General features: G+C 35.9%; 4 protein-coding genes across 5 annotated transcripts in view; 2 read left to right on the plus strand and 2 right to left on the minus strand.

The window, feature by feature from the left end:
* The first annotated feature begins 22,315 nt into the window (after positions 1-22,315).
* On the plus strand, positions 22,316-26,791 carry LOC138693401 (uncharacterized). Its single transcript, XM_069817343.1, has 2 exons — positions 22,316-22,466; positions 26,265-26,791. The coding sequence occupies exons 1-2, from the start codon at positions 22,461-22,463 to the stop codon at positions 26,619-26,621; spliced, it is 363 nt and encodes a 120-aa protein (XP_069673444.1). The 5' UTR covers positions 22,316-22,460; the 3' UTR covers positions 26,622-26,791.
* An 8,612-nt stretch (positions 26,792-35,403) lies between these two features.
* On the minus strand, positions 35,404-78,525 carry LOC138693433 (uncharacterized). The gene is made up of 3 exons (XM_069817382.1): positions 78,330-78,525; positions 39,083-39,321; positions 35,404-35,957 (listed from the first exon to the last, which is right to left on the minus strand). The coding sequence occupies exons 2-3, from the start codon at positions 39,086-39,088 to the stop codon at positions 35,625-35,627; spliced, it is 339 nt and encodes a 112-aa protein (XP_069673483.1). The 5' UTR covers positions 39,089-39,321; positions 78,330-78,525; the 3' UTR covers positions 35,404-35,624.
* Positions 78,526-82,666: 4,141 nt separating this feature from the next.
* On the minus strand, positions 82,667-97,855 carry wal (electron transfer flavoprotein subunit alpha wal). Its single transcript, XM_069816526.1, has 6 exons — positions 97,496-97,855; positions 94,843-94,995; positions 91,243-91,507; positions 88,737-88,952; positions 86,379-86,530; positions 82,667-82,991 (listed from the first exon to the last, which is right to left on the minus strand). Exons 1-6 carry the CDS (start codon positions 97,535-97,537, stop codon positions 82,815-82,817), a joined length of 1,005 nt encoding a protein of 334 aa, XP_069672627.1. The 5' UTR covers positions 97,538-97,855; the 3' UTR covers positions 82,667-82,814.
* Positions 97,856-103,143: 5,288 nt separating this feature from the next.
* Positions 103,144-104,906, plus strand: part of pr (6-pyruvoyl tetrahydrobiopterin synthase purple) — an 11,864-nt gene continuing 10,101 nt past the window's right edge. Inside the window, exon 1 of one of the 2 annotated variants that reach the window (XM_069816717.1) lies at positions 103,144-103,687. In XM_069816717.1, the coding sequence (XP_069672818.1) occupies positions 103,620-103,687 (68 nt within the window). In that variant the 5' untranslated portion in view covers positions 103,144-103,619. The remainder of the gene's footprint in view (positions 103,688-104,906) is intronic. The other variant, XM_069816718.1, reaches the window with a different exon arrangement.

Here is a 104,906-nt window from a genome sequence, read left to right on the forward strand (position 1 = left end):
TGTCTTTGTACTTGCGCAAGCTTGTCATTTCACGAAATCGGGTTCAATCCCCAGCCTTGACTGAAGAGAAATTTTTGGTGAAGAAGATCGGTTTAAGTTATAATAGTTTCTCTCAGGACTTTTCTACTTCTCTGAACATTACATATTTCGTTCCACAAACATTTTGTATTTAAACCCAATACATTATGGTTTCAAGGCAAGGTGTAGGCTATGAGCTTCGATGATACCAAGTGGAGGCGACGAGCCTATTACTTTTTATCGTGAAACGTTCATGCGCTTGACATTCGAGAAATCTGGTCACACTTGCTGTAAATACGGTGTTGTCTTTAATTACAATTGAACTTGGATGGCTGAAATGATTATATATAGGGCTTGGGAGTTTGTGAAATATCATCTTTTTTCTGAGACATCACAGACAATACAGAATGTAATACAAACGCGTTTCATTTCAACACGAAACCAATATAGCCTACATTTTTTTTGCATTATTTTGCATTTTTCGATCTTTTATTGTCTATTGGTCATTTTTTAAGGTAATGCTGTACTTTTTGTTGCATTTTTGCCCTTTTCTCCTTATGATCGGATTTTTTTTAAGCTGTAGTCGTAGTCTATATTCGAGAATCTACTGCAGATTGCTTATGCAATTCGATTGCGTCTTACAGGAATTTCCTTTATTGTGGCATCAGTCTTGACTCCTGATCACGTGTGTTACGTGCTTCCTCCCATTCAATGCAACAGAACAAATACTGCAGCCGCAGTGCCCGCAGTCAGCATATTATGTCTCACAAGTGAAGACGTAAAAATGCCGAAAAGAAAACAAAGCAAAGTTTTTTTTTTTTTTGTGACAGTTAGTGACTGACTTTGGCGACAATGTATTTTCCATACTATTTTTTAATATTTTACCATTACAATCATGGTCATTTTTTAAATTTTAATGTCATATTTTCAGAAATGTAAGGTCATTTTATAGGTCATTTTTATGTGAGTTTTAGGTAATCAACTTCCGAGCCCTAATGATGTATTTAAAAGGAAGTAGTTTCGAATCCAGCCAACCATAATAAAACCTAAAGGAAAAACTTACGAATGTGACATAATGAATTCATTATTATTCGTACATAAGTGAATGTGATTAATAAATGTGGAGAGAATGAACACAGAAATAATTAATTTAACATAGTCTAATTATTCCGAAGTAGGCTTAATTAAGTTATTAATTTCCAAATGAATCCAGTTTCTTAATAACAATTTATTACACTTTTCAAACAACTCACTGTCACCATATTGATGTGTAAATCGTTTCTCGAGTATCAATTTACATTGTTGTATTAAGTCCACACCTGTGGAGTAACGGTCAGCGCGTCTGGCCGCGAAACCAGGTGGCCCGGGTTCGAATCCCGGTCGGGGCAAGTTATCTGGTTGAGGTTTTTTCCGGGGTTTTTCCTCAACCCAATAAGAGCAAATGCTGGGTAACTTTCGGTGTTGGACCCCGGACTCATTTGACCGGCATTATCACCTTCATATCATTCAGACGCTAAATAACCTAGATGTTGATACACCGTCGTAAAATAACCAAATAAAAAAATTGTTGTATTAAAACTATACTACGTTCCAAAGGGCCTTATTCATAGACATTTTTAGCGCGGGCTTCCGGTGGATGATCAGCGTTTTTCGTATTCATAAACCAGAGTTAGCGATATGATATGATTTGAATTCTGTACAAGTAACCAGTGGATAGCCGGGGCTAGCTTAGTACGCTCGTAGCGCGTGCTGCGAAATGTCTATGAATAGCACCCAAAATGTTTGACAGGCGATGTAAACAGTGCCGGCAAAGAGAGGGAAAAGTATCGGCCAATGGTTGAGGTCTCATTCCACGGTTGTCTTGAAGTTGGGAGGAGATAGAACGCTTCCGACTGCCCAACTTCAAGATAAGCGTGGAATGAAACCTCACCTTTTCTCTCTCTCTGCCAGTACTATTTACGTCGCCTGTCAGATATTATGGAACTAAGTATAGGATCCATGGAATGAGGAAGCAATTATGAAGACACCGCCTTGTGAAATTTAAATGCGGGGAGTATGAAGATGGAATTCATTCAATCATAATTTTCTTCCCAAAGGCAGAATAGAATAGAATGTTTTATTTTCGCTGGCAGAGTTAAGAGCATAAGGCCTTCTCTTCCACTCAACCGGCCTTAATCAATACAATAGTTACATACATATTTAAATTATGAATATTTACAATACACTTAAAATATTCTCTTGCAATATTCTTCAGTGAAGTTTTAACGACTAGTACATGTTTATTTACATTGAGATAAAACCTATAAGAAAAACTAATAACTTAATTTATGAGTTAATGTAATTCAATTCAGTCTATATGCAATATGTAAAGAATTAAGGCAGGTCTTTCACTGTAAACCGAGTATTCTCACATCTTCCATACTTTCCATTTGCCTCTTAGTCTCCGCATATGATATATTAATGTTGTTAAAGATACAAATGAAAACAAATTTCAAAATTTAATTTCACATCCCGAACATCCTCACAATAACAATAACGAACAGCATAAACGTTTCACCCAATTACCAAATTCGATGAATCCCCTGTCACTTTTCTCATGCAACGTTCACAACTTTGCCCCCAGTCGAACAGGGAAGGATCGAAGTGGGTAAACTCATTCTTCTATCTTCTCTATAGAAAGTACCATTCCAGTCAGCGCCGGGAATCGATCTCTTGTTCGCGGCATCATAAACCCTCTCTCTAGCATTTAACTTCCGGAAAGATTCCGTAATAGGTATTCGTCGTATATTACCGGTATACATTATGATACACAGAAAAGAGTTAAAAGCAATTTGGGCAATTATCTATAAAACTCCTGAACTGAATTTATGAGCGATTATTATTATTGGAGAGCAAAACGATTCTGTTTTGTTTCCTCGCCAACTCAAGTATCTTAGCAACACCTTCAATATTAAACTTTTCTCTCCTATGCTGAAATTAGAAAAGAAAAACTTTTTCCATTCCAGTTGTGGAATCCATTACGTGTGAAATTACTTGGAATACTTTTTAATTGCTTCAGACTGTGGATTTTGAATTAATCTACATGCCGTATAAACGAGAAACTCTAATAAGTTTGCTTAATTTCTCTGGACACTGATTGCATTACAATTTCTATTTCTGACGAAATAAAGCGGTCCATGTCTGGACTTACAGATGTCGGAAACCCGAGTTAATCACCGGCGTAGTCTAGGGGTAGCCATAGGGACTCGTAGTTCAAGGTGTGCTGGAATGTGGTTCGAATCCTACTTGGGATAATTACGTGGTTAAGTGTCTACCTAGCTCGACTCTTAGATAACAGACAGTTGTTGCAGCATATTTAACTTTAACGCCGAATAAAATAGAGTTCAAATTTCGGGCGAATTCTTACGAAGTTTTTGATGGACAAATGCTGTCTTGACCCAGATTTTGTTAGGGTACCAAACTTTCAGAACGACCCCAAGGTTCACTCAGCCTCCTATAAAATTGAGTACCGGGTCTTTCCCGGGGGTAAAAGGCGGTCAGAGCGTGGTGCCGACCACACCACCTCATTCTAGTGCCGAGGTCATGGAAAGCATGGGGCTCTACCTCCATGCCCCCCAAGTGCCTTCATGGCATGTTACGGGGATACCTTTACCTTTTACTACCACATTAATCGGAGGAAATAAAGTTTAGTGCATTAGTTGCCGTCGGTACTAAGTGAAGAAATAGTATAATAATACAGGAGAAAGTGAAATACCCTGAGAAAATCTGCAACACGTTTTGCACTAGTAAGGGAACTTTTCACAATATCAGTAAAAGCCACCGATGTATCTCAGCGGTAGAGCATTTTCCTGGACTTGCGCTCAGGAGTGGATTCGATCCTCGCTTAGGCTAATTACCTGGTTGTGTTTTTTCCGAGGTTATCTCCAACGGTATGACGAATGTCAGGTAATCTATGGCGAATCCTGTGCCTCATTTCCCCAAATACCATCGACACTAAATAAACTAGTAGTTGATATAGCGTCGTTAACGATAGGTTGGCATCCCGAGGGTCGTAACCACGACAAGTCTTTACACTTACTGTGACATTCGTGAATCCGATGCTGACAAGTGGGTCATCCTGCCTCGGCTCTAATAGAACCAGGACCCATCCTCAGACGAGACGAGGGCACGGAACCAAAAACCTTTCCTACATCGACATCGGAAACCCGTACTACCCCTAATATCTCACCCTAGCCTATTTTTATTATTCCAGATGATAGATGAAATGAGGAAAATGTGAAGAGACTTAATGAAATGATAGAGGGGAACAGCAGTATCTCGAGAAAAACCTTATGCGACATCTGTTTTGGCCACCATAAATTCAATCACGACCTGGCCAGGAATTGAACCCGGTCCGTCTGGATGGAAAGCACGCTTGAGCCACAGACGCGGTGAAACGGAGTGACATTCATCAGCTAGATGAAAAGCCAGTAGACCTTTGAAAACAGATATTTTTATATTTGCAGTCAAAGCAAATTCATACGCGTACATCTTTTTTATTCTGCATATTGGACAATATTAACAGAGCAAAAAACCGTTTATTGATGAAAGTTATTTCCACTTGAGGTATGAATGGGACGATGCAGAGCAATAGTACAAATTGTCCCCATTTGAAATACGGCTCTCTCACACTCAGCATATTACGTAACTGAAAGCAAATGAAAGACATTTCTGTAACTTGATTGGTTTTCAATCTCTCTAGATAACGTCAATTAAAACTCCCTTGATTCCGTCAACACGAAAATGTAAAGAATGGTGGTGGCAACTCTACGGCAAAATTCAATACCCATAAAGCAATATATATACATACAGGGTGTACTAGAAATAAACTGACAAACTTTATCAGAATATTTGGGAGAGAAATCTAACAAAATAATTCATATACACTATGGATCATTTCGACTTTGTTTTATATATATATATATATATATATATATATATATATATATATATATATATATATATAATATTTTGGACCTACGTATTAGTTTATTTGTAATATGAAATAATAAATATGGTATTTCAACTATGACTTTATCATGCTGCCACTGCACTATTTTCTTAGTCGGTAATTTAACGACGCTGTATCAACTACTAGGTTACTTAGCGTCGATGAGATTGGTGATAGCGAGATGGTATTTGGCGAGATGAGGCCAAGGATTCGCCATAGATTACCTGGCATTCACCTTACGGTTGGAGAAAACCTCGGAAAAAACCCAACCAGGTAATCAGTCCAAGCGGGGATCGAACCCGTGCCCGAGCGCAACTTCAGACTGGCAGACAAGCGACTTAACAGACTGAGTCACGCCGGTGGCTGCATTGTTTTCAATTTCTGCGCAACATTTCAGTAAAAAGTAGAGTTATGACATCACTCTAAAGGATAATGCTTGCATAATCGCCAAGTTAAGGGAACTATACTCTAAATTAATTAACCACATCCAGTGATGTCAGGTCAAATGCGGGACAATGGCGGCCTACTCGGTCACATGATCTTTCCCCACTTTATTTCTTTCTGTGGAGCTCCTTAAACTCAAGGATATATTTTTTTCCTTTTCTGGGGCCGGATCCGTGACAGATCCTTGCACTTAGGCTTAATTTGGCCCGTTCTCCGCACTATATTTGCGATGATTGCCCAAGCCCGGTACAAATCGTGAATCCGGTAGGTTGGTCATCCTGCCTCAGCCTTCCATCCTCAAGCGAGTACCTGATAATCCCCAGATCCCGGAACTCAAGCACTTCCTGAATCAGCATCGGAAAAATGTATCACCCCCTATATTTCACCTCAGACTATCTTCAACTCCTCCAGATTATAGAAGTAAAGGTTTTCCTCAAGGTACTCCCATTTCACTCTATAATTCCACCAACACTCTCCGCCTTGCCCTCGTTTCATTTAGTATAATTTATATAATAATTAAACAAATTGGCTGGTGTGAAATCTTGAGGGTAGTTGGGTTTTCCAATGCTTATCAGATACTCCTCCCAGGATTGGATCTAGCTCTGTTAGGGCTGAGACAGAATGGCCCACCTGTCAGCATTTTATCCATCATCACAGAAACAGGACGCACAATGGGATATGGAATGGAATGGAATTTCTGGAGGAGGCACTACGACTCAGCACTACGACCTTTCACAATCTACTGCGCTAACCCTAAAACTAGGCGAATTTTCAAACCCACATCGGCTGACTATACTAAGGTTTACTGCGTACCCAGGTATCGAGCAAGCAACTCCACTCGTCTCTAACAAGGGAACCTTCTATCATGGTGAATTGAAAAGGCGGTAATGCCGTATATTTTTGGAAAGAGGAGGCAAAAGTAAGTCAGCAGGTGAAATTTTTCCGCCTGAGCTCCATAGGGATGAAAGTTATGGGACTTTAAATTTAACATAACAGCCTGTGGAAAGTGACTCAATGTGCACACTTAAAGGTTAAAATGAAGTTGTTTTTTGAGTCACTGCATTGCAAACGAGATTGCATCTGTTGTGCGTTTTAAATAATAATGCGTATTAACGCTAGGAAGAGGCCACCTACTTTTATTACGGAAAGGTAAGTCTTTCTCGAGCTAATTCTGATGTTATAGTTACTCTTATATTTCATTTGTGCCATATACAGGATAGATCCCAAAGTTGTGGTGCAGCTGGTGGTGCGCGAGTTTGGCAGCATTGACGCTAAACCGTCAGTCGTATTCATCCGGTTGTTTCATCATTTGAAGGATGAGTTAAAGGACGAACAGGAGGCAGTGGAAACGTACACGTCGCTGTTATTGATGAGACACCAGATTTGGACGTGGAAGAAGGGCAGCAAGATTATGGTGGAATAGAAGATGAACCAACGACGAGACGCCAAAAAGACGGCCAGAAAGCGGAGGACGCTAAAGAGACGGAGACGTCGCGTCGTCGGAAATCAGCTTGCCTTCTTACGTCCCTCTCCTAAAAGAATCAGAACGTAGTCGACAACGATTACAAGAAGAAATCGCTCGCCTATACGAACGATACAGTCAGCGGAAAGAGACGATCCTTCACTTCTGTAAAAATAATCGAATTCCCTCTCATCATACAGAATATGCTTTACGATTACGATGCAAAAGTGAAGAAGAAGAAACCTGGAATAGCTGATATTAATGCCATGGTTCTGCAGCATTTCAAAGAAATGTCAAGTACGAACGCTGTCATTCATGACAGAACTATCAGGCTTTGGGGCATACAGGTGAAGGCTCAAATTGATCCTGACGACCGTCTTAACATCAGAGCTTCTGACTCGTGGATATGGAGATTCAAGCAGCGGAATCGTACTGTTTCACGTTCTGTGACGTATAAAGTGAGTAGGAACTTCTCATCAAAGAGCCAGAGGTGAAGCAGAAATCAGACAGCTTCGTGTCCAAGATGAAGCAGTTGTTCTTTGATCGTGGCTTCACTCCTCACCAGATCCTCATTACTGATCAAAGTCGATTTGAAAAAGAGATTCACTCTGGACGAATCGTGCGTTTCAAATGAGGGAAAAAAAATTATGCCACCGTAGGATCAGAGACTGCAACGACGTATTCCTGCATGATTATGCCAGTCATTTCCACGGACGGACAAATCTTCTCCCCACTGTATCTTCTATCAGCCGAATCACAGAAAATGTTCCCTAAAAATAAACCTGCTGACTCATATAATATCAAATCATATGCTTCTGGTTCAGAGAATATGCGGAAGGCAGATATGAAGGATGTGCTTTCGCAAGTATTTTCGCCCAGAATTTCATAATTGTCATGAAGATCGATGTCCATAATGTTTGCAATTTAAATGCACGACAGCAGCAATATCTCGTTTGCAATGCACTGACTTCAAAAACAACTTCATTTTAACCTTTAAGTATGCACATTGAGTCACTTTCCACAGACTGTCATGTTAAATTTACAGCCCATTAACTTTTATTCCTATGGAGCTCAAGCGGAAAAATTTCACCTGCTAACTTACTTTTGCCTCCTCTTTCCAAAAATATACGGCATTACCGCCTTTTCAATTCACCATGATAGAAGGTTCCCTTGTAAGCCAGTCCTCTGGGGAATGTTATGGAATGACAACGAAATGGAGAAATTTTGACGTAATGATGTAGCTCCCTAATATAGGGAAACAGGAGAACTCCGATAAAATCCCCAACTGTGACCTTGTTCGCCACAAGTGTCACTATCCCAGCCTGATCGGGAATCGAACCCGAACCGCCTGCGTGACAGGCTGAAGGTCTGCCCACTCAGCCACCGCAGGGTTAATGGCTTAAAGCAAGCCGAAAGGCAAGAATTCGGCCCTTGAAAATAGCAATCAAATCCTCTATTTGAACTCACCCCCACTATTAAATAGTCCGCACCGACATATTTTACTTGCACAGTAGCTATACAACTGTTACAGTAATACAGCAGACTTATAAAGAGTAGTGTTGTGGGATTTAATCGATTAATCGATCAATTTATGTTGAAAGATTAATCGATCAAAAATATTTAACCGAATAATCGAGTCGATTAAAATTAATCGGTTGTAGTTTATATTAATTATTATTTTGTTAATACAAACACTAAAAATTCCGACAATATTTCTCTCTCGGAAATTGCCTACTTAAAATCACAATAGTAGCCTACTGTTATTTTTTAACTGTAAACCAGGTAATGTAGGAAAAATCTTTGCACAAACACTTCAGAAAGAGGAGTTATGAGGACAGTGACCTAGTCTACCTCTATTGAAAGTTGAAACAGTGCGAAACCCTTATTAAGTTTTGTAGATTTCCAAGAAAACTTCCACCTTGTTGTCAACTCATCTTCCTAGCATATGAAATACATATTTTTCTGGGATTCGTCCCCCTCATTCCTTATAAAAATAGCCATGTCTACACTGTGTGCAAATGAGAACGTAACTATCTTCTTCTTTTTCTAAAATCAGGTAATTCGGATTACAATAGGGGCCAGTCTTCTGTTTCGACCGCTGTACTTTTACAGGTGCTTGCAGTTTCTGTACTGAGTTTGCATATGAAGGTTGTGTGTTTAGTTTGAAAAAGAAAAAAATCAGTTTTCTGTGGTCTGTGAAAAATGTAAACTCCATTATGTCATATTGAGAGGTAAATTCTGTGAAACGTTTGCATTTAAATTGAACGATCGTGGAGAAGTGCTTGACAGAAAAAAAAAGTTTTTTCGTGTTTAGTGATGCAGGAAACATTGTTACTAAACGTAGAGCGGAACTTGATTCGGAGCATGTGAATGCACGCACATGTTTAAAATCATGGATGAAGCAGTATTAACTAGGTGAGTCTTCATACTTTTTGTTATTTATGTTTGTCTCAAAAATTTCCGGAGAAATTGACACAATAAATTATAAGCCTCATAATAAATATGTTAGTAAGTAATTAAAATAGTTGTTTCGTGTAATATAACGATACAATATATACAGATATACAACATTTAATACGTATGCTTATCACCGAAGACAAGCTAAATTTAACAATAATTGTGTATTACAGTATATATCGATTAATCGATTAAATTCAAATAGTTAATCGATTAAATATTTTTATCGATCGACAGCACTAATAAAGAGACAATACGGCTACAAAAGGGAAGGTTTTACGAGTAGTAGTGAAGAAAAAGTGAAAGTACTACAATAATTAGAAAATGGAAGGAAGGAAACTGATAGGCCTATACCGTGAACTTGGTCTGGTTAATTGTAGCTATAGACCAAGCGAATTGGAAAACAGAACAAAAATTATTAGTGCATTTGAACATAGTTGATCGAAAATAAATAGCTTATGATTACGAAAGCTTCAACAGTGTGACGGAAATGGAACGCTGCTTAAGTGGTTTGGACAGCAAAGAAATGATCGTATACCCGTCAGTCAGTGACCCTATTCTCACGGTGAAGAAAGAAATTTACATCATCATTGCCTACTTGTAGCATAATACTTGTACTTATACTCTTCTTCGGTTGCAACGACACTCGTTTATGTTAATACGATTTTTCAGGATACTTAAAAATCAAACTATAATCAAGTTCTACTATATGTTAAGTATTTATTATGACATGCACTTCCGGTCTATGTTGTAGTCATTATCAAGTAATAATTTGTTTTTAAATCGAGCTTTATTATAATGCATAACTTTACGTAGAACTAAGTTTGGGTACCGAGAACGACAAGGAAAACAAGGGGAATACAAGAAGAAAATCTCAAGTAAGAGCAATGAATCGTACCAGAATACCTCGTCAAATTCTAAATCACAACCAGCGGGCAAGAGATCCTTAGGTAGGCTGACCAGATTTTTTATGGTCTAGCAGGGGACATCGGCAATTTCAAGGAAAACTACAAACGCTTACTTAGTCACTCTTCGTTGAAATGTTGCAGAAAATACATGTAACAGTAGATACAATGATAGAAATTTGCACACTAAATTTGTAGAATATCTTAATGTTTTGAATTAAATGCATAAACACACGTAACTCCTATATAATTATAGCCACTAAGAATTCAATTTCAGTACTGACACATGCATGGAAGTCTTTCACACAATTTTGTACACACTGAACTCTAACACACACATTTTACAAGTACCTGTCTGAAGAATGTATCTTTTTAAGGATCTGTTCATTCCCCATACAGCTTCACACTAAGTTCTTCAAATGAGGAATGAAAGTTTGTTTCCACTTGTATTCTTAACAAAACTTTAACTGTTTCAACTTTCTTTCTTGACTTTTCATCAGTTCAGATTGAGTTCATTGTGGAGAAAAGTCTTCCAACTGATAAATTACTGGCTGGAAGACACATGATTAATGATACTATTTTGAGAAGATTTTCAAAGGGAATGAATTTTTTTTTAATGTTGAAAAACATCGTACCACTTTTCACCTGTTGGTTTGTCACAAAATTTCTCATTTTTTGAACTACTTCAAAATGGTGCTGCGGCTGTTCTAACGCTTCCACGCAACGCTAAGATGATCAAAGACAAAGATGATATGTTCTTCTCAAAGAGTGCAGAATATCTCATACTGTGCTCGTTGGTTCTTCTGTCTGATACTGAGAAGCGTTCAGAAATATGCATGAATGGCAGAAGTTCCATCACGATCCTTAAATATTTACATGTAAAATGTTATTGAAACAAAATCAAAGCTTCCGGGAACAAAATTAATTTCCGGGGACAAAAACGGGGACATTTTCTCCCCGGGGACAGCAACTCAAAACCGGAGACTGTCCTCGGAAATTGGGGACGTCTGGTCAGCCTACCTTAGGTCGACCCTTCAAATGTTAGATAGAGACTGTAATGGATCTCTAGGTCCAAAGTCCAAAACATGCAAGGATGATGATGATAAGGCCCTACTATTAGTCTATTATTATTATTATTATTATTATTATTATTATTATTATTATTATTATTATTATTATTATTTATAAAACAGTTATATTACCAGTTGTGTTTATGGTTTTGAAACTTGGACTCTCACTTTGAGAGAGGAACTTAAGTTAAGGGTGTTTGAGAATAAGGTGCTTAGGAAAATATTTGGGGCTAAGAGGGATGAAGTTACAGGAGAATGGAGAAAGTTACACAACGAAGAACTGCATGCATTGTATTCTTCACCTGACATTAAATTCAGACGTTTGAGATGGGCAAAGCATGTAGCACGTATGGGCGAATCCAGAAATGCATATAGAGTGTTAGTTGGGAGGCCGGAGGGAAAAATACCTTTGGGGAGGCCGAGACGTAGCTGGGAAGATAATATTAAAATGGATTTGAGGAAGGTGGGATATGATGGTAGAGACTGGATTAATCTTGCTCCGGATAGGGACCAATGGCGGGCTTATGTGAGGGCGACAATGAACCTCCGGGTTCCTTAAAAGCCAGTAAGTAAATAATAGTAATGATTTAATGTATTATGTAAAATGTTACTGAACCAAGAAAAGAGTTTATATGGCAAAAGAAAATATATACTAAACTGCAATAATTGTCAACAAGTATAATAAAATAAACGTGGCAACACTTACATATCTAGTCATTGGGATTCGTACCCCTTGAGATAACGCCGCGTACCCTCAGAGGTACCACTGTTCTAGACGACTTGGAAGTCTGCAGAGAAGAAACGGAGTCCCATAATCGCCAAGAATCATTCGAACGCAGCCGGCCCGGATGGCTCAAGCGATAGGGGCACGGCATGTCTCTATCGCTTGGTCCGAAGGTGTGGGTTCGAGTCCCGCCTCGGGCATGGGTGTTGTGTTTGTATTAGTGTAAGTAAATGAAAAAGTAAAAACAGAAAAACAAAGCTAACTTTGGTAAACGGCCTCTGGCCGGTCTAAATTAAAAATAAATAAATAAATAAATAAAACATAAAAATTAAACTGTGACGAAACGACTATTATCTGTCACAATATTTTACCGGACCTGTCACAGTTCGGAGCTGTGACAGCAAAACGCTGTCACACCCCACCTCTAGTGTCACTTAGGCTACTTTTGTCTTGCATTCTCTTAAGCTGACTTTACAACCAGCCAGTATAGCTATTTCTTATTTGATTCCATTCTTGCAGACAAACGAGCATGTTACATTAGATGTTATGTTACCTTAATGTAGCAAACATGTTACGTATTTCCTTGCTTGCTCTAACAACAACTCGATTGCCAGCCAAGTCCATCACTTGTGTCGTAGGAACTCCCCATCCCTCTCAGAGCCAAGGTCTCCGGCAGCAGTAACAAACAATTTGGTAATAGAAAATTACTCTCCGTCATAACATCAACTCGGAGCGAGTGTCTGTGCAAGGAGTTATGACTCGAGGTTACTTTTAGTGCACATCAGAGGAGCCTTAATGGCCCGGGGCGTTATGGCCTCGTCGTGTTGCAAGAAATTACAGCAACTCGTCAGCGCCATAAAACCAGCGCCAACGCAAAACAAGGCACAAATCACATTGTGCAAATTTCTGCGAGATTAATTTTCAGATTGCTCTGTGATTATGTATCAAGATTGTGACACAATTAACAACAGAATAAGTAAGAAAACGTTCTTTATTCAACGGCGGTAGATTCGAAAACAGTCTAGAGTAGAACATGAAAAAGCTTGCATGCCCGTAGCAAACACTGTTTTATGTTATAATAAGTGGAGGCAGAGCATTATGATGATCCGACGTGTTCATTTAATGTCGGTCGAAAAAGTGAAATATGAAGACACGAAAACATTCCGTGAACAGATAGCAGATATAAATATGGATAATCATAAATATGGTAGAGTTTATACTATACTTACTGGCTTTTAAGGAACCCAGAGCCCGCCATTGGTCCCTATCCTGAGCAAGATTAATCCAGTCTCTATCATCATATCCCACTTCCCTCAAATCCATTTTAATATTATATTCCCACCTACGTCTCGGCCTCCCTAAAGGTCTTTTTCCATCCGGCTTCCCAACTAACACTCTATATGCATTTCTGGATTCGCCCATACGTGCTACATGCCCTGCCCATCTCAAACGTCTGGATTTAATGTTCCTAATTATGTCAGGTGAAGAATACAATGCGTGCAGTTCCGTGTAACTTTCTCCATTCTCCTGTAACTTCATCCCTCTTAGCCCCAAATATTTTCCTAAGCACCTTATTCTCAAACACCCTTAACCTATGTTCCTCTCTCAAAGTGAGAGTCCAAGTTTCACAACCATACAGAACAACCGGTAATATAACTGTTTTATAAATTCTAACTTTCAGATTTTTCGACAACAGACTGGATGATAAAGGTTTCTCAACCGAATAATAACAGGCATTTCCCATATTTATTCTGTGTTTAATTTCCTCCCGAATATCATTTATATTTGTTACTGCTGCTCCAAGATATTTGAACTTCTCCACCTCTTCGAAAGATAAATTTCCAATTTTTATATTTCCATTTCGTACAATATTCTGGTCACGAGACATAATCATTTACTTTGTCTTTTCGGGATTTACTTCCAAACCTATCTCTTTACTTGCTTCCAGTAAAATTCCCGTGTTTTCCCTAATTGTTTGAGGATTTTCTTCTAACATATTCACGTCATCCGCATAGACAAGAAGCTGATGCAACCCGTTCAATTCCAAACCCTCTCTGTTATCCTCGTCTTTCCTAATGGCATACTCTAGAGCAAAGTTAAAAGTAAAGGTGATAGTGCATCTCCTTGCTTTAGTCCACAGTGAATTGGAAACGCATCTGACAGAAACTGACCTATACGAACTCTGCTGTGAACATTAAGAGATATACGAAAAGATATCGTGTGATTTTATTCCGACCCATCTTTTAACTCAATCACAATCATCCAATACCATATAAAACTTAAGTGAACACTGGACCTAAAGAGATCACAGAGGCGGGCAATATTCTACCATCAGCACCAGACAGATAAGATGAAAATTCGAGATAATGGTACAGGTAAAAACAAAGAGAGTAATAGGTAGGTCACATTCCTCTGCTATTCATCCTGTCAAAGCTACAACGTGCTAAAAGTTCTAGTTGCTGACCACTAGGATCGCTACTATCGCCTCATTACAGACAATGCGAAATAGTACCTGCTCAGTCTATTGTTTCTAGTACCCTCATAAACTCAAACTTCGTGACTATATATACTAGGCTGTGACCAGGCTACGAAGCTTGTAATAAACTGATTTTATTTCGCAGCGTACAGAAATAGTACATTATGCAACGAGCCTATAATGGTAATAATTAAGACGCGAGTATGTTTGTTTATAAAACGACCGCAAGCGAGTTTCATAATTTTCATACGAGCGTCTTAATTACCATTATAGGCAAGTTTCATACGACTTTTTATGCTCGACCATATTTCTAACTTGAAATTATTCATAAGTATTGATGTTATGGTTATGTAAGTGAGGAACGGAACTGACCTGAATTGTGAGATGTGCGCAGACGCGAAAGTATTGATTTTTTCCGAAACACGAATGTCATTGACCTTGATATAATCTAGAGAATAACATGAACATTAGGCTTGATATAACCTGGAAATTGATTTAGAATTGAAAAACGAGATGACAAATTGAATTTATTTGAATATTATTTACAATTAACGCTAATTATTACAGTAACAGAACATAACCTTCTGCGACAGTATTGGATTTCCAGCCTCCGTGACTTTTCGCTAATTGTCTTTCGATTGCATATCCGAGAATAATCGATACTTGTGGTTTTATAATGGTACAATCAGTACAATGGTGATTTCTCATTGGCTGAGCAACTGAATTATGATGAATAGGTGTACTTTAATGAGGTGCATTAAAGGGCTACTACCAGGTGTATAATTACTACATTTCGGCATGGTCGAGCATAAACGTTATGTCTCATATGAAACGTGTTTAAAAAACCTTAATTTTTGTTATGGTAGTAAATAAAAGGTGTTGTAGATATTGGTTACGTTGATATATTACATAGTGTTGCGTTTTTCTTTGCTGGTCAGAGCCGCCCCTAATAAAGATGCCACCACAGTCTACTATATACAGTCACGAAGCTTGAGTTTTGAGGGTGCTAGAAACAATAGACTGTGACAGTACTATTTTGCATTGCCTGTAATGAGGCGATATTAGCGATCCTAGTGGTGAGCAACTACCCAATGTTTGCATATTTACTACGTATTGAGCTTCGCGACTGTATATACTAGATTGTGATGCCACCTTATCAATTCTGGTTAAGAACAATGTCAAAAATACAATTTGAAAAAAGTATGTTATCAACAGAAATAAATGAACAAAGTTTTGGCGAAAATAAATTATGATTAATGGTAGCCAGTGAGGATTTCAAGATTGATGATGCAATAGCACCAATAGTATCACATACATTAAGTTTTCTGAGAACCTCAAGAGTTTCTCTAGAAACACATCATCGTGCTCCGAACATAAGACCAATAACCTACTAGGTGGTAATGATGTACTGGGTACCGAAATATTGACTTCGCTGGGTTGCTGTTTATTTCATTTTGTGAATAATTTAAATTAGTTTTGTATCTCTTAACTAGATCTTACTATTGTAATTGTATTTGTATTACACAGAACCTAAGAAACACCATATTTGTTTTTTCCATTACATGTTTCCATAACATTAGTATATTTACGCTCCTACATTAAATAGGACATAGTTATAATTAATATTGGTGCGATATGTATAGACCGATAATATTTTAGGTGCTTTCCTTGCACTATTTTTTTCGAGTTCGTATTCAGTTCTTCTCATTCTTTGAACAAAACTCTTCTCTCGTAGATTATGACTCAAAACAACAAGATTTCCAGAAAGGATAAGGCCGCCTTATAACATTGCTATGAGACAAGCTAAATTTCTGACTTATTTTTCCCAGGTGTCTCACAACCGGCCCTAATTATATACCCATCATTCAAGCCACAACATTCAACTATAAAATTCCCTCTGCTATCTAAACATGACGACCAGGTCGATCAAAGAAGATCATTTAGAGCTTTGGAAGTTCCATAAAGTGCACTTAATTGTGAGACCAGATGCAGACATTCATTGTTTCGTATTTATAGCGGTTTTAGTGATGGTATCATTAAAAGGGCAATGAAATCTCTTCTTGCAACAATGATACCTTTAACTTTATGACACATAAATGTCGAATTTAGGTCCAGCGTTTCTTCCTTTTTAGCATCTGTGTAGTATTCATTGTATAGCTAGTTAAAAAGTTATTACCAATTTTCACGAATGGCTTTACTATAAACATAGAGGCCTATAAACTAAAAGAAATATCCTAAACCTTTAACGACAGTTTTATTTTAAGGGCCTAAATAAGTGTCACAAAAGCTAATTTATTACTCTGTTATATTTATTGAAGCAACAACTACCTACAGATGTAGGCGACCTACAAAGATCCAGTACACAAAGAAAAAATAATTATTATAATTGTTAGTTACAACCAGACGTTACATTGTACAGTATAAATGATTCCAAATTGGTACAACATTTAGTTACAATCAGAGGTTCCAATAGTGATTCCAAATGAAGGAGATAATAAAAAGAAATCATGCGTTAAGTAATTAGAATACAAATTATGGTCAATTATCTTGTGGATCTTGCTCAAATCATGAGCCCGACTACTTTCCAATTGGAGATGTGATATTTATTAAAAAAAAGATCTTTTTTTATATCAACATTAGAAGGTTGCGACTGGCTAACTTCAAGATTTATTATGAGATTAAGGCTGAGAGCACGTACCTTTCGTCGAGCAATGATATCAACACATCTTATGGACTCTGTATCCGAGAGGCATGTAATCTTTTCAAGGTATCTCAATTATCTCTTCTAAAAGAATCTGCAATCATCTTTCAGACGGCGTGATGTCGAACATTGCACAATAGTCCTCTTTTTGTACAGGAACCCAGCACATATCCTAGAGTTTCAATTTCATTAAAACGAGGATGGCGACAATTGTCATTTTGGGACTTGCAACGAAGAGCGCGCACTGGGACGGTGTTACTGTTCGTATTTACGGCCATCCTCCATTCAGAAGAGCCAATGGTTTCACTTGATGTCATCCTTTTGTTCATCTTGTGGATTTCTGGAAAGAGCAACTCCCCTATCGTTGGTGGGTAGATCACACCATTCTGAAACCATTCATTTCGTAAAGCTGCTCAGATTTTTGTTTCTCCTTGTGTTGGAAGTGATTGCGAGACTTTCCATATTAATATTGTGTAAGCACTGTAGTTGTTCATTACAGAGATTTGAAGGGTTCAGAACCATAGTGGCCAAGCGCCATTTACTAAAACCCGTAGAAAACAAGGGTTAAAATGAAGTTATTACCGTAATTCAATGGAAACATAGGCCTGTGTATAGCAAGTAATATAAAGTATACACATTAAAACTAAATGATATGTCAATGTTCATTAAAATATGGTATTCACTTTACTTTAACCCTTACTTTCTCCGTTTTTAATAAATGGCCCTTGGCCCACTATGGCGCTGAACCCTTCATTTATTGTGTAATTAATATAAGGTTCATCAGCGTGGTCCAATAACTTCGTAATGTTAAAATGTTTTAGATAAATTTCCCATGATGCTCTCCAAAGATCTCTTGGGAGGAAAATGAAGTTTGAGGGTCGATATCATAGGTTTACGGAAATTAAAAGGAAAGTGTTCCAGATAGGTGGCTTCAGGAAAATGTATCGATAATAACTTGTCACGTTGATGTTCGACTATGAATAACCTCTACAATTCAAAGGACGTATATATATATATATATATATATATATATATATATATATATATATATTTTATTGGGTTATTTTACGACGGTGTATCAACATCTAGGTTATTTAGCGTCTGAATGATATGAAGGTGATAATGCCGGTGAAATGAGTGCGGGGTCCAGCACCGAAAGTTACTCAGCATTTGCTCGTATTGGGTTGAGGGAAAATCCCGGAAAAAACCTCAACCAGGTAATTTGCCCCAACCGGGATTCGAACCCGGGCCACCTGGTTTCGCGGCCAGATGCGCTGACCGTTACTCCACAGGTGTGGACTATATATATATACAGAGTGAAAGTGAAATAACATTGCAGGTTGAAAGGGACGATAGGGTACACTGAAATGAATAGAAAACCTATACTACGTTTTGTGATTAAATGCACGGTTAATTAGAAAATTAAGTTTGAAGTTTCAGCAGTCCGCAACATCGCCGCTAACACAGTCCTCTCGTGATACAGATGTGAGAGGTCAACGAACTCAGTGTGTCTCGCTAGATGAGCTGTTTCTGGCGCTGTGTTGCAACCAACTCGCAGCGTGCAGAGCCTTGAATTTAGAGGTTTTTAAAATTAAATTTACACGCAAACCGTCCACAATATTGAAATAAGCCAGAGGGATGAATTATTCTTTATTAATTTTCTTATCGATATGGACGAAAATCACGATTCTACTCGAAATATTTACCGAGTAAGACGTTGTTAAACATTTGAGAAAAAAAAACTTTTTTTTTTCTGAAAAAAAAACTATTAACTTTCTACCAATATGATATTAATTTTTTTGTTACATACAACATTAGCTATTCACTCCGAAAATCTGCAAGGCTATTTCACTTCCACTCTGTATATATACTATTAAGTACGATAACAACTAGACTGATAGACAAGCGAATTTGGTACCGTACTGTGTATAAAAATGTTCTGAGCTGGCACCAGAAATGGATGGACGCTCAGACAGAAGAGTAGTTTTTTTTTCTGAGAAAACACACCAGACGATGTTCTCCGGCAGTTACCTCCGCTTCTTTGTTCCCTCGCAAGAGTTGAGTGTTTTGCTTTATTTAAGCAGCAAATGCGTCGCACGTGCGGGCGTAACTTTATTGACCACAGCTGCCAGCATAGGCCCTTGTGAGCACATTAAATGAATTATTTACTGCGCTAAGTATATCACCACGCCAGCCATTTGCATTATTCAGAATCTCACGTCATAATCTGTTAGAACTATTTTCAACACGTCCGATGCACACGCTTCACTAGAAAATATAAAATTTTAAAAATAATTTTACACTTGCTTTCATCTGTCTCTACTTTTTACAAGTGAGAAAATAATGAAAACAGCAACAGTACGTGATAAATGAATGCCCTCTGATGGCTCTTGGGTAGGCAGACTGTCTTTGTTGTATATCCCTTTTCAAAACTCGGCGAGTGCAACTTCATCATTACCATTACCACAAAAACAATAACCATTATCTTATTCTTCATCAATCATCATCATCATCATCATCCAGTCATAGAAACTAAATAAAGCGTGTTATGTAAATGTGTGAAATGCAGTGCTCAAATATGAATTTCCCAATATTGAGAATCATCTCTTCCTAGTTGTCCTGTGTTACTATTTTCATGTTCTTTATAATTAATAAGAATATTGTCACTTTTAATTGTTTTATTTTACTATTAGTGCCTCAAAAATCCTTACATATGTACTAGTCGTTAAAACTTAACTGAAGGATATTGCTGGAGAATCTTTTAAGTGTAATGTACATATTCATAATTTAATATGTATGAAACTATTGTATTGATTAACGATGGTTGAGTAGAAGAGAAAGCCTTATGGCCTTAACTCTGCCAGCGAAAGTAAAACATTCTATTTTATTCTACACAGAGTGAACTATAAGTAATGACATTAATTTCAGGGAGTTATTCTTTGAGATATTTCAAACAAAAAAGTTTATACAATTTTGCTCGTTTTCGCTTCCTTTTCCAGATAAAAATTGTGTTATATAAAACATTTCATTGCGTGTTTTGAGAAAGCTATTGGTTTAATTCCCAATATGCTCATCAGTTTCTTTTTTTTTTTAGTAGGTTATTTTATGACGCTTTATCAACAACTTAGGTTATTTAGCGTCTGAATGAGATGAAGGTGATAATGCCGGTCAAATGAGTCCGGGGTCCAGCAACGAAAGTTACCCAGCATTTGCTCATATTGGGTTGAGGGAAAACCCCGGGAAAAACCTCAACCAGGTAACTTTCCGCGACCGGGAATCGAACCCGGGCCACCTGGGTTCGCGGCCAGACGCGATAGCCATTACTCCACAGGTGTGGACTCAATCAGTTTCAGAGAGCAGTATATTATGATAATAAGTGATTGAAAGAATTTTAATTTTGTCCTTTAAATGTGCAGAAATTTAATTCGAACAAATGTAACATTTTAAAATTCCTGTTCAGAACAAAAAATTTGATTTCGGGTACACGTGTGGTGAATTGCTCCGTAGAGCATTATAATACGGATACCACGAAATTTATCTCCTGAGGAATATGACTAGGCACGATAGTATCCAGTTGCTATTTTAGCCGTATTACAACACTTCAGTGAATTATGTACAGATTCTGCAATTATGACAAATGAAACGGAAGATTCCTCCCTTCTCCCCACAAAGAAATCTCAAACACTACGGACGTGTCATTACCAGGATTCCTAATGTTACATTGTATGTTCCGCAGAACGTTGACTGTATGGTGTCTATTAGAGATGAACAAAACTAACTGCCGCTCTCGCTCGCTGTGTTTGTTGCATTTGTCTTTCGAGTTTCTTCTCGTCATTCTCGTGCGCTTCGAGTCTCGCTCATCATTATCGAAATAGCATTTGGTCGGCGTGGAAAGATTTCGTAACTTTGAACAACATACATCATTGAAATAAATAACATTATAAATTTTTAAATGAGACAAAAATACAAAACAGAATAGTATCTTAGTTATCAAAATGTTCTGGTTCTATTACATGATATTACCTATGGTTATATAAATAAAAAAACAATTCTCAAATAAATTTGCATTTCTAAGAAACATAAAACATAACGTTAATATCTTTTTACTTGAGATTTCACACTTTATTCCAAACATATGAAAAGAAAATTCCTAGCCTTTTATTAAAGGATTAGTAATTAAATAAATATTGGGGAATGGATTGTTACATACTGAAAGGTAAAGATAATGTTTCAAATAGGCTACTTGATTATTTATACATATATAACAGTTACCAAAGTAGATAAAAGTTCAGTCAGGTATAAACAATTATGGCGATTCAAGGCTGCTTGACGTTCGGGACTTCGGGAGTGATCAATCTCGACGTATCGAAACACAAGCAGTCTTTACGTCAATGCCGCGACGTATACAACATTGTCGTGAGGGTTTTCGGCTTTGCGGACGCTGTTAGTATTGCTTTCTCAATCGTTGTTCATCTCTAGTGTCTATGCATTTGGTCTTGCTGAAAAATGATGCGGTACAGCACATTTCAGTTAAGGATAATGGACAATGATAGAATGATAACGAGGAAAACCTTTTCCCTGGTCCTTAATTTCACTTGGATCCCTGGGATTTCAGTACAGGTACCTATGAACCATAGAAATCCGATGCTCTAATCTTTATTTTAAGAATACATCGGTGCAATTTTATGGATAACAGAAACTCTTACCATTTCTTGCATTACTGGTACCTTACATTGTCTTTAAAGTTACGCATTTAGAATACATATTAAGGCGGACATATTTCTTGTGTAGGCCTACATATATATGTCGTTTTTGTTCTAAGTAAGCGATATTAGGAAACGCCCAGCGTTAAAGGAACTTTTTTTTTCTAATCAAACTTGACATAAAAACAGGATTGGAATGCAGATTTATTATATTACTATCTCATAAGTGACTGTCCGAAACGAATGTAGTAAAATCTTAGTCAGAAAGGAACTCGAGCACACACGCGAGCCCAAGCATGAGGAAACATGGATTTATCCGGGAAGTTCAAACATCAATAGCAAGGTCACTGGAAGGCCACGGTCGTCAGACCAAAGCGGGGTTTTTGATTGCGGGCGTGGCATGGTACTCATTCTGCCCCCGTGAGTAAGCGTGGTTGTATAAAAGGTTGGGATACTGATCCAAAAGGTACAGTTTTCCTAAGACAACCAGAGGAACACTAAATCTCGAAAATGAAGGTAAGATAAAGAGGATAGTACAATTTCCACTGAGTTACCAGTACACTATTGCAGGAATTAGATCTACTTCCAATTAAAAGCGTTCATAGAAAAATGCGAAACTTGGTAATCAAATTCTGCTTCAAATGAACCAGCATTTATCTTTATAAATCTACCGACTTTTCAACCCATTTTTGCAAATAGATCTACATATATTCTTACATCCTATTTTAAAATACTTGTCAAATATTTCAATTTTTTTTCCTTAAGCTCACCGATTAAAAAATCCTGCAACATTTTCTGAATTGGTCCGCATATATTTCCAGTCTATAGTTGAAAGTGATTTTCAAACATTTTAAATTCGTATTTATATATTCTTCAACATATTATTGACAACAGAAGTCGGCCTCGGTAGCGAAGTTGGTATAGCGCTGGCCTTCTATGCTCGAAGTTGCGGGTTCGATCCCGGCCCAGGTCGATGGCATTTAAGTGTGTTTAAGTGCGACAGGCTCATGTCAGTAGAGTTACTGGCATGTAAAAAACGTTTGCGGGGCAAAATTCCGGCAAACCGGCGACGCTAATATAACCTCTGCAGTTGCGATCGTCGTTAAATAAACCATAATTTAATTTAATTTTTAATTTGAAAATAGGTTTAAAATATGTTTAATTAGTCGACACACATTATATATGTCCAATGTTGTAAAAATATTTCAAATCTTTTATTGTAAAGTGACCCAAATACATATTCAAAATTAGGTTTCAAATATTTTTCAATATGATCTTCACATATCATTCCAGCTGATTATTTAAAATAATATTTAAATATATTTGAATTGAGTTACATAATATTTTTTCATTCAATTTTCAATATAGTCATCATATTATTTTCAATTAATGATAAATAAATATATATTTTCAAAGACTGTTGTTAAAAATAGCTTTCTAATTGTATAATATTCGACTTAAATAAAGCAGAGACTTTGCAACACTGCGTTCATTACGCTCATTATAACTATATCCTGTTGAAAGGCAAATGAATCATTCATTAGAGATTCTTTAACTTCAGAGTACTTGAAGAAAATTGCAGAGATTTTGTTGGTACGTGATGTCATTTCCTTATTTCCCTCTTACATAACTACATAGCTAAAGGAGATATTTGTCTTCCTTTATAACTTTTTCTATGTATGTACTCTACATTATGCAATTCAAGCTTTGCTGTTCTTACGGGAAATTACATGTAATTTTCTTGACATCTAAACCACATGCAAATGTAAGAGTTCAAACTGTAACATAAAGAAAGATTTTATATTAATGTTAGTACTGTACTTCCACTTACTGACGTTTACGTTCCTTTAAGAGCTGTCCTTTAAATCCAAATCTAGACTTCATCTCGACTTCATATTGGACACACGATTTCTCCAATATCTAGTTGGTACCATTCCAAATGTTCACTTAAAATGACACAGGACAACACAATGAAAACGATTCAAACTTAGATCTATAAAGCGTTTAAATTGCGCCTAAACAGTTAGCATACACTGAATTCTGTGTGCTATAAATAAGTGTAGTAATTGTGGAAAAAGAATGGTTTGTGTTTAAATGCATAATATGGCCTCTATGATTCAGTTTTAAAATCATAACTACTTTATCTCAAAGTTACATTCTTTACAGTAACGTTTGAAACATGTATGTCTTCCAAAAATGTTAAAAATCCATAATACTCATATGTCTACACTAGCTTCTAAATCAATCAAACAAGCATTTATTTTAGCCTTTCTTTATATTAGCATATATCTTTCGAAGTTCTTCTTCCTTCATGATTTAGGCAATATTGCCTGTGGCATAGCCGGTATATATACTCACCCAGGTTTAATTTTGACACTGGATAATACCTGCAGTTGAAAGCGACGTTTAATAAACTACTACTACCACCACCACCACCACCACCATTACCACTACCACTACTACTGTGATAAATTCCATTATATTTATTCTGGATTTGAATTCGAACTCCACTCCGCGGTTCGCGCTGCATTCACCGGTAGCTTATCAGCGTCTGTCTTGCATTTCATTCGCGCTCCGTTCCATAGCGTAATAACACAGTCTAGTATACAGTATACAGTCACGAAGCTCAGTACGTAGTAAATATGCATCCATAGATAGTTGCTAACCACTAGGGTCGCTAATATCGCCTCATTACAGACAATGCGAAATAGTACCGGGACAGTCTATTGTTCCTAGCACCCTCACAACTCAAGCTTCGTGACTATATACTAGACTGTGGTAATAACCTCCCGTTAGTAGGAAGCGCTTCAATGAACAGTGTACTAAGCTTTGTTTTATTCCGAACTTTTATTTCGAAAATTTAAAGTAAATTGTGACGACTAACTCTTATTCTCAAGCCTCTCATTTGTTTCTACCTAACAGCAAAGAAGTTTATAGATGATTCTTGTAATATTTACACATTTATTTGTACACGCTTTTAATATCTTTGAGCTTATTACTAGTCCGTTGACTATTTTATACCCATTTTTGTTCCGATAAGTTTTGTTAATTTAACAACATTTTCTTTAAGTCCGTTATAAACTTATGTTATATAATAATGTGATATTTTTATTTCATTCTACTTGATGAACGTTTTCGACTTTGTAAGCCATCTTCAGATCACTGTTATCTCTATTGAACTCTTGTGCTGATGTGCAATGGGTTACATTGGCCATATTGTATTAAAATGTAAAATATAGAATATAAGATAAAATTAATGAATGCACATATTTAAAAATGATAACATATTAAATTAAATTAATCTAAAATGAAGGTTTTGCAGCGTATACAGTCCTTTCAGTTGTGAAACAACTATTTCCTTATTACCTTTTACATAGTAACTGTCATGAGACTGCATTTACAAGTGGTTATTGCATAATTATGAATCATTAAAATTCGTTGGAATAGATATGCAGCATCATGTTTAGATTTACGCAGCGCCCAGGTCTTGTGGTCTGAAACTACGCGAAAATTGTGTTGTATTAAAGTTATAAAAACAGTTTCACAAAACAATTTTGATTACGTTACCTAGTTATGTCAAAAAAAGGGGGGGGGGTTCTGTTTGACTGAAAATCTTTGCTTATGGTATGGCAGAGGTGTGTCCTGTGCTGATGTCGGATGAGCCACGAGTGACTATTGTTCACTTTCTGTTTCTACTGTCATGTGTTATAGATGATTTGTGTTCATGTAACTGATTTAGATTTTGTTTTAATGTTTATGGTATTGCGATTAAGGCCGTGATGAATGGTATGTAAATTTTCAATCCGGCATTTACCTTTGTTATTGAGGTAAACCATGAAAATCCCCAATCAGATTGGCCAGCCACGGGGTTTCAACCCGGGACGTCCCAAATGCGAGTCTCAAAACGTTACTGTCTGTACCACCTTGCTCAGTGCTTGTAATTTGTTTCCTTGTTTTTTTATAATTAGTTCTAAGTTTAGAACCTTGAAATAGCTAACAATCAATTAACTTATCCATCAAGAAGTAATTGTGCTATTAAATTACAGGAAACCACAAGCAGTTCAAAGCCGTTAAACCGAATTAAAAAAAAAACTCTTATGTCTCTTTCAATAAGGGCCTGCCACCATTTTTAATAAAGTGCCGTTAGTCACTGTGAAACATTCTCTCACGTTCCAACGAACAAACAAACCAGACGACCTTGTTTTTTCTACGAAATGTCCAGGACAATAACAATCAATCTTCGCACCGTAATTCTTTCGCCAAATCATTCGCATAACGAAGTTTAATTTCTGACTGAAATTTGTTTCGTTTCAGGTGTTGGTATGCTTGGCTGCTGTCCTGGTCGCTGTGAGTGGTGGTTTCGTGGCGGGCCCTGCCGCCGTGGTTCGCGCCCCTCACTTCGATAGCGCCATCATCAAGTCCGACCGTCTGGGTGGTAACTTCGCCTACAGCACCGCCGAGAACCACGCCTTCGCTTCCATCAACCCCGTCGTCCAGAATGTAGTCCACCCTGTCGGAGTGTCCTACACCGCTCACACCGTCGCCGCCCCTGTCGCTTACGCCGCTCCCGTAGCCGCTCGCGTGGCTGCACCCATCGCAGCCCACATCGCTGCTCCTATCGCCGCCCCCGTCGCTGCTTATGGCTATGGCGCTCCCTACTTGTACCGTTAAGAAATACAGCAACCAATGTCATCAAGGCACCATCATCAAGATGAAATTACCAACAAAGTCAAAATACATGTACAAATAATGTAAACAGATCCCTATAGAACATGCGACGAATTAAAATTATGTTAAATTATTACAATCATTCTAAGTCAATAAAGTCTTAAATAATATTATTACCGCTTTTATTTATTTCACTTAATAATTATCCTGCTTGGTACAACATTATTCTCTACACCGAAGGCCTGAGTTCAATTCAGTTCCAAGTGGAATTTTTGTGGGAAATGGTTAACAAATATAATTATCTTGAATAAAAGTTATGAAGCTGTAGCATCTCAGTTCATAGATCGACGGACCATGTACTGCAGTGGTTTCCAAAGATCCCAAAGTGTAGGTCGCGACCCTCAGGGGGTCGTATAAAGAGCTGAGGGGGGTCGCGAGATAACTTAAAAAATAAAACAAAACTCGCCTTATTAACATACACTTACTGTGTGTTCAGAAACAAAAGCAAAAGCAACATTCGACATAACAAAAAAAAAGCACAGAAGACAATATACATGATTACTAACAAAATTTAACAGAACATCTTTCGAAAATGGACGACAACCAATCACCAAAGAAGGGTCTTCTTTATAAGCCTAATCCCAGAGGAACAAGAGAGGTGAGAAGGCCTTGAAAAAGATGATTCCCACCGGAACAGGTTGACATAACCCAATCCATGTAATGATGAAAGAGTAATGGAACGGAGAAAAATTCTCTCCGGCGCCGGGATTTGAACCCGGGTTTTCAGCTCTATGTATGATGACGCAGAATATCTGCATGGAAATATCATATGTACTTCGGTACATTAAAATAATATATGATATGCGTAAATCACTTCGTGATTTAAGACGGCGCTTATTCCGTCGGATCCCGGCCAACTAGTCACTCATAACGAGTGACATGTGTGGACATCAGTCCTACGTTCATAGACATCTATGACGTAGTGCAGAGGGCGGCCACTAGAGGGAACCCAAGAGTTGGAACTTAATCTGAGACGACTCTGTCCGACGCCGGGGTGGGTATCCGGTGTGGCTTAGTGGATAAAGCATCAGCACCCGGGTTCAAATCCCGGCGCCGGAGAGAATTTTTCTCCTTTCCATTACTCTTTCATCGTATGATGACGCAGAATATCTGCATGGAAATATCATATATGTACTTCGATACATTAAAATAATATATACTAATCCGTGTAATTGATGGTGGTGACTGTGGTGGTAGTGGTGGTATTAGTGGCGGTGATTATTATTACTATTGTTATTATTATTGTTATTATTATTATTATTATTATTATTAATATTATTAAAATTCGTTTAAATAGAGATATTGTTTCAGTTTTTATTTTACCTAATTATTTTAGTGGGCCTATTGGTTTAAGGCATCCCCTTGTTTTCTACAAAATATCAGTTTTCTGTAATTTTCATTTTATTTCTTTTCCTGTTCTTCCTAAGCTTCTATGTTTCCACAAATAGCTTCAAATTTTCATAATTTCATATTGCCATCCCCATTCTTTTCAAAACTTCCATCTCACCCTACGTATTGAAAATGTGACAGTTTTTCAACAAGTGTCGTACCTCACATTTAAATATATTTTTTTTATTGGGTTATTTTACGACGCTGTATCAACATCATTTAAATATATGTAGGTACACTTAATACAATATGATCGAAGTATTAAACATTATTTAAAACTAAATTGTAATTGTTTGACTCTTAGAATTAGATGTAACTGACCTTATCTTCATTTTGTTTATTATTATTATTATTATTATTATTATTATTATTATTATTGGTCCTTTATTGCTGCTACATTTATATTTGCCATGTGTTCTTGTACTGGTTGAGTGAAAGAGAAGGTTTTATGGCCTTAACTCTGCCAGTAAAAATAAATCTATTAAATAAATCAATTTTGTTAAAATGACGTAACAGTCTCTGCTAACGTCGTTATGACATAGGAAATGCTCTACATACCGCACTAAATGTGAAATAAGTCATTGATTGCAACTCTCTCCGTTTCCTTAGACAAAGTTATAATTATATCATGTCTTTTCTTTCGACACAAAGCTATATTGCATTCCAAATGACATGCGTTGCTTGGCTACGCAAAACACGTCTCTTCGCAGTCGACGTTAGTTGATACATCAGAAGTGACCATAGCAACAAACATTGTAGTTCTTTTTCGGCCACTACGGTTCCTGCGTTGGTTGCGTAGTACAATGCTCTTCCAGTCTCCTATTTCAGGACACGATAACTGTCGCCAGGCAACGAGACAATCCCAGCCTGGAGGTCTTGCGCCCACGCAAACCATGAACGCTCATACAACATGTTATCCGCTTTATCGTTGACCATATTAGACTCCTACAACCGGACTTAATGCATGTAGGTGCCTCTAGTTACGGATGTCGAGTCTGCAAAGGCATCACAACAATACTGAGACGCTTACATGACATCCGGATGTTGGTTTTTCTCAAGGATAATATATCATTGACACACTCCCACTATTTTTGAGAATACAATACCTCAGCTCCTGTCTCGTATGCCCCATCAATTACCACCCTACTATATATGATTGATCTGCATTTAAGTGTGGATTGACTTACTAATACAGCCACATGTACTTTCATCTTACAAAGGGAGCTATCGGATGTCCTTCAGCACTGTAGCCATTCGATTTACTGGTGCGTATTGATCTCTTCGGGGGAAAGAGTAAGACTAGAAAACTCAGCGGATGGATTTTAAGTCTGAAGATAAAATAGAGATAGTATCAAAGACTTCTTTAACAGCCACACTAGAACAATTGGGTGTTACTCTTTACGCCCCCTATAACCATTCCCATGAGGTGTCATCGAAGCTCTTACGCCTTCTCAAGCCGCAATCGTTAACGAAACGTGAGAGAAAAATCAAGATAAAATGTAATTTTTGTAGGACTATTACATTTTTACCACGTCACACTACTTTTGACCAAAAAAACGGTACGAAAGGACGTCTTTCAACCAATCATGGCTGCTTATCACACAATTTTATTGCGTCCCTAGCATTTGTTTAATTTTATCGAGTCCATAGCATTTGTTTACTTTTATCACTACCCTAGCATTTGTTTCTTTGTTTGCCAACATTTCAAACTGGACTGATCTGGAGGTCAAAAAACATAAAATTACAAACCACTCCAATCGATGCACAGCACTTTCAAATATGACTCGCATTGGCATTCAAGAACAAGAATTAATAAAGATCACTGGTCATATATGAAGAGCACCATTCGGAAATCCTGAATAAGTTGAGGGATACACCATGTACATCAACGAGTTCACTTCTTTTACGCACACGTCCAATATAACATCAACTGAACCACCAACCACTAAAACATTCAAATTTGAAAATTGTACTTTCAATAATTCTTTCTTTTAAAATTAATCATGTTTATTTTTTATTTCATCATCGTTAATTAAAACGTTTCTTGTTTATTTTATTATTCCTAATTAAAACTTTTCTAACACTTGTTTATATTATTTAGGTTAAATTTGTTATAGCTTCTGCTATATGATATTATGGATAGTTACGTATCAGAGATTGTTTAATACTAAGATTTATTGAAAATCATCTGTCAAGTGACGTTGATTACTGGGATCCGGGTGACTGAAGTGGAATGCACATGTTTTAATAAAAATGAAACTGAATCAACAAAGCCTTCTTGACTAGTAACCGTCCACAGAGTTCAATGAAGATTCCATAGTTGGCACAACTGATAACAAGAAAACATAATCATAAAACACTACTGCCATCTAGCGTAATGCTGAGATGGTAAAATAATACATTTGAAGACAGTAAGTTGTATTTTCGTAAGCCAATTAATATTTTATTGTATTGGAGTACTCTGTTACTTCTAATCTTTACATACTTTCTTCTAATCGTGTAATAGTCAATTAAATCCCACTCGAGTTTTGATTTTCTCTAGATAAATCAAAAGCTCTAGTGAGATTACTGTTGATAAAATTTATAAAGTTGTAATACATATTACAGCTGATTATTATTTAATTTTATAAAACTACGCTAGATTTATTGACGTTAGGAGTTTATATAAGTCATAAATGGTATCAGCGTCGTACATTACAGGCTCTATGTTCCGTTCAAGTTTATCGAGCATGGTAAAGTTCGATTTTTTTTACTTGGTTATTTAACGACTTTGTATCAAATACGAGGTTATTTAGCGTTGATGGGATTGGTGATAGCGAGATGATTTTTTGGCGAGATGAGGCCGAGAATTCGCCATAGATTACCTGACATTTGCCTTACGGTTGGGGAAAACCTCGGGAAAAAACCCAACCAGTTAATCAGCCCAAGCGGGAATCGAACCCGCGACCGAGCGCAACTCCGGATCGGCAGGCAAGTGCCTTAACCGACCGAGCTATGCCGGAGGCTGGTGAAGTTCGATATTCGCCGATGTTCGCTCTGCAGAAGGAGGCCTATTGTGCTTGTTCCATCTTGTTATAAAAATATTCGCTGTTCTCCACTCTCATCTCTTCCTGTTTTAACCGCTTACAGATTTTAGCACAGATCTTGTGATTAATTTTTCATATGAAATAAAACGAAGTTTGTGATGTCTTGTTGTCGCTCTCATATTCGAACATTGCAGGACATTAATGTGTATATTACAACATTTAATTGGTACCAATCAGTGGAATTCATTGAAGTTTAATATCCTCATTTCTATCATTTATAATATCAATTGGTTGTTTTATAAAGTAGACGATTCACTTCAAAATAAGACAGAAGATTTGCTGTTATTACTATTATTATTATTATTATTATTATTATTATTATTATTATTATTATTATTATCACAGGCGTCAGTCTCATGTCCTTCATTAGCACTCACATGCGGACGCAACCAAAACGACATTAGGTTGTAGTAGGATCAATAAAAGTATCCGTCCACACCTGTAGAGTAACGGTTAGCTCGTCTGGTCGCGAAACCAGGTGGCCCGGGTTCGAATCCCGGTCGGGGCAAGTTACCTGGTTGAGGTTTTTCCCGGGGTTTTCCCTCAACTCAATACGAGCAAATGCTGGGTAACTTTCGGTGCTGGACCCCGGACTCATTTCACCGGCATTATCATCTTCATTTCATTCAGACGCTAAATAACCTAGATGTTAATACAGCGTCGTAAAATAACCCAATAAAATAAAAAATAAAAATATCCTGGGCGTTGAATCGGTCGCGGTAGAGTCATTTCTTGACCACCGAGGTCACCCGACCTTACTCCATTGGATTACTGTGTGTGGAGTTGCCTTAAGAGCGAAGTCTACAAACGCAAAGTGGAAACAAGGGAGGAACTTCTCGCTTGCATTTTACATGCTTGTGCTCAAGTAAAGGAATGTCCGAATCAGCTCAGATCAGCAACACAGCAGCTGTCTACAAGAGCTGCAAAGTGGATTGAAGTTGACAGTGAACTATTTGAACATGTACGGTAAAGAATAGTACACAATTAAATAGAACATAGGCTGAGGGGTTGGCGAGTCTAACTCCAAACCCAGCGGTCCCGGGTTCGATTCCCGGTCGGGACGAGTTGTCTGTGTGAGGTTTTTTCGGATTTTTTCCCTCACTCCTATGGATGAAAATCAGGTAACTTTATCAGGCGATTGGAACCCCACTCATCTTCGCCACTTCCTTTCCTCCCCTGTCATCCTTTCCTCATCATCCCGTTTCTGGTTTTTCAGATCACTTTACTGCGGCCTCCCGAAGCTGCTGACTCTCTCGACCGGCTTCCGTGGAATGTAGTTAAGCGATGTTGGATGGCTTCTGCAATGGCACCCGAGGCGGACCTACTTGGGGGAGGAGTTTCGCCTCGGACCGACAGGGGGACCTTGGGTGAATTTATCGAAGCAGGAATGGTATATGGATTCTGTCGGCTGTAGGGACCGGTCGTTAAGGGACTCATGTGGTTAGAGCGGTGCGCGTAGGGGATCTGTGGCATGCAACTCATTCCATATCGAGGGTTAGCGCAATAGATCTCAATAGGTCGCAGTGCTGGACTATCCGTGCTCCCTCAGTTAAATTCCATTCCAAACAGAACATAAAGTAGCAATGTTTTATTTTAGTCTACTATCACCTGCACTTTTCCTGTTCCTCATTGTTTGGATTAGTTAAACCGTTAAAACAGGATATATGTTGATATAAACTTTTTTTGTTCAGAATCACCAATATTATCACTCCTGAAACCACGTACCTTTCCTCCTGACGCACCCTGTATATGCGTTTATTAAAAGATACAAAATAACTAACAGTTTATTTTTCCTCAATACAAAGAAAATAATGGACACTTGTATAACTATGAATGTCATTAATAATGTCAGTTTTATATAAAAAATATAACACTAAAAATAGTTCCATATTTTGTGTTATTTAACAATTTATGGACACCAACTTTAATTCTCCTGCGATAGATGATATATGGATATTTATCGCCCTTAATTTATATCATCCTCAGTTGATTTTGAACCTCGGAATCTCGAATCCAGTGGCAAACATTAGAGGATGACAAATAAATCCGTGATATTGTCTCATTGCATTTGGTTTAGTCTGAACTAATGAACCTCAGATCCAGTGGCAAGAATATTAAAAGAAACCTATGATGTATTAAAACACCTGCACAGACAAATATCATTCTCGCCTTCATACGAAACACTGTGGCCTTAATTTATATAGGCCTACAGTATGTGTATTTAACCAAGTGTTTTGGAGTTAAATATCGCACTGGGTGGATAATTATACGAACAGTGAACCGAAAATTCCCCAGCCGCACATTCTTGTGAATATACATTCGGATCACGTAGCAGAAACGAAACGTTGAAATTACTAACAAAGTTACACAAATTAAATCTGGACAGAATTTGACCTGCGTGTAAGGTGGAGCATAAATTAACGTCTGTATGCCGCGGCGCTGTCTGACAAATCTATTGTTGTTTTATGGCCGCGAATCCGATGCGTTTTTATTGTAGATTACTAGTATTAATGTCCGTGATTTACACAATGCACAAAACAATAGCAAGCGTCCACAAAGACGGGGATGAGAGCCATTCACTTAGCACACACGACCTGTGTCACTGCAGACACATTTCCCCATCTACTCGCGTGACTACAGCAAAGCGTATCAGATCTATAATAAATTTATTGCAGCAATTTTAACGGTCTAATCGCTAAAAGTTCTTTTTTATACAGCACAGATTTACAAAATATTTTCTCTTTAACTACAAATTAATCTAGTAGGCCTAATTATGCACTTATTTTATAATTTTAATCTGTAAATGAATCTGAAAATGAAAGCTAGATTCTAATACCGAAAATGAGAGCATTTGAAATTTTGCAGTTTTTTAGTATCATCGACGCATGCAACATCTAACAGAAAAACCAGAGGTAGTTCCTTGGGAGTAAAGGCGACAAGTACGTAGGACTGATATCACCACTGCTACCAATAAAAGTTGTCTGAAAAGATGAGACCTTTAACCTTCCGCTATCCTGTGAGCCTCCATGATCTATAATAAGTATTACTTTACTCTTTTATACTTACTTACAAATGGCTTTTAACCCTTTGCAGCATAGTGGTTATTCAGAAGAACCACCAGTTTCTTTCTTTCTCAATTTTATGGCACAGATATTCCACCAAGGAACCACCTCTTGAGTATACATAAAGGTGCCATTTATGTTTTAAAATTGTGTGCAGAGTTAAAATGTTGAAAAAAATTAATCGAAGCTTTGTTATGATCCATGATATAAAAACATAAAAAATTGATTTGTGCTGCAAAGGATTAAGGAACCCGCAGGTTCATTGCCGCCCTCACATAAGCCCGCTATCGGTCCCCATCCTGTCTTGTATGGATTCGTAACAAGCTGTTTTTTACGGTGATGGGTTGTTAGTCCTTCGCCCAACCCCAAAGCTGGAGGACCACCCCATATTGGCTGTCCAGACTGCTTATTCAATATATTCGCAGCCACCCTCCATATCTGGAGGTCGTCTCCTCTATCCGCAACCTGAGGACGCGCCATGCCGTGGTGATAGGGACCCACAATACATGGTTTATACTTACTATAATGATAATTAATTAATAATTGTTGTGCTATAAATGTAATGACAAATTATGTAATTTAAAGAAGCCAGTTTCTCCTGTGATATATCTCCATCGATAGGTATTTGTATGGCTATAGGCCTAACACTTTACTTTATTATTCTCGCGGCAATATCTTTAAACTGTTTCTTCTTTCTTTTCTAGAAACAATTCGCAATAATGAAGATATCAATAGTAGACTAAGAGAAAGACACTCTTCTTGGCTTGGGAGAAAATGGAAAGGTATGGTCCCAGGAATCTGTGAAGTAACTTCACGCAGGAGTGTATTGCGGGCAGCATCAGCTCGAGGCCGCTAAGGGGTAAGATGCTCATGGTAGATGGTAGAGCAGAGTTCAGATAGAAATGATCCATTCTCTGCAAGCAATTTTATTACTAGCTTCGTTCAACCAACACCTTCCCCCAGAACGATCATTAGCTCTAGTCCTCTCACATACCACTTACGCAGAAATCTTGTTTTGTCTTTCTACTCTGGATTCCTGGGACGGACCATAAAATGTACTGAACAATTACAGGATCTTTATGTGTAATATGTTATGTAAATTATACAGGATTAGGAATATAATAATTTGTTTTTAGGATATTTCTGGAAGAGGTTAATATAGATTATTATAAATACGATACTCATTACTGAGATGTGAATATTTTATTTATTTATAAATTACAAATATTAAAAATGAAATATTCACACCATTGTCATCAATTGGTGTGTGGATGTGTGCAACGTGTTTTGTGTCTTATTCAACAGAAGAAACATACAGAAGCGATTGCTGTCCATTCATACTAGAGGAAGAGAAGAGAAGATGCCCGATCCTAAACTACATATGTAAAAATGGTGAGGTGTGAGCTATCCTAACGGTACAGGTAGTGGGCGGGATGAGCAGCATATGCGTAGGCGGGAGCGGCAGCCACAGCAACGGGAGCGGCAACGGGGGCGGCATAAGCGACAGGGGCAGCAACTGTGTGAGCAGAGTAGGACACTCCAACAGGGTGGACGACGTTCTCCACTACTGGGTTCACGGCGGCATAGGCGTGGCCCTCGGCGTGGCTATAGGCGAAGTTACCACCCAGACGGTCGGACTTGATGACGGCGCTGTCAAAGTGGGGGGCGCGGACCACGGCGGCAGGGCCTGCCACGTAACCTCCGCTCACAGCGACCAGGATAGCAGCCAAGCACACAAACACCTTAAAAAAACGACAGACATTGGAAAAACGGTGTCTCAGTCATAAAGGCGTGCAGAGTCTTTCAGACTGGAGATGCGAGTTCAAACTGGCAACTTGAAATGAAATATATAATGAACATAGACGATATTGTGAAGATTTCTCGAAAATTTTCAATTTCACATGCCATCATATCGATATTCTCTGTCAATATACAAAAGAAATACGGAAGAAATTCATAAATGAAAAGTTCCTACAAATGAATAAAGAAATAGCTATAAGAAAACTTATGAATAATAATAATAATAATAATAATAATAATAATAATAATAATAATAATAACATAAAGTTACAAAGGCAAATAGGTCTATATCTTTTTTGGACAAAAAAATTAGAATTGAAAGAATAAATGAAATAGCTAGAATTGAATGAGAAAAAAAATTGGATAAGAAAAAAGGATTAGTTTTTTTAATAGTACTATCAATAAGTAAAATAATATATATATATATATATATATATATATATATATTCAAAAGTTTTAAATATACTAGAATAATGGAAGATTTATATATGATAGCTGCACATTGCAGATTGAAACGTGAAGTACATCCTAACCAAGTGAGCAAAGACTAATTGTAACAACATATTAAAATGAGTTGAGTCTTGCACAAAATTAGTCGCAAGTGCAAGAAAAAACATCTTACATTAAATAGTTAAGTTTAGAAATTATATTAAAAATTATATATCTATATGTAAGTTATAAAGTATGTAATGTATTTTTATTGAGTTATTTTACGACGCTGTATCAACATCTCAGGTTACTTAGCGTCTGAATGAAATGAAGGTGATAATACCTGTGAAATGAGTCCGGGGTCCAGCAGCGAAAGTTACCTAGCATTTGCTCGCATTGGGTTGAGGGAAAACCCCGGAAAAAACCTCAACCAGGTAACTTGCCCCGACCGGGATTCGAACCCGGGCCACCTGGTTTCGCGGCCAGACGCGCTGATCGTTACTCCACAGGTGTGGACAGTATATAATGTAAGGCTTCAATGATTATATGCATGGATATATTCTTTTTTTGTCTGTGAACTATAATAAATATATCATATCGACATTCTCATCCAGTAGAAATTATTATTATCATAAATGTAATAGGAATGAGTAGCTACTGCATCGTATCTTCTCAGGAGACAAATTTCATGCAATACGTTACAGCGAACGTTCTGGGGATAAATTAATTAAAGAATGGCTTTTAAGGAACCCGGAGGTTCATTGTCGCCCTCACATAAGCCCGCCATCTGTCCCTATCCTGCGCAAGATTAATCCAGTCCCTACCATCATATCCCACCTCCCTCAAATCCATTTTTAGCCTATATTATCCTCCCACTTACGTCTACTTAAAAGTCTTCCTATGTGACACTTTATAAACAAGCAAGTCATTGTAAACGCTTATTTCATGTTCCATTTATCGCATCAAATGCATTGTTAGTTGTAAAATAAAGTGATGATTGAACGAATGCGGTCACGTTTCCTTCAGTAACAACTACTCTTCCGCGTTTTCTCTATAAAATCTTCTTTACTCTGTCAATTAGTATACTCTGAAGCGAAACAACTGACCAAATCTGTGAAGCTTATATAATCCCCCCCCTACTAGCCTCCAGGCTGACTAACAAGGGATCTGACAGACTGTTACTGTGGCCTATTTTACAACACAACAGATAACTTACCTGGAGAAACTGTTAAGATCAACAACCGTTATTTTTATTGTTATTTAACGACGTTGTACGAACTGTGTGACCATCTAGTGAAGATGGAGGTTGTGATAACGATACAGTATTTTGTGGACATGAAGATGAGGATTCTCCACGAGACTACCTAACATTCGCTTTACAATTGGAGAAAACCTCATAAAATCCCAATTAAGTACGGTTTAACCATTAGCTATAGCCATAACATGATGTGAATGCATCTTGAATATAAAAACTACGCATAAAAATATACGACTGTCACCGTTCTTCATTGTGCGCTTATGAGTAATTCATATTACTGTAAAGAGGCCATGTAAGCATAGTCAACAGAACAAAAAATATGTGTTTAATTATAAACTTAAATAAACTTCGGAAATGTTCATAGTTCAGAAATCATTTTACGTTACTAAGCCCTTGACTGTGACATCAGTTTTAATAGAGCTTGAATATAAATATTTCAGTGATATTTGGGAATGTCATAATACAAATGTGTGTTATTTTAAGTGTAAAATTATACGAGTTTGGTTTTGAGAATTGTTTATGAACGAAATAACAAAATTCTTCTTTCTTCTAAAATTCCATACATAGACCTATACTAAAAACAAACATTTAAAAATGAATGAAAATATTTCACATTACTATGGACAAAACAAAATTAATTTTCTAGTATAGGCCTGAAGTTTAACCAAAAAAAAATTGCGTAACATACTGTATAGATAAATGAACATTTCACGCAAAGTTAACGAAAATTTGAAGACCTCAGAAAAAATCATAAATCATTTAGTAAAATAAACATAAGGTTCTGAAGAAGCTATCAGATTTCTATTTTCTATGAGATGAAACATAAACATTAAATACTATTTTTGTCACTCTTACGTTTCAAAAACTTGACCTGCCAGAAATTCTAGTGAACACATATTAGCAACAGAGAATATGTGTTATGCAAAAGTTTATTTTATTGCTATTACGATAAGTTCATAATATTTAAATTAATATGGCTCTTCAAATAAAGTTAAAATAAACAATTTTATAGAAATCGTTAACTTTTTTTAGTGCTTATTAAAAAAGTATTGAAGTATAACTCCTTTAACTATTAGGTCTACCATCTACACATGCAAGATAGTGAAACAAAGCACGCATGTATTAAATGGTGAAAGTACTTCCGAAAATTTGTAGAAAATAAATTTTGACACATTCTTGAGACTCTCCAAAAATCTCATCATTAACTCAATTGATATGAAAACCTGGATTGTCATAATCCTGCAGAAAATCACAAACTTCACACGACACAAATTTGCAACACACACAAAAAATTTTTAAGTTTTCTGAAATTGAGAATCGTTTGCCAGCTTCGCGTCAAGACAAAGTAAGTGGGAAGTGACGCCCTACAATGAAACCTACCTTCATGATGACAAATTCGTCTTTCTCTTGGACAACAAGGGAAATACTGACAGAGTACTGCAATGATCAGGCTTTTATACATTCCTCGGTTGTTAGGCATGGACGCCATGCGGATTTTGACCACGCCCGGCGACCATAGGTCCGCTTCGGCCGTGGCCTTCCTTCAGTCCTTGGCACTGGAGTTTGAACCTTTTATTCACCGCTACACATGTCTCCATGTCAGGTGCAATTGGTCAGTCCTGCATAAAAAACACAAATGGGCGGAGTAGGTGGGGTTTCTTGGGACATTAAAAAAAAATATTCCCCAACTTATTTGGGCAACTCCATTTGTCTTCGGAGTTCCAGACACCAGCTGCAGAATCTATCACTAAATTTAGATCATTATTTTATATGTAACGGCTTCTTAGCTTTTGTCTTTTAACCTTGTCTTTAACTGCTGTTAATTTGGTATGTCAAACAATATTTATTGATAACATGTTGTAAGCTAAGCTTGAGCAAGTAATTACTAATGTCATACAATAATTTACATAGACACAAAAACATTCATTTTTACGTTTTAATTTAATTTATGTGTATTTAAATGCCTCATTACTAATGACAGGCAAAATATGAAATTTCATGTTCTAAACTATTTCTGCTAGCGGTATGGGAACAAGGATTCTCACTATTCACGATGTGTACGGAAAAATGCAATTAACGCCAATTTCAAGGAAATTTTAAAAGAAAGAAATTTAGCTCGGGAATTCCTCCCTTATTATTGCTAGTTTTCTACAGCGCAATAACTTTTCACTATAAGTCTCAATTCTAAAGCACCATAATACAAGTAAAAAATCTGCCGTCTGTGAATTTAACAATTATTGTTTGGAACACTGGGGACAATGGAAACAGTAGGGGAGACTCGGCTAAGTCCGCAATATTAAGAAGTAAATCTATCATATTTTCAACAAAATGTTTATTGAAAAATATTATCAAGGTATGTAGATATGGACGAAACCTTTCACTACCAAATGAGATAAAGAGACCTATTAAAATGCAAATATATTTAGTTGTACATACATTACAGTTGAAAAAGAACTCGGGTAATTCCGCAACAGTGCAGATAAATCCGCAATAGGACTTGTATAATTCCGCAGTAGAAAATAATTATGAAATACATTATGGAAGTAACATGAAAGGAACAATTTATATGTAACAATGCTCACTTTCTTCACAGCTGTGTAGCAAAACACGAAAAACAGCCAACTTTCGATGTTTCACTGTATTGCCGACAGAGGTGTCGACCAATATCCTTGATTAATCTGGCTTTCGCAACCGGATTTCGCTACCTATCGTATTTCTTCTCCCATGAGGACTCGTACCAGCGCGGATTTCGTAACGCGAGTCCTAGGCAGGATGCCTTAGACCACGATGCCACGGCGTGGGACATTATTATTATTATTATTATTATTATTTTATAGTATTACTTATTTGAAAATAAAGACTAAATGGTAAAATATAGAATATGAAATCAGACTATACTTTTTACACCGAGAGGTATACTGTGGTAGACGATCAATCACGAGACAACACAACACGTGCATTTATTTTTTGACATCAGATTTCACTCCTGAGTTGAATGCGATTATAATGTAACACTGTGATCGCTTGCACAGTTAGCGTTATGCGCTAGGAGCTACAGTTGGCATGAAAAACACTCGAGCTCTCTCATATTATATGAATGCTTTGTAGGCCTATATTATAGCACAGTCTAGTATGTACAGTCACGAAGCTTGAGTTTATGAGGGTACTAGGAACAATAGATTGTGCAGGTACTATTTCGCATTGTCTGTAATGAGGCGATAGTAGCGATCCTAGTGGTTAGCAACTATCTATGGATGCATATTTACTACGTATTGAGCTTCGTGACTGTGTATACTAGACTGTGATTATAGTGTACATTCTTTTTTTATTCGATACCTTTAAATATTTTGAAAAATTAAATGTGATAGAAATGGAGAATATTATTTTTTAAACATTTCTATAACTGAATTAAAAATAAAATCTAAAATTTTAGGGCCCCAGGGGTTAAAATTGTCCCCAAATTTTGATTTTCTGTGAAGACTTGATTTGGGAATTTTGGATCCCCAGAATGATTATGCGACCAGTTTTTTTAATTGTTTTTAATAAAAATTCAGGTCTAAAGGTGTTAAGCAAAATTATATTAAACAAGGTAAAAGTGAGTGAAGATGAGAGCATTGGTGGAATGAAATGTATAAACGTAAGGAAAACAAAAGCATCCTGAAAAAAGTCCTCAGTCTTCGATCTCATGCATCACAAGTTATTATTCCAGTCAAAATCGGAGATCGAACCCATCTACTGGGAATAATAATCCCACACTTCAGCACAAAGCTACCAGAGGAGGAGTTCTTGTTTGCTTCCCTCAAAGAATATTCATGTAATGCTTTTTGTAGAAACCTAAACCCCTAATTAAGATCCCCTCGCAAGACTCTGACTTTTAAGTAGTGCATTCAGCTTTACTTACGAACAAAAAGTTTTAATTAAAAGTATAGGACAGAACAATGCGGCTCATTGAACGGGTTAAGCGAGTTCCTGAAAGAGAATATTTGGAAGCTTTGGGATTTCCTGCAACTCGCAGATGCTGTGGGTTGCTCAAACACCGAATAACAATTCTGGCGTTGTAGTGTCGGCAAAAGCTTTCTTCCAAGATTGGAATCAAAGCGCGTCTTCTTAAAGAAACTAGAATTAAATATTCCTCACAGTATTTAGCCTTCTAAGAATCGAGAAATTGAATGTAAACTTCCCTACTGCAAGGTACAGTTAGTTAGTTAATTAGTTAGTTAGTTAGTTAGTTAGTTACTTAGTTAGTAAGTCAGTCAGTCAGTTAGTTAGTGGGGTTTAAAAAGGGCGTGTCAGCTACTATGGCTATTTGCGCCCTTAAGATACAGCTATCCTAAACAAAGTAAAGGGATACAAATGTTGTGAGCTGCTGGACTTATTACATTCGGGGTGGCGGGAAGCTGCTACGATATAAATCGCATACATTTCCTCATAACACACTTTAATATGTAGCTATTAAAACCGCTATATTAAGAAACCTCGTGTCAAATGAACTGTGCGCAAATAATATTTCTCTTTGGAGTGAGGAACGGTGATCGAATCTGACAACAATTGGATTTTAAATGGAAGTCTACTGTATTCTAATCGATTACTATAATTATTTGTATAATGAAGATTTGTCAAGTACCTCTCCACTTTTGTTTAATTCAGAGAAGTAATATATTCTATTTTTATGTAAACATATGACTATATCTTTGTCCTCTGCGATTCTTTATAATATGCACATGGAAAATGTTCGGTAGAATATTTATATCACTGTCTAAAATACTAGAAGAACTAAAATAAATTAGACACTGGTCTAATATGTGTGTGTGCATCTGTTAAAAGCTTACTCTCCTGAGTTCTGAGAAATTTGTTGTTTTATTTTTAAAGTTCAATATAATTCTGCACTTCAAAAAAAATAGATTAAGTTAGGAAAAATACTGAAAAAATTCTGCAGGTTACAGTTAGTATATTATACTATATTTCGGGTCTCTGCACATACATCTTCTCTCATAATCATATACAAAGTATAGTATAGTAATAGTAGGCCTATACTATACTCTCAGGACTCAGGACGTTATCCTCATCAGGATGAAGTGAAGTAGAAACCCTTGGGTATGTTTTGGGTTGTTGCCCTAATTGTTGAGTTTCTGAGAATTCCGAAAAGTCTAACAAGCAGTTTAAATAAAAAAGAAACAAAAAGGACAACCCGGGCAACTCCGGGTTCTTTCAGCTAGTTATATTATAGATGAAGGGTTCAGAACCATAGTGGGCCAAGCGCCATTCATTAAGAACAGAGAGAGCAAGGGTTAAAGTTAAGTGAATACCATAGTTTAATGATGATTTGTATATAATTTAGTTTTAATGTACATACTTTATATTACTTGCTATATGTTTCATTAAATGATGATAGCCACTTAAGTTTAACCCTTGTTTTCTCCATTTTTAATATATGGCGCTTGGCCCACTATGGCTCTGAACCCTTCATATTATCCAGTGTCGTGGCGTCGTGGTCTAAGGCATCGCTCCCAGGGCTTCTCGCGTTAATAGTCTGCGCGCTGGTTCGAGTCCTCATGAGGAAAATAAATTTTCTCATAAAATTTCGGGCACTGTTTGGGACCACTAAACATCATGATTCACTTGGGGAGCTACGATAGGTAGCTAATTCTGTTCCAAAGTCAGCTATAACGGCTGCGGGAATCATTGTGCTAACCACACGATACTTTCATTGTAGTGGATGATCGTCCACCTCTGCTTCGGCAAGTGAGTGTGAGGCCAATATCTGGCTGGTCGACATGGGCTTTTAAAGGACTCTAGCACCGCGGATTATTATTATTATTATTATTATTATTATTATTGTTATTATTATTATTATTATTATTTCTTTTAGTAGGTTATTTTACGACGCTTTATCAACAGCTTAGGTTATTTAGCGTATGAATTAGATGAAGGTGATAATGCCGGTGAAATGAGTCCGGGGTCCAACACCGAAAGTTACCCAGCATTTGCTCATATTGGGTTGAGGGAAAACCCCGGAAAAAACCTCAACCAGGCAACTTGCCCCGATGGGGAATCGAACCCGGGCCACCTGGTTTCGCGGCTAGACGAGCTAACCGTTACTCCACAGGTGTGGACATAATATTATTATTATTATTATTATTATTATTATTATTATTATTATTATCATTAGTTTTGCAATTATTACTATTATTAACTTATATATACCATTTCCCGGCAAGACAATATTGCTTAGGTACTAACTGAATGGCATGCGACGCTTTTCGCTCTCCAATACAAACACTTCAGTGTCTGACCGACAGCCACTCCACAGCCCAAGTGTAAGCTAGAGTCTAATGAAATTCCCGTCCTCTCGTTCTCCTATTATATAAATTGTGAGTTTTAATCTCTGAGGTCGTTTTACTGGATCAAACAACTTTTTTGTAACCTCTACTTCAGTCCGTTGAAAGCCTACACGGGTATAAAAAGGAGAAGAGACTAAAAAAAATCAAAATTGGTTTAATCTCATGGATTTATTTTCTCACGATTACGCCGCTATCTTCCACAATTGGATTGGAAATGCATTTACTGGTAATTAAGGCGGCTTACAAAGGAGAGCGAAGTCCCCTCTGATGCTCTTACACGGGAGGTTTTACAAATATGCATACAAAGGCAAAGATAAACACAAGTGGAATGGCTATCATTTGTAACGCTCGCGTGTTTTAACTCAGTTAACAGCGGCGGACCTAAGGATGCAGAGGGTTCTCACAAATTATTAAACCTAATTCCATTATGGTTCCCAGAGAGCACCACGGCTATGTTGATCCTAGTAGTCTATTTCAGCTTCTTCTGAGCTTCACTGTGAAGGTAAAGAGGCGTTTTGAAGTGAATAGGATTTCCCAAAATGCTCCGATAATAATTATGAATGTATATAAAGAACATCGTTCAGAAAGTGAAGAAAATAAAACAAATAAACGGAGTAATTAAATTACACGTACTCGTAGTTTTTCGTTACACAGAGTTTACGGAGAATTCATTCAGATTAATAGACCCTACTAATCCGTTATATTACAACCCTTAGAAAGCTTTCTATGGTGATCTAGTCGTCAAGTTTTGAGGATTCAAACTCGACTGCGGCGAATGCATTTTAAGAGCGTTAATAATTGTTAACGTCATTTTTATCGAAAGATAAATTAAGTTTACATTCACGGCATGTAAAAAAGTTCTATCTCGTAATAAGAGGATTGCAGGAAATATTTACCGGCAATTCATCGCCACGTCAAAATTCAACTCTGAAAACAGCATAATGGGCCCATATGGCAGGTGTAAGTGCGTGTGAAATTATCCCATGCTTAAACTATAATCCATCAACAGTCAAAAGCAAGAAATTTAACCTTAATTTACAGCTTTTGAGGATTCATTTCATTCCTAATTTTTCGTCCGATAGTTGCTCTTTCACTGCAAACCCAGTATTCTACAATCTTTCCTATTTTCTGCATTCCACTTACAAGCAAACATTCTCGTGAGAGTCAGATAAAAAAGTTAATTTTTTTCGTCCACCATGATAGTAATGTCAAAACAAATGCTTATACAAATTTTGGCCACTCAAGAAAATTACGAGGGCCGTGAAGAAAGTGTTTCCCTGTTGCCGTTTACAGAAAGAAAACAATTTCATGAAAATATTTACTGGAACAGACATAGCAATTGTTGAGTTATTTTTTAACATATTGCTCACCGGAATTGAGACACTTTTGCCATACCGTAGGACCAACAGAGAGGTACAGACGGCTGTCACACACTGGTTCCGAACCTAGGCGACAGAATTCTATGACACAAGGATATGAAATTTAATCCCATGGTATTACAAATGTCTCAGTTCCGGTGGAGAATATGTTGAAAAATAGATAAACAAATTTGCTGTATCTATTCCAATAAATCTTTCCATGAAATTGTGTTTTATTTCTGTAAACGAGCCCAGGGAAACATACTTTCTGGAAGGCCCTCGTAATTGCGCTCGAGTGGCCAAAATTTGTATAAGCACCTGTTCTGACATTATTAATATGGTGAAAGAAAGAAAAATTATTTTTTACTACCCCCATGATAATGTTTGCTTGTTAGTCCCCCCCATATGAGCTATATACCTTAAGGTCATCTATCATCTGATATATTCTCCTGCCCGAACTTTTCTCACGTTATTACTCGTAGTTTAAAATTAACGTATATATTTTTTTTCTAGTGTTGTGGGATTTAATCGATTAATCCTTCAATTTCTGTTCTAAGACTAATCGATCAAAAATGTTTCATTGAATAATCGAGTCAATTAAAATTAATCGGTTGTAGTTGATATTAATTATTACTTTGTTAATACAAACTCATACTAAAAATTCCTACAATTTTCCCTCTCGGAAATTGCGTACTTAAAAGCCCAATAGTACTGGTATTTTCTAACTGTAAACCAGATAGCGTAGCGAAAATATTTTCACAAACACTTCAGAAAGAGATGGAGATATGAGGACAGTGACTTAGTCTACCTCTATTGAAAGTTGAAACACAAAGCGAAACCCTTATTAAGTTTTATGGTTTTCCAAGAAATCTTCCACCTTGTTGTCATCTCATCTTCCTAGCATATGAAATACATACTTTTCTGGATTCGTGTCCTTCATCCCCTATAAAATAGCCATGTCTACACTGTGTTCAAGTGAGAGCGTAACTACCTTCTTCTTTTTCTAAAATCTGATAATTCGATTACAATTGGGTACAGTCTTCTGTTTCGACCGCTGTAGTTTTGCATTTACAGTTTATGTACTGAGTTTGTATATGAAGGTTCTGTGTTTAGTTTGATAAAGAAAAAAAAACAGTTTGTGGAAAGTGTAAGGACAGTTAAACGTTTGGGCTTAAATTGAACGATCATGGGGAAGTGTTTGACAGAAAAAAAGGTTTTTCTTGTTTAGTGATGCAGGAAACATTGCTACTAAACGTAGAGCTGCACTTAATTCTGAGAATGTGAATGCACTCACATATTTAAAATCAAGGATGAAGCAGTACTAACTAGGTGTTTGTCTCAAAAATTCCCGGATAAATTGACACGTTAAATTATAAGCCTCATAATACATATGTTAGTAAGTAATTCAAATACATATGTTGTAATATAACGATACAATAAATATAGATATACAATATTATATACTTATGATTATCACAGACCACAAGTTAACTTAAAATAATTTTGTATTGCAGTATAACAAAACTCGATTAATCTATCAATTAATCGATTAAATTCAAATAGTTAACCGATTAAATATTTTAACTGCATACGATAATTCCTGTGTATAGTTGTGAAAAAAAAATATGGCCTCTGTCTAGAAGCAAAGTTCCCTTCGGATATCTTCGTTACAACTCGGAGACAGGCGATGATACGTGTTGTTGGACTACGTTGCCTGATGCCTACACTTATAATTAAAGTATTCTGTGTGTTACTTATTAAATAATTTGAATGTGATTTATTCCGATAAAGAACAATAAAAAAATAGTAATGATAACCTGAATATTGTTTATTACGCTAAATAACGATAACAGAATATAAATGATCATTTGAATATCATTTATATCGCTTAAAGAACGATTAAAAAATAAAATGAAAAGCTGAACAAGGCCCGAACTTACAAACTTCGAATCACCTAGCGAGCACTCTACCGCTGGTCTACGAAACACATACAAAGAATAATCCTCTATTTCTCCAATTCCTTCTACAAGCACAAGCATCGTGTAACATCGTCATGACCCGAATTGGACTTAGAAAATATTCGCTGTTCAAGAGTGTGATCCTTTTCCTTTATTTTTTTTTACAGCTGTAAAATCGATTTCAGCAGGCGATCCCTAACACGAGAGAACCGATCGAACTAGTTAACTTATAAATTACTTCAAAGTGTCAATTTATATAATTTATTACCACGTAACTGAATACGAATAAATCCTGTCTACAATCGATTTCAGCAGTCGACCAAAGTACCAATAGAACTGGACAACATATCTCACTTAAACGCATCAAATTCTACCTGTTTATCATATTACCACATTTGACTAAATCTTGTTCAAACTTATCTAATTTAAAAGTTTATCTTACTACCACGTAACTACATACCAGCGGCGTGCGGTGATGACGTTTTCGGAGAAGCAATTCCATGGAAACCTTATATGTAGGCAACAGGCATCGAAGACTAGTCGAGCAATGGCATACATACAGGCACTGCTTCCCTTCACGTCATGCTACCGCACGCCACTGCTACATACAACCTATGTACAATCGATTTTCGAAGTCGACTAATAATACGAGAGTACCTATAGAACTAGTTAACTTATGTCTTACTTAAACGTATCAAATTCTTAATGTTTATCATATTACCACGTAAATACATACGACTGGCTCTTACTTAGACATCAATTTCCAAACATTTATCGTATTAACACTAACTACATACGAATGATCCCTGTGTACAATCGATTTCAGCAGTCGATCATTAATCAGAGTACCAATAGAACTGGTCAACATACTTTATTTAAATGTATCAAACTCTACGGGTGTTATTCATAGACATTTCGCTAGCCCGCGCTACGAGCGTTCTAAACAGAATTCATGTCATATCGTATCGCTAACACTGGTTTATGAATACGAAAAACGTTAGTTCGCTGATCATCCACCGAAAGCCCGCGCTAAGAATATCTATGAATACGGCCCTATATGTTTATCACAGCACCGCATTACTTCATGTGACTTAGTTCTGCTCAAACCTATCAAACTTTAGACGTTTATCTTATTACCACGTAACTACATACAATTGATTCCTACGTACAATCGATTTCAGAAGTCGACCATTAATACGAGACTACCTATAGAACTAGTTAATTTGTGCTTTACTTAAACGTATCAAATTCTAAAATTTTACCATATTACCAAGTAATTACATGCTACTGGCTCTTACTTAAACTTATCAAGATCTAAATCTTTATCGTATTACCACGTATCTATATACGACTGATCCCCAGGTACAATAGATTTCAGCATAGATCAAAAACTCGAGAGAACGGATATAAGTGGTTTACTTATAACTTACTTAAGTGTCTCGTATTCTAAATGTTTATCATGCTACCACGTAACTGCATACTGACTCCTTTCTACTAATAATTGTAGCAGCCGACCATTAACACTATAGTACTGATAGAACTGATTCGCTTATACCTTAATTAAACCTATCAATTTCTAAACGTTTTTCATATTTCCACGTAGCTACATACGACTGATTCATGCGTACAATCGATTTTAACAGTCGACCATAACACGAGAGAACCAATAAAATTGGTCATATCTTACTTAAACGCACCGAATTATAAATGTTTATCATATTACCACGTGACTACACACGACTGGCTCCTACTTAAACGCATCAAATTCTGAACGTTTATCGTATTACCACGTAACTACATATGACTGATTCCTGTGTACGATCGATTTCAACAGTCGACCATAACACGAGAGTACGAATAGAACTGCTTACATCTTAGGGTACGTACACGTTGGAGCAACGATAAACGATAAGAGAAATGATCTAGCGACGCTTTGGTATTATCAAAGAATCAAGTGTTCATATCGGAGCAACGAGGTCGCGGGAAGCGAACATTTTGTTTTATCAGTAGAAGATATTCTATGCATCCACTTAATGAAAGAAAATATATAGGAAATATCAGCTGCTAAGTTCAAGGTTAATGTAACTTAAATACGTACAAAATTCAACCCGTTTCTCATCCCGAAGGTAGTATAAATTCGTTGTGTTGTGATTGGTTCTTGTGATCACATAACATATGACGAATAAATACACAACTGGTCAATTTGTCAATATCTACAATAATTAATTTAATAAGCCGAAATAATAATAAATCGATTAATATTCGGATATATTGATAACCACCGGTATTTATACAGGTTAATATTATCTTAATCAGAGATCATATGAACGACAAGAGCGAAGAAAATGGAACTTTGGTTTTTCGTTGCTTTTATCGTGCATCTTCGCTTTTATCGTTACTCCAATATGCACACCTCAATAACAATGCATGCTTCAATTCTCTCTGATATAGCATCGCTGCTTCTTTGATCGTTTATCGTCGCTCCAACGTGTACGTATCCTTACAGAAAAATATCAAATTCTAAACGTTTATCATATTACCACGTAACTACATACGACTGATACGTAAGTACAGTCGAATTCAGTAGGAACTGATAGACCTGGTTCACTTATATCTAAATTAAACACATTAATTTCTAAATGTTTGTCACATTTTCACGTAGCTACATACGACTGATTCATGGGTACAGTCGATATTATCAGTCCACCATAACACGAGAGAACCAATATCTTACTTAAACGTATCAAAATATAAATGTTTGTCATATTACCAAATAACTACATATGACTGATTCCTGTGTGCAATCAATTTCGGCAGCCGACCATTAATACGAGAGAGCCTATAGAACTGGTTATATCATACTTAAACGTATCGAATTCGAGATGTTTATCACATTGCCACGTAACTACATACGACTGATTCCTGTGTACAATTGTGGAAAGAAAATGTGGCCGCTCTCTAGAAGCAACGTTTCCTTCTGATAACTTCGCTACAATTTGGAGACAGGCGATGTTACGTATTGTTGGACCACGCTGCATGATACCTACATGTATAATTAATGCATTCTTTGTCTTACTTAGTAAATAACTTGAATATGATTTACATCGATAAAGAAAGACAACAAAATATATATAATAACTTTAATATTGTTTATTACGATAAAGAACAATACCAGTATAAAAATGATCATGTTAATATTATTTATATCGCTAAAGGACAAAAAAAAATAATAAAATAAAATCTTGAACAAGGCCCGAACTCACAACCTTCGAAGCACCTAGCGAGCACTGAACCGCTGGTCTACGAGAAGCACACAGAGAATAATCCCCTATTTCTCGCATTCCTTCTACAAGCACAAGCATCGTGTAACATCGCCATGACCCGAATTGGACTTAGAAAATTTTCGCTGCTCAAGAGTGCGAACACTTTTTTTTTTTTTTGACAGCTGTAAAATCGCTTTAGCAGGCGATCCTTAACACAAGAGAACCGATAGAACTGTTTAACTTATACCTTACTTAAACATGTCAAATTCTAAAATTTTATTGCCACGTAACTGAATACGACTAAATCCTGTGTACAATCGATTTCAGCAGTCGACCATTACACGAAAAAGTACCAGTAGAACTGGTCAACATATCTTATTTAACCGTATCAACCTCTACATGTTTATCATATTACCACATATCTACATATGACTGAATCTTGTTCAAACTTATCTAATTTTAAACGTTTATCTTATTACCACGTAACTACATACAACTGATTCCTACGTACAATCGATTTCCGAAGTCGACCATTAATACGAGACTACCTACAGAACTAGTTAACTTATGTCTTACTTAAACGTATCAAATTCTAAATGTTTATCATATTACCACGTAACTACATACGACTGGCTCTTACTTAGACTTATCAATTTCTAAACCTTTATCGTATTACCACGTATCTATATACGACTCATCCCTGTGTACAATCGATTTCAAGAGTGATCATGAACTCGAGCGTTACGATGGAAGTGGTTTACTTATATCTTACTTAAATGTATCAAATTTTAAATGTTTATCATATTACCAGTTAACTACATACGACTGATTCCTGTGTGTTTTCGATTTCAGCAACCGACCATTAACACGAGAGAACCGATAGAACTGTTTCCCTTATATGTTAATTAAACGTAACAATTTCTAAACGTTTGTCATAATACCATGTAGCTACATACGACTGATTCATGCGTGCAATCGATTTTATCAGTCGACCATAACACAAGAGAACGAATAGAACTGGTGATATCTTCCTTAAGCTTATCAAATTATAAATGTTTATCATATTACCACGTAACTACATACGACTGAATATCACTTAAACGTATCAAAATCTAAAAGTTGATCATATTACCACGCGACTACATACAACTGATCCGTACGTACAATCGATTTCAATAGTCGATAACACGACAGAACCATTAGAACTGGTGATATCTTACTTATTATGTGTTTATCATACTACCAAGTCACTACATATGACTGAATATTACTTGAACGTATCAAAATCGAAAAGTTTATCATATTAACACGTAACTACATATGACTGATCCCTACGTACAATCGATTTCAGCAGTCTACCATTAATAGTAGTGTTATGGAATTTAATCGATTAATCTAATTGATTATTTATATGTAAGATTAATCGATCAAAAATGTTTAATCGATTGTAGTTCATATTAATTATTATTTTGTTAATACAAACTCATACTATAAATTCCTACAATATTTCTTTCTCGGAAATTGCTTACTTAAAAGCACAATAGTACTGTTATTTTCTAACTGCAAAGTAGATAACGTAGGGAAAATCTCTGCACAAACACTTCAGAAAGAGATGGAGATAAGAGGACAGTGACCTAGTCTACCTCGTTTGAAAGTTGAAACACAATGCGAAACCCTTATTAAGTTTTATGGATTTCCAAGAAATCTTCCACCTTGTTGTCAACTCATCTTCCTAGCATATGAAATACATACTTTTTTGGGATTCGTGCCCCTCATCCTCCGTAAAAATAGCCATGTCTACTGTGTGTGAGAGCGTAACTACCTTCTTCTTTTTCTAAAATCTGGTAATTCCATCACAATAGGGGCCAGTCTTCTGTTTCGACCGCTGTAGTTCTGCATTTGCAGTTTCTGTACTGAGTTTATATATGAAAAGTTGTGTGTTTAGTTTGATAAAAAAAACTGTTTTCTGTGGTTTGTGGAAAGTGTAAACTCCATTACGTCATAAGAGAATTTGAGAAGTAAACTCGGTGAAACGTTTGAATTTAAATTGAACGGTCGTGGAGAAGTGCTTGACAGAAAAAAAGTTTTTTCGTGTTTAGTGATGCAGGAAACATTGTTACTAAACGTAGAGCGGCACTTAATTCGGAGCATGTGAATGCACTCACATGTTTAAAATCATGAATGAAGCAGTATTAACTAGGTGAGTCTTCATACTTTTTTTATTAATGTTTGTCTCAGAAATTCCCGGATAAATTGACACATTAAATTATAAACCTCATAATAAATATGTTAGTAAGTAATTAAAATAGTTGTTTTGTACTTATGTACTTATGATTAACACCGAACACAAGTTAAATTTAACAATAATTGTGTATTACAGTATATTAAAACTTTTTTTTCAACTCGATCAAAATTCGATTAATCTGTCGAGTAATCGATTCAATTCAAACAGTTAATCTATTAAATATTTTGATCGATCAACAGCACTAATATTTTGTAATACTAATTATTTCTGTACATAACATAAGCGCCGGGGGATTGAAACAAGTGGAATTCAAACGCAGGGAGAGTGAAAGAAGTGAAATTTCTGAAGTTGTATTTCCAATTCCTGAGATACTACAGTTATGGCTCAGAGAGTTCACCAGACAGATGGTCATAAGATATTACAAACCACCCTCGTACGTTAGCTGAGTGTCCTTTTATTAGCACCATGGTCAGCCCTTGTACTTCAGCATCGAGAACACTTTCTTAAGACCTGGTTCTCGCCAGTTGAGCTCCACGATTGTCACCGGTGCACGATCATAAGTGATTCAAAAAGAGATGTAGTAATCTGGCTGGACATATCAAGCCAGCATCAGCATTACTATGAAGTAAGAGTATCATGAAATAGAGAGTGTTGGTAACATTTATAAAACTGGGAAACCTTCCAGAAAACCCCTCATCATCCGATCTTATTCACCACAAATATCTAGAGAACGAATCTCAGTTCAAAGAATAGTAAATCACCACTCTCCTCGAGTGGCTGAGTGATCAGAACTCTAGCCTCTCTCACAGACGATCCAGATTCGGTCCCGATTTTTCTTTAAGACTTCATAGTGACACTTGTGGCTGACAAGAGCGCAGTTGAGATTTCTCTCGAGTTTCTCCCGTTTCCCCACGTTAAACATCAACGTACGAGTAATTCGAGCCGATCTCCATTTCGTCATAATTCCATATCATTCCCCGATCGCAGACTGGTGACACACAGAGTGAATTGGTCTAGGAACAAGTAGGATAGCCTGCTCAAAACGTGGATAGTAAGTGAAACAATATAGTCAGCTGACGTGGGTTGGGAGTACACCTAGCTGGAGGGTAAGCTCAATAGACGTACTAAATCGTAGTAGTGACATCTTCTGACGCATATACGAGTAGTATATACACGTCAAAGCTGTAGAATTTAAATAGCAAAAGTCAGACTTCTGTGAGAGAGATGGTTAAAAGGAGTATTTTGGGATGAGGCTTTCGCGTTCGCTAAAGCCTTCTGTTACAAATCGCCATAACCCAGGTGTTTAGACAACCCCTCTTGCATACAGATAATACTACAAGACATCTACACACTATAAATGTAGGCATATACTTATACAAGTTTCTCAATTTTCTGTGACATTCGTACGATTTCAGGAATGCAAGAGAGAATGGAATACGCAGTCATTCACAGTGTTCTGCCCAAGGGCAGGAATTTCACTACAAACCCAACATTCTTCAGTCTTTCCTATTTTCTGTCTTTCTCTTTCTCTTCTCATATGACCCATATATCTTAATATCGTCTGTCATCTGGTATCTTCTTCTGCCTCGAACTCTTCTCCAGTTACAGTTCACAATTGTAACGTCCGTAATGGCTGCATTTAAACCGTAAGTCCTTAATTTAAACACCTATTGTAAATACTAGTGCATTCGAAATGTAATGACAACATAGTTACTGTTTCACACTAAATTTATTTAAGTTACTTTTGACATTATATACTTCAAATATAGTCTCCTGTCATGTCAACAATATGTTACCAATATAGACTTCTGAATATAATATTAATTTACGTTTATTTACACAAGCTTTAACATTTGTGATCATATCGCGTGTTTAGGGTCTTTCGATAAACACCGCTTTTTCTCTGTACATGTACGAGTAGATACTCTAGAAATTAAACGCGGATCTCCAGCGTGGAAATAAAGATTATTATAGTCAGATAAAAAAAACGATTAATACCAAGAACTTAAATAATACTTATTATTTATACGGTATTTGCATTTATACGATATTAACTTTTTATGCCGAGGTTATTGAGAATCTTGTTTCTATTCACAATGAGTAGAATGTTACGTTTATGTAGCCAAACTATTTGGCAGTGAGATTTATAGACTCTGGCCAGAATTCTTGTCAGCGCCAACTGGACCCTGTTCACCTCGATCACTTCTATCTACAGCAATAAGATCGTTCGTTTGATATGTTATGCAAAAACCGGATGTGCAGGGACTTCATTCAAACTAAGAAATTGCATGGCAGACATGCTGTCACATAGACGTTCCAAATATGCCAATTCCTCAGTCATATAGGACGAGAAATATTTCCTGTTTTACACTGTGTTTCTTGTGGGTATTTATTTTACTTTTAACTCAAATTTTATAAATTGATGGTATGAACTCTGATTAGTTAATATGTTACTAATCAGTAGAGCCCGAATGTTAGGCAAAATGCCTCTTTTAAACTGAGTGTATATATGAAAGACCTATTAAAGATAAACACGTTTCCACACATTTGGGGACGATAGGCCCAATTTTTATTTTGCATTTTTTGCTTATTTTAGCTCCCGTTGCCTATTTTAAGGTTAAATACCTTTTTAGCCTTTTTATGTCGTTATTGTACATGTTCTATGCTTTTAATGCATTTAAAATAAAACACACATAAATTATATCAAAAAACAAAAAAGAACGGTTGTACAAATTAAAAATACATATTCACCTCACACAAATGTTTGCTGATAATCTTATTCTCCAGCGATAAATATATTTCCAAGAAGTCGTAAACTTTTCTCCCCTACCGATTCTATCTTTTATGTCACTTAACAAAGATGTTTGAACAGTATAACCCTCAGTGCTCAGGTCACTTCGGGGTTTACCAGCGAAAGAAAGGGGAGAGGGAAGTATTAAAAGCAAGTCTCCAGGTCGTGTTACTTTTGTCGCTGGCACGCACAAGTCACGCGTACTTTGAAGTCTCTAATCCCTTCTCACCCCTCTTTTTTTTAGACAATACACAGTCGATTTTTCCCGATCTCTGAAAGAAAGTAGAGACAGAAAGATACAGTCTCTTCACTGTAGCAAGTAGAATAATATCACAGTCTAATATATACAGTCACGAAGCTTGAGTTGTTGAGGGTACTAGAAACAATAGACTGTGCAGGTACTGTTTCGCACTGTTTGTGATGAGGCGATAGTAGCGATCCTAATGATTAGCAACTACGAGTATCTACGGATGCATATTTACTACGTATTGAGCTTCGTGACTGTATATACTATACTGTGATAATATCTTAGTTTGGGACTGAACTTGTATTAAACATCTCCAGTTTTCGTGATTATTGCAATATTTATCATGCCGAAAGTGAGTGCATACTTAAGTAGTAAACTACAGGGTTATGTCCGCGAATTCGGTTCAGATACGTTATCTACCGATGGTACTGTTCTGATGTGCAATGTTTGTGAAAAAACAATTAACCATGAAAAAAAGTATTTTATAGGTCTACTTCAGCATTTCAACTTCTCTCTGACAGGCGGCTCACTATGACAGTTGACAACTTAAAAAAGCACTTGTTGTGACATGTAACATGAAAAGCGAGTACAGTATGGGATTGTTTGTTAAGTATTTGTCTATTTTTTGTCTGTTTCCATGAATAATAAATGCCTATTTCACTGCCTATTTTTACCATTTTGGTGCCTATATGCCTGCCTATTTTAATCAAAATAGATGCCCAAACATCCGGGCTCTATAATCAGCGATATATACAATGGAGAGGGAAAGGAACAGGCCGCCCTACCCCATTAAAATAAATCATTATTATTATTATTATCTCCTGGCTTAGTTGCCACATGAGTGATGTCTTATTGGTGTCGCTTATGAGGTTCAAATCTGTATTCGGACAGTTGACTAAACAACAACAACGACCTACTGCCTACCATGCTTAACAATAAAATTAATCCGAGACTCGCAGGTAAATTCTTTCTCATATATTTACCTAAAAATTAGCAGTCCAGAAAAAAAAAAAAGAGAAAATCATGATCATCCCATTTAGATGGTCACAACGAAGCACGTTTCATTGCCATTTTTGTGCTTCTCTAAAGACTCTTACACAGGAAAAGACAAATAAAAACAACCATGCAACTATGAAATTCTCTTATAAAAACAAGAAGTGGCGAAAACATAAAGGTAAATGAGCCACAGAGATGTGATTTGTAATTGCCGCCCAGTCCGGGTCGCTGAACGCGTCCGTTTCATTATGCATAATGGATAGCGTCGTGTGGCAGCAGATATTAGACCGCTGCCCGGTACCTTATCAGGTATGCTGACCACACAATAGTGCCCTCGGGGTCTGCAATTGTGCTCGTAACATCGGACTCTCTACGTAATGACATTTCAGAGCAAGACTGTCATCTCCGGGTAAAAAGGAGAAGAATGAGGCCTGCTAAAACATCGTTTTAACTGCCTGAGTTATTCTCGTCTTTTTGAGGAAAAAATTAATCTTCCGTCGTAGTCATAGCGGCAGCGTATCAAGCTACAAATCCAGTCGACCAGACTTCAACTCTCAGTTAGATGACCATAATTTTATCAGTCAAAAGTGGGACATCTGTAATAATTTCTCGCATTCAAAAATACAGGATGATTCACGAAGATTGTGCAATACTTTAGGATGTGATTTCTGACATCATTCTGATGAAAAAAGTTCATATATACATGTGTCCGATTTTGAATAGTTTCGGATAAAATCACGTCTCTCTCTCTCTCTCTCTCTCTCTCTCTCTCTCTCTCTCTCTCTCCCTCCCTCCCTCCCTCCCTCCCTCTCTCTCTCTCTCTCTCTCTCTCTCTCTCTCTCTCTCTCTCTCTCTCTCTCTCTCTCTCTCTCTCTCTCTGGACGTCTGGAGCTGTATGTGTTTCAGTACAGTTTTCAGCAACGACACAAAATCTCGTTAGAGATAACTCAACACCGGTTCAACGTATCTACCTAGCATCCGAACAACGGAAGTTGGGAATGCAGCGGGCGCAGTTCACACTCGAGCGGCTACGTATATTGCTGCAGAAGGTGGGGTCTTTGAAAACCGACTGTATTACAGATTTTTCAGGTGAGTAATAACGTGAATGTTCTTTAATTAATTTAAAATACACCCAGTATCATTGTTGTAAATAATTTAAATGCTTAAACGTTCATAATATCTAGGTTTTTTGTTTAACATTCAGGAGGGCGTAACTCATTCAATTTAAAAAATATGACATATGTTTATGAACTTTTTTCATCAGAATATTGCCAGAAATCACATCCTAGAGTATTGCACAATCTTCTTTAATCACCCTGTATATGCTTGCAGAAAGTACTGTGGAATATTGAACATTGCTGCGTCTTCCCAGGCATGCTCTGTGGAAGCCAAACCTGGTCGCTGACAAATACACAAACGAAGATGTTAAGAGTAAGCCAACGCAAGATGGGAGGAAAACATTGCACGTCTCCTTAACAGCAGCTACGATGTGACAAATCGGATGAACATGAAAAATATAGCAGCCCAAGCTCTACAACTAAAGTGGAGATGAGGCGCTCACATGCTGAGGCTCAACCCAGGTGCATCAACTGTTAGGGAAGAGATGCCAGGACAGACCGAAACGCGTTTCAGTGTTGCCAACTGGACGAAAATTCCGTCAAAAGTGGCGGAATTTTAACGTAGCGGACGGGAAAAGAATGGCTTTGACGGGTGACCGATTTTCTGGAGGAAATTACGATTTACTTCGTATTTTGACTTTTTTAGATACTGTCATTTCATTTGTTTAATTTTTGGGGGATTTTACTTTTTCATTGAACTGTGCCGTACCATGTTAAAGAATTTCTTGTTTCAGATTCCCTCGTAGTAATCAAGTCAGAAGTTGAATAAATAATATTTTAATCAAGATTGATAATTAAGTTATGTTAAAATTTGCTTTTTATTTGTATATAGATATATTGAGTGGGTCTTCTTTATTTATTTTTATTTTTTCTTAATTTTGACGGTTTCTGACGGATTTCCAGGTGTCAGACTGACGGGGATCAGTATGGTGCAGACCAGCAACACACTAAGAAGAATGGAGAAATTCTGAAAGAAGGGCGCTTCAAACCAAAACAATATAAATTTGAAGGACCGGGCAAACGACTCTAAAGAGTGTATTCGAATTCGAGTCTCCCAGTGCTTGTATTTGCTCTGTGCTTTATATAGTAAAGCATGTGAATAGTATTTTAGTTGGTTATTTAACGACGCTGTATCAACTACTAGATTATTTAGCATCGATAGAATTGGTGATAGTGAGATAGTATTTGACGAGATGAGGCGGAGGATTCAGCATGGATTGCCTGACATTCGCCTTACGTTTGGGGAAAACCTCGAAAAACCCCAACCAGATAATCAGACCAGGCGGGAATCGAACTCACACCCAAGAGTAATCAGGAACTTTTATTAGGCCTATTATTTGTAAATGTCTAGTGTTGGTTCAAAGTTCTTACCGAATCAATACAAAGCGAGAAAAATGGTCCAATCCTTGAAGGTCGATGACGAGTCTATAACAATTAAATATGATTTTGTTTGTTATTTGAAGAAAAACAAAAACTAGTACCAATTTGTATGCTGCAGTAAACCTATTTAGTAAGATAATTTCCGTACACATTTCCGAATCAAAAACACTTATGAACATTTTTCGTAAAGGAAATGTTCTCTGCTCCTTTTCTCCTAATTTAATATCCTCAATAGTATTTTCTCATGAATTAATAGCCAATAAAATGAAAATAAGATGAATAGATTATGATTAACTTCAAAAAAGTCGTCTAATAGCCACGCTCTAAATGTTGTCTAGTATAAAGTACTATGATACGGTCTTCTGTAGCACTATTCAGACAATAGCCGCAGTATAAAAGAAATCTCTCTTGCAAAATTTTCGTACTTTGCATAGGAATTAAATCTGCCAAACACACTGGATGAGATAACAAACACACATTTCTTCCTATTTTTACCATTTTTTTATTTTTATTCTTTTTAAGAAAAATTTAAAATACCAGATGGAACTTTGCGGGATTAAAAGAACTACGTGTAGGTGCGATCATATCTCGAAAGGTGCATAGCCTTACTATGTTGCATATCTTTATGCAGAAGGGTTAATTAATAGCGAGCGGAGCAAGGTGAACAAGGGAATTCAAAGAGTACAAGAATAATACAAGACGTACAAGGGAATACAAGGATAACAAGAGGAATATAAAGAAAATAAGTTGAATTCAAGGAGAATAAAGGGATATAAGCACAACACGGGGAACACAAGGAAACCAAGGGGAATACAAGGAGACCAAAGTCAATACAAGGACAACAAGGGGGATACAAAGATTACAAAGGGAATACAAGGAAAACGGGGGGAATACAAGAAGAATAAAGGGAATGCAAGGAGATCAAGAATAAAACAAGGCGAATAAGAGAAATGCAAGAAAATTGAGGGAAAACAAGGATAACCACGGGAAAACGAGGAAAAGAATGGGAGAACAAGGGTAAAACGAGAATAAAAGAATACGATTGAATAATGGGAATACAAGGAGAACAAGGGGAATACAAGGAGATCAAGAAGAAGACAAGGCGAATAAGAGTAATGCAAGAAAATCGAGGGGGAAAACAAGGATAACCACGGGAAAACGAGGAAAAGAATGGGAGAACAAGGGTAAAACGAGAATAAAAGAATACGATGAAATAATGAGAATACAAGGAGAACAAAGGGAATACAAGGAGATCAAGAAGAAGACAAGACGAATAAGAGTAATGCAAGAAAATCGAGGGGAAAACAAGGATAACCACGGGAAAACGAGGAAAAGATTGGGAGGGTAAAACGAGAATAAAAGAATACGATGGAACAATGAGAATACAAGGAGAACAAGGGGAATACAAGGAGATCAAGAAGAAGACAAGGCGAATAAGAGTAATGCAAGAAAATCGAGGGGGAAAACAAGGATAACCACGGGAAAACGAGGAAAAGAATGGGAGAACAAGGGTAAAACGAGAATAAAAGAATACGATGAAATAATGAGAATACAAGGAGAACAAAGGGAATACAAGGAGATCAAGAAGAAGACGAGGCGAATAAGAGTAATGCAAGAAAATCGAGGGGAAAACAAGGATAACCACGGGAAAACGAGGAAAAGATTGGGAGGGTAAAACGAGAATAAAAGAATACGATGGAACAATGAGAATACAAGGAGAACAAGGGGAATACAAGGAGATCAAGAAGAAGACAAGGCGAATAAGAGTAATGCAAGAAAATCGAGGGGAAAACAAGGATAACCACGAGAAAACGAGGAAAAGAATGGGAGAACAAGGGTAAAACGAGAATAAAAGAATACGATGGAATAATGGGAATACAAGGAGAAGAAGGAGAATGCAAGGATAAGAAAGAAAACAAGGAGAATACAGGAGAACAAGAAACAAGGAAGGTTATTTTTTGTTAAGTTTACTTATACACGCTTTAACATCTGTGGTCATACCGCGTGTGCAGGATCTTTGGAAAAATCAGTAGGCCATGTTTACTATTGTTGAGTTCTTGTTTCTATTGTCGTGGGTTACAGATGGCTTGTATTCATGTAACTGATTTTATATGTTGAGTAATGTCTTGGATCATATATACCCAGATTGTTCGGCGTTATAAGCTTTAACGGTAACAACTTTTATCAGGTTTACTATGCTGCCATCTAGTTGTTATATAAGGAGTCACGTCATAACTCCCATTTTAATTGCATTAGCGACTGCACTGCCATTTCGTGTTCGTTTACGGCGGACGGGTGGCGATCCTAGCGGTTGTTCTCTTCAAAGTGCAACCGATTTTAACATAGAGATGAGCAATCTATATGTGATGCGGCGTAATGTTTATGATATTGTTGACTGAGGTGGTTGAATTTTTATGTGACAGTCAATTCCTAAGTTACATCCCATACCTACCTAATGAGGAGAAAGACATAGTTCTACATCAAAAATCGTAATCTTAGCAGTAAGATCTGTAGTAATAATGTTGGTAGTGATAATGGTGGTAAGCCTAAATGCAGGATCCTTCCCGGGCCCAGCCCTGCACAAGCCAAGTCAAGATGGAGGTGGCAACATCTTCGCTTTCGTGATCTTTGCAAAGCCTTAAAAAACTACAGTTTCTTTAATCTGATCTTGTACAGAATACAGTCCACGGGAAGTCTGTATTTTGTCCACGTGAAGTTAAGAATAACTTTGCTATATCAGCGAATGAAAAGCGCAACGTTCCCCTTGAGCACAAGATTAATGGAGATGTCAAGAGTCTTGATGTATCGCGTCGGTCCCTTTCATGGGTGGCAGCTGATGGCTCTCCAAACAGATAAGTCCCGTATCATTGTTCGCCTGTTGTGTGCTGTGTAGTTCGTGTAACAACAGATTTATGCAGTATTGTTTATCAAGTCGGACGACAAATGACCATGTCCTTGGCTTGCTCTATGTTAGTAAATCAGAATTTTCAAGTCATTACAGAAAAATAAAATAAAGAGTGCAAATTACATCGCAAATTCTCTCTCATACATATTATTGCACAAAAGTACACTCTTCGGCACAAAAAGCTAACTTTTCATTTTTTAAGGCAATGGATCGTGAAAATAGTGAAAAGCTTAAAAAACGGAAATTTCGTTAATTCTTCCAAAAAACAGTTTAATGATTCAACTTTCATAGATGGGTGGATGGGCGGATGGACGGACGGACGGACGGACGGACCGACGGACGGACGGACCAACGGACAGACGGACCGACGGACAGACAGACAGACGGACGGACGGACGGACGGACGGACAGACAGACAGACAGACAGACAGACAGACAGACAGACAGACAGACAGACAGACAGACAGACAGACAGACAGATAGATAGATAGATAGATAGATAGATAGATAGATAGATAGATAGATAGATAGATAGATAGATAGATAGATAGATAGATAGATAGATAGATAGATAGATAGATAGATAGATAGATAGATAGATAGATAGATAGATAGATAGATAGATAGATAGATAGATAGATAGATAGATAGATAGATAGATGAATTTAATGTCATCCAGCGATTTACAGCCAGAGTAGATATATATAATACATGGCTACTACAATATGAATAAATGTAAGAATAAAAAAAAATAAATATACAAGCACCAGATAATCACAAAAACAGGTTAAAAGTTTTAAAAGAAATAGTATAAAATCAGGTTAAAATGTACAGATTTGTACAGATTTGTCAATTACAAGAGGTTAAAACAAATAGTATCTAAAACGTAATATTGCTAAAATCATTGACACTGTAGATTGGATTTGCCATCAAAGTCCTTGTCACCATCCTTCTGAAAGTAAAATATGACTTGTTTCTTATATGCTATGGTAAAGAATTATAAAGTTTATAGGATATGGAAATAAAACTATTGCTTGTAGTACTATATTTGTACTTGGTGAAATATATGTCAAGTCTGGAACGGGTAGAATAATTATGAATGGATGAACAAGTAGGAAGATTATGCACATTACGCTTAACATACAGAAGGCAATCGAGAATAAACATTGACGGCAACGTAAGTATTCCTAGTTGTACAAAAAGTGATTTACAATGAGTTCTAGAAGAGACACCACAAATAATTCTCACTGCTCTCTTTTGAAGGATAAACAACTTAGAAACCGAAGTATGGTTGCCCCACAAAAGCGTCCCGTAACTTAAGTGACTGTAAATATGGACATAATAAACTGTAAGTAAAGAATTATAACATAACGTTTGTCTGAGGATTCGTAACATGAAAATTCCTTTATTAATTTTATTAACAAGATATTCTATGTGTGTACTCCAGCCCAGACCGGCTTCGAGGTGAATGCCTAGGAATTTAACTGAGGAAGACAAGTCAGTAATATTTCTGTTAAAAGAAAATTGCATATCTACAGTCTTATTAGAGTTGATGCTAAGTTTGTTGGCATCACACCAGTCTTATCCGTAGCTTGTTCACCCCTATGTCACTTAAGCCAAAACATATGCAGCTGAGCAGTTTTAAGGTGAATACATATTACGAATCGTTAAGTGTTAAAATGTATACAGAAAAATGAAAAAAATAATATTAATTTTATAGTATGTGTTATGCCGCCATAATAGAAGTCATTGCGTTTTAGTTAGCATGGTAATATCTTACGTCACTGCTTCAATAATGTGATATATTGTGCACGATTTTGACTGATAAAAAATATTGTATTTAATGCTTGTATAAAAAAATATATAACGCAACGTTAAATCTACGGCAGTTTTCATTTTAGTCCTTCTGAATGTACTATATTGAAAGAGACTTTATGTCTTAATATCAGTCACTAGACTAGCTATATATGTCTAACCGCGAGTTAAAAAGTCTAAAACGACTAAGTTTCCTTGAAGGAAAACTTTTTCCCACACTTGTAAACAAAGTTTTGAATAGCCTGAGCTTGTCGAAGTAGTGTCGACGCTCATCTGTCTAGACTCGTGTCTTCGTTGTCATGGTGACAAATTCTCGGCAACATAAATCTGTCACTTTATCTCTTGTTTGAATTGCCCACTTACAGAGTCACAAACACGCTTACTCGAGTGTGAGGTGATGAAATCCTTCGGGGACTTTTACCAGTATTCGTTAACGGGCGCTGTTTGCGGACATATAACCTGCATTTTATATAATATACGTATATATACTCATTCTATTGACTATGTAAATTCATAAATAAGTCAACACACATTTTGAAATAAGGAACAGTGGAATGGTATAATCCCCAAAGCCAACAAGTCGTTAATGTTGTAACGTTGTGGCATTACATGTTGAGAGAAAGTACAGTAATATAAGCACGATGAGCTTTCTCACTCCGAAATCCTGGTTGAATTCCAGATCGTACGTGGAACTTGTAATGGAAAAGTGTCAGTCCGCTAATGTAAAGGTGTCGAACTTAATTTCCGAGATCTAGAACTTGTGTAGAGAAGAATTAATTACCTCCAATGATGCCATTATCGAAGAAAAATAATACCAAGAAATGTAACGAGTTTAGGACTGTCAGCTTGATATCGCAATAAGCGAATATTCTTCTGCGAATAATAAACCGACGTTTATATTCTAAAATGGAAAAACAGTTGAAAGAAGAGCAGTTTGGCTTCAGGAAAGTAAAAGGTACGAGAGATGCAATTAGACTGCTGCGAACAATCGAACAATCGGCGAAAGGTACCAAGATAAAAATAAAGAAGTTTTATGTAGTATTTGTTGATTTCGAAAAGGCTCTTGACAGAGTGAATTGGAATAAACTTCTTGGGATTGTGAAGAAAATATGTGTGAATTGGAAAGACAATTGTAGTATTATTTATATTAAACGAGTCAAAATAGGGATAGGAGGAGAAATGTCAGAGGGAAGTGAAATAGTGAGAGGAATACAAAAAGAATGTCCTTTATCACCTACACTTTTCAACATTTACTTGGAGGATCTAAGTCAAGAACAGGTTTCAGAACATAGGAGGGGTGATAGTAAGAGGAAGACGAATGAAGTGCGTAAGATTTGCTGATGATAATGGCGTTGTTAGCAGAAGAGAAGACGATACTTTTCACTTGATTATTTAACGACAGTGTATCAACTACTGGGTTATTATTTAATGGCAATGGCAATGATGGTGGTGGTGACGATGAAGATTAAGAAATGTAGAGAACGTATTTGTATTATTTTCTTTTAGAGGAGGGGAATCTATTTGGAATAATATTCCGGGAATACAATTCTGAACATAGCAAGTTAGACTGATCATTCCGTGCGTGTTACCACCCATATTGGCCAGCCAAAACATTTTCTTTATGGCTTTCACTGCTTGCAAACGTTAATAGAAATAATTTGGTCAGAACAGAAGAAACAAATGTGGGAAAAGCAACAGATTTGTCAGTTTTGTCAGTCACGCAATACAGCAGTGGAATCTCTCGGAAATGCTCAGGAGATGAATTGTGATGAATCTAGGACTATAACGCGATATTCTGTAAACCTGTCTGCCGTTACTGTAATTCACAGAATAATGGAATTTCTCACGAAGGAAGGAGTCGGCACAATGGAATTTGTTTGTTTGAAGTTTTCTACGAAATGACAAAAGAAGAAATGAAGATACGAAACAATAATTAATTATCAACAGAGTAATTAGCAGGACTGGATTTTGCTAAACCTCAAATATTCCCAACAAGCTCTCTTAATTATATCATGAACATTATATATTGCGGCAAATCAATAGAATATTCTTAAACCGTTAAGAATCTTGGTTTCTTTAAGGACAATGACCTAAATTGGAATGGTCAGGTAACATAGATATGTAAGAAAATATTCTCGTTGCTCCATTGTTTAAACCACATGAGGAAATTTCTACCATTTACCCTAAAAAAGATCCTTATTCAGACGCTTATGATGCCCCATTTTGATTATTGTGATTTCTTGCTGATAAAATATGTAACCCATAACCTAGCTGACAGATTAAAGTGTGCTCATAATACGTGTATAAAATTCATTTGCAATACTCGCAAATTTGATCATGTAACACCATCCATAGAACTTCTATCATGGATTCGCTTAAAGGAACGAAGAATAATGCATTCACTGACACTGCTATTCAAACTCTTGCATACCTCTACGCGTACTTACCTAACAGCACGTTTTCAGTTTCTCACAACAGTACGGAATCAAAATCAATCATTTCTTTCTATCCCTCATCATAGAACATCATTATATTCATCATCCTATACAGTGTCATTCCTAGTCTTTGGAATCAGCACATCTTCTGGACTGCAACACCGAATACAGGACTCCACTATGTGAAGTGATCAAAAAACCTTGTTGCTACAGACAATTTGTAGACTTGCTAAACTTTATCTTTAAAAGACTGTAGATATATATTTCACCATTATCTTTGTAAAAATAAGTAGTATAAATAAGTAGTATACCGTATAACAAAACTAAAACCCTAGCACACCGCTTGGTGAATTAGGGTTCTTTTCCACGGATATTTAATAATAATAATAGTCTTTGGAATTCTCTGATTATTATTATTGTTATTATTATTATTATTATTATTATTATTATTATTATTATTATTAGTCTACACTCTATTAATACACAACGCTTGTCATTTTCACACAATTTTATCTTTCTGTGTATATCATATCGGCCAGATAAAACATTGTATTCGAGAGACTTTACATTCCCTGCAATGAAATGCAATAAAAATGTGTCAAATTTAATCAAACACATCAGCTATAAAAACAACATGACAATGAAATCTGTGGCATCTAAATGGAAGTTTAATAACCTTCATTAATCAATCGCATATCCAGCGTTATTTCGGCTTTATTGTATTTTATTTAGTTTCGTTATTTTTAGTCATTCAACAATTTCTCTATTATACATACTGTATATGTTTTGCTTCAGATGATTACTGGTTATTAGAATTATCGATACTGAAATATCTAACCTTCAATAATAATAATAATAATAATAATAATAATAATAATAATAATAACAACAATACTGTATTGTCTTGGTTAGTCTACTAATAGGCAGATTCATTCAACCTTAATGGCACAGAGAGAGGGATAATATCTAAGTGATACAATTACATTGGCAACTCTGGATACGATTATTGTTAAACGCTTCGGTGATCCTGAAACTTGGAAGCTATCAATAATCCCTTGACCCATGAGTTTCACAGCAGTTATGCCTGCCTGCCAGTTCAGCAGGTGTGGTTGCAAGCTTGCCTTTTTTTTATATTGCGAGTATTTCAGTTAATACTAACGTTTACCTTGTTTCAGTATAACTATACAACTTTTTTGTAAGCGTTTTCATTTCCAACACAGTCTATAAAACAATCTGCTTCGATACATGGATTTCCAAAATAAAGTTCTTCCGGTAAAGAAAAAAAGGTGACGAAAAGTATTGTTGGCAAGTTCAAGGATATGGGTTTTCATATCATGTCTGGAAAGTTCAAAAAGAAAAAACTGATAGTCAAACTTTTACCAACTGAAAGTTCGCGTAAGTTTGTACTTTTCTATTTTCAATCCGATATAAATTATAAGTAATTAAATGAGGAAATTATTTATCAAAACTCCGCTGTGATTCAAACGGTAGCCGACCAGAGTTCGATTCCCGGCCGAGAAGAAAACATTTAGGCCTATTTCTCTCGCACTGCTATGGAGTGTGAGCCCGTCTTCTATTTCTTCTTTGTTGTCTCACACACAATGACATTGCACAATGCTGACAACATGACCATAAAATTCCACTAGTCCAGAATGTGTTAATTCTTACAAAATAGAGAATGTAACAAGTTAATGGGTAAAACACTTAGGGAACTAGGATTTTGTAGATGTCTTCATAAGAGCTGCTACTATCAAAGATGAGGTAAGTTCCTTTTTTGATATTTTGTCAGGAGTTCTACGCACTTCAGGATAGCCACCACATCAAAGGTGCTTATCGGGTTGAACATGAAGCATCCGTAAGCACTTCAGCCCAAAAGACTTTTGTGCACCTGTGATGGAATGAGTTGCATGTCGATTGTGCTGTAAGACTAAGACGGTCCCATCATCCGCCACACTGCACATTCCTCTCCAGCCTTCAAATCCGCATACCATACCCCTCGTGGTGACTTGCCGTTTCTAATAGATTCATGAGTAGTCATAGCATCGTCAGGTAACCAGGAACCTGTAAGCGTCGATACCTCTTATAAAGAACTTTAAGTCGTCTAGAGCCACCACTGCCATCTATTGGTACCAGCAATCTTAGGATAAACCAACAATAGACATTTATAAGCAGCGAGATTTTCTGCTATGCAGCTGTGATGGGACAAGGCCACCGCTTGAGAGTACATATAGAAGGGAGAAAATTTTTCACTGCCACATCGACATCTCAACTCGGTTCCGCTAGATCTGCAAGCAGAAATACTATCATTTGAGCCACAGTAGAGAACGGCTTAATTTTCAATTTGTTTAAAATATCCGCACTTATGTTCAAAGTACAAATCCAATATTCCATTCTTGTAGTTCATAACCCTTCTTTCGACCACCTTTTAATTGTCCAAGTCTCGTTTCAATATACGAGTATATTTTAATAGTATTTTTTGTTGGAGTACTTTAAGTTTTAATTGTGTTGCTGTACTAATGAGGGTCTGACAATTTCATTTATAATTATTTGTTTGTTTTTTATAAATTTTGTTCCTTTTTTGTTTCGTCAAATTTGTTAAAATTTTAGTCAATAATCATAATAAATTCGTAATTGCCTGGGGACTGCCTGATTAGGACCCACCTGGCACAATTGCATTGTCCACACAAGCCGATGGCAAGGGCGTGTCCAAGGTTCATGAAGTTTATTCAGTTTCCGGTACCTCAACTTGATTACCTTGCTGCAGGTCTACTTGAGTAGGCCTATTTGCACACATCTCTGCAAGGTCAGAAAAGACCGCTACGTCATACTCCAGTAATTGGACGTAGACCGTTCTGGAAAGCCATGAAAGACGCGTAGGTACTACGAAAGTTACACATATGGTACAGTTGTAGACAACCAACTACACTGTTAAGGCTAAATTTACGAGAAATAAGAAAATCATACAGCTAGTATATTGCACTCTGCTAGATGGGTCAGTATCCTTCTTCAGGAGAATCACAGAAGGCCATGGTCAGCAACATTCCACGAGATTCTCCGGTATCCGTAGTAGTGGTGTTACTTCTTTCTGACAGATGTCTCGTGCTTCATTCACAGGATATTTGATTATTAAATTTAATATTATACACATTATTTGCTAATATGAATGCCATATTAGAAGCCTCAAGGCTTTACAACGACTTTTTTCTGCCTTTCATTTAACATCGTTTAAATTTGCATTAAAAATTAAATAAATTAAAGAATAAAAGTCAACCGACGAGAAATTTAATGACTTTTAATGGATTTCCCATTAAAATCAACTTCGTTTGTTTCTGTTGTTCCTTCAGTTTCACTTTTTTTCAGAAAGTTCAGTTCTTTTTTTATTATTTAGCCTTTTATGACTGAGTTTCTATCTACAATTTAGCACCCTCGACTTAGATTCTCGGGATGGAGATGAAAATTGATCTTTCTTCCACAGAGAATGGGTATTTTTCCTTGTCTCGTATTGCGTTGAACTGTGATTTATAACAATGTTGATTATAATATAACATGTGGATCATGTTACTTGTGGATGTTTACTGTTGGTTCGGAATCTTAACAAGGATGAGGACGGAATGGGTCGAATGGCCAAACCTTCAAAGCAGAAACGATGACAATGATTTGAGTACGGCGGTATATTAATGATAATGATTATAATACTGATATGAGTGATGGTGATGTTAATGTTGACAATTGCGTGGTGCAGAAAACAAAACAAAACACCCTTTTTTTATCATTATACGTACTGAAATAGTGACATGAATAATAAAATAACAGCCACCGGCGTAGCTAAGGCGCTTACCTGCCAATTCGGAGTTGCGCTTGGGCGCGGGTTCGATCCCCGCTTGGGCTGATTACCTGGTTGGGTTTTTTTCCGAGGTTTTCCCCAAACATATCACGAAAATCAGGTAATCTATGGCAAATCCTCGGTCTCATCTCGCCAAATATCATCTCGCTCTCATCAATTCCATCGACGCTAAATAACCTCGTAGCTGACACAGCGTCGTTAAATAACAAAATAAAATAATAAAATTATCATTACGTATTATAACAGACATGCAGAAGTGAGCGCCAATTGTGGCATACGTCATAAGGCGGAATATGTCACGAGCGGTGTAGTTAAATTTAATGTTTTTTGTAGGTAATAAATTTTGTGAAAAAAAAATACTACAATTAACTTGTTTCCTTACGATAATATTTGGTACAAAACTAATAAAAAAGTTGATACTAAATTCATATATCATATCGATATAATTTTTTTTTTATTTCAAGAGGAGAAAACTGCAAAAGTCTCTTGTACATAATAAATAAATTAAGCCACTAAATATTAGTAGTGTCTTCTTTCGCTAAAGAAATAATGTAATGATTCGAGGTACTATTTTCCTTCTCTCTAAACGCACAAAGCTATGAAGTGGCATAATAAATCCCGTGGTTTCTGATAATGCTCATTTGAATTGTCTGATTCTATGTAGTTTACTACATTGTCAATTTTCGTGGTTTTTACGTTTCAGAAACTCTCTGTTGTAGCTATAGCATTTACATCCAGTACATATACAACTTCTTTTTGTACGTTACCTACAGTTCGTGCTATCTCACAATGTAACACGATTCCAAAATTGAAGAAAGGGGATGAGAAGGTTTGTATATCTCAGTGCAATCGCATAGAAACTGTTGGAATGTACTTCTGCTAATTCTAACTCATTCTCCGATATTGCTAAAGTTGGGACGATGAAAAAAATCGCAAAGTTCATTAAACCTAAAAGCATTTCCGACGAGTATCCGTCTTTTTGTTCAGCCCTCGCTTGCAAGCAACAATCTGGGGCCTGCATTAAGATGATAGATTCTCCATTCGCAGGAAATGTCTCCAGGGAGGTAGGCAATTCTGAAACTGCAATTCAGATACTGGCAGGACCGGGCTGAGCAGAGATGAATGAGGCCCGACTCCTTGCCCTTAGGCTATACGTGAAGCAGATTTCAGTGGCGTACAGATAGGAAATACCTCAACTTCTCAATTTTTTTCAACCACAGTATTTCTTCAAATTACGAAAATAAACATAAAAATTGTTTCATACTCATATTTATTTTCCTTTATATTTCGATTGTACTGGTCAATCATTTTGTAACAATAAATACAGGTAAAGTCTGATTTTGAAAGTAGGAAGACAAACCTAAACAAAAAAGTGTCATACTGACGAGACATTTGAATTTTCTTAGCCATTTGAGCTAGATCTTTGAAAAATCTCAAATTTTAAACATTTAAAAAATTTTGGTTGGTTATTATAAATATATCTGAAAATATTAGAAAAAAGACTTGAAATTTCAGCGGAGATATTGAAATAAATGTCTACCAAACCATGCAATAGTGAGTACTATTTAACATACAAAACATTTGAGACTAGTGAAGTGTTTTGTGTGGAGTTTGGCATTGCATAGGGAAGAAACATGGACGTTACGACGAAGTGAAGAGAAGCGAATAGAAGCATTTGAAATGTGAAAATGGAGAAGAATGGAGCATGTGAAATGGACAGACGGAATAAGAAATGAAGCTGTGTAGGAAAGAGTGGGCGAAGAAAGAATGGTGCTGAAACTGATCAGGAAAAGAAAAAGGAATTGGTTGGGCCACCGGCTGAGAAGAAACTGTCTACTGAAGGATGCACTGGAAAGAATTATGAACGGGAGAAAAATTCGAGGCAGAAGAAGATATCAGATGATAGACGACACTAAGACATATGGAACTTATGCGGAGACAAAGAGGAAGGCAGCAGGAAAGGAAAGATTGGAGAATGCTGGGTTTGCAGTGAAGGACCTATGAATGAATTAATACTTTTCATTTACAAAATTATCATTATTTGTTTAGTTTTAACATCTGATATTAATTTGTTATCCATTGTGTTACTTTAAAAATCTCCTAATGCACTCATTTTTACGCTGGAAAATTCACAAGATATAATAATGATGATGATAATAATAATAATAATAATAATAATAATAATAATAATAATAATAATAATAATAATAATAATAATCCGTGGCGTGACAGCTCATGAAGGCCAAGAACAGCCAGCTGAATGCTGACCTCACGTCCACGTACCTCAACAGAGGTGAACTAGGCTATATTCCAACCAGTACGGAGGTAAGTGTGGTCAGCGCCTTCATCCTCCCACTCGTTTCAGCTGGTTATCGAAACCAGATTTCCCTACCTAGCATAGCTTCCCAAATTCATCAAGATATTGAATAGCCACCGGTTCCATACACTGGCCGAAATTTCATGAGGAAATTTTTTCCTCAATGAGAACTCGAATCAGCGCTCCTACAGTAACGCGAATCCTAGCATGACGCCTTAGACCACAATGCTACGACACCATATACAGAGTGTCTCAGGAGGAATGTAAAATACTTCAGGATAATGTAGTTTGAGTTAACCTCATCGATTTAACCTGATATATCTATATCCGAAGTCTAACTGTTGGAGATAAATTAATGGAAGAAAATACAATAACGTCTTGGAGTTCCGTGTACTATACTTGATGTATTACCCCAGATCTTTTGCACACAGCAGCATCTGAGCACCGCAATGCCAGCGCAACACACATTGAATACACGTTCACTTAACGTTTAATTCGTGTAATCGCATAGTGAATATGCAGACATACTTTATGTTTAAGGATTTTGTGATGATAATGTATTGGCTGCTGTTGAGGACTACAGACGGCGTTTTCTCATCGAAGGATTTCATCTAGAGGTAAGCGCTCACTACATCGTATCGCACTCATCGGACGAATCGCACGGATCGGAAAAAGACTATCTTTGCTGTAATAGTTATGTAACCGCGTTCACTACATCGTATCGCACGCATCGGCTCTCGGCAAATCCGTCCACGTTTCTCGGATGAGCAACTTTTCCGATGCGTGCCATCATGGCCTTCTTTAATAAATCAATTTTAATTGGTCAACTGTTACTATTATGTTGTACCATGTTCAGTGTCGCGACAAAATGACAGAAGGAAAACTTATTTCGCTTGTAGAAAATTACGAAAAATTATATAATTTGAGGCGTTCCCATTACAGTAATCAAGTCGTGTCTTACATATATAGGTTATGTAACCAATATCTCTTTCGTTTCTTCCTCTTCAATTAAGACGCATGAAGCAATTACAAATTCTTATTCGCTAACTAATAGACCTAACCTCAAACTCCTCTGTTTTCAGCAATGTCAATATCGCACGACGTCATGTTTTAAACAGCTGATAGGGGGAGGCGATGAGGTAGAGACGTTATAGTGAACGCACTGCATTTAAAATATCCGTTGCGTGCGATTCGTACGAGGAGTGCGATACGATGTAGTGAACGCTTACCTTAGCTGTGTGTTTTCCCATGTTTACTGGATGTTATCTGAAACTGGCAAGTTACCAAGGGTTTCATTGAGGTTGGAAAGAGAACTGGTACCGGTACCTAATATGAATTTACAATTCATGGAATCCAAAAGAAGGGCAACCTTAGTAATTTGTCTTGTGTAATTATTTTTTATATTACTGACTTTCTATTTAACTGTGAAATAAACTTATTGGAACGACATAAGATGCAGCATTTTCAACAATGTATCATATCACAATGTTCTAAAACGTAGAAATACGTCTATATTGCCTCTCTCCATTTTCACTCATCAATAACTTCCCAACCGTTACATTTCGGACATAGGTATATTAGTTTAAATCGATATAGGTTAACTCAAATTACATTATCCTTAAGTATTTTACATTCTTATAAATCTACGGATCCATATTCAGCCTATTTATTGTGCATTATTTGTTGTTAATTAAATCTATTTTAATTTGATTATTACCAATAATAATAATAATAATAATAATAATAATAATAATAATAATAATAATAATAATAATAGTAATCTGCTTCTAGTAATATTAAGAGGAAGTTAATAAGTAAACAGTCAATATCGCATGTCTCCTCCACTGTTTATTCCGTTAAAGTCGTCACAGACGAAGTACATACGGATTTTTATATAAGGAGAGAGAAAGAAATTCCCACCGCAACAGCAGGTTTCAAAATATAATACTACTTTTGTAAATAAACTGAAAATAACAGATATCAGTACAAAAAATAATAAAGATGGGACATGACAGAAGCGGTCATACTTAAAATTACAGGGCTGCGTTGTCGATTTGGGCGACGAGACGATCAGCTGATGAGAGCTACCAGCAGACGCCTGACGTTCACAACGTATTAACACCTGACATTGTGTGCACAACAAATAATACCAAGAGAGCTATTGAGCACTCACCACGTGGAAACTTTAACTTGGCAATTCAATCGTTGTTACCTTCGAGATCAAAGTACTTTTTATGTACTTTATTAGAGTACATTAAACGTTGTTACCATAGAAACAGGCCTTCGACGCTATGTGATATTAAGTTGTTTTTACGATCGCAGTACTAATGTCTATGTCCCATCTTTAGATAAAAACAGGTAGGCTATAGAGTTACCATATATATATATATATATATATATATATATATATATATATATATATTTAGTTCACTGTGAATAGCCAAGAAAAACACTACATTAAGGTTAAAAGTGTTTTAAATAATTTGTCAGACTACGAAAAGAACAAAACCATAAAGTTTTATAATGTAGGCTATGTCATATAGACTATGTGTTGAAAAATGGGTGGCATACTATTTTGAAGATTTAAATTGTTTTAAGTTGATGATGTTTTGACGAGATCCGTCAGAGGGAAAGCATTTAAGTCTATCGAATTTATTTATAACTAGCCGTACCCGTGCGCTCCGCTGCACCCGTTAGAAATAAATATAAAGTAATTGCATAATTAAAATAGGACATTTTATCCAGGGAACATTCGTGTTTGATAGAAGGATAAATCGTTTAATATTGTTACTTAATTTAAATTGCATCCAAATAATTAAAATGCGAACATTTTGGTCCAGAGACCACTCATTGGTGCAATGGCAATTCCTTTAACATGTTTCTAATTTTTATTACATGCAACCATAGTTTAATGAACATTGACATCATTTAGATTTAATGTGTATACTTTATTTTACTTGTTATAGGTTTCCATTGAATTATGGTAATAACTTAATTTTAACCCTTGTTTTCTACGTATTCAGTAAATGGCATTTGGCCCACTATGGTTCTGAACCCTTCAAATAACTTAAATTATATTATATAATATTACATTACATATATTATATTATATTATATTATATTATATTATATTATATTATATTATATTATATTATATTATATTATATTATATTATATCAGAAGTTACTGTAATAACATTATAGCATTATGTCCATCTAGAGAAACTTCACTTTCCAATGGTGAAATAATAATTAATTAAACAAATCGGTTAATTTAGCTTCCGATATTACTTCATACAAACACAGAAACATTCTCTGTAGGCTATCTTTCATAGCTTTCGATTGTTGCTGTCCAAGGCCCCTTATAGACGAAGTCATTTCTTTTTATTTCATTATACGGCCTTAGATGGCAGTTATTTTAATTTTAAAACTCATTTATCTTATTAAATATCATTCCTATAAAAATTTTTCAAGGAATAAAACTTATCGCAAATTATTTTTAAAGAAACTTTTGTTATGTAACATTTTTCACAAAAATCAATAATAAGCGAGATATTTCGATTTAATTCAGGCCCCCTTATAACCCCCCTTTTAAATAATGTATTTTGAATACCATATAGCCTAAAATCTAAGTTACAACGAACATAATTTATATTCCAATTTTCATCTAAATCCGTTCATCCATTATCTCGTGAAAAGGTAACAAACATACAGATAGACAGACAGACATACAAAGAAAAATTTCAAAAAAGCTATTTTCGGTTTCAGGGTGGTTAATTATATATGTTAGGACCAATTATTTTTGGAAAATCGAAAATTACCAGAAAAATTTCGGCTACAGATTTATTATTAGTATAGATACAGGACAGCAGATTAATGATTCTTAATTATTTGGCCAATCAGTATGCTTGAAGCAATATGTGCAGAATGAATTATATTGCTTTTCACTCATAATTCTTCGTGGCTACAATATTTTGTCTCGACGAATGTAATATTTAACTTACCGTAACTAACAGCGGCTGAGTCTTGACATTACAACTCTGCTTTAGAGTGAATGGCTCGTATTGTTCTGGACGGAGAAAGTTGCTATCTCCATGAACTACAGTAAGTCGCATGAAAAAGGGTATGGATGGGAGATCGCTGACAGTTACAAAAATAAGCAAGCTGATGCAAAGTGGGTATCGTTTTATCAATCATGCAAATATCCTGAGCAAATTTCAGAACTATTGAAATTAGCTGAGTTTTATTTTAGCCTTCCTAGCCATAATGTTAATTGAACGAGGATATTTTCTCTCATAAACACTCAGTGGAGTCATTCCACGTCAAATCGCACAAATTAAAAAAAAAAAATTGACCTTCTTGTCTCCGATTTTCTTGAAATCAAATTTACATATTCTATGAATGAAAAAACGAAACAAGTTTTTTTTTTTTTTTTTTTTGGTAACTAGGTAGCACTGAAGTTCTTGAAATATTGCGCGCATCGTTGTAGTTAATTCTGAATATTTCTGGTATTCGTTGTCACAAATTTACGATTTTTGGCTCATATTGAAGGTTAAAATACGTACTGCATTCACAGTAAAACAAAAAACATTTCCTTAAATAGGCCTATTTAAATTTTTACAAAACACAAGTTGTCAAGTTTCGTAGATGTTCGGTTTGAAATTGAATGACTAAATGGTCTGGCTAGTTTAATAGATTAAATAAAGCAATCTTGTTATTACACTACAACGTGAAAAACTTCAATTGTAGGGAATTTTATGATTACATTTTGAAAAACAGGAATGTATAAAAAAGGTCAGAAAAATATGACTGGTACCGGTGTGCTTAATCGTGTAAAAATGAATTCGTTATATTTGTCCGTAGGCTATTATTTATTATTATTGGCCAATCTTTGATATCTACCCACATCACACACGAGACCGACGTCTGATATGCGTTTCGTTATGGGTTACATGAGGGGATAATTAAGTGACATGATGCCGAGGTATGCGACAAGGTTAGTGGGTTATTTGATAGAATATTTAAGTGACGTGAGACCGAGGAATTTGAAAAGGTTTCAATGATTTAAGTACGTTTTCTCTTACATGTGTAGTGTGGGGAGATATCGAAGTTTCACCGTTATTATTAATTTATCCCTCCCAACTATATCCAACACTGATCTCGAAAAGTTGTCCCGATTGCATTTGTTGTATAGCCTATATGGCAACCCTAACTATAGCAAGATGGCTAAGAGATATGCAACAGTGAATGAATAAACAATTTGGGACATGCTTCATAACTATTAATCGAGGAGATTTATTTACAGACAATGCACATAATTTAGTAGCAGGCCTAATCCGCATTGAAAACCAATGTAGTTAAAAATTTACTCCTTTATAACGATTCAAAAACATATGTCTGCTATTCTAGAAAGCCAAAGTCTATTATACATTTCCGAAATACGGTATGTACGTAGACCTAATGTTAATGAGTCACCAAGAATGAATCTGATATAAACAAAGTAAATTATTTCACCAGCAACAAACAGCTTTTAAAAGCCAAATTCTGTCTCACTAAATTAGTACCAAAACGAATATTGTCAGCTACAGAGATTAAAAGAAAATAAATGCATTTACCTTTACATAGTAGATACTTCACAGCTATTCAGAATACGAGTGATTCTAAATTCCAGTGAAGTCCGAGTTGTCAATGATATTACAGTGCCGCACTTAAACTTAAGAATTTGCTGACCACAAGTCTGTTCGCAACACTATCACTTAATATATACATTTCCAGAGTTTTTTCAACTTCACTTTGCACTTGCTTCATACATTCCGCCATTTTTAACTGTATTTATATTTAGGCCTATCACAACCACAGTATCTCAAGGTCATCCAAAGTGTCATGGAAGACGAAAGATTTTTTTATCGTAGGCCTACTTGCCCTGCCTAACCTTCAGCTTGAATCTAGACCAACTTTATGGGTTGTGATTAAACCAAATTTTTTGCTACAGATCGACTACGTACGGTATTTTTTCAGATCTCAACTACCGTATCTAATTTAAAAGTTTAACTACCACCATAATTATCTTCCTCCCTAGTTAACATTTTTGTTTTGCAGCCTAGATTATGACATCATGAAGTAATACGTTACAATTTCCTCCATAAAAACATGTTTACATCATGAAATATTAGGTCTATCTACTGATTTCACACGGTTATTAAATAATGTCCATTATTTTGTTACTAGTCGGCGATGTATGCAATGGAGGGGGGAAGGAACTGGCCACCCTACCCCATCATCTCCTGGCTTAGTTACCTCATGAGTGATACCTTATTATGTCACTTACGAGGTTCTAACAGTTAACTAAACAACATAATAACATTAACAGTAATTCTTTTTACGCTATTTAATAATATGTTGACCAGTATTTAAATGAAACATACAGTACTGAACTATGAAGAACCCTCCTCATACTTTGATATTGCGCAAAATGGTCTGAGCGAGTTTTGTATCTCTACTCATCAGTGTGGCTTATCACACAATGATGAAGTGCCTGACCTTGCCAACAAGTACTGTGTCATATCCTTCAGCACAGGATTTCTCAATTGTTGGACCACAGATGGGTACTGGACCTTAGTTTACACCTATCAGGTCACAAAGATTGTACCAGTATGTTTTATTTTTGTTAATGTAAGTGGAAAACATCTCTTATTCTTTACTTAATGAGCAACTTTTACTGGAGCATTGAATATTTCTTTAAAGGTTACCAAACTGCTGTCACTTTAGGGTTGAGAACCACTGCTCTAATGATCATTAAAGATTAATATAGTACAAAAACATACAATGAGAGACTTGACAACTATATTGCTGGTCCCAGCTCCTCGGGATCGTATATGTTAGCAAAACAATTTCAAATGTGAAATAGTAAAATATAGTATAGAAAGAAAATTTATTTTTTAATAAAGAAACTACTGTACTATTTAAAGCCAGCTAAGAAATGAACACATATTTTCAAATAAACTTAAGGTGAAAATATTATCATTAACTTTTAAAAAATATAGTATATGCATAATTTATATCCTAGTCAACAGCCCACTGTTTTGGAGTAGTGGTTAGTGAGTCTGACTATGAACATAGAATCGAACCCTGGTTGAGATTTCTTCCGGGGTTTTCACTCAACTCATTAAGAGTAAATGTTGGGTAATCTTCGGCATTGGACCCTGGGTTCATTTTGCCATCGTTATCACCTCTTCATCCATCCTGCCTACCTCCATACCCATTTGTCAAACTACAGAATTCGACTAATGGGTACACCAACCGCAGAACAGGATTCATCATAATTGCCAAAATGTAGGGCAGAGGCACAAATGGCTATATGTCAATATGTATAGAGTTAAAAGAAATCCCAGTCAATGCCACACCTATTTATTTTTGTTTCTTTAGTTGCTCAGGAAATCCTGTGCCTGCATGCAACTCAAATTACAACACATTAATGAACTGTATTCCAAACATTTTGCTATTGTTATGTAAATGTTATGCCTGATGTGTTGGAATACTGCTGAAAAAGTGATATTGAACAGAATAGATCTACTGTCCAACATTTAAGACGAACAATTCTGAACACATGCCATGTATGTTAACATCATAGTCAGTCAAAACGTGACCTATCATGAAAATGCATTGATGTGTTAAGAATATGTCATATGAAGAAAAATGCATTAAATATTCTTATACCGTGCATTCAATTCTTGATATTTACTATCTTTACAAATTTGCATCTTTTTATATAGTTCTTCACTGAGATGGATAAAAACTGATTTTTACCACAGTCTACTATATACAGTCACGAAGCTTGAGTTTTGAGGGTACTAGAAACAATAGACTGTGACGGTACTATTTTGCATTGCCTGTAATGAGGCAATATTAGCGATCCTAGTGGTGAACTATCTAATGTTTGCATATTTACTACGTATTGAGCTTCGCGACTGTATATACTAAGACTGTGTTTTTACTATCTTTACAAATTTTCCCAGTTTTATGTGTTTCTTCTCTGGTATGGAAAAAAAAAAATTCATTCTCAACACTAATTTTGTATTGCTTTTATTCCAACATTTGATTGCTTTCAACATTTTTCTAAAGACTTACATTGTTATGACTTATATACAGTAAAACACCTCTTAACCGAACTTTGGTTAACCGAAGTTCGGCTTATCTGAGAGAGAAAAACAAAAATGGACAATGTTTTGTTTATCCTTGCAATAATCTCCTATAGTATGGCTAAAAATAAGTGTCAATGCCCTCATAGCAATGCTACATCTGTTTTCCATCTCTATCTCCAAACACTTTTGTATAGTAACCAGGTGTGGCCAGACCCGTGAGACATTCTTTTTGCCCCCCTCCTTTCACCTACTCGGGAATTACAGGATTATGGTGTATGCATTCGAAGCAAGTTTCCAATTTCTTATTCATTTTAGTTGTGTTGCAGTTACCGCGTTATCGGTACGTCTTATTTTTTAGTTATGAGAGTGTGATGTTGAGTAAAAGAATGTGTTGTTGTATCCATAAAGGATAAGTCAGAAGCTTTGAGACATGTGGAAAGTGGCGCAATCTTGCGAAAAGTTGCTTCTGATTATGGAGTAGAAGTATCAACTGTCTCTGATTGGGTTAAATGTAAATCCAAATTTTTTAACCATTCCTGCAAAATACCGAATTGGAAAACAATGAAAGAAGCTAAATTCAAAAAGTAAATGTGGCGGATTTCTTTGGTTTATGCAGATATTTTACTCATCAAGCACTGGCGTGATGTTGCTGCTCATAAACGATGCAAGAAAAAAAGACAAAAGATAACTGATTTATTGGATGTAAAATTGATATGCAATTACAATATTAAATTCATTGAATTTTTGTTTATAATTTACATGGCTTAACGATCTCTTTTCCTTCCCACTTTTACCAAAAATATTTCTTATTGATTATCCGAAAAATCACATTATCCAAAATGGCTCTGCCCCCCTTTATTTCGGATAAACGGAGTTCTTCTGTAGGTGAACTTCTGACCAGAGAAGCACAAGGAGCGTGGGCTGAGAAATGTTGAGCACAACTGTTCCAGCTTGAAGTTATACTTAGACTTTTCATTAAAAGAAAATCAAAGTCTAAATCCACAATACCAAAGTCTAGAAGAAAGCACACGATCCAAGAACTATTGCATGGGACCGATATCTTTGTCGGTGTAAAGTTTACCAATTATTATCTCCACAGTGACATAATCAGTACAGAAGGGTTGCCACCTGCCCAGCTATTGGTGGGACTGTCCCAGAATTTGAAACAATTACAATTAAGAACAGATATCAAATGAACTCTTTCCAACCAGATTTCCTTCCTTCTCAACTGTATCTTTCGTAGTTGTAATTCTGGTGGTCTAGTGCTGACATACAGTTTCCAGTTTCATATTCAGCCAAAGATAATGGATTTTTTGGGGCAATAAAAATCCCTAATTTGGCTTCCTACTGAAGAAAAGTAAAACCAAGAGCACTATGCCACAGATTTGTGATATGTGAAGTTAACAGCAGTCATTCTCACCCAACTCTCCTGCTTTACACAGAAAGTTGTCTTAGAAGGCCTAATACTGCAGCAGTCTCTAATATTCTAATCATAAAAATATAAATCAGATACTAACACAACAAATAATTGCAGCAGTTGAAATCTACAAGAGATGAGGACATAGGTTAACAATGTTCAATATCCAAATAACACACACAGAGGATTGGCCTTTATTGCAAAATATAATCTACCAAAGTACCGTAAAATGGGGCGACTTGATATGTTTTGTACGTTGATGTTTCGGAACCGAAACATCAACCTACAAAACGTATGAAGTCCCCCCAGTGTATCAAGTCACCCCGTGTTACGGTATTGATTTAAGTAGGATTGAGATTAGTATTACTTGAAATAAGTTTGTAGACACAAAAAGTAAAGAGCATATAAATTTTATTCAAGCTGTACATTTTGATTGCATAAATGTACATATATAAAAACAATAATAAAACGTTATAAATTCATTGCTTTTTCTTTTGTTATTTACAGCAGTTTCTCATAAAATATTCTCAGCTGCCATGCACCTATAACTTGCCAGTGAGTTCCGGTACTGCCTTGAACAAGTCCTGTACTAATCCATAGTCTGCAACCTGGAAAATGGGTGCTTCGGGGTCTTTGTTTATAGCTACAATTGTCTTCGAGTCCTTCATTCCAGCCAGATGTTGGATGGCTCCTGAAATGCCCACGGCTATATACAATTCCTGAAAAGAGAAAAAAAATGTCACTTCAGAACCATACTGACCTCAACTGTTTATTCTAAATGAACAACTTTGATTTTAGTTTTTCCCACCAAGTTAATGCTATAGCTATAGAACTCCTTACTGTGTGATTAAGAAATTCTGCTGAACCCATGTACTAAACACGTCTTGCTCTACATGAAGAATATATAAAAATGGAGGGGAGAGAGAAGACAGATAGTGAGACTAACACCTAAAGTTTCTATATAATTATAACATACAAAACTCACACTAAAACATTTACTGAAATTCAGTAGACTTCTCTTCCTCCTCCCCAAAAAAACCAACAACAAAGCTGGGACAACATATTTTGTGGACAACATAAAAGAGAAGTACTATATTCCAATAAATCCGATAAATAAAGACAGCACACAGATCTCCTAGACACTGAAGCTGTGGTAACTATAGTTACGAAAACACATCACTACTTTTACAGTGTTACAGTAAAAAGAAATATTACACAACTCACATACTATCATGCTATCAGTGTTATCATCCATATATAAATGCGCCATTAATGTTAACTCTACACTTACAGTATTAGCATTTGACATGATGAAAAAATACTATTAATGTTAATTTCTACTACTACCCCTCACAAGTCTACTTTATCATAATTTATGAGACTTGGAATCAAATGCAGAATATCGGCACTATGACTTCTACATTCTTTTCTTAATGAAAGGACAATAAAATTCACATCTCGTAAACAGTCACTTATCTACACCCAGGAGAATTACTAGTAGTACACCTCAAGGTTCTGTACTAAGCTCAAATCTATTTAATATAATGCTACGTGATTTATCTGATATTGTTCCACATGAGGTAAAAGTAATTACCTATGCCGATGATGTTGCTGTACAGACTACTGATAAAGATCCAAATAAAGCATTTAAGAGTTAAGCAAACAGTTGTAAATAACACTAATACTTGAGCACACAACTGGAACCTAATCAACAAGAAGTGGGGGACAGATACCACGACAATGTGTCTGTCTAGTAATGCTTATGTAAGATCCAAACTAACTTACTGTGGTGAAGTTTGGACAGGAATATCAGAGACTTGCTTACACAAAATATCTTTTCTTAAAAATGCAGCCTTAAGACTTAGTCTAAGATTCCAAACACTACATCAATTGTTCCTTTAGAAGTGAATGTAACATTCAATTGTTCCATTAGAATTGAATGTAACTTTCAATCAATCAAACATTACATGCTTACGGAAGTTCAAAACTAAATTTAAAAATACATATTTCATCCAGATATATATTCTTTAAATTGTCAAACAATATGGTATTAAGTTTCATAAAATAAAAAAGAATTATCAATATATATATTATTTTTTTTTTATCCAATGCCACCAGGTTGTCTTTATTGCTAAAACAGCAGTTGTGAATTGAATTCCTCCTTGGAAGTGGATAGCTACAGAACATAGTGTACAAATTCCAGGAAACTACTCTAAAAATTATTCTATATTCCTCTCTCAGACATGTCACGGAATTGTGCAGTAAATATAAATACTACCTTCACATTTGTAAAGATGATCATGATATCCTGATGATGGTACATCAGAAGCAGGATATTACCTTCCAAAATATTAAGTTACTTTATGCCATGTTCCAGTATTGATACTAAACTTTTGACTATTGGTGCTGCTCTTCAATGATACTTGTATATTTGCTGATTCTATGCGGGCTATAATCAAACATACTACAACTTTATATGGGCATTGAACTATTCCCATACAAAATAAGAGTGTAAGCTCACGATTCTCCAAAAGAAAATATTTCAATGGCTATCTAGCCACTGTGATATACCTAGGAATAAGGAAAGTTGATAATGGTAACACTTTAAAAGAGGCAACTTATTTGCAACCAAGATCTTTGCAAATGTATCAGGTGTCTTTGTTTTAATTGACTTATATTTTACAAACCTATGGATCAACAAGTGGCTCTCCTTTGACAAAGGAAATATTTTACAAACCATACGAAAGAATCCAAAAGATATGAAAAAGTAAAAAAATTTGCCAAGACATATTCAAACATTTTTAACAAAAGCCAGAATAAATCATACTCTCACACAGTTATATATACGTTCTCCAGCCCTTTCCTCTAAATTCGCTGTGTGTGAGAAATATTAGAGAGCAATTTGGCACATAAGAGTGGCAAATGAAGTCCCTGATGTAATGACACATGACGATTCTTGTGCTAGTGGCAACATGTCGAAAGAAACAATCCACGTCTTTACCCCAAATTTTTTTCTTTTTCCTCAATGCTTCCATTTTTGTTGAACTATTTGTTCTCTTAGAATTGCCGCTTCTAACAAAACACTTGCATTCACGAGTTATTTCGACATCTTTATCTACCACCTGGTGGCTACTTTATCTGCTTATATTTATGACACGAAGCAACCAACAGTACAGGCGACCAAAATAGTCAGTGACAAGCAAATAAAGTAGATCAGAGTTTGACTTTGTCACTCTCGTTTCTGAGTAGTGAATTTATCAGCTAAGCCTTATTACATGGAACGAATTTACACAACTGTCCAAAGTAGCCAGAGAACAGCAAACAAATACACCTGTGTCATATGCCATTATCAGTATCCTGCTAGATATATTAAGACTGACTGATAGGCCTACTATTAAAAAACTCTACTTCCAGAATTGGAAAGCTCAATGTAGTTTTATAAGAATGAGATATTCCAAATTGCAAAGGAGAATTTGATAAGGTTTTACATAGACATAATGTGAATTTAAAAGACAATTTCTAATCGTGAAACTAGAAACTGTACAGCTTGGTTTGCGAGGTATCTTACTGTATTCCATACAGAAAAATGGGGTAACTATAATTTATCTCAATGAAACATGCATTCATACATGTAATATTTCTGCAAATATTTGGAATAGTTTAAATTAATTGCAAGTTTCATGTCAAAAATTTTCTCCAACTACCCAATATGTAAATGCTGCAATTACATTAAAAGATGGAAGAAATTTTACAGACGTGTGGTACCTCAGTAGGGGTTACAGAGGACTTATTTTAATGGCAGGGAATAACTTCGACTCTGACAGCACAGACAATGTTGACAAAGCAAACTTTAATATAATCTGGTTTCGTTCTACAGATTCTATTAATGTAGCCTGGTTTCACAGTCAGAGTATCCACTATGACCCCTTTCTTCTTCACACTACTGTAACAGCATAGATAGGCACAAGAATTTTTATTTCTAAGCTATGGGCCTGAAATACTGAGATTAGAAAACAAGAAAAGTTCTATTGAGGATATTTCACCAAACTATCATAAATATCTCGAACATATAAATTTGATAAGACTGAATTATATGTGACATTTACCGGAGCTACTATTTTTCCAGTCTGACCAACTTGTAGATCATTAGGGACGAATCCTGCATCCACAGCTGCTCGAGAAGCACCAACGGCAGCATTCAGCTTGTCTGCAAGGTCGTACAACAGCTTGAAGTTGTCTCCAGACTTCATGCCACGCCCTGCAACACAGTCACATAAGCCATAATTAAAACAAGTGTGATTTAATATGAAAACAATTTATTTTGAAAGGACACAAAAATTAACAACAATGACTTTTATGATCCCTCAATGTACAAAATTCTGAAGCTGTAAATCACTTTGTCATCTCAGCCACTATTTAAAATGCATGGTTAATTATAATGAAAAAATGTGGAGTACTTCGCGAAAATCTGTAGCAATATGGTCGACTTGAAAAAAAAAATACATATATATATATATATATATATATATATATATATATATAACTTGGAGTCACTGGATTTAACAGGTCTTTGGCTATGTGAATAAATTTGATTATTATTACCATAAAGATTTTTATTTTAATTATTTTATTGATGACTTTATTACATTTCCAGTAACTTAGTTTAATAATATCCATTTTATTTTCTTAGAGTAAATTAATTTCATTGATCTTCACTTAAATTAAAAAGAAAGAGATAGGGGAAGGGGACAGAGAGAATTTTCTTTCGTCTCAAAACATGCTGATTTCTGCAAAAACTGACATATTCATACCTGTAGCAAAACTGACAATTTACTAAAAAATTAATCTAACATACAGGATCATCATATATAATATGTCTAAAATTTTATACCGGTACTTAAATAACTAGCAAAATAATGGAATAAGAGATTTTTTCTTTTAAAATATGTATAAACTCTCAAAGTTTTGTCTCGGAGAGGTAATTTTAAACGTACAGAACTATACATGCATGAAATACAATTACTGCAGTCAATTCTATTTTCTCTTCTCTTTTATATTGTCTAACCATGCAAAAGGAAACTTAGTGTGTGATGACACTGCCCTACAGAAGCTTATTGTATGTTATATTTATGCTGAATTTAAAAACAATTTCGATGTACTTGAGAAAGATAGGTGTCTATAGGTAGACAGTTTAAACAGTATAAGGAAACAAGTCTAGTTAACGAACTGAAAATCTGGCAAAAGACAAACTTCTGAGGCGAATGTGGAATCTTGTGTGCAAAGCCCTATTAAATCACCCAATCTTTAGAGTATGAAATTGGAATTCCAAAGATAATTACACAAATATTGTAAGAAGATTAAAGTAAAATGTGTTAAACTTGTGAATCACGTGCTAAATGAAATTAAAAATGTTGTACACTACTTAAAATGTTTCATTTTCATGGATAAAACTGCATTTGACATCCATGGCTGCATTACTAGTTATAATTGCAGAATATGGCACTCAAAGCACCAAAACGAGATTCATAAGTTTACTCGTGATACTCTAAAGCTGAATTTGTGGTGCCAGTTTCATCATGTGAGGTGTGTAAAAAATGAGCATCACAACTAAATCACACATTATACAAATTTCAAAACATTTCGCAAAATTTAATCCTTTCATCATGTTGTACATGATATTAACTAATAATTATAGATTATTGTCTTGAACTATTATTTAAGAAATAATTTACTATGCACCCAAATAATATGATGAATTTTCGCTTTATGAATTCCACACAAAAAGCATCCTAGACATACAGTACATAATTAATTTTGTATGAATTCGCATAAAATAGTTGTATGTACATTGTAATAATTCCCATATGTTTTCTATTTACGAAAGCCAGCAATTAAAAATTAATACAAGATTTACAATTAGTGATAGTTAATCTAAAAAAAAATTATTCAGAATCTAAATTCAATACTATTAAATTAGCACAGCCCAGAAAAATCCAGATTACCATAACTGAAGGTTCTGGAAACAACCCAACACAACCATGCATCTTTTCTTCCTCTACAAAACTCCAATCATTGAGACTTTTGAATACGTTCGCTTTTTCTCACAGGCCTGCTTTTAGACAATTACATCTTTATCCCCTTTGCTGTGGAGACCTTTGGTCCTTGGAGTCATGACACTAAAGTTTTGGTATCGCAAATCAGCCAAATTTTGATCTCCATTACTGGTAATCGTCGTTTCAATACTTATTTGCGTCAATGCTTAAGTATTGCTATTCAATGCAGAAATGTAATGAGCGTTTTAGGGTACTCTTCCCGAATCCAGCCCTTCGGACGAACTCTTTCTTCTGTAAAATTTATTAAGTATTCTGTGTGTAAATATTTGTATTTAGTATTATGAATTTAATATTAGCACATCTTGTAACAAAAATACAATCACCAATAATCAATAAAAGGTAATCACTCACCTCCACTAACAACTACTTTGGCACTGGTCAGTTCTGGACGGTCACTCTTACTCAGTTCCTGACTTAAGAACTGAGATACTCCTGTATTAAAATCTCCTGCTGGTACTGGCTCAGTCTTAGCACTGCCTCCTTCCAATGATGAAGGTTCGAAGTTAGTTCCTCTAATAGTCAGAATCTTGACTGGGTCTTTAGATTTCAATGTGAGTACGGCGTTTCCTAAGAGAACATATTACAAGTTTTAACAACCACATACACTGCATCTGCAGTCTAATACATTAATGTCCGGTTTCATCAACAGGGGTTAAATATATTAACCATGAGTTTATTAACTTCAGGTTAAAATTTTAACTCGTTCTTGAGACTATTGCATTTCACCAAGCCTCTTCCCCAGGAAGTTAGCTAACACCACCACTATAAGGGAAAGAGGAAAAGTACTAATTTAGAAGGTGCTGACCGAGAATTTGTTTTATAAGCGCACCTCGTTGCGCGTTTTTTTTTTTTTTGTTTTCTTCCACAACTCCATCCAGCGGCCAAGAAAAATGGAAGAGGTTAGGAAGAGAAACAGAATCTCAAATTTTTCGGCAACAGAAAAATCTTATCTAATTGAATTAGCAACTACATATAAAGACATCGAAGAATGCAAGAATAAAGGAAAAGGATGAGGCGTAGGAAAGGATTGCAGAAGAATTCAATAGTGTTGCCCACATTACTGTCAGAACCAGAAAACAACTAAAACGCCAGGAAAATGATACCTTTGATAGAAGTCATGAATAACATATGGACGTACCTTTGTCTCAATTCTTAAAATAAAAGAACATATTGTATGTAGATGTTAGAGATAGCACGCTGCTGGTTTGAAAATGTTAGTACACGATAAGAACCGATGGAGTCATTTATTCCTGACCATGAAACACAGTTCTGAGTTAGGTTAGATTAAATTAACAAGTCTGGCTGCAGTGACATGGAATGGTATCAGAGGTCACAGATAGCTTCTACCCAACTCAACATACATCAAAGCATGATCGCATTGTGTTGTCCAACTGCCTATACTCTGAAGTAATGCTTAGTAATAATAACATATTTTAAAACATTATTTCAATTTCCTAATATACCCTTTCTAGCTCAGAGTGGATAGATATGCTAAAGTAATATTGCTCTCATATAAGCTGTTCCAAGCAGAACTCAGGACAAAAACCATTGTAGGTCAAGTCACAGCGAGGCTCAAACGTTGGCTCAAGCCCATTTGATGAAAATCTTTGTAACAGTCTGATCAGGTCTGTAATTGCAAAATGCCTCAACTCTAATGGCTAAATTACCTATGAAGAAATCTATGGAATAGCTGACACTGAAAGTCTTTGACATATTGGCATTATAACATTTAAGCCTAGAGAGACAAAAGGTTATATCCTGGACTCAATCATCAGATTGAGTTATTAATCTAATGGTGGGCGCATGAAGAACCATAACAAGACAATTCATGCCATTGTGTCGTAAATTTTTAGTCCCAACAATAACAATAAAATAAATTTCTATGCTAGCTTTTAAGGGTTCTCTACAGATTTTACGACGACACTTGAACTTCAATTCGAACTACAATTAAATTTCATCATTTTATTTTTATTTTTAAAAATCTTTATCTTTTTACTTTACTGCAAATATTCATGATCTTTAATTGTAGGTCATTTAATTGTAAATTTTAATTTATGTAAGTTTAAACCATTTTCTTGTGAAGCATTTAAATGTCACACCTTAAATGTTACTCTTTCAGATTCTTTGTCAATGGCAACCTCATCAACTTGAGGAATTATTATTATTATTATTATTATTATTATTACTATTATTATTATTATTATTATTATTATTATTACTACTATCATCATCATCATTATTATTATTATTATTATTACTATTATTATTATTATTACTATTATTATTATTATTATTATTATTATTATTATTATTATTATTATTATTATTATTATTATTATTATTACATTTTGAAGTAAAATGTATTTATCTGTAAACAAAACATACAAGGGAATAGGTAGGTATGTACTTGAACGAAAACAGTATAATAGTATGGATGTGTACTTTTATACACCATGTTCACAAGTTGATCATAGAAATCATTTTACCTATGACAAAGGAGTAGGTACACGTGCGTTTGTTGACGTCAGAATTAAAAATACAATGAACATACTGTATAACAGAGATTAAGGACGAAAAAGATACCTACCACTTGTATTTAATTGCAATATAAAGAATAAACATAAAGTCACTCAATCAGTCAAGCAGAATCAGTTGTTTGCAATGACCCCAACGTGTATAAATCCCTTCTCACTACCATTTTGTTTGATCACTTGAAGACGAAGAAAGAACCCATCTTCTATACGTTATGATTTCCTTTCCATCACCAGGAACAGAAGAAGTACAATCTACAGCTATGCTAAATAGCACAATTAATTTACCATGACATTAAAAGAAACTGTTAGTGAAGCCATGTTACCTGCATAAATTGTTCTAACGAACGTGTCTGCACTCTGTATGCCTATCACATCGGAGACAGGGGACACATCTAACTTGGCAGCAATTCGAGGCAGAAGAGATTTGCTCAAAGCAGTCGCTCCAGCCAAGATATGAGTAAAATTGAACTGCTTCTGTGTTGCTAGCACCAAAGGTGTCAGATTTTCTGGCAGGAATCCATGAAAGGCTTCATTTTCAGCTACAAGCACACGTGCCAAGCCAGATGCCTTAGACACTTGCTCAGCAATCTGAAATATAATTATTAGAGTGTCAAAATCTATCAGACAAGCTTATAATTTGAATTCACAATGTTCATTCAGTAAAAAATATGTTCCATTATAAATGCATTATCTTCTATACATTCCCAAGTAAACGGCTTAACCTTTTAACTGCTGATTTTTTTCAATCTGCCAAACCCTCCTTGCCGAGATATTTTAACCAATAATGACGTACATCACTGCAGATGATCCACATTTTCAGAAATTGGCATTTTAAAATGTGTCCATTCTATACTTTGGAAGCCTTGTTTCTACTGTGCTAGTCATGCCATCAGAGTGACTGTCACTAAAAGGATACGTAATGAATTTGCCCGCCGTTACTCTGATGGCCTATGCAGCAAAAAGGTTAATAGGAGAGTAACCCAATCCGCAATGGACAAGGGCAGGTCACAAATGGGAAGCACACTATTTCAATTAAACCCATGCCAAGATGTAGGTTTTGAAGAATAAACTCCAACACACCTAGGACATAGGCGTGGACAGTCAATTAATGGTGAAACGAGCATTGAGTGACTTCCGCCAAATTTGGAATAGACACCAATTGACTTGAACTGCCAACATAGAAAACAAAACATCACTACCTGTTCAAGAGCGCCACACTCAATCGCTTTCACCTTCATCTTGACGATAACAAAAGCCTAAACTAACCCAACCTAACCTGACACTAAAATCCTAAACTAACCTAACCTAACTTGTCACAGATTCGCCTTTACAAGGCATAACAAAAGCCTAAACTATCCTAACCTAACCTGTTACAGTTTCGTATATGCAAAGCATAATAGAAGCCTAAACTAACCTAACTTGTCACTAAAATTTTAAACTAACCTAATCTAACCTGTCACAGATTTGCCTATACAAGGCATAACAAAACCCTAAACTACCATAACCTAACCTGTCACAGATAAGTACGTAAGACATAATAAAAGTCTGAACTAACCTAACCTGCCATAACACTCCATTTTCTTACCCCTACACACTTCCCTGAGGTATGAAAATAGACGAATTTCTATCCCGCTGGAACACTGCAAAATAGCATGAAACGTTCGTAATGTCTCGTAAGTTATGTTGGTGCGACATGTAAGACTGCTGAAGACGCATATATCCACAATAGGAAAAGAAGTCACTCAACGCTCATTTAACCAACCCAATTAATTTTTGATCATCTTTTTTAAAATGGAGCCAACATTAGGCTTCTTGGCTATGCATCATTTACAATAGATACTGCAGCTATTATCACATATGTTACATACTAATATGCTGAAGCCCAAACACCGAATTGCCACTACTTTCACTTTTACCATTATATTTTTACTATTTTATTGACCTCCACATGTTTAAACCCATTTCTGGCATACACCAAATGTGTCACACTATGACTGTAATGATAACATGAAATTACTGCATACTAGCCATGACAATGACAACTCAACTCGCTAGCAAATAAAGCACAGCCAAACCCCAACATAACAAAAATCAATATAATGATAAATCTGACTAATATGATAATTTTTCATGATTTTAGTTTATTTCCCATCATCTTATTAAAATGTATCTCATTTCAGTGATAAAGCAATTTTTAGAAACACTTTACAACCGTGTATTTCCCAATCTCATTTGCTATGGACTTTATGAAATCATTTGTACTTTTTGGAGATCAAACAAAATTTTTATGGGAGGTTCTACGATCTGCCAAAAAGTTTCTCATTTTCCCACTTTTCTTGTGGGCCCAAATTTTAAAGTAAGCAATGGTTGGTACAGACTTTAGGGAAAGCATAGCATATTCATGACTGTGGCATCTAGCAGAAAAAAAAAAGTCTACTACCATCAGTGCTGTTGAACTTGTCGTGCAAATAAAGTGAAATATTTAATGCTGGCAAAGAGGTTTTTTTTCCCTAAATGTTTCCAGACAAAATTCAAGGGAAGGAAGCTATTAATGTAGCATCTCACAGTTCTACTTCGCACAAATGCTACATGAACCAAGAAGTTAACTCTATTTAAATGCATTTTAAGTGTTATTAATTATTTTACTTATTTGTTGGCACAGTTTTTTCTTTAAATTTAATTTTAAGTATAAATCATTCATTAACTTTCATATCGTTTCAGTCAATTATAACGCTTACAAAATATATAGGCCTATTGAGTTTTCTTTACGTAATTTAAGTTCCAGTCATACATTATCTTTCATGTTGCTTCAGTTGATTACAATTGAATGAGTCGGAGTTAAAAGGAACTAAGTCACTTTTCACAACTTTTCAGGAGAAGCAAAAAACATTCCACTAATAACATAAATGTACTGTATATATTTTTATGTTATAGAAGACAAAAGAAAGTTTAAAAGTCTTAGTTCCTTCTTCCACCGTTCGATGTGCATGATATCCATTGTTCAAATTGTTCCATAACCCAAAACTGCATATTTTGACTTAGTTCCTTTTAGCTCCGACCAATTCAATTATGTAAATAATCATTAAGGAAATATTTAGGATTTTTGTTACGTATTACTTATATACAATTTAAAGTTCCAATCATTCATTCCTTTCATGTCGTTTCAATTGATTTTAATGTTACCAAATGTATATTTATCATCGAACCATATAGGATTTTGTTCCTCCTCCCCCAGATTTAATTTATGTTGTTTCAGTTCATTTGGTGGCTAAAAGATTTATAAGCCTATTTGTTAACCTTGTAATCAATCGAAAAATATGAAAATTAATATAGTGAATGATTGGAACATTACATTATATCTGAAAAAAATAGAAACGCAATAACAAAAAACCTACAGTACTTGGATTGGTAATAATAATTTCAATGTATATAATGATAATCGAACTTAGTACGGTTTTTATTAATGCTACTATATCTGACAAAATCTTTAAATGTTATTTAATAAATCTCAGCCTCTCTGTCTAATCTTGTTGAATGATCCTGTATTCTGCATGAAAATTTCTTCAAATATCACAATCATTCAAAGAAAAAAAAAAAAAGAAAGAAAGAAAAAGTGATGTCATTTATCAAGTCCCCAGAAAATTGTTCTATTGTTTGACTATATATGCTACACTGCCTATAATCTAAGCATATTGAATTACTCTCCTCAAATCCTCCAAACTATGTACAGTATGGGCTTAAAAAATGTCACGTTCTCCATTCCCAACCTCCCACTGTGAAATGAAAAGTTGTTTTTATTAAGAAAAAATACCACATTATGCTTATGAGAAAGCTATTTCCCTTTGGATGAGATGAATTTATAAATTGTGCAATTGAACGTTCATTTAATAAAATATATAAGAAAATTATCATTACATACTTACTGGGCCACATTTTGTACCAACAACAAGGACTGAAATATCTCCACCTATTTTCTTGGCAGCTGTTATTGCATTTTGTGTAATTGACGATAGCTTCTCATTGTTGTGCTCGGCAATAACCAGAGTGCTTTGAAATCTCTTCAGTTGATTACAAAACTGCAAAATAAAAAGTGACGGAGAATTAAAGAAAATCCCTATAATTGTGTGCAATGTCTATACACGAATTGAAGTAATAAAATACAATGTACTTTCTTCAATAATGTATTATAGTATAGTGCATTTATTTCATATTCATGTATGCATAACCTACGACTATTGTGTGAAAAATATTGAGGAACATTAGAGAATAGTGTGTGATGTACTGCTTGAAAAACCACTTACGTCTGTTTCCTTGCTACCATGAGTGACGTCATCATATTACAAGAAAATGGAACAAATTTATCCATAGAGGCCTAGGATTCTGCTTAAATGTTGCACGTTAAAATGTTAAGGAAAATCTTGTAATTTATATCACTTCTTTAAACATACTATTAGGCCTATTTGTGCAATGTATTAGCATTATTTCCTGCTATTTTTTTTCATATCTTTCCTAGGGCTGTCAGTATTTATAATGTTAAGGCAAAATTAATAACGTAAAACTACCTTCACAAGATCAGTGATACTCTTTCACTTATGGCTTTTAAGAAACCTGTAGGTTCATTGCTGCCCTCAAATAAGCCCACCATCGGTCCCTATCCTGAGCAAGATCAATCCAATCTCTACCATCATATCCCACCTCCCTCAAATCCATTTTAATATTATCCTGCCATCTACGTCTCGGCCTCCCCAAAGGACTTTTTCCCATCCAGAAACAGGCAATACATCCCTATTTTAGACAAGAAAATTTAAATAGTGGCATTGTATGCTATCTATCTTTATTGGTTATTTTACGACGCTTTATCAACTGCTATGGTTATCTAGCATCTGAGTGAGATAATGGTGATAATGCCAGCGAAATGAGTCCAGGGTCCAGCGCCGAAAGTTATCCAGCATTTGATCTTAATGGGTTGACAAAAAACCCCGGAAAAAACTCAACCAGGTAACTGGTCCCAACCAGGATTTGAACCCGGTCCCACTCGTTTCACGGGCAGACATGCTACTAATAGAAGATACATAAGTTGTAAGTAAAATTAGAAATCTCTTTCCCACTGTCACTTAAATTATACTGTTTCAATATCGTGCCACCACTTTTGGGAACACAATGTATCGTAAAATAAAAATGTACAAACATTTATGGGGGAATTCGAACTGAGGTACTGGTAGTGAAAGGTTTTCTTGTGAGACACACATATCCATTTATTTACCACTCAGATATACGTACAGAAGAATGGAGGAAGAGCATGTCAGATGTAAATTGAATAGTAATCTGTATATTTCAATTGATGAATTGTTTATGCTTATAAATTGAATTAATCTACTTGATATGAATTGTAAAATTTTGTAAAGCTTAACGAAAGTAGACCAAGTATGCTTGTAAATTTAATTAATCTATTTACTATGTATTATATAGTTTTGTATAGCTTAGCTGATGAATGTATATGCTTTAAATTGAACAGTAATCTGTATAGCTCAACTAATGAATTGTTTACTCTTGTAATTTGAAGTAATTTGCATGATATGCATTATCAATTTTTGTATCTCAACTGATTGAATTGTTTATGCTTTTTAAATTTAATTAACTTACTTGCTATGTATTATATTTTATATCTCAGCTGATAATTGTTTAGGTTGCAGTCTAAATATAATAATCTAAGTCTTAATCGCTATGTACTGTATATTTTGTATGGCCAACAACATAGCTCAGTCGGCAGACTCGCTGGCTCAGGCTTGTGTTGGATTCCTGTTTGGTCTGATTGCCCCAGCTGTGGGGCGGATGCTGAGTGATCTATGGCGAGTCCTCGACCTCATCTCACTTCATCTCACCAGAAAATTTTAATCTTGTAAAATTTGACTTGTTCCACATCTTAAAGCTTCAGTGTTAATGTAAGATCTATGGAACAATAAATGAGATAAAAAAATCCGCATTTTTTAAATAATTTCAAAACGTCTTATTGTTTCTTGTAACCTACCGCTAATACCAGTCTGCATAAACAGGCAATGTACCTATCTCCTTGTTTATGAGTCTAGGATTCCCAAAAAATTATTTTTTTCGACATTCAAGGTAAACAGGTAAAATGATTTTTTTCCCCCGAACATACTACCACTTCTTAGGACTTAAATAAGATTGAAAGACTGACATCAAGGTCAATTGCTAGTAAAATAATATTCTCAAAAATCCATGTAGGTTGGAAACAAAATTGATAACAAAAACATATTAAAATTTCCGAACTCCTATTATAATACGTTACAGCCTGATTTTTTAACGGGATCGTAACAAATTTTAGTTCTAGATCCACTTTGGGCTGCGAAGATGTTCACGCTCCATTACAAGAAAATAATAGGGCATAAATTGTACGCCTATTTATCATAGGCTACATCTAGTAAATAGTTCCTCGTACAAATCTAATGAAAGATTTCCGAGCCCTGCCACGGCAACAAAATAATTATTTATCTCTTTAAAAAATAACACTTGTGTTTCTAATCGGTGTTCCAATTTCAAATAAATAAATATACTCACCTGTGGAGATTTAGACGCATGTCTCAAAGATGATGAAAACATGGTCAACAACAATTTATATTAATTTACCTCACGAAAAGGTTTAAAAGAATATACGCATTCCAACGCCAATGTACCCCAATGTCAATTCAATTACTAAAGTAGTGTGACTTGTAAATTGGCAATCAGATGCGAAGTCCACCAAGATGCACAAGTCCAAAGTTCGCACAGTAGTGGGCTGCTTTCGTTCAGCAACCTTCAATGATGAGTTGAGCACAATGTGCATGCAAGTATAGTTATAGCATTACATAGTTGTATTGTTCTCTTTTGAAATTTTCGACGCTCACAAGGGTCGTTACAAAATTCACATACAGTACGCAATCCTCATTTGGGTTATGAAATATATTAGATCTTGTGATGGAAACAATGAACAGCATAACAGCCATACATCGTAACATGTATACTGCTATTAATCAGCTTTTCTTACAATACCAGAGCCATCTATAGTAAAATTTATATAACTGATGGATAGCAGTGTCGCCAACTGGACGGAAATTCCGTCAAAGTAACGGAATTCCAATGTAGCGGACGGGAAAAAAATGGCTTTGACGGGTGTCGGATTTTCTGGCGGAAATTACGATATACATCGTCCTTTGACTTTTTTAGCTGCTGTCACTTGTAACTGTTTAATTTTTGAAGTATAGACTAACAAAGCACATCAACTGCAGAACTAGAGGCAGATGATGTGGATGAATTATTATTATTTTAATCAAGATTGTTAAGGAAGTTGCGTTAATATTTGCTTTTATTTGTATATAGCTATATTGAGTGGGTCTTACTTTTGTATTAATTTTGATGGATTCTGACGAATTTCCAGGTGATAGATTGACGGGGATACAATTTTTGTTGGCAACACTGATACATAGGTTGACTCTGGAATGTGTACAAATTTAATTTGAGCCTATGCAAGAAAAAGAAATTACTGTACTTACCAACGAGTTAGATCTCTTTCTAACTCGTTGGTACTCACCTATAAACTGTCAGCTGCAATGTCTACTAAGTTATAATGGGTTTAAGGAATATAAAGTCCCACACCATAATGGCATGGTCTATCTAATATGCATCGTGCCTGACGGACTACTTTGAGCGCGTCGACACGTCACGTCGAGTCAAGTCTGATAAGATTCGCCCTCCCTTACTTGAAATTCATACGGGGATAGCTTACAGGAGTCAAGTGCTTGGAGCAAGTCGACTTTCCTTTAACTTTCCCCGTGTGATATAGTCGAGACAGTCAAGTTGTGACTTGGCGGTCAAGCAGAATTTGAGTTGACGACCCGTCAACTTTTGTGTCCACTTTCCCGTCACGTGACCAACTTGACTCCACCACTTTCCGCGTGTGAATGCGAACTTGTAGCAACTTGGCAAGTAGAAAGTTTGTAGTTTTAGGCTTATTGTCGAAGTAAATTAATAATTATTAATAATGAGCGTCCCTAAGTGGAATTCCAACGATATCATAAAGGTTTTGGAAGTGTATGAGAAGTATGAACTTGTATGGAATATACGTGACAAAGAAATACCTCAATAAAAAGAAGCGGGAATTATTATTCCAGAAACTAGCCAGTGAACTCATGGAACAAGGTTTCGAAAACATAGACGTAGAAGTGGTTCGAAAAGAGTTAAAAAACCCTTAAAACAGGACTCATTCTGAGATGTTTCCTGTATTCTGCAGGATCTTCTTCAGCTAATTCTTTCAACAAGGTATTAGATGCACAGTGCATAATTCTTGTACGAATCAATTTCTTAACCCATGTTCTCTTTTCCTTTTTTTCAAGAATAATTTGTAATTCATACAATAACAAGGCGCCAATTAGCTCCACATATGCTTGAATATGTGCTGGTGGCATCTTCAGTTTCACCAAACTAAAAATGTCAGTTCACTATTGATTTTTATTAACTATAACAGAATAAAAGAATTCAAACATCACTACGAATACAACATTCAGAGCGCTTTTTTTTTCAAGCATGGTTTCAAGTTTAGTGTCTCCGTGTGATCACAAATATAGAATCCAATTTAGAGGCTTCAAGCACTTGACTCCTGTAAACTATCCCCGTGTGACTCGGGTTTATCTTTTGATACTGCTACACGCAAAGCGTCCACTCAAGGTCATTACTATACCAGTCGCGTCAGGACTGGAGGTGAAACCTCCCTTTGCGGTCACTTCATTTAAACGGCCACCTGGCCAAAAGGCCAATTTTCTCTGGAACCAATTGGTTTTCCATAAGATCAATACAAATTCTCTCTTTATTTAGCGGCCACCTCATGCTTCGGCCAGCGGCCGGGGTCTCTTTGGATTGGAACCTGACTATAACAGTCGCTGTCCAACAAAAATTTTTTTCACGGATACTGTCTGACCTATTTTTTCGATGGTTAGAGGACAGAGAACAATATCACGAGTACAATAGCTAAGTGTACAACAGTACACCCTCCATATCTTGGGGTTAGTTGGTTAGTTTTATGACTCTTTTGTCACTTTCCACTCCGACCCTGCACAGCTATAAATTCATACTCATTTTTAAAGGATTGAAACACGGACGTTTTCTATCGAAAATGTCACAGTATGTTTTAGGTCAGTAGTTAACTATTCGAATTTTTTTTCTCCTCTTTCCATCTTTTTCTATTTGGACCAGCTTTTACGAATTTTTCTTCTTTTCATTCAGTTGATTCAGAGGAAATGTGACGTTAGTTTGAGTCTAACAAATCTAGAGTGGTATTAAGTTTAGAGGTGAGACGAAAAATGATTGAAGAAAGTGAGAAGGGAACATCTGCGAGAAAAATTGCAGAAATATTCAAATGTGGAAGGACACAAATACACGGTATAATTAAGATGAAATATTAAAACAATGGGAGGAAAATATGCATGGTGGCCAAAAAAGATGAAAGAATCTGTGTTTAGTAATGTGAATGATTTCGTTTACGAATGGTTCAAGTGTGCGAGGGCGAAGAAATTGAGTTCTGAAAAGGCTAGTTGCAAGAATGGAAGAGGCTGACATTAATATGCACGATTCTTGTACGCGCACAGTACTAAAAAGTCAATGAAATTCAGTACTTTCATGCTGATTAATAAAAAACCGCAACTTTAATCAAGCGGCCACCTGATAAAACGGCCATTTTACAAGGTAACTTCAGATGGCCGCTTTAGACAGGTTTCACTGTACTTAAAAATTTGTGCTAGTCTCTGTCAGTCATCTGTATCATGAACATTAAAATTATCATGGATATAGATAAATTAATAGCTCTTGTTAGGGAACATAGTGAAATTTACGATCCCACGAACTCGAAGCATCGTAATAAAGAGGTCATTACTGCTGTGTGGAAGATGATTGCACAACAAATGGAAACAACAGGTGAATAAAATACAGCACCTGTTTGGTAGTGGCGAAACAACGGGGAAGTAAGGGGTTAAGATTTAACCCCCTAAATAGTCATAAGGATAAAGAATATCGCACAGTTTTTACCCTCCTAAAATTTGAGAGAAGTAGGTACAGTTTTTATTATTTTTTGTGACGAAAAATTTTAAGTTTATAATTTATTTTAATGATATGAAAGACTTCAAAGTCATTTTACCATTATAAAAAAATTTGAACCATTGCAACAATCACACGAAATTGAATGATGTTCTTTTTGTTTGTGGTTCAAAACACTACAGCAATGAATTCAGAAGTAGTAGGAATTGAGCTCTCAATTTACTGTTTCTTGTTTTGTGTGTTCATCAATTTAATGTTATTGTTTAATTGTACCGGTACCTAATGTAATTAATTTGTTTTGTAGTGCAGCATTCTGAATTTTCATTTTTTGATCGAAGTATTATTACTATTAAGCTATTGCTGTCACTAATTCCAAGGTCAATTTTTTTTTCAAAAGAAAGAGATAAATAAAGATAACGAAATGAGAACTGTCTAGTGATAATGTTTGAAGTTATAATATTGAGACCCAGCATTTAGCGATGCTTTATGCGACAGTTCTTCCCCTCAACCCACCAATACAGTTTGGAATACCGGTATGACATATTTCATAAAAAGATTCCGATATTTCATACCACATTTGGTTATTCCATGAAGGTTGAAAACCTATCCATATAATGTTGGAAGTCTACAGCCCTTTAACTGTGTAATAATTGTACTTATTCCGATACAGAAATCGTGTGAATGTTTTCCCTGCAGCTAAATAGATATATGAAATAAGAAATACCGTATATAAAAAGTTCATCTTCATAATTCCTCTTTCAGAGATGGAGGTTAAAACAAAATGGTCCAATTTACGCAGTAACTACATGCGAGAAATAAGAAAATTGACAAATATGCCATCTGGATCAATGGCAACACCAAAAGTAACGGCCATATTTCGAACCACTTTCATTTTTAGATATAACGTTGGAGCATAAACAAATTAAAGGAAACGTTCCAAATACAGAACATTTATCATTTGTAGAAGAGTGGTCGCCAGAGTTCGAACAACTAAATTCAACAACCGTTAATGAAAATCCAGGGAACTCTCAGGTGGCAGCTGAAATGACAAAGAAACGTAAAAGAATTACCAGTACTTCGCCTGGAGAGAGTGGCATAGACAGGCTATATCTGAAACAACTCGAAAGAATAATCTCAAGGCGTAAGGATGACGACGATCCAGATCTATTGTTCTTAAGGAGTTTGATCCCCATGATGAAAAAACTTGGACCCATCGAAAATCTGGAGTTCAAAGGAGAAGTAATTCAACTATTGAAAACAAAACTGCAGTCGTCTAATATGAATTATTACGACGCAGTTTCCAGACCATCATCATTCCTCATGTAAATCTCTCTCCATTCAATGCTGCAACTCATTTCAGTATTGTCATAAATTCTGGCAGTACAAAAGATATAATAGACCTAAATACTTTTTTTTTTTAATAATTCTGAAAATGATCAATGATATATTAGCATTATATAGGCTAATATGGCCGAAAATATATGATGTTGATCTAACGCTAATATTGCACTATTTTATTTCATTTCATTTTATTTCTATTCTTAAATGTATAACAACAGGGGTTTTCTTACATATATCTTGCCATTAAAAGTGTTTTCCTAAGCTAATGATACTGGCATATTAAATCTGTGAAATTTGTTTTCTTACTTGAGAAATAAAGCTAATTTTTATTCTGATAATATTGAAGTTTTGTAGTTTGTATTTTATTTTCACCTCCCAGAATATTCCTCAGATTGTAGAATGCATCTCTACTCATTCAGAAGTAGTTACATTTTTTTTAACTTCCAATGAATCTGGAAATATTAGGTCGTCTCATAAGTAATGTCGATTTTTTTTTTTAAGTTCGGTGTTTTGTAAAATTCCTTTAGTCGGGCAATGTAATTCGCAGGAGACTATGGTTATTATTCCATATTATGAGCATCTGACAGCCGTCAATAATGTTAATATAAAGAATATAAAATGGAGGTGATAAAATTTCAGATTTGAGTCCTAAGCACTACTGGAAACAAGATTTAAAAAGCTGCTTCCGCTCCTCGAAAAATATGTGAAGTCGTGATTGAAGGTGTCATTAGTGAGCTTATAGCATAACGATGGTTCCAGCGTTTAAATAATGGAGTAAGAGGTATTAAATATTTACAACGTCCTGGAAGACCTAAGGAATGGAATTTTGAGAATACACGGAGTTTTTTTGGAAGAAAATCTACAGAAACGTACTCGTAGATTGTGAGCAGAATTTGGTACTTCAAAAGATACACTATATTGTCACAGACTGTACCGAACGCACGTGGAGAGTTCAAGAAGAAGACACATCACGTTACGTCTTACGTATCACAGCGGCATAATACATTTCTCATCACTTGTTCCTTTACCTTAATTTTTTTCTTATCTGGAATTTAGTATATAGCACCGCACTGTTTTATCACATTATGTAGATGAATTTGATTTAGCGACTTTTGACGTTGAGTTTGGTGACTTTCAGATAGTAATAGTTGGCGACGATGCCTTGAATGAAAGTCCATACTCCAGTCCGTAACACTCTTGATAAACCAGACGACGTGAAGACATAACAAAACACAATTAGATCTTATTGTTATCAGTTTACTTTGATTCACCGAATAAAATGTCTAAATTCCCAGTTGCATATTTGACGCGGAAGGAAATTTTCAGTGCTTGTCACCGTTTGCATAGGTAATAGATTTTATTTGTATGCCAGCTATTTAGTGATTTAAGAGTATTTAAACAGCGTTACACTGGGGCTCGGGCTTAAAGAACGTACAACATTTCTATAAAAGACAAATTAGTATTAACAGTGGTTGTAATCATTGTGATTTCAGTTCACTTTGTATCTATTGCACATGAATTTTAGGTTAGGTGTCCGTTACTTATTCCAAAATACGTATAGGCTAATACCAGGGCTTTAGTTGGAAAATTAGAACTACCGGTACTCCTCTAACCCTTCAAAATTTTCCAGACTGACTCGAAGGGATGTTGTTCTGCAGTCATTTTTCTTTTACGGCAGGAGAGTTCTGCTGATCGCTTCCTAGTTGACAGCCAGGATTTCACATATGGCAGTGGATCGAATTCAGAAAGAGGTCCAGTTATATTGATGAACATCAAATCAGCTATATGTTCCACAAAAAGAGCATTTCTTATTGGGGTTACAATCTCATTCATGGAACTAAATGACCGCACTCAGCTGTTGATATAGCACTGGCGCAATGAGGGGGGGGGGTAACCGCTCCCAGAGCTCCCCAGACAAAAACGAAACACTGTTGAAGCTCTGCAAAATCACAACAGTGACTTACTTCTACTCGTACACAACCTGTTCACAATAATGACAACTCTCCCTGTAACTACTCGTACTAATGAAAGGTCATTTTTATCACTAAGAAAACGTAGGCCTACTACGCCTCCAAGTTAAGTCTGCGTCCGGAAAGTGTGAATCACCGTTTCCTCTCCCTCTCGCCTTTGCAACCTATGAATAAATTACTAAGCTGATAAAGAGGTGTTTACTGTTTGTGCCAGCGAGTTGTATGAGATAGTGGTGAATACACATGTAGAACAGAACAGGCATAGGAGGTGCTGAAAATGTTGTACCCGTCCAAAAGTGCTGTAGTAATCATTAATTTTGATAGGCTATTTTTATCCAATTTCAGACCATCTTCACGTACAGTGGATACTCAATACTATATAGTTAATTATTGCAATGAGGTATGCCTCAACTAATATTACTAATATTAATATTATGCACCGTATTTTTTACACACATTAGTATACATTACCTCACTCATTGCATTGTCTCTTGTAACATGACCTCACTCACAGACGAAACTGTAAGTTGTATACTAACAACGAGCTACTAGCGCTCGTCTCTTGCATTCACGGAATGCAAATTTAACTTGGGGGC

This window comes from Periplaneta americana, chromosome 17 (assembly GCF_040183065.1).
Source record: "Periplaneta americana isolate PAMFEO1 chromosome 17, P.americana_PAMFEO1_priV1, whole genome shotgun sequence".
NCBI classification, from domain to species: Eukaryota; Metazoa; Arthropoda; class Insecta; order Blattodea; family Blattidae; genus Periplaneta; species Periplaneta americana.

What these genes read in the sequence shown, in the direction of transcription:
- wal (XM_069816526.1), bottom strand. Translation starts at nt 97,537, where the DNA reads ATGTTTTCATCATCTTTGAGACATGCGTCTAAATCTCCACAG. An exon ending in ATGCGTCTAAATCTCCACAG is followed by an intron (nt 94,996 to 97,495) that starts GTGAGTATATTT and finishes TTTATTTTGCAG; the next exon opens with TTTTGTAATCAACTGAAGAG. An exon ending in CAAAGTAGTTGTTAGTGGAG is followed by an intron (nt 86,531 to 88,736) that starts GTGAGTGATTAC and finishes ACTGTGTTGCAG; the next exon opens with GGCGTGGCATGAAGTCTGGA.